The sequence below is a fragment of the Glandiceps talaboti genome, chromosome 13 (genome assembly GCF_964340395.1).
Source record: "Glandiceps talaboti chromosome 13, keGlaTala1.1, whole genome shotgun sequence".
Lineage (NCBI taxonomy): Eukaryota > Metazoa > Hemichordata > Enteropneusta > Spengelidae > Glandiceps > Glandiceps talaboti.
Window position 1 is genome coordinate 5,090,116 of NC_135561.1, and position 144,179 is coordinate 5,234,294.

The window sequence follows — 144,179 nt, forward strand, 5'->3', positions numbered from 1 at the left end:
ATTGATGTGTCGTCAGCGAATTTAAAAATCAAAGAATCGCTAGCAGATGAGGCACAATCATGGGTAACGAGAGAATACAGCATGGGAGAAAGAACGCAGCCCTGGGGAGCACCTGTATTTAAAATGATTGGTTCCGAAAAGAAAGAACCCGTCTTAACCACCTGGGGTCTATTTGATAGAAAGTCAAAAATCCAATTGCATAGAGAACTATTGAGACCAAGAGACAGTAGTTTGTTGTGAAGATTTGCTGGAATTATGGTATTGAAAGCCGAGCTATAGTCAATAAAAAGTATTCTGACATAAGAATTTACCTTTTCAAGGTGGTTGATCGCATAATGAAGGGCCAAAGACACAGCATCTTCGACCGAACGATTTGGATGGTAAGCAAATTGATATGGGTCGAATGAAGGAGGGAGACTAGATTTAATAACTTTCAGTACTAAACGTTCAAATACTTTCATTACAACTGAGGTTAGAGCAATGGGTCTGTAATCATTGAGTTGGGAGATAGTGGCTTTCTTAGGGACAGGTATGATTATTGACTTTTTAAATATACTAGGAACCTTACTAGTACTTAGAGACCTATTAAAAATGTCAGCGAAGATACATGAAAGTTGACTCGAGCAAGCCCGTAATAGACGAGGTGACACCTCATCTGGGCCAGCTGCTTTACGTACGTTCAACTTCGCAAAAATGTGCCTTACATCATCGTCCGATACCGAAAAGGCCCCAGAACCAGACATGTCAATATTAGGATAAACAGTTTGCTTGTCGAAGCGGCTAAAGAAAATGTTTAGTTCGTTTGCAAGTTTTTGATCGTTCAAAGTATCCGACTTGGATTTAGACTTGTAGTTCAGTATTCGTTGAAGACCTTGCCACAAATCTCTTGTGTTGCTTGTTGTTAGATTGACTTCAAGTTTATCCTTGTACGCCCGTTTGGCTTGTTTTATTGCATTCCGCAGGTCATATTTGGCCTTTTTGTATTGTTGATCGTCTTTCGACTGATATGCCACCTGTTTAGCTATGATTTTTTGTCTAATGTTCTTGTCAAACCAGGGCTTGTCGTTTGGAAATTTGGTCATCGCTTTTACTGGAATACAAATATTTTCACAGAATTTAATGTAATGAATGACAGTTTCTGTATATTCGTCGAGATCAGCTGCGTTTTCTTTGAATACGCCCCAGTCAGTCGCATCAAAACATGCACGGAGACATTCAATGGCATCATCCGTCCACTGGGGTATAGATCTTTTCACAGGCTTGCAACGTTTAAGTTCCTGTCTGTAAGCTGGTACAAGGAAAATCGTAGAATGGTCTGAATTGCCGAGAGGTGCACGGGGAATAGAGCGATAGGCATTTTTGATAGTTGTATAGCAGTGGTCCAGTGTGTTACTACCACGAGTTGTGCATGTAACCTGTTGGTAATACTTCGGCATGTCTTTCCTCAGATTGGCCCTGTTAAAATCTCCAGTAATAATGGAGAAAGATCCAGGATTCAGATTTTCACTTCGTGTTATTATATCTGACAGTTGATTGATAGCTGAGACAGTATTAGCCCGTGGGGGTATATAGACAGCAGTGAGTATAATAGAGGAAAATTCCCGAGGTAAATAGAGTGGCCTGCATTTGATGGTAAGTGATTCTAGTTCGGGAGAGCAAGATTGTTGGAGTATTTTAACATCGGTATACCATGCGTTATTAATCATGAAGCACACACCGCCGCCTTTCACCTTATTTGAACGCTGGAATGACCGATCGCATCTGAATATTGTAAACCCAGGTGGTTGGACAGCTGAGTCAGGAATTGATTCATTCAGCCATGTTTCCGTAAAACAGAAAACACTACAATCTCTAAAATCTCTTTTTGCGTCCAAGCAACAGTTCAATTCGTCAATTTTGTTGGAAAGGGACCGAACATTTGCCAAAATAATGCTCGGTAGCGGAGGGCGTTGGGAACGTCGACGCAATCTCACTAACGCACCACCACGTTTTCCACGTTTTCGCCCGCGTTGCGTGTAATTGTTGGCTTTCCTACATCCACCATTAGAGACTTCAGGAATATGTTCTAAAATGTCTAAAATAGGATAACCATCCTTCTGGCACTCACCAACATTTGTCCTGATGTGAAGTAACTCTTCACGGTCGTACTTGTGCAATGCTGACATGCAACACACAAATAAAAGTGAGAGTAAATACAAAATAACTGGAGCTCGCATAACCGTGTCGCCATTGACCGGCGCCATTGTACAAGGTATGATGAGATAATAGCACAAGGACGAGGCACACGTTTTATCAATTATTAGAAATGATACCAGTAAATTGATTCATCAAAGACGTAGATAGTAAATCAAGTTTCACCAAATATCCAGTCTGTAGTGCGTTTGTAAATGTTTTGGCCATGGATATTTGGGAAACGTCTGGATGTTTAAAATCAAAGTTCCACAAATTAAAAAAAAAAATAGATTCTGATAAAATCATTTTTATGTCTCCTTGCCAACCTCAGATTTGTATATCCACTTTAAGAAATTAAACGTATCTCGTTTATGAGATTTTCCCAACGCGCACGCGCGCACAAACAACACACACACACACACACACACACACACACACACACACACACACACACACGCACGCACGCACACGCACACACGTGTGTTTTCGTAATCTCACATTTTATTTCGTTTGGCTAAGCACACACTGGGTCAATATAAGGTAAGAGTGAAGCTGTTGAACACATGCTGGCTATGGAGTATTGTGGAGAATATGAAACCGTCATAGAGTGTACAGCAACTGCATGCCTCGGTATCGCTTTCTAAGTGGTCCATACTTGGTTTACACACCTCTTTCAAGCAGACCATCTAGTAGAGGAGATTTCCTTGTTAAGTCGATCTTTCTTTAAGTGGTGAAAGTGAATAAATCTGTACCAAGCTACTTTGCAGTCCATTCAATATGTGTTTAATAGTTAGTTGAGGTGTACCTTACCTTGATTGCTGTTTTGTATACATGACGTATGGTGCCTGTCCATAAATACGACGGCGACCGTTCCTTTGGCATCACATTACATAATGATCGGCAGAGGCCGTTCCTTTGGCATCACATTACATAATGATCGGCGGAGGTCGTTCCTTTGGCATCACATTACATAATGATGAGACTGAATGTATCGTGCAATGTGTTCGTAACTTTAAAATTAATAAAATTTCGAGCAAAAAATCTGCAGTTGAGATAAGATGTCCATGTGCATATACGAGACAACGGAATCACATGGATATATTGTGAACATGATTTTGCTACTATACACAAATTCTTAAGAGGAAAGAAAAAAATTGTACCCACCATTGCACCAATTTATGGGCGGATCAAAACGAGAGAATTTTGGCCATTTGCGAAAGTTAATGTGTTGATTATCACCTAATGGAGTAAATCTTAAAATACCCTTTGTCTCCCAATTATCGCTAGACTATGAGTGAAAAGAACTCTGCTGCCAGGATGAAGACTTATAGTTCTTTTTAGAAAAGACATGTTTCAGCTGAAAAATGTGATCTAATTTAACAAAACTCTAACTTTATCGTCTGACTCTACAAACAACCAAGAGTCGTTACACTTTGGAACAAAGAAAACGCGCCAATCTCAGTAAGATTTGTATCGCCATAGATGATATTCTCAGACAACTAAACTCATTTGTTGTCTAAGATGATATGTAGCAATGTAGCAATGCTAGTATGATTATTATCGAGCCAGTTATTCTGTTTCTGGTTAATTGACCTCTGTGATTTATTGTATATGACAAACTCACATTTGCAGACAGGCCGCCCGTGCCCGGGCAGACTGGACTTACTATATTGTATCATGAAAGGGGGTTTACCCCCCCCCCCCCACCCCCGATTTATTTTTTAACTTCTACTACTTGCAAGCAACCAGACCCCGACGTATTTCACTACTAATAGTACCAACTAAATCAGAAATATTGATTATTTTCTCAACCCCCCCCCCACACACACACACCTCATACACACACACACACACACACACACACACACATGTGATGGGGTTACATGATACGAAGTAGTAGTGTCAGTCGATATCGATGTAAATCTAAAAAAAAAGAGGAAGTGAAATTTCCTTAGGTACAATTGAAGTTGACATCAAAGGCCAAGGAATGAACACAACGCAGTGGTTGCATCGTTCGGTGACGGCTGTTGAACGTCGTTAGGGTAGTGTCCTTACAACCATCATGCACGTCTACTGCACTCTGCTTATGGTATCAGTTTACTTGTAAGCCGATCGTTGCCAACCCCAAACAACGTCCGTGTGTTTACAAAGAGAATACGGTATTTACCTCGTAACAAAAGAATTTGAAATGTCAACCTGTTTTGCCGGAGACTGAACGAGATTGTGCGTTGGCAAATTTCAAGGTCGATAGTAGCCGAGTGGGTCAATTGCAGGTGTTCGTGGCAGTTCACTTCGTCTATAATTTCACAATTATACGTGATAAAACAGTAATAGACTCTGCACCAGAGACTGAGTGGGCTGCAAAAATCCAAATGACGATGTCAGATGCAAAACAATGACTCTGGAAAGTAAGCTGTATGAAACAGAAGTTGTAAACTGAACTGAACTGAACTTGTGAATATGATCAACTGAATATATACCAACTGAAATAAAACACGGTTTTAAACACAAACACACACACACACACACACGCACGTACATACATACATACATACATACATACATACATACATACATACATACATACATACATACACACACACATATATATACATACACACACACATACATACATACATACATACATACATACATACATACATACATACATACATACATACAGAGATGTGTCCCTTTAAAAAAAACAATGGGAGGGTAATCGTTTGCTAACATGATGAACTTTTTTCTGTGAGACCAGCAACAATTATAATCCGTACGATCTACTGCTGCACTGCTACGTGACACATTTTAAAGTATTCAACACAAAGTATTATAACCTAGCCAGTACCAGTACTTGTGTTAATCTGAACAACAGACTATATGCCAGAATATCGCTTAGTGTGTGATAATTAGTCTACAACAAAACTGGGTAGAGATAAGACCATTGCTAAAATAGCTAACAATATGGCCATAAGCCTAACACTTTTGGCCAATAGATAATCATTGTCTAGTATCTTCCCGCGTAACTCGAGTTACGATACGTCGAACGATTAATTGAATAAAGAAAAAGTATTGTCTGTCTGTCTGTCTGTCTGTCTGTCTGTCTGTCTGTCTGCCTGCCTGCCTGCCTGCCTGCCTGCCTGCCTGCCTGCCTGCCTGCCTGCATGCCTGCATGCATGCATGCATGCATGCATGTATGTATGTATGTATGTATGTATGTATGTATGTATGTATGTATGTATGTATGTATGTATGTATGTATGTATGTATGTACACAAACACGTGTGTGTGTCTGTGAGGGGTGTATGCAGACTATAAAGTAAAGTCTGTAAGTAGTGTATTGTTTGGACTCTGAGATATTATTCCCTAATGTTTTTCTTCATTCAGGAAATAGGAATAGCCTAGGTATCCTTGTTACTACGGGGAGCTCGACTCGTAGTGAGAAACCCTTGAGTCACGAGTACTTCCTGGCTGAATGAAGAAACATACATATTTGGGATTAACATAATTATACCTTCTGAAGCATATTTCATGAAAGATCCGGGAAAATGGCGATTTGGAACGTGTGGCTCATATATCGAGCACCGCAAAACCAGTGACGTAGACAAGCGTTGTAGTAACGTAAGACAACCAGGGTATATATATCCCATATTTTCCTTTCGAAGACAATAACATCTTGGCGGCTTGTGCATGGTATAAGAGCTTATAATCATATCCAAAGAGGAGTACATGTATTTGGATTCAGACGTTTGACAGCTATACACGTGACTCCTTTATTCACACGTGATACTACGCCAAAGAAAAAAGAAAATGGGGAAAAAAGTGTAAACCGAAGATTACCAGAGATGCAATATTGGAAGTTAAAAAAATCTATTTTACCCTAGTATTTCTTGAAACTATTAAAATGTAGTAGTTATGAAACGTGGATCAAACTTGTATAGTGTGCTAAGTCTGGAACGGTCCTTTGTGTTATGTTTATCACTAACTTGTCATACTTCACCTTGTAGTACCCTAAACACAACAATTCTAAAGAGACTCGTCACTTTCATTTTGCCATTTTTATTGAATACACTAAATTTCTTCAAAAGAAACATTTCATTGCATGTCGAATCAGCTTAATATTGGGTAACACTATTTTAGAAATCAGATTTCTGGGTAGCAGTTGTCGAAGAATAATCTTATAGGATAGTAAGAGCGATACTGGAAAAAAGAGAGAAAATTTCGTAATTGGAATACTGATATTAACATCAGTGCATTTGGCCGTAACGAAATCAAATGGATTGAACTAGCGTAGCACTCGTCACGATTTAGATCGATTCTAACAATAATACCACCCCACTAAACATTACAAAAAATATATCCTTTTGGTGATAATCGCTTAGCGAAGCAATGCTCTTCTGAAAAATACAGCAGTATGACGAATGAATGGTATATCTTTACACGTGTCTAAGTTTCATGGGTTTCCTATTTCAATTAAGAGCCAATGATTAAATACACAGTGGATTTTCCGCTGTACTCTACGAGTAGGGGTAGTCTAAGGTCGATAGTCCTGCGGCACAGCGAGATACGCACTCCTGTGTCTCATAATACACGGCCTACAAAGCGCACGTGTTCCTCATCATTCTATGTGGATTGTTTTGACAGTGGAAAGCTCTGCCAATCGATAGGCCGGTTTCACTGATAGCCTTTAATTAGTCAACAAAGCGTATATATTGATCGTCATCAGCGATATGACACCGCCAATTATGTTAATGACATGCCGGGCCCGAAAAAAAAGAAGCTCTTGTTGAGCTCTCAGTGAGAGCGCATGGGAAGACGGTTGTAATTGTGAAACACGGTTAACGACCATGTGAGGATAGTACTTTTTTTGTGGGAGTACGTGCTATGATTGGTTCGATTGTTATATTGAATCCTGACAACATGGCAAGTGCAAGGTAAATGTTATGAAGGAAACACAATGCATAAAAGATATAGAGATTTGTGTTGCCATTCAGAACAACAAAGCATACATCAACAATGAAGAAACTGTTCTAATACAAATAAAACACAAAGATAATACCAGGATTGACTTTTAAAAATGAAACTCTTTTGAACAGATCATACGTCAAGGAAAGTAAAAATCACCTTAAAAATATACTCAATACTTTTACAAAACGCCGAAACTTGTTCGACTTTGGCAAGTTAATATCCGTCTAACTAAATCTACCAATACAGTGGCTTTTAATGGCCAAATACTAGTATAAGGTTAGACTCAGTGATTGACTAGTCGCTCTGTCATCGACGAATCTATGGTGTTGGCCAGTACTGTTATGAAATCTTCTTTGTTTCCGCAAAATTATTTTTTAAGCTCTGATTGGTAATTTTACGCTATTGTTCTCATGCACATAATTATGACCATCATATAGCTACTGAATTACGTGAAAGGAAAAAGTTGACAGCAGATTACCATCATATAGAGTTGACAGCAAATTACCATCATATAGAGTTGACAGCAAATTACCACAAAAAAGTCACATCATCTGAACAGACGACACATTTACATCTAAAAATAGACACCCAAAAAGTACTGGAACAATGCCAAAGTTATTACAATGTGCATATGTCTCTAGAATACTGCGCTTATGTTGAATGCGAAATTCAATAAGGATAGGTCGCTATACGTACTGTTCTTTCAGCGGCCAAGATGTTCCATATATGCCTAGCTCTTAGCACTTATCATCAAGCAAAACAACTGCTATTGTACAGCAATAATGCTATGTATATGATATAAATGACTTTTCAATATCTAAGTCAACATTTTTTTTCAAACCATGAAAACCTACGGATGCGTATATGTCGCTACACGTTCGTCATTTTCGACGGTTTGCTGATTTTAATTATTTGACGTTGTATCGATATCTGATGTAACGCCGTTATTATTAATAAGCTTATTGTGACAACGTGTTAATATTTTTATTATTTGATGTCTCAATATCTTATATAATACAGTGACTGATATTATGGTGACGATTGTAATAATAATCGTGGTTATTTTGATGGTTTCTCAATATCTCGTACTGTGACAACGGGCTGGGTATATTTGTTATTTGGTGATATCCCAATATTGTCTATTGTAGCGTCACTTTCATTATCGACACTTCACCAATATTTCAGTTAGCAAGCTATCGTCAACTTATGAAGATATAAAATCCAATTGATGTAGTAACACGTCAATATATGTTATTATATGAAACCCTGATACAAGATGTAACAATTAATATTATAGCAATGCACCACTGTTTGTGTTAGTTGACAATTTCCTTATAGCTGATGTAAAACTAGCGATATAATAGTAAATGAATACAACTTGAAAAATGACTGAATCAGCGACTACTTTCGTACCCCAGTGGGTGTTACTTTTCCCAGCAGTTTGACTCGAATTTAATTGTACTGAGTGGATCTCTTTATTTCCAAGTGTTGTTTCTTTTGAAAAATTGTCGATTTTATCAAAGAATAACGATACCTTTACGAAGAAGTAATGTTTGTGGAGGAAGTGTTTGTGACATCTCTAAAATCCTAGCCATAATCATTTTCATTTGATAGTTCCGATAAGTACTAACATGGACACGTTTTTAAAAAAAACAGATGTTGACGAAACTATTTGAAGAGAAAAAAAACTCAAAATGATCAAACAACTGCACCATTACACAAAATATCTGATAAAAATAACTAAAACTTTTAACAGAAATTTGATAACAAAAAAGTTCAAGATGCCAAAAAACAAACCATTGATATGTTTTGGCCCAATGATTATAGTACCAACACACGATACTACCATGCTGAACCGTTAGTGCTACAAGTACATTACCCGGTGAAAACGTGTCGTGCACAGTGCTTTCTTTCTCTATCTCAAAGCACACGGCATGCATTAAGAGAGGTAAAATGCTTTCCACATTGTCCAATTAAAAACAGATCATTTAAAGATGATGTAGTGTGTGTGTGGAATAGACGTATGCACAAAGGATCGACGAATCTTTAAACTTCCATTGACAGACGAACCTTTGCAATATTAAACCGTTGTACAAGACACTTCAACAAACCTTGGTACAAGATTTCAATACATTGGTCCAAATCGCCGGAGACTAGTTACATTGCCTGCACAAAGAAGCGGGAATGCGTCTAATTGTGTATTGATAGTGGCGACTATTCCCTCCCGTCCGTTCGACACGTGTTTTTTTGTGTGTCGAACTCGCTCGTAACGGCTCCACTTCCTGCTGCCGATTTGCAGCATTATCGATTCGTCTGTCCGCCTCGCCACTAAAGGAGAGGACCGACCACCTGCAAGCACAGATTTCTATATTAAACGTGAATATTCCCATGCCTTCTTTAAAAATATTATCGTTTAGACAAAGGGGGTGAATTATAGGCATATAGAGACTTTTAAAGTGACTCAGAATCAATCTCATCCCACACGACCTTGTCAGTAATAAAGAACACCTAACTCACCAGGAAAAGACAACGTCAAGTTTAAAGTCAACAACAAGAATATGATAAGTCTCCTTTGACCATATTATATCTCTTTAGTGCATGACGTTTGACCCAAAAGTCGAATCTGTCACACAACAACTTATAACAACAATAGCAATGGACAAACTTGTACTGAATACAAACGACAGTGAGAGAGAGAGAGAGAGAGAGAGAGAGAGAGAGAGAGGGGAGAGACAGACAGACAGACAGACAGACAGACAGACAGACAGACAGACACATACATACATACATACATACATACATACATACATACATACATATATACATACATATATACATACATACATACATACATACATACATACATACATACATACATACATACATACAGGAACAGACAGGGACAGACAGAGACTCGGCGACAGACACAAACATAGACAAAGACACAAACAGAAAGATAGACAGAGAGGTAGGGAATGGGATAGAGTGAACTAGAGAGCTAAAAGTATGTTAAAGTATGTGTGCTTTGTTTACTTGTGAATTTTAAATTCAAAACACAATTTCCTGATCAGGAACACATGACAAACATATCGTATTCAAAATATCAGCCAACTTCTTTTGGTGATTTGAACATTTTTTTGGCCAATTCATTGTACATAATTCTGGATGGGTTCCAACCATTGTGTTCTTTTAACTCTATTCTCAAGGAGACTCCATTAATATCTAATTGACTGAGATGAACTGTAACATGGATGGCTGTGTTAGTTGTGTTCATTCAACACTCCCTTCTTTAGCATCTGTCGTATGGTACAGAGTGTTGATTCAACCTGAAAAGATCACTTAGACTTTAAATGTGAACACTAGACCAAACAGCTTTCTATATGACCAAATCTATACTGTCAGTATTCACTCTAGTATAAGCTTCAATTTCTCGCGGTATTTTCACATAGTTCATTTCGGTTGATGGTATGGTTGATGTCTTTTCTGTGTATACTGGGCTGCAAAACAATGTACAACACCTTCTGGTCTATTTTTGGTTTTTATTTTCTGACACAAAAACCTCGGATAACAACTACTTTTTTTGCAGTGTTTTAGTTTTGAAAGAGGTCACCAAAAACTTGAAGACTATGATGTTGCTGAGAAAATAAAATCCACAAAGCAGATCAGAATGTGTTAGTAAAATTAAAGATTCGGTATAAACACATTCTTTGTAGTTTGTTAAGACTCATGTCACCGTATCAGGGCTGCACTACACTGTCATGAATTTGAAGTTCGGTGTAATTGCAGATTTACTTTTTGACTGATGCAGATAGAAAACACCACAGCTAGTTTCTCCGAAGAGCGATGAGGACACAAGATTTGAATAGTTCAAAATACAAGCAATACAATTATCTGCTTTGTTAAAGGTCTTTGAAAATACTATACAGTGTTTACTTTCTTAAATACGTCTTGTATTCAAAAAGTATTCTCTATAAACTGTGAAATATGCAATCCATTGAACGTATGAGCATGCACATCGAGAGACACGGTTTTGAAAGTCATGTCAATTACATGTAACGTTTGCAAAGATTAAACATGTGATTCGCAATTATTACACAATTCAATTGTTGAACACTGTTTATCAAATTCTTTCCTAAAATTGAATCGAATTGTGCAAATGTTTTACAAAGTATACTTCAATTTTGGCGGGAACGTATATGACGAGTGGGTTTCAAATGTCAAATTGGTAGACCTATGATGATAATCTGACGTGTACACGTGGCAACAGAATTGCAAATACTTTCCAATGTAGATAGAAGTGATTAGAAAAAAAACGATACAAGCGCTTAACAATGTCCTAGTACAATAGTGGCAGTATCTTTTTCCATGCATGATGGAGGGTTTCCGGATTCTGATTTCTTTGCTGACTCCATGATGGTGTCCTGACATGTAATAAACATACTTCTAATTTGTATTTTTCAGCTCATATCAGTAATTTTGCCCTATTTTTCTCCCTCCATTACATTTTATTGTCAAGGTTTGAATTTCTTGATATATTTTACATAAAAGAAGTAGGTCGCGGTCATTGAACGCTGACACAGGATTTGGGGTCGACGGCCTGTTGGGAAATCATCAGGAAGCGATTCGTATTAGATTATAACTTATGGTGCATGGTGTAGTTTTCAGTGTGTTGTGGTGCCATCCGGTCTTTCCTCATGCCCGCGTCGTGATAAAAAAATCTTCGCGCTTTCTTCCCTGAAATGATTAGGTCTGACCTGAAAAGAATAAAACACTGTTTTGATACCTGGTACGTGAAGTCGTTTCGACTTGAACATTACCGTGATCAAATAACAGTCGACGATTCAATTTTTCCCAAAATATTTGTGACTTAGGCTGTGTTCATTTTTTTTACCAAAATGTTGGTAAAAAATTCATTACTTAGGCTTGTTTCTATGAATGTGGTCTAAAATAAAGTTAAGATGGTCCAAAAAATTAATGAAAGACAAAAACGATTTTCAATTGGCGGAAAGTAGCTGTTTCTGAAATACGTATCATTCAGTACCGTTTTTAGCCTTTCAATTTGCACTCTACAGTGTTGGTAGTCTGAATATTGCATTTCTTTTTTATCACGTTTTTTTAGACACACAACAGATATACCACGTGACTAAAGAATCTTTCCTAATTTGTGATTTTAATTAAATTGTGGATTGATCGAGAATCCCATCATGTTAACAGTTATTATTTTTTCACCAACAAGGCGTGGAAAATAATTTTAGTTTTTGGAAGTTTTATTTATCATATTGTCTATATTGCACTACAACACAAGGCGCCCGCCTTTGTTTACAGACAAACTGTACTTCTACCAAGAACGGAAGAATTGATACGTGCATTTAATGTTCAATTGATAACTCTTGTGTCTGTGTTCTTTATTGTGTTTCAGCGAAAATGTTGCCGATCGTAATGATGTAGGTTACTTTGTCGCTGTTACATAAAGTATGGTAACATGTTGGGTAGAACGAACAAAGACGACCAGTATATATTAATACTACTTAACAATATACCGATATTAACCAGATTACAGAAATCAGTTCTTGATGTTCTACCGATTTCTACACTACCAAATTAAATCTGACCATTGTTGCAGAAAAACAAAGCAATCATAATATTAGGTAAGATTGGGTGCTTCAAGAAAGGGATCAAATTATGTTTCGGGTCATTGCCTCATAAGCGACCAGGTGAACGGAGTTGTTTCATTATTTAAGCGAAAAATAGAACTTTTCCCATTCATATAATAGACCAACAGCTTTTAACTCTCTCGGATTTGGACACACTTACAATGCTGCAGCGACGTCCTGACCGTCTTTCCTCTATTGACGACTCAATAAATAATCGACGGCGACAGGGAAAACCACAAACAATGGACAGAACACAACAAAAAGTGCACTTGCTTAGAAAGTGAGTACAAAATGTGTCAGTGCTATACACAGCTACCATTCAGAATATACAAAACGTGAAAATAAAGTTGGTATAGTGAGAGCTATTTACAGTTACTGTAAAAGACCCCTACGTGTTACGTATTAAACCAACTGCATAAAAGACCCTATTCTATCACGTTCACAGCAGACTACTATTTTGTGGACAAGTCCGACATTTTAACATTTGAACACTGCCATAGGTCTCAACGTTCACAGCAGACTACTATTTTGTGGACAAGTCCGATATTTTAACATTTGAACACTGCCATAGGTCTCAACGTTCACAGCAGACTACTATTTTGTGGACAAGTCCGACATTTTAACATTTGAACACTGCCATAGGTCTCAACGTTCACAGCAGACTACTATTTTGTGGACAAGTCCGACATTTTAACATTTGAACACTGCTATAGGTCTCAACGTTCACAGCAGACTACTATTTTGTGGACAAGTCCGACATTTTAACATTTGAACACTGCGATAGGTCTCAACGTCGGAAATTTTGGATTTTTGAGTAAATAAAAATACAGATGTTTCCGTTAAAATACAGTTGTACTTTGAGTATATGAAGTTGTTCTTTGCAAGATAGTGAGTAATTCTCCAGATGTTTTTATTCTAAGCATTGCGCTAATGGTCTCACAGTGCAACTGACTTAGTATATAAGTGCACGATTTTGTAAAAGAGATTACTAATTCACTTTGTGATCGCTATGGTTAATATCATGGATTCAGGGATAAGAGTTTACCCATAATCACATTTGTTTTGTTTTAAAACATATTTGGATAAAGTATTGCTATATATAGGCGTGATCAAAGTTTGATATGCATCATGTTCCGTTTTGGAATGCTGTGTTGTTTGAAAGGACACCCCTGGGATCATCCACACTAAATAGTTTGCCGACCTAAAAGGGGGTGTATGTGGTTCATATGTTTTTTGAAAATATCAGTTTAACGTAAATTCATACCACGCACCTGATCATCGTATAATGGATATATTCTTTCATCTGGATATCCAAAATGAACTTCCTGACAAAATCCAAGTCCGCACAAATTTGAGTTTTTTGACCAAAAATCAAATTGTTGTACCAATTTGCATATCAACGATCTGATTAATTTATCTCGAACAATCCCAAAACTAGTTTCAGCTTATAACCTCCAGCTGAAATGGTTGTAGCTGTCAATGATTGTAATTAGTAGTATAATGGTCATAGTGGTGGTACAATGGTTGTAGCTATAGTGGTATGATGGGTGAAGTTAGTGGTGCAATGGTTGTAGCTAGTGGTACATGGTTGTAGCTAGTGGTACAATGGTTGTAGCTAGTGATACAATGGTTGTAGCTAGTGGTACGATGGTTGTAGCTAGTGGTACAATGGTTGTAACTAGTGGTACAATGGTTGTAGTTAGTGGTACAATGGCTGTAGCTAGTGGTACAATGGTTGTAGCTAGTGGTACAATGGCTGTAGCTAGTGGTACGATGGTTGTAACTGGTAGTACAATGGTTGTAGCTAGTGGTACAATGGTTGTAACTAGTGGTACAATGTTGTAGCTAGTGGCACGATGGTTGTAACTGGTGGTACAATGGCTGTAGCTAGTGGTTACATAAGTGAAAACGATGGCGAATACCCAAAGTATCTTCCTCGTCAACGTCATTGGCAATCGGCCAGGCTTCTGTGACTTTTATCCGACCTCATTCACTTACATATAGAATCGGACCAGCTCGGATTTGACTATTTAATCAAATGTTAGACTTTAAGAAGAAAAGTGTTGAAGTGTTGAATGACATTAAAATAACACATTAAGACCAAATTTGCATTATCAGGAATGACATCCTATTGTACATGTTTTCACCATTTTTCATCGTAATGTCCCTGGGTACATCTTTATCAAATATTTTAATAATCAACCCTGCAGTTTTGAAGTTTAAGACTTTTTGACCAAAATCGCTTTCTGAAACGTTTTTTTTTTCAATGATTCCACGAACATTCAACGTGCAAATCAAATTCTGGACAAAAATAAGACTTAGTCTAGTATAACATGTTCAATAAGGAGTTCACGCACACGCACACGCACACACCCACGCACGCGCGCGCATACACACACACACGCGCGCGCGCGCGCGCACACACACACAGACGGCGTTACGCCAGGATTACAACAATGCCACTAAAATCAAATCGTATTTGAAATAGATTTTTTTTAGGATACATTAATGTATATTATTAGTAAATAATGTTCTAAAATGATGTATAAATTAATCATGAAATACACGTTCTACGAATAGTTATTATTACATGTCAGAAAATAGTTTTTCTGATTTTCTTTGTTATCCTTGATTCTGCATATTTCTGTATTTTTTTAAAGAAGAGAAGCGGGGATGGGAAATAGCTATCAAAAAGACGAAAAGACAAAATGGAATTCATTATAAAATGCGCAACGACATAGTAGCTAATACCAACTTATTATAGAATATGAAAGCTGACGGATCCAAAAGTTATTAACGTTTCGGCGTTGGTTCTTTGTCGGGATGTGAAAACAAAGCCGCTGATCAAACAAAGCCGTCAAGTTGCCGAAATAAAGCTGTCGAAATGAGCCTTAGTTCCAGTGCCAATACTGTCACCATTACTTGTATAGACTGACGGCTGAACACGTGCAATCTGAACTCGTGTACTCAGCCCTTCATAAAATTCTCATTATCAAGAAGTGGAGTCATACGTCATAATCGTTGCTAGGGAAACCTATTGCCAATCTGCGCATGTTAGGATTGTACAACAACTGTAACACAATACAGGGTGTGATTTGATTAATTTTGCCATTCACCAACAAGGAAAGGGGTAGTGTAACCTGAATGCTCTAAACTAAACATGTCATACAACTTAATTCGTACACGGCAACACTTTCGCTATATATCCACTTTAAGCTATACGGTTATTGTTCGGTTTTTGGTAACAAGTTACATAAAGTGAATGTGAACATGACTGTGTGTGTGTGTGTGTGTGTGTGTGTGTGTCTATATATATATATATATATATATATATATATATATATATATATATATATATATATATATATATATATATATATATATATATATATATATATATATATATATATATATGTTGAGGGTAGAAGAAAATCAAGTCGGGTTTTTTGTCTCTACAAGCCTGTTTCGTGAGTAAATCACTCGTCAGGAGATGTTGATGTACAGACAGACAGACAGACAGACAGACAGACAGACAAACAAACCCGTAGACAGATCGACACAGGCAACACATCAAAATTGTATCATTGGATTTCAAGAAAACATTGCCAGAAATAAAATATTGACCGAATAAGCGAACTTATTTCTAAAGGAATAAATTTTGACTACGGACTAGTTTCCTGACAAATGAAGACCTGGTATGCAAAAGACGTACCATTCCTGAGTACATTATTTGTATTACTGCATGCACCATCATAAATGAGGGAGATGATATTACGAGTAGAATGTGCTTGGATTACTGTCATGTGCCTCCTAGAGCGTCTCTATTACTGGAGACGTATAAGGTATAATAATCGACTTTCGATGTTTCAATTATTACTTGTTGAAATTCAATGGAGATGTTCTTATGACAACGATTTCGACGATAACAGGGATAGAGATGCACACAAAGACAAATAAATTGGGAAATGTTATCAACTGCTTTATTTACAACACTTATTGTACACTTTGAAAGTTTCAATACATTTGGGTTTCAGATAAAAAAATGTCGAGTGCATAAAGTGCAGTAATACTGATACTAACTACTACCTTGAAAAGTATCCCATAATAATCTCTATAAATGTGACGATCTTCCAAGCTCTAAAACTGATACGATTGCATAAGCCCTGTTATTGAAGCCTATTGTGCCCAATTAAGAATACCAACATGGAGCCTGGATGTAGATGGCTTTGGTACAATGGTTTTGCAATACTCAATAGATGAGTGCGTGTCCCTGTAAATATATTGGTGACCTGTGTTGTAATCATGGGATACAATTGTGTAAGAGTTCACGAAGCGCTTTTATATTGTTAAACAATTCTATTTTGAAAGTTAGGGGCCATTTTAGACCCCCAATAGACAGACGTATGAGCAAGACAGACGCAGATGTGGGTAGGTATAGAGTAAAACGTGACGGCCTCATGCAGTGGTAGACGAAGGCTGATATACATGAAATACCATGTATGTTAGTAACTCAAGACATACAAGGTGAATATGTATTGCCTGCAAACTCATGTGTTTTATATCGCATGCTCAATATGATAAACCAATATATTTACATGAATGACACCGTAGCATAATGTACATTAGACCTGAGGTCAGCTGCAGTACAGTGGACCACGTGGTTGGCAATTCCAACCAGGTTTGTGTTAGGGGGTCTAATCCATCCCTGATTATAAAGGTAATAGTTCGAGTTGTATGAAATAGTATCAACTGTATGACTGGTACACCAATCAGCGTTGTTTACTCAATTATTTGATATAAGTTGCTACAATGTTCAAAATACATGACGTCGGCAATATATGATGTGACGTCGTCAATATATGATGTGACGTCGGCAATATATGACGTGATTTCGGCAATATATGACGTGACGTCAGTAATATGTGGAATACAATGATCCTCTGTATACCTAAAGATGAGGTAACATTTCAAATTGGCAAGTGATGAGGTATATATCTCTACCCTTTGGCCTTTAACGAGCGATTCGCGATATTTTTGGATACGAATTGCTTGTCAAGTTTCATAAATCTTTGGTTTTCGATGACGAGGTTTTTTATAATAGAAGCTATTGCATACGTTGATCAAAAACGTTATCCACAGAAATTGGCAGCCATATTAGATCTCCAAGATATTTGTTTGGAGAGAAAAACTGACAGAACGAATTTTACAACTGAGGTATTAAATCACGTCAGATGTATTTCTGCATAACACCCGTTCTTTAGAACATTATAAGATCATTTGATCACCATATTTGAACACTACGAATTTTTGGGCGGGAAAAATGAACGGAACGAATTGTACCAGCGGTGGTATTAGTTATGTAAAATCTATTCCAATGCCTTCTTTGGCATACAAATCTCTAACAACCTATTTGAGGTAGAAATCATCGTAGGATAATTTGACAGTATGTGGTTTTAATTTTATATGAACTCGATATGATCATAGTGAATGTATTATATCATTTTGATATTGAAAGTTCGACTTTCGTACCATACGAAATTACTTGTATTTAACAAATCAACATATCACAAAGCTATTTTTTTCTTAAAAAATGAATAAATTTCACTTATTCTAGAAAGTATTTGTAAAATACCAGCAATTCAGTAATCCGACACTATCTTGAACTTCAAACTTTGAAGAGAGCAACGATTTGACGGTTTTAACAGGATAGTAATAACAACTATTGGTGGGAATAATTTGATGGTTGCATGGACGACAAATTAGTACTAAACTTTTGGCGGGAATAATTTGATACCTGAATGGACGACAAATTATCTAAACTTTTGGCGGGAATAATTTGATGACTGCACGGACGACAAATTATCTAAACTTTTGGCGGTAAAATTTGTTTGGCTTCATGGACGACAAATGGTTTACAGTGTAACATTATTTAGGGTAGGCATAATGTAAAATAAGGTACATGGAATTGAGTATCGGTGTATAATAAGGAGAACTTAACGTCTATGTACACTCGAATAACCCAGCCCATGAGACAAGTAGGCGCCTCTGTTTCTCTGAGGTTACCCCAATCATCGTTTTTGTTGGCACCTCGTACTTACAACGCGAGAAAACGGTCGGTGAGAACCTTTGAGCAGTGCGCGTCACGGTGGTGAAGGCATTGAACACATTATAAAACTGACAATTAAAAATTACATGTTCTCAATCTCTATAACTGACGTTCTTTTATAAATTCGAAAGAAAAAACAAGGTTATTTCTTATCTCACCAACAAAAGCATACCAATTGTACGGCTACTATATTGCACTAGTAACTTTAAACCTCAGTTCAAACTTATCAGTGAGAAAAACACTTTTTAAAAAAATGTATAAATACCAACTCAGTTTGATAAATATTTGAGATACAAAAATACTTTTCATTTTAATGGCATTCTTAAACCATAGCATACAACCATGGCGGGCATCGGTCATTTTATATTTTAATTGATTAAAATTACCTACAATGATAAAATTCAAATTATTGGTACAGTAAAGACGAAAAGTGCGATTACTAAAACTTACAAAAAGTTGTATTTATGACATTAACTTAAGATGTTGTTTTTAAATTACTTGGCAAATGCTACCCTATTGACTATGACTTTAATTACGTTATTGATCAACAAGAATGTCAAACTATTGCTTTGCAATTGATAAACTATTATTTAGTGTTTTACGGTACGTTCTTTCAGAAAGGCGTCGCTTACCGAGCCTGAATGAAATTGTAACACACTGTCTCAGGCCACTCTCTATAGTGGTGTGAGACACTGTAAAAATATAAGTTACTAGAATGAAAATACAAACATGAGTGTAGTTACGATATCTTGGAAATCACTATCGTTATGGTAGTACAGTACGTTTTTAATTGATAGCACCAAAAGACATGTCACATTAATGAAAGTTCACGCTCTCTTGAACTACTGTGTACTGTATGTAGACAAGTCTGTCCACATCTTTCTCCCCGACTTTATCTTCGTAAGGCAAACTTCTTCCTGTATTATCCGTGGGGTGCTCCTACATTATATCGTGGTATTACGGTATTAGGTGGCATTCACTTCAAACTGCCAACTTGTGATTACATAGTCATTGTCCAGTCCCCGAAATCTTGGTCGTGACTTTGGCGAATTTGAAGAGAGACGCAAGAACATGGACATATACCGTTCTATCGCTCACGTGAAATATCACCAATCACAGACAAGGAAGAAAATATTCCTTGTCTGTACACCAATCAAGGAGACTCTTCTGTCATGGGTCCAGGAATCAACATCCTATTTCAGAGTCAGCAAATAATACAACTATTTTTCAAGGTAATAAAAACTGTTTTTGAGTCAGACTGCCGTTTCACAAAATCGTTTAAAGAGTTCCAAGCCTTCCTGCATCGTTGAATGTTCGGCAAAATTCGGCCTTACTTCGGTACTATCGATGACGTCTATGTTTATGATGGTGAATTTTTCTTGTCGCAAGCTTCTCTTTCGTAACCACCTAGAGGGCGGTCTTCTGGGAGGTTGAGGCGGTCTCGCAAAACTGACAGTCGGCAGTAGGAGCACGTCGGCTGTTATCTGATTCAACCAGGGAACGGACAGATTCAAAGTATAGTGGGAAAGTAAAAGTAAAGGAAGTGCAAAATAAATCCGACCACAAACAGAACATAAAAGGATGGTGCCTGAAAAATTTTTCCAACCAAAATCCGAAAAAGAGGCGATAAATTTGGCAAGTTACGAGTCAGAAGTCAACAACAACAACAACAACACCAAACAAATAAATAATAAATAAATAATAACAAATATCCAATAAATTAACAGTAATCACAGTTAGACAGAGAATGGTTTAAAATAGTCAAACATGGCGGAGACGATGAGGGTATTACAGAGTTTAAGAAAACCAAACAAATATTACATTGCATCAGTGGGGAGAACAAGAGAGGGAAGAAAGACAGAGAGAAAGCAGTTAGATGTTTTAGGACCAAACCATGCAAGTCCTTTACTACACTATCGTTTACGCTTAGTCTTTTTCTAGGTCATTTTTTTTAGAGTGGAGTAAATTGTTGCCGGGCACAGAACAGACATACCAGGATGTGTAAGTTTTGTTAGATCATATTTTTTTTGGATTTTGACGCACCATGTCCGCACGATAGAGAGGGCACCACACCACACATATGACAACGAAATTATTGATGAAAGAACAGAAAAAAGAAAATAAAACAAACGAACATAGAGTCGAAAAAATGAGAGAAAAATAAATTCACTGTTAGTATATGTACAAATATTGTGTATACTATGACAGGTATGTACTGAATGCATGTGGTGTCTTGAGAGTGAATGCACCACTGTGACAGGGTCTGTAAACTGTGACGTCACCAACATTGAGTGCGTTGCTCTATTTCAATCCATGTTCTTACAATATAAATCAGTTAACCTGCAACAAACTGTCATCTGATTTGGCAAAAATCTTACTAACATTGTTACAATTCGTAGTCTGACTCCACAAAAATTGCTACATTTTATAGTCCGTGAAAAAATTAAATTACAATTGTTACATTTTAATTCTTTTCAGGATGTGAAACACCTAAATATATATTATATGCAAAGAAAACGTAGCAATGTTGTGGAGATTCGTGTTGTGCCATACAATGAAATGTAGCAGTGTTAGCTAGACCTTTGTCGAGGTACACGACATTCTGTTTCAGGTTTAACTGACTTCTATTGTACATTGGCATGTGAACTTGACATTCGTTGTCCTACCTGTAATCTAAAACAGAAGTATTTAGAGGAACGTGAACTATTTGACAATGTCAGCACTACTTTAATTATATTGTTAGTGTGATATACGCAAATAAACGGCAACTCCAAACCCATCTTTCATTGTTCAATTTTTTGTTTCGTATTTTGGAGAGAAACCACTTTCACAATGCCTTTCCATCCCAATGATGTATATATAAGGCATACATTCATATTTTTGCAGACGAGTATTAATAAATCTCTCCGTTTGAAATTACCGCCAAAAATAAAACAAACAAACAAACAAACAAACAGCAACAAAACACTGACAGTGTTCATGCAGATAGTAAGCTTGCAATGGTTAATACAGTCGCATGTGATAAAGCGTTCCTATGGTTACTTAAGTACTGAAAATACGAGAATATTAAAGGTAGTGAAAAAGCTACATCTGTGTTTATGATCATTTCGCGGACAAACGCGTTCAGGGCGCCGATCTCAAAATGCAAATCGCATATACCGTAATACCGGAATAAAGTACAGTGGAACACTTCGTTTCATTAAACTGAAGACTTATACATGTGTACACATGCACTTCCCAATTTTACGATTTTCTGTTTTAAACTACACACGTACATTCACCAATACATTAAATTTGTCTTTTGTTGTAAATCAATACAAATCATATCAAAACTCGAAGAGTCATCTGTACCATTCAATGAATAGAAATATTCTGCAGTTAATTAATTCTTTACTAATTAGCATTACTGTGTATTATCTGTTAACGACAGCACGTGCCACGCATCAGTACCCATTAATTACAACAAAGACGGACCGTGTTAAACACGTGTGCAAGTTTAATTATCGCAAAGCAGGTGACCGACTGAACAAGTAAACATGCACCGATATTATAATTAAGTACGGTATGAGAAGACCGCCTGCTCCAAGTTGACGACAATTTGAGGACCTGGCCCGGAAACATGAATTCTTTCACTGGGGTAAAATCATTTTCTCCAATTTAAAGTCACAAGTGTACTCGAACTGATTTCCATCTTTTTATGACGTCATGACTGATACGTCATTTATTTCAAACATAAAATTAGAGAAATCAGTGAAAGGCGGCAATTTAAAAACACAATCATTTGAGCGGCCGTGGCAGTGCGAGTCGAAAATTTGTTTGTGGAGAGATTTTAACAGTGAGAGAATTTTCCGAGAAATTGAAGTTCCTTCAATATCTAAAGAAAGTCATCGGCATGGTTCACTTTAATGGAGAGTTGGGATTTGGGAGAGGGGGGGGGGAACCATGACGATGCAATCACGGAACAGCAAACCCTGTAATAAGAAATAATCAAATGAAATCCTGTAATAAAAAAATAGTTCGTATGTTACTTCGAGGTTTATATTTCGACCGTCATTCTAGTGAAATACGGAAATGAACTCAACGATGACGTTTCGAATTCTTGAACACTCCAGACCTCCCTTTGGTTGAGATAAGCCATCAGACGGCATCCTTTATAGAGAGCGTGTAATCACGTAGAACCCAGGAAAAGTATATAGAAATGGACATTTTGGTATGAGGTAAAATGTATCCTAGCATTACAACCCACCCCTAACATTGTGTAACCATAGGGGGGTCTGTAATCAATGTACTAAAACTATATTATAAGAGTGAACAAAAACTCGAAACAGATGTATTGTATATATATATATATATATATATATATATATATATATATATATATATATATATATATATATATATATATATATATATATATATATATATATATATATATATATATATATATATATATAACTCGGTGAGTATCAATCTGCTAAGACAGTGCTCTATACCGCAGTGGCAGAGCGTAATAGTTTTGGTAGTACTGGAACTCTTTCTTGGGGGTAACTCGGAGTTTCACGCATATTGCGATCATCAGACACTATATAATTGTTCAGATGTCAATAGTGTCTACATTTAAAAAACGTGGTCAAATACGACTATTATATTGTATAGATTCACTGATTGGCAATTAACATGCTTGAATTAAGGTCGGAAAATCTTTTTCTATTTGCGTCGATTCAATTTTGAATTGAAAAATTGTAACTAAAAAGTGAAAAGCATTGACCTTTTTCGAATTATAATTTATTTTTATGAACGCTTGACCACTTTTTTCTTAATCCCTGATTGATTTTATCATTCAATCCATTTTATCTTTGATGCAGCTGAGAATATCGTCTTCACAATGACACTTTTCTATGTTACCTTACATTGAACTTTGACCTAGGCCAATGTCTCACCTGTGAGAATACGTTATCTGAAGAACTATCGCCATTTCCTGACTTGTTGCTTGTCTTTGTGCGTGTCTTCTGTTTTGTTGTTTTCCGTTGGTCTTCAGTAGAAGCAGTTCTAGTATTTGATTGCTGTTCGTGCTTACGAACACCCATTTTGGGTGACGCTCTATGTTCGGTGGATGATTTAGTGTGTTCTTTTGTCGTTGGAGGCGCTGTACTCGTCGCAGAACTTGGAAGGCTGGTGTTGCTCTTGACGTCAGGCTGTGTTTGGCTTTTATCTTTTGTTGACGGTTGGCTGGCAGGTTCTTTGGACGAACCTGTAGCCTTGTCCCGTGCAGACTGTTTATCATCGCGTGATTTTTTAACCCTTGTATCGGCAACAGGTTTCTGTGGCGGTAGGGAAAATTCCGAGAGTCTAAGACCCTTTGGACTCAGACTTCTGCTTCGTAAGCTTTTATCGAATCTATCTGGTCTCTGGGCATTCCCCGATTGCGCGGTTTCTGCAAAGAAATGTGCTCGGGCAGTACGAGGCGAAAATTTGTTTTTCTCCGTAACAATGTCGAGAGGATGATGTTGTCTAGCGGCAAGGTGTTGCATATGTGTTTTAGTCCGTGTAAGATTACCAGGAATGACGGGCACTGTTGGTTCGGGAGATGTATCATGAGTTGGAGGAGTTGGTGTTCTAGATATGTTGGGAAGATACAGTGCATTCCCTTGTTCTCGTTCACCCCCAGGCAATACTCTCTTTTCTCTGTCTGGGGTGCTGTCCTTTGATCTCCTCGCATACACTTCACTTTGTGGCTGCACTGGATGAATGTGTTCCTGTTTCCCAATTAATACTGAACTTGAAGAACTTGAACTTTCGTGCTCGATGTCACGTGTTTGCCTAGGAGACACCTTGTCTGGAGTCTTCTTACCAGAAACCGGTTTATTAGAAACTGGAGGTCTGCCATGTACCTTTGCTGAATCATTTGGCGATGATGGAGTTCTTGGAGATGGCGACTTGTCTTCAGTTATCTTGCTAGTTTTTGTGAACGCTGGTGGTGACGAGTCGGAAGGAGACATTGGTGTCTTTACAGCATGCTTCACTGGAGGGCTCATCTGGTCCAGAGCTGTTTTTGTAGCGGTCGGAGTGTCATCATATACTATTGTTTCGTATACTGGTGATCTGAGTGTCTTACTTGGGGCTGGACTAGCCTCTCTTGATCGCGAGCTACCGTTCTCGCCTTTCTCGAACCTCTTTTTCGTTGATGCTACTCTCCCTTCCCGCAGTGATTCATCGTCAATAACGTTCGTGACTACGTCTGTAGACAACACATCTGGTTGCATCCATGGTAACGACGGTTTCTTTTCCGTGGTCCTGAGCATGCCTCGTACATCGAAATGACCAGGTCGTCTCATAACAGGATGAGCAACCAATTTGGAAGGTGGTGAAATTCTATCTTCTTGACTGTCATCTGCAAATGGGATATCTTCCAAAGCCATGCTACTTGTTATCCTGGTTACCTCTGTACTGTGACTAATACTACTTTTTGCCAGTGTTTCAGAGATAACAGAACTAGGGCTCCCGGGCCCTCTGCTGATGTCTGTGTCCAATCGGTCAGGTTGTCCTTGACCAGTGGGGGCGCTGCTCGGAGATCGGACGTCTTTTTTGGACTTGGCTGCCTTACTCTCACTGATGGGTGAGGAGACTACTTTATCCGTAGTAACATATTTAGATTTTACGTATGGTGAGGTGGATCTTGAAAGGCTTGAGGTTTGGTACAGTTGCTGCTTGGCTTTAGCAATTTCCTCTTCATGTTTAGAGACATCAGAGTGGGACTTGGACCTGGCGTAACATAAAACCAAGACTAATAGTTACAGAGCATTGTACATGTTGTCATTTTGTACACTTTCTGCATGTGCAGATATCACTGAATTAGGTACACAATTTCGCCAACTTGAATACACCTATTCACGTAGCAACCAAAACATTTAGCTAACACTAATCAAGATTATCAATGATGAAGTGGATTTTTTTTTCAGAAAGAGTATTCATGAGAACGTACAAATCAATGAACAAACAAAGAACAACAGATCAAGTCGGTTTTCTTATATACGGAGTTATAGCATCAATGGAAAACAAATCTTCCACGGTCATATACTCAAAGTGTCCAGTTGTCCGATACATTGATCGGCAAACACTGCAAAACTCAAAACCGAAAGTAGAGTTTCAAAGCAAATGAAAACATAATCAAGTACATGTACCTTCTTAAATGTTTATGACTTTCTGTCATCGATAGTTCAGCATGGTACTGAGCTAATTCGTCCGTCACTTTCTCGATCTCTTTCAGAGCCTAAAATGTCGTCAAAATATTAGAAATGAATGATGGTAGAAACCACATACCTGTCCTCATTTTTATCCTATCGGAATGAACGCATGCAAGAAATAATTAACAAGGGTTAGTGTTAGTAGGAAGAGAAAAGAATTAGTACGTCATTAACAACAAAGTTTAGTTATTCAATACGATTAGTTCAAGAATATATTATTCAAATATGGCTGCTTTTTGACCCCAAATGAAGGTCAAGACTACGTTGTCATGGTATTGGAACATGAAGCACTTACAAGGTTTATTCTGATTGGTTGAAATATTCTACTTCATGTTCACCAGCTGTCAGTTGTTAAAATGGTATGACAAAACCCCACGAGTGCTTCATATAGCCTCTATATGGTTGTTCAAATGGAACGCATGACGAAAAAGGCGCAAATTAAATACCTGATGCCAGCTTTTTAGACTAATTTCTAAACTTGCAGAATTACATTTTAATTGGTAACGTTAAAAAATGCGGTATTCTAAGTCGGCTTTCTAAAATCCATGCATTATTGCCTGGTAGTTTATCCAATGATAATTCTACACAAGGGGAGTGTTTTCTACATTTATTTTTTTATTTTTGTTCTGTTTCTTGTGAGTATTTCTAATGTGTTCTTGGACCATGTGCCATCGGCCCAATACTGGGGCTAACTCTATAATAAATTCGTTGGAAATTAATTTTACACAAAATCTACAAGCGATAAATTCAGGGATTCCGACACAGTCCTATAGTCAGAGGAACAAGAAAATTTCTTACGAGGGCTTAGTGTGCTATGATTGACCCTTTTCTCTGTCGATATGTCGTATGAATCACTAAATCAGTGCCTGAGTCGATGCTCCCCGTGAACAATACAGTGCCACCCTCCCGCCAAAAAAGTGAGCGTTTAATCTGAGCATGCGCATTAACCGTCATAAATGTTTAAAACCTGAAATTCCATTGTCGTCAACTTGTAACTCGCAATGTCCCACTAGAGATGAAAAAAGACATTGATACAACATTTCTGTAGAATTAAAATGGGTGTACCATTAGTAGTTTATAGTGCTGTATTATCAGTGTGTATGTATGTCATATTGTGATGAAATAATGATGGCAAATACAGACACACTTTAGGCACTGTTTCTTAATAAACAGCAACACAAACTCAACATCACTGAAAAAGATATTAGATTAATTTAGATAACGACAAACAATACTGCTAATATTTAGTTTATACAGTTAGTCTGCCCCCTAAAAGTGACATGCTTTATACATTCCAAGACAGCAAGCTTAAATTTGATCGAAATGTTAACTTCCACTCTCGAACCTCGTTCAGTGAAGTCTGTAGCTCGAAATCTGTACTCTCTCTGCCAGTCTCGGCATTCCAATTTATCCCGTCATCCCCTGTTAGGTGTGTATGAGCATGCGCAGCTTTCACAGGCATATAAGTGGTGACTTTCACCTGTTCAAAGTTGGTGATTTGTGACGTATTCTCAGCCTCGGGGGCAAAGGTCACGGGTGCAATTGATGAATTCTGTGAAAAGAAGTTATATATGGGATGGTATGTCATGCAAACGATAAAAACTACGATGTGAAACGACAACAACAAACAAAAGACTACACCAAAAGTAGCAACCATGTAGACTACACGAGGGCTGTGGAAGGGTTACGAGAGAAGAAAGAAGAAATCGAAAATGTCATGGCAACCATTAAATCCCATAGTTATGGTACAATCTCAAGATTACATATCATTGGGCCAATGACCCTTACTCTTCATCACGTGACTGCAATTACCAAAATGTATCAACAGTGCCAAGTAATACAACTGCATACCTGAACACTGACAATGTTTGTTATCACAGGTTCTGGCGCCCTCTGAAGCCTGGTATCTCTCTGTGGAATTTCGTCCTTGCCATTCTTGTCACTCGACGTTGGTGGAGTGATCTCGGAGTCTGTTTCTACTTGGTTCAGAGATGCCGTGATTTCTCTCAGTTTTTCGAACTGCATCAAGAGGAAGCAAACAAAGACATTATTGTAGCAGAGCATAAGTGATATAATATGATATCAGCTTTACATTGTAACATGTGAGTGGCCATATCATCAGATATTCCAAAAACCCTTGTTCATTTAATTCATTTTGGTACACAGTAATCTGGATACGCAATAGAATTGTAATAATATTATCGAATATGAAGTAATTTCCATCATAGAAAAAGAGAAGTAATCTCCAGATATTGTACGATGCTATTGATATACATCACATCAACATAGGTTGGACTTAATAATACTTGGCCATAGTGTCATCAAGCTCTCCAAAATTTGTGGAAAACCCTGGCAAAATTCGTTTTCTAATCTGTCGTCACTCTAAAGTTGTTTCACTCTTTGCAAAACTATCCTTTATAAAGTGTTGCTAATCCAATAATTAGCTGTTTTGGGTCAAAAACAAATTATAGAGATGAAGAAAATCTACGTTGGTTGGTTTCAAATTTGGATCATGGTTTCTTTGACTGGCAATATGATAGAATTCAGATCATACTCACCTCTGTTATCATCTCGTCGATTCTCGACTTTTCTCGTTTATTGGATTTCTCATGCTCAGCTAGTTTCTTCTGATAGTTATTTCTTTCCTCTTTCCAAGCCTCGTGATCACGACGATGTCGTTCCTGGATATCCTTACTTCTACGTTCCCATTCTTTCAGATACTTGTTTTCGTCTTCAAGCTTGAAAGGGCAATATAATTGTTTAATGTGTATGTGAGAGAGAGGCAGAGAGGGAAACAGGGAGAGACAGAGACAGACAGACAGACAGACAAACACACATAGACAGACAGACAGACAGACAGACAGACAGACAGACAGACAGACAGACAGACAGACAGACAGACAGACAGACAGACAGACAGACATAGACAGACAGACAGACAGCAGACGGACGGACGGACAAAGAAATACTGATATATGCATACATACATACATACATACATACATACATACATACATACAGACAGACAGACAACCAGACAGACAGACAGACAGACAGACAGACAGACAGACAGACAGACAGAGACATTTATTTATCTATCAGAGAATGTCCTTGCTGCAAAACATATTTTATAACAAAATATTTCACATTGATAGCACCTGAGTTAAATTTGTTTTGTTTGGTACAATAGAATTTGTGACGTAATCAGAGCATGTGTTATATGTACACGTAGGAGTTGAGCGGTATGAAGTAAACGTAAATGACACTAACCTCTTTAATTTTGGACTGCAGTTGTTTTTGTTCATCGTGCCATTCTTTACGTTCTAAAGCCAATTTAACCTCGTGATCATTACGGTCTCTCTGTGCACTTCTATCCATGCTGTCGAGCTGTCGTTGTAGGTCCATGTTTTGACCGTGGGACACGGCAAGTAATCGTTTCTGTTCCGTCCTTTCTCTTTCCCATGATTCTTGTAGTCTTGCTAGCTGTTCTTCAAACTTTTCCTTATTCTTCTTAGACGGTCCCTTCACGTTGTGCTCCAACTGTGGACGAAACTTCGGGAACTTTAAAGCATTCCTGAACATGGCTTTAGGCGAGGTGTATTGGTCGCACGATTCTCAATCACCACCAAAACAAGTATTCCAAACTGAGTTGTGATCCACACACGATGTTACTTTATATTACATCCAGTAGTTTAAACATACAATGTCACGTGACAGGGTTTACACCAGCGAGGCAATAGTAGCATAAACCTTTGGGTGGGTCGTATATTTGACCTGACAGAATCTTAGATTACTACAGTGGAACTTCAAACTTACGCACTTCAAACCTACTCTGTATGTATTCAGTATTTCCCGCCATTTTTAATGTAACAAAATTTTCCTTCGATTGTCCCTTCAGACATATTTACTACAGGATGACCTGTCAGAGATTGTCCTTGTAAGTTGTGATACAAAAAACGTCTACACAAAAAATATTTTAGACTTTATATACAAATAATCTTCAAATGGAAATTTGAAAATTTGGTATAAACTGTAAATGGACCTAAATAAGAGGGAGTCAGCACTACAAGCAATACACACGTAAGTTTAGGAGTGAAAAAAAAACTGATTGATAAGCTTACCCGTCCTATCTTGACTTGCATTTCAGAACGTTCTATTTCCCATGCACTCTTTTCGGTTACATACGCCTTTTGTATCTGACTGCGTCGTTTCTCTTCGCTTGAAAACTTATGTTCCAGCGATTCTACGTTTCTTCGCAACTCAGCCACTGTTCGTTTGTTTTCCTTGGCCTGAAAGGTAATGACACAAGCTAAGAACTGGTACAACTACAAAATGGGGTGGAGATCGGTAAAAACATCGACTAATATTTTGCAAATTGATGCCTAATTTTTATTTCAAACCCTAAACAGGTGTAGATGTCTTTAAAACTAAGATATTTACCACAACACTTACGATATGAGATTATCTATATTGCTGCATATTACAGTTGTGAAAAATCAAAAGATACACATATACATCACATCACTATACACAAATGTTGTGTCTTCGTATGAATTATTCATTAGGAAGTTTTGATAAAATTCTTCTAGAACCCTTTAACACTCTTCGCAGAACCCATTTACAGTGAATCTTTCAGCCTGCTAATATCGATCGCACTACAAAACCGTTAGCAAGTACCATTTTCACAATCTCGAATACATGTAGCACAGTGACTGCATGGGGAAACGATGGTGAGACGATGTGAAAGGAGTTCTGATGTCGATGACAGGTAAACTACTCTTTCACCGAGTCATGGGAACACAAACCTTGCGCCCTTGACGAGCTAGATCCTAAAAAGCATATCCGTGTTTTCCCCCGTGAAAACTGACGACATTTTCACCTCATTTGTCTGTCCCCTTTGACCCAGAACGGCGTCTCTCATTTTTCTTGTCTTTCTACTATAAACCCGACAACATTGAATCCACGGAGAGAGACTTTTCCCGTGACCCCTAAGATACACATCGTGTGTAGTGAAGGCGATTTGGGCTATTAGCCAGAAACAATGAATAACTCCGGACCACACATATTATTCATTAGAAGAAATACATTATGGGTCGACCCTTTTATTGCGTTATGGTGGTTAGTGACCTATATATATATCTCAAAGACAGAAATGGCATTCTCTGTCGTATAGTGTGTGAAGGGTACTCAACTCGGTAGAACATTAAATTTTCTAAGTTGGTACTTTTGCACACTGCGGATACAATACATATTTTTATGAAAAATACTGTTTCTATATTTGAATATTTAGTTTGTATTTTGTGTAGTGATTGGATAAATTGGCAGTGTATCGAACACACGCAGTCAAAATATCTCAGATTTCCTTGGGTATTCCAATTTTATCAGAAACCTTATTATATCATAATATAGCGAAGAACGATCGACATTTTTATATCAAATTAATATGCATGTAGACTACATTTAGAACATCTCGTTAAGTTTTTTTTCAATTCTTAAATCTAAAAATGGTGCCATTAAATTTTCTCGTTATTTCCATTAGCGTTTGATAATTCTGTAGGTTTTTTTTATTATTCATTGTACGTTAGTTCTGATGTAGCATAACGTGTTAAGTTTTTGTACGAAATCAAAGTTATTAAAAGTTAAGAAACTGTGACATTCGGAGTTATTTCTATCTGAATGTCATCTACTTCGTAATAAGCCACGATGTGGTTGTACTTACATCAGTAGCTTGTTTCTGTAAATGTGATTTCTCACGAAGCCATGCTTGTCTCTCGTTATCAAACTGGGCTTTGACGGAAGACAGCTCAGACTGGACATCAGTAGCTCTCTGTTGGTAATGCTCTTTCTCCCTCACTTCTGTCTTCAACTGATTTTGCAGACGACTTTTTGCGTCTTTCATTGTCCGTTTTTCTGTCTCGAACCGTAGTTGTAGAGCGCTGACTTCACCTTGGTACACTTTCTCCTTGGCTTTGGTCTGCTGACTCAACTGTAAGTTTTCTTTCTTGAAGGTCTCTTCGTTTTGTTTGAGTCTGGCTTCAGATTTCGCGACCTGTTCTTTCGCACTGGAGAGCTCAGCTGACTGATGTTGCAACTAGAAATTAACAACAATTATCAGTGGTTAGCTTGGGGTTAAAGGTCATTCATTAAAGTTCAAAGGTAGCTTCAAATCTTACTCCGATAATGCGACATTTGTTCGCAACTCCGAGCGCAATATTGTCTAAGATTATTATGTTCCTGTACTTTTTTTATCTCAACAGTTTTGAGTCTATTTATATAAGAACTGTTAAAATGACACTTCATGCCATTAAAGATTGAATTGTCAAACTTTCTCTAGATAATTATTTTCGTAACAGATGAAACTGTTCAGTCTTCGTGTTATTACATATATCAACAGTTGGTCAGATATGCGTGATTTGGCGAAATGAATGTCAAGAAAGAACTTTCGAACCTTAAATTCACGAGATTCCAAGTTGCTCCTAACATGTGTGTATAAATGAACGATAGATTCTGATAACTTGCAATGAACACATAATTGTCACCTTCAAATCCTGAAATGAAAGGGTCACCTTGCTGGATTTCATAAAGTTGGTGAATGGTGACACTTTAGAATCATTCAGTACATCAATTGCGTCAGTTATTATTTTCAATCACGTGACTTTTGTGTGACTGGACGATGAAATGATGGTCACTTATTGATGGTGAGACACAAAGTGCTCGAAGTCAGTGATATTATTGGGTGTCTGGTGTGAATTTGATGCATGTTTACACTGTGTGTTATCTAACTAACATCATGACGTACTTTACAAGATACTTTCATTATGACGTGGTTAGTGATGAATACAAGAAAACTGCAAATATCTTAGATCGATCACGTGACGCACTGTGATCAAGTTTACAACTCTATTCCGACTGCATAGTAAGCAGCCCAGGTAATTGTGTTGAGATTATCCAATTGCTCTTATATTATTTCAACCGTGCTCCTGTCAAGCGTGATTTGAGTTGAATTACTTATAAATGAATAGTTCTGACTCATTGAGCTGAGCAAAATATATACGTCTAAGTCACAACGCTGTGATATCATTTGCATGAACGCTGCCTCAGATTTAAAAAAAATGAGGAAATATTTCATAAAATTGAAAGCTACTAGAATCATAATTTAAGGTGCTTATATGCCAACATATGTTTAATTTGTACATGCAACAACGTGTACATTAGTTTATTATATATTTCAGTGACAAGGCTTCATTTTTTTGCACTAGATTAATTTGAACTATCTCTGACACTATTAAATCGGCGATCAAGGCGATGTAAGTGAGGCTATCCTATCCATACATACATACGGTACATAGATTTTTAAAACCTTTTTTTATATCATTTTAATTTTTAAATTTGGCAAACGTTTCAACCTGAGACTGCCTCCTCATACAGTGCTCACAGTCGAGAAGTTACCTTCCGAATTCTTGATCATTATTTTTTTTAAATTTGTAATCGTATGTATCTAACATATCTAATCATCATGTCAAGAATTTACATTGGTAAACTACGTAATGTAGCAGTAATGTATACTGATTTCGATGACGTCACAATATGTGTGTATTACTTCAATGACGTCATGTACATATGACGTAAACGTCATTAAATATGTACTAGCTGTATCTAGGGTATTATTTTTTCCATCAGACAACAACTTATTATTCACCGTAAATTGTTAAAATACCAATAATTAGACATTATACATGCCAAGTAGGTCTATTTTATTGATAAGTAGTATAGCAATGATTCGTTGATTTTTAGGTGCGGACCCACAAATCAATTGGATTGGATAAATTGTACCATACTATGTGTACTGCTACACAAAAACATTTACCCGATGTTGATTCAGTACTGTTTAGGGTGTACGATATTAAGAGTAAGTTATCATTTCTAAAAAAAAACGTTGCAAAAAAAAAACCGTTCAAGTTGCAGATAGTACTACTTTTAAGTATTGTCTAAATAACAGGTGAAAGTCGTCTTACAATTCAGAATAGTGACTTAATCATGCTGGTAAGTAGAATCATGTTTCAATGGTAAACTAAATTTACCCAAAGGAAACCTGAAATTCGAGAATGAGCCATCAAAATAAGTTTTCAATATTTGATTGAAGAGTCTCTTGCACATTGTTTATTACAACGACCTATCATGCCTGGTAACCCAGTCGACAATTGCAAGATGAAAGTCCAAAGAAGCAAGATCCTCAGATGAAATAAGAGTCAACATTGAGTGGGTTTGTTTTTCCCTAATAAAGACCACGGTCCACTTTCTCCTTGCCGCAAATAAATACTTAGACTACGTAAACGAGATTGCGTATATTTATTCTAGCTTTCCTTGTGTATACCACAAAGGTTAAGGGGGAGGGGAGAGAAATATTTTGTTTATATCTCAGATAGTATTGGATTTAGGAGTAGAACTAGTATAGCATAACAGCTATATCGGTTTACCTGCACTGCAGGGTAGGCTGCTATCAAAATTCAAACCAACATTTTTTTTGAAAAATTGCAGGACATTAAAGATGACAGGTTTGGATATGGTTTGTAACAAGGAGCATGTAAATTGATTTGTAGGTTTTTTTTCTACTTTTCAATGTTTGGTGTTGGATCTTGCTGGCTCACTTTTTTTTCTGGTGAACTTAAGTTATTTCAAAGCTGAGACTGTATTGTCTTATATTTACATATTTACCAGTAAACTGACAGAAATATGAGAATGGCGCTATCACTATTTTCGATAAATCATTCAATGTAAATCCATTAGACGAATGTAAAGTTTCCCTGACTTCAAGATAAGCTGTTTACATTTTACGTGGTTTTTACGCATGAGAGTCCGTCTCAATAATTGAAACCCCAAACTGGCCAGCAATGGGCAACAAACTGAAATAATTTCGACTAGACGACGTCTACGTCTCACACTTTGTGAACAATGTAGGCAACTACTTGAAATTAATTACATCCCGCCCTGTAAATAAACTCGCGGGTAGTATGGATATTATCATTAGACCATTATTACGAACGGTTTATTTTTACCACTTCAAGTACATTAAAGCTTCATTAATTACTGTTTTCGTTTTATATATAGTTTTCCTGTCTTTATAGAGAACCGGAAAACAAACCTGATCCGTGTCACAGCTAAGGTTAATAATTTCGGGTTTCCTACTGTTCACCATAATTGCATATAAGCGATTAACTGAAGTATGGTATATAAATATCCTCTTCACTTAAAAAAAAGAAGTCTACATGATTTCGGAAGGCGTCTATTCCCTGATAAGCACATGAGGTTAATCTCGAGACATGTTCGCATTAAATGTGAGAGTGGTCAATGAATTTAAACCAATGGAAAGGCGTTTTTGGTCCTACCAAATGGCTGATCTGTAGACGACAGCTGAAGACAGTCGCATTGTCGTCTGAGTGAACTAAAATTTGATCAAAACTGTGGCTGTTAAAGTCGTGACAAACCGCACAGAACAAAAGCTGTCCCTCGATTTTCTCAATCACTGAACTGATATGATGCGACTCAACAATGTGCTTCGCATTCATGCACTCTGACGCAATCTGATAATTGTGTCGTTGTTCACCAATGTTAGGGGACATTGGGCTAAATTTTTGACAGCCAATGAAAAATTATGACAAACTGCCTGCGTGTTCAGCTTTAATATATAACATTGTGTTAATAACTCATTTTCTGGGTGAGGGCACATGGGAAGATGGAAGGAGATGACAACTTAATATCGTTGACGTAATAAACACATTCTGCGAATACTTAATAGAAATGCCATTTCACTTTTGAGTATGTTTGTTTTGACGATTCATCGGACTTTAACATGCCCTTACTGACTTATAATAACAAACATAGGCAGTGGCAGGCCGTATCGCCAAAGCTGTCAGAATGACATCAAGACTGTGGTTGATAAATGGCCAACTTGTAATCAGTATAAGATCAAGAACTATCAGAGAGAAGCCAGAAAAAATATCATGGCAATTTTTTTCACTAGATTTGCTGCACTGCGAATATATATTTCAGTAATATAATGTTAAAACAACTGAAACAAGGCAAAGCTTCCATTAACATGAACATCACTCATCTAACGAACTCATGGCTAATAAATAAGTACTTTAACTACCACGTACATAAAACAAAGTTTTTTCCATCATAAACTTGTACTGACCTTCTCATTCAATTTCTTGACCTCAGCCTCAAGTTCCTTCTCTCTGACAGCAGACTGGTCATTATTCGATTTCTCGTTCAAGCTGTCCTGTAGATGTTTACGCTCCCTATCCCACGATGCTTTACGCTCCTCAAGCTCTTTCTTCAGTTTGTGTTTGTCGTTGGTAAGCTCAGCTGTGGTCGATGTCAACTTTGCCTCCTTTTCTTTGAGGGCGCTCTTTGCAACATTTCTCTCATCAGTCAATGTTGTCCGTTCATTGATCCAGGCCTCTTCCCGCGCTTTTAAACTGGTCTTCAACTTTTCCATAGCTTCTTTCAGTTGTTCTTTTTCCCGCTTCCAGTCGTTCTCGTTCGCCAGAAGTTTATTTTGTAATTGTCTTTTTTCGCTAGTGAGTGTATCAATCTCTTTCTGGTTGGAGGATACAGATTGTACACGCGTTTCCGTCATTTTAACAGATTCCTTTAATGCTGACTTCTCCTTGGCTAGTTCTCCCTCCAGATCATGACTTTTTCTTTGGAGTTGTTCTTGTTCCTGCTCCGCAGATTTAAGTTTACTCCTAAACTGCGTAGATTCGTTTTTACGTTCTTCAACTTCACGCTGTAGTTCGTTCATTTTGTCCTGAGTCTCAACTTCTCGTTTTTGCAGACGAGATTTCAGGTCCTGGTTTTCTTGTTCAAGTTTTTGCGTAGTCGTTTGTAAATGTCTCTTCTGCTCTTCTATAATGTTCGACTTTTCTTTGGCAAACGATTCCTCCTTCTTCTTCAAAAGTTCATGAAGTTCTTTCGCCTTTCTCTCGAACTCCTTAAGTTTTGCTTCATATTGCTTGTGCCCTGTGTCTTCTTGGCATCTGTCTTTTCGAAGTCTTTCATTTTCATCCTTCGTTTTCTTTAGTTCGTTTTCGCGCCTTTTCCTTTCATTCTCGAACTCAAATTTTAGAGTTGCTCTTTCCTTTTCCCATAAAGATCTTTCTTTCTTCACAGTCACCTCAAATTCAGATTTCTCTTGTTGTGCCTCGGTGAGTTTACCGTGCAGAAGTGATCTTTCTTCCATCAGAATGTCACGTGAAGCTTGAAGTTCTTCGTTCTTAACTGTTGTCTGCGAAAGATGAAATTATGGCAATCAGTACAAAATACAAACTTACACCAATAATTGTACCACTGAGGAAAGCTGACATTGTAAACATTATCCATCGATAAATGGTATTGCTATTCCTAATCAAATTGTAAAGTAGTTGCAATCATTACCACTTGTTAGTATTATATTTATGTGATTTGTGCAAGTATTCTGGGACTTGTATACATGTAGTCGTGTACAAAACCTCGGCGACGTTTCCCGAACAAAGCCGAAGACAACAGCACGTTCGGGCTTTGTCTCGGTGACTCGCCGCGCGCCTTGGCACATCATTGGCGATCCTTTGTGTTGAATACGGCAGTGTAACCGGCCCTTGGGGCTAGTAGCAGCTACATTAGTGGATGAGGGGATGGGAGTGCCAAAGTATAAACTCACCACTTCTAGCTTGGCTTTGAGTTCGTTATTCTTTGCCTTGTGTTGAGATGAATCGTTTTCAAGTTTCTGTGTTTCAGCTTCCAGTTTCTGTCTGACACGTTCAAGCTCTGCCTTCTCACTTATCCAATCCGGTGATGTTGGTGTGGTATCACCTGACTTAGCACCTTTATTATTGAAATCCTAGAAATATCATGGATTGAAGATTATGGGATATAGATGGTTGACAAAGATAGATATTTGAGAACAAGACAACATTTTACACGTTTCACAATTGAAAAAAAATTTTGAACAAGTGAATTCATATGTCATTGAGACTGCTTGATCGATATAATTCTCATAGACCGTTAAGTGGTGAAATCTGTCACAGTGTCTCCCATGAAATGTAAAGTTGAGCCCTGACGTCAAGTCTGAGATCTGTGGATATTTAATTTTCAAACTCCAAACTATTTACTGTACATGTGTATGAATTATTTGTCGGGGTCATCCTAATACGGAACGGTTGTCAATGGATTACAAAAGTGAAGATAACGGCATGGCCATTTAAATAAGTTGATATTTATTGAATGTACTGAGCTTTTGAACGAATACAACACTTCGTGATAAAAATTACCACTAGTACTGTTCTGTCAACTCTGAGACCACCAACATAATTCTTAAACTATGATTTGTGTTGGTTGTCTGAGGTCAAATGTGAGAATGCAGCTGAGGAAAATGTCAGATAGGGACATGCATCACCTGTCACAGTTTGTCTGTCAAATCACCTTTGTGCCATGGTTGGACAACATTGACTGCATTTCATCAGAGTTTAATAGCGCTTACATGGACGAACGCACGGACGGAATCTACACCTGCAATACCCTCTGGGTGATTCCCATTTGGGACACAAAAAACACGTACCCTAAAATTTACAACCACATTGCTTTCATCGAGGAGAACTGGTCGTGAATCTCACACTTGACTCACGTTGTCTTCTTTATGTCAGTCTGACAGTGTGCACATAAAGAACCTGTTCTACTTTACTACTCTCGTCTATTTTATGACATGCAATGTACTTAAGGATGACCTACATGTCTACACAGCATTTGAACACAATCAATTATCCATAGTGTCATATACCAGAAATGACAGAGACCCATCTATCCTGGCCTATCCTGTGATTTAGTACACTGTACCACATCTCTCTTGGACAAAGTACCCCAAGGAAAATCATATTTGCAGAGGAGTATTGTTTACTCTTTACTGTACGGTTATTCAATTAAACCAGCAAATTAATAGTTTTATTTCTAAATTCGTTTTTTATTAAAACTGACTGAAAGAAATTGTAAAGCCTTGAGGGTGTCTTAATCAGGACGAAAAAGAAATAATGAAAATAGTGGGCGAATATCTAATTTTTCTCCCAAATTGCTGTGTTCAACAAAAACAAAACTATTATGCCACGACTATTTTCTGACCGGATGAAGAACAGGTTGGGAATGAATATTTATACCTGTACGAGCTCAATTTATGAAATATAATACGAAAAGATCACAATCCATGTTTATGACGTACTGACCTAGGTTGTTTTCCACCTCGTATTCAACATGTTCAACTGTGACTCAATTTGACTGTGTTGCTATGGTGATATTGAATGTTTTGACTCATATTTTAAGGAGCGCAGTGACTTAGACGCAAATCGTCGGACGTGAACGACCTTAAATATAAATCGTGTTCGCTGTTCGAACGTGTACAACGCGACTTTCACGAGATATTTATTGGGTCCATCTGTTGTACAGAATATCGAGTTTTTAAAATCCGATATATTAGTTTATGAAACTTAGATATCGATAGAGTAACGCTTTGTTTCAGGCACATTGGCAATGACAGACAAAACAACGACAGATGTTGACGGTGACAGTAAATTACTGAGACTAGAGTGTCAAGCAGTCGTCTTTTTGACTCCATGACAATGCGGCAAGAGTACATATAAATCATGATAATTTGACACTGTGAATATTACCAATGACTCTTCTACCCATAAAACTGATTTTGTGCGACGCCAACGCTCACACAACATCTTATTGTTTTCGCGATTACAGTGGATTTTTGTGTTCTAGTTGAGAAATTTAGATGGGTGGGGTAAGGAGTGAGGGAGAGGATTCGTAACTTGGTCGAAGTCCATGGAGGCATTTTAACGAGGACAGACTTGTTATGTTTTCCACCGCCGATTTTATGGATCAAACGCTTGAAACTTTCAAATTGGTATTTGGTGTGAAAGGTCAAACTGCTACAGGGTTGGTAATTTACGGGGAAAGAATGTCACAACACACTTGCAAAAGAGACACCAAGCATGCATATGAATAAACGGGGTCAAAACAAATAAATAAACAAAACATAGATATATAAACAAAGAAAGTAAAAAGAAAGAACTGAATAAGCAATAAATAAATGATGCTTATGCCTGGTAAACCTGTTAACAACAAAAATATGACACAAATGAATAAATTACGAATAAAATAAATAATACAAATATGGAATAGTTATGTATCATTTGTATTATGTAAATGAAAAAATATAACGATGGTAAATTAAAATGTAAATTTTGGCGAAATAATAAGATAAATAAGTACATACAAATGTTTGTTTTTTTACCTCTTTGGACCAATTGCTTTGCTCTGTTTGTAGTTTTCTATGCAAATCATCAGTCTTTTTCTTGAACTCCTCTAACTGTTCGTAAAGTTCAGTTTTCTCTGTTTTCCATGCCGTGGTTTCCATTTTACGTTGATGTTCAGAGTTCTGTCTTTCTACTTCAACAGCTCTCTCTTTGTCTTTTCCTATCTGTGATTTGGATAACTTAAATTGGAATTGCGAGATACAATAACGTAGACGGGGGAAAGGTTATATGTTAGTTGTCTATCAAGTATCATGCAATGTTCCCTCAAGAGCTTAATAGTAGTTTGGATGTAATTTGTCCAGGGTAGACGTTATCAACGTTCAAAGTAATATACTGTATGGGGGGGGGTATTTTTTGTATGGACATGTTTTGATTGGAATAATTCTAAAAGTGAAAACAGTCTTACAAACTCGTTCAAATAAATATCTGCAAATTACCGTTACTAATGTTCCCTCAAGGGCATATACTTTGGAAGTAATTACCCGGGGTCAACTGTTACAGTAAAATACCGTGTTTTTGTATGACATACTTTGATTGAAAGGATTTTGTGAAGTGAAAAACAGTCTTAAAATCTTACAGACATGAATAGAAAGTTGTACTATAGTTGCAGATAATAAATTTGTCTTTGCATGTAGTTTTTCCATGTTCTAATTGGGGTGGGGGTGGGAGGGGGGTTGAAAAGATTTTAGATATGAATAACTAAACATGTGACCCTGAGATCAATTCAAATACAAATACAAATGAATGTGGATTTATTGCTAGCATTTAGTTGCCTTCAATTGCTAATTTATCTAAAATATGCACTCTAAAAACACTTGAAGGTATTACCGGTGTCAGACATCAAGTGAACCACTACTTTTTTATCTGTGTGCAAAATGATTATTTTTAAAGTGGATGTTTTGAAATATGTTGCAGTCATGTAAGCAAAGGTATAGATACATTTTAGGCTATTAAATACACAATGAGTGGTATATTGTTCATTTCGAATTGAAGTTCACCATTTTTGCCATAATTAGAACAACGGATTCATGTTATTTTTACTCAAGTTCCAATTTTATGATAATATGGTACCTTAATCGGACGAATACGTTTGGAGGAACTGTATTCTACACGTACACAAGGAGTACATGTACAACTTTTACAGCCAGCCATTGCTTGCCTCGAGATATAGGACGCATGGACGAAACTAAACAGGAACTTTGAGGGGGTTTTAATATTGACTAATTGAGGGATGGTCAGTGTTTACAATTGATAAACATGGGTAATGCAGTTTAAATTTATTAAAAAAAATATCAAAACGTTTCATTACGTGTGTATTTGGGAATATTTGACTTTCGACATCGAAGTTTCAAACAGTACTATCACTTGAATGGTAACTTCCCTCCCTCCCAGCATAATGAACTTTGCCAAAAGTTATCGAAAGTATGTGAATTCTACCGTGAATTGTATACATGTTTAGCTTAGATAAAGATCCAAACAGACTATATAGGCGTATCTAAAGGGTCGACTAACCTCCACAATGCGACGTTCGTACTCCTGCTTTTCCTTCTCACGTGCCTCGCGTTCTTTGGTGAGCTCCTCCTGCATACTACGAATCTCGTCATCAGCCTCGGCCATCATGGACTGACTTTCATTGAGCTGGGAAAGTAGGAGAGATATACATTGGTTATCACGAGTAACATGACTCTTACAAACCGTCTCGTTACTGTAGATTATGAGGTCAAAGGAGGTCACCTGAAAATAGTCGTTAAGGCCAGCCACTACCATTAATCACAGAACGTGTTATCGAAGACAACTAACATGTAGAAATATGTGTTGTTGATGGAAAAGTTAAGGATACATTTTCCTATAAATGGATATGTTTAATAACAACAGGTCAAAATATAAGACGTATGATTATGACGACGAGAACTTAGTTATTCTGTCGTAACGGACTAAGCTTTGTGTAGATGCATAATAATACATCTACACAATGTATGTATGTATGTATGTATGTATGTATGTATGTATGTATGTATGTATGTATGTATGTATGTATGTATGTATGTATGTATGTATGTGTGTGTGTGTGTGTATGTATGTATGTGTGTATGTATGTATGTATGTATGTATGTATGTATGTATGTATGTATGTATACATACATAACTCTTTACTTTGCCTTTAGACTGACAGATATCTGATGGCAACCCCATCTGATGTAGAAGTCAGTTGAACTCGTTCTTTTTTTGTTACTTGAATCGAACTTCTATTACAAGTTTTAATTTCCGTTTTATTTGCAGCTACTACACAGATAGTGTCATGACTGCTACATCTGATTTCAATCAAATTGATCTCAAGCTTGTAGAAAACAGATTGATTTCACTCGTGATATATTTATAAAACATACCTATTTGGATTCATTGCTATAGAAATGTTTTATTGACAAAATGGTAAAAGTAATATTTTGTGTTTGAAAAGGCAACCATAATTTTGATAAGTAGTACAGGTAAGGGAGGTACATTGTAGGAATACAGCTATATTAGTATATAACGATAGGGGATATATCTATCAATGTAACTCTAACAAAGTCAGACATTTTCATTGGTATCTTTGTCACTCTTCGAGGTTGATATGTTAAGGTTGCCACAACAGCTGCAATTTTACTTCAATACATTCCTTCGATAAAGGAATCACATAAAAGAGAGCGATAGCTGTGTTAGCATTCTCAGCAAATACTGTAGTGTTTGAACAGACTGCAGTTGTTCCATTGAGAGGATATACGTTATAGCGACCATGACACTTTTGCTGTTACATTTATTTTTAGAGGAAAGATGAGTTTGTTACGGTAGCTTTAGTATACGATACTTATATATATTGTTGTTATCAATGGCTCTCCATTTTGTCACAAGTTGTCAATTGACTTCATCGTAGATTCTTTTCTCATTCGTCATGATTCTACTGTTGTCTCTCGTCTTCATTTTATTATCTTTAAAATTGTTTGTGCATACTTCTTGATGTTCTGTTTGTGATTCGTGATTTGATGTTTTTACGAGCAGGTACTTTTCCCAAGATGATTAATAAATTATTATCTAATCTTGTTATCTTGCCTTATCTAATCTATTATCTTAGATCGTTAGTAAGTCTGTTCTCGCGTGCCAGAGTTATTATATTTCCAGGGAGCGTGTTCGAAGTCACCTTACATGTAAAAAGTCATCTTTTGTTTTTACGAAGATAACGAGGATGTTTTACGTCTTTGCGCAAGTCAAGTACTCACCTCAAAGCGTAATAATTCCTTTTCCCTATCCTTATATCCTGTATCGTCCGAACACACTGATCTACTTTCTGAAGCCGTCTCACTCAATAGCTCCAGTTTCTTTTCAGCTGCTTTGGTCTTCCCTCGCTCTTCTTCAAGTAGGGCTTCTAATGATTTTAGCATTGAGAGATGATCCTATGTGAAGGAATCAATATAATGATATGATTATGAGTCATAATGTGAGTTATACTTATATGGAATAAGAATAAACCAACGTACTCTGAAAGATATACTAGTGGTGTAGCCTGTGACGGAGGTCCCTTTTAGGCTGGAGCCTGGTAAAATGTTTACAATTATACACTAAAACTTATTACAGAAACTAACTAAACCAGAGATAACACAACATGATAGATACGGCTAGAGGATACATACAAAATTAGGCTTTGATATTCAGACTGGTGTTTCTTCGTCACATTTATATTTTTTAAATAAAATTCTGGTGAAAACTCTACCTGTTTCTTGACATGGTACGATATATTTTAGTTGTTGGAAGTAATTTAAGAATATTAACAATATGGAACAAAAGTAACCATCAAGAAAATTAAAGTTACCGACTGTGGCCCTTTAAAATATTGACAGCTCTTAGATCATGGGTTGTCACATGTTGTCACATCAAATTTACATGTATACTATGTCGTCATATTCTGTATATTTTATCAGTATACAACCCCAGTGACAGTACTATTTCATTCCAGGGCTGCATATACATAATTCACATAAAACGAAAATGCATGTTTAATTCGTGAAAATTATGATATTGATCTGGTGATCTTCATCATAACACTTATTAAATACTTTTTTGCAACATCTTGAAAAAGGTTTATGTGATCTCAGATCACTCTTCTATAGTGGTTTGAGATGTGATGCATAAATCACCATTGCCTTGACATGAAGATTGATCGCTAGACCTTAACTAAGCAAAAGTACGAATACCTTGTTCTCTACCCCAGGTCTGTTCTCTTCGTCTACTGCGCATGTGTGGTCTAGCTCTTCTTGTAGTTTTTGCGCGTGCGTCTCAACGTTTTCAAGATGTTTCAGTAAAGTTTCTTGCTTCGCCTCAGCAGCTACAAGCTGTCTTTCGAGATCCTCTTGTCTGATTCGTGCTTCCGTTGACGCTACTTTCAGTGTTCTCTGTGCAAGTTTTAGTTCTTCCTCTTGCTGTTCCTGGATGTGTTCTTTGCCTTTGACAATTGAAAACAGATCACCTGCATGGTTTGAAAACATAGTGTCAGTACCAAAGATGTTTCTCATAGACACATTACAACCCGTTTCATGTTAGTGTTCAGCGGCTGTGTTTGATACAACAAACCATCATTAAGAAAGTGAACATGCTACACTTTAAGATTGAATAAATAGTTTATGACGACATTTTGTCTAAAACGAAAAGACCTAACATGTCGCTATACAGACATCAAATGCAGATGTCAAAACATTGGCGCCTGTGAGTCTGTGTCTAGTTGCAGTACCATTAAATGGTTTATTTAATAGAAAACAACATTTTGATCTTGTTAACCTAGTGTAGGAGATGTAGTTTCTAATGAGTTTCTGCATAGTTGTATCAACGAGAGCTGGTGAACAGTAACTTGAATCGGGTTGTACCATTCGTCCCTATACATGACTCAGCACTAAACCAACGCCATGTACATCTCAAATTTAAATTGACCACTTAGGGTGTATGGGTCATGTCAATACCAAACTAAGGTGTATGGGTGAGGTAAACATCAACCTGAGGTGTATGGGTCATGTAAATATCAACCTAAGGTGTACGGGTCATATAAATATCAACCTAAGGTGTATGGGTGATATTAATATCAACCTAAGGTGTACGGGTCATGTAAATTTTAACCTAAGGTATACAGGTCATGTAAATATCAACTTAAGGTGTATGGGTGATGTAAATATCAACTTAAGGAGCATGGGTCATGTAAATATCAACTTAAGGAGCATGGGTCATGTAAATATCAACTTAAGGTGTATGGGTCTTGTAAATATCAACTTAATGAGCATGGGTGATGTAAATATCAACCTAAGGTGCATGGGTCATTTACATATCGACCTAAGGTGTATGGGTCATGTAAATATCAACCTAAGGTGTATGAGTTATGTAAATATTAACCTAAGGTGTATGGGTCTTGTAAATATCAACTTAAGGTGTATGGGTGATGTAAATATCAATCTAGGGTGTATGGGTCTTGTAAAATATCGAATTAAGTTGTATGGGTGATGCAAATATCAATCTAAAGTGTATGGGTCATGCAAATATCAACTTAAGGTGTATCGGTCTTGTAAATATCAACCTAAGGTGCGTGGGTGATGTAAATATCAAGCTAAGGTGTATGGGTCTTGTAAATATCAACCTAAGGTGTATGGGTCTTGCATATATCAACCTAAGGTGCATGGGTCGTGTAGTTCATTTCTACTGCATAATTCAATATTTAAATTATATGCAAAAGTTTATACTGTAGATAGCAACTTCTAAACTAGACACAATAACATGTGGCTTTTGGCAACCAATCAATTTTACTTTTAAATCGATACATGGAAAATGAAAAGGCAATCATGTGTGCCAAAATTGACGGAATGTGGTTGCTGAAGTCACTAATAAAACCAGTTCCCTTGTCATTTGACAGAACTGGTCATGACACGTCGGTCACACATCACTTATTGTTTTTAAAAGTGGTAAAACATGCCCTAGGGATGAGCGCAACTAAGGTTGTGAGTTTTTTTTCTGAGTTTGTTTTGCTTTTGTGTTATTTGGGTAGGTTTATTAAGTATATGACAAAGAAATCAGTAGTCCGTGTAAAGCAATACTCCCAATATACACATTAAATTTAAAAGAAGCTGTCCACATGTGGCACCACACGTGTCTGCAACATATTATACAGTTTTTGTAGAATTATGCTAATAACCATCTGATGTGTACTCATGAAAGATGAGAAGACAGTCTGGCTATTAATTTCGACTGTCATAAATGACCTTTGACCTTAAATGTTGACGTGGAAGCATCTCAGATATGCACTTAGGAACGTCGTTCATCCGCCATGCTCACCACAGACTAGCAAAGCAGATGGCTTCATTAGGCCCATGGGAGACGAAGTGAAGAGCTAAAAACAGACAATAGTAAATGAAGGCTTCTGAATCTTAATTGCCCACTTTAGTCTGCCTTTAAGCGGATAAATGGCTCTACTCAGGCACGTAGTGAAATGAAATAGTTCACTAAATGATGAATGCGTGTATATGAACCATACTCTAAATCTCGTAATTTCAAGTGGTGCCTATATGAATTTTAGTAATACTAATAGCTTTCTAAATTTTATCCTTTAGGCAAAGAACTGATAACATTAGGCCATGACTGTTCTCTGGTGATAGTCCATGGCGTATACTGCCATGGAGTGAAAATTCCAGCCGATGGTAATGCTAAAAGAATGCGATACGAAACAGTGATTTGCATTTACGTCAGTTTGATATGTGCGACAAGTGGCTTGGAGATAACAGATGTTTTTTAGAGTTGAGTCTGAATTCGATGACATGGTAGACACATCAAAACATCATAATATCAACTTTTCTTATGTTACTGGTAGAATTTTGACCCCGTTTCACAAGAAGTAGTGAGGTGTTTCTCCGCACCTTGCTGTTCATACATTCCAAAGTCACCCATTACAACTTTGATGATTGGTCGAGTAGGCAGGTAGGAAAACTCACTTCTCAGGATTTATGTGACCTCTGATGACAGGGTCAGCCAGATAGGGGGACTTACTTCTATTGTTTATCCAACACGCCCCTTGAATCCATCATCTCTGACGTAATACAAAGCATGATGGGAAATTTTGGAGATAACCGGACGGGGGTTGGGCCTACCAAAAATACCACAAGTGTCCCAGAATGCTTTGCGGTTTATCGTCACCGCGTGAGGTTGACTACACTTATAATTGCTTAGTGACCAGATAACACACAGCCAATGAAATCGCAGGCAATAAGATATGATGGGATCTATTTCAAAATATTACTTGTCATGGTTTTATTTTAGGTGAATTGAAAAGAACTTGTAATGTAATCTGCAGTATCGGATTGCACATAGACATGGACAACTTTGGTGTTTTTTTTTAAAAATAGAAATACTACTTCAACGAGGCTGATATCAAATCCCAAGAGATTTCTATTATGGTGGATGTCGTAAAAACATATGAAAACAATTATAAAGAAAATTGTCTAAAATTTTAGGTATTTGGTGAAAGGGACCATGATTTTCATTGGCTGTGATATACTCTGTAATGTATTGACTGGACGTTCTCCATAAGTGTGACTGAATTGCCATGGTTACCTTTTGATTTTAAAAATACTTTTAATAAACTGTATCGAGAGAAAACAAATGTAACTTTGGTTTATGCGAAGTGTAAATCAGCTAGTCCCATAACAAAAGAAATTTACTTGCATATCCATTTGCATACATTTATCAATCTCGAGACGTTGAATCGATTATTTTTGAAACATTTTGCATAGTTTCAAATATTTGACCAGATTTATGGAGAATGTCCTTTCAATCAATATGTTATAGCATAATTGTTCATATTTCTGTTGAGGTATGTAGTCTATGTGTGGCCGTAATGTTGTTGGAGCCTACAAGGCCGTCACTGTGAAAGTGTTAAAATTAGACTTAGCTTGCTGGTTAGTACGTATGTCAGAAATTTCTACTCGTCAACTACTACACGAAGAGCTTGTTAGGCACAACACGAATAGCTTGTTAGATGCCATTACATAAGGCAACATGATGAGTTCTAATTAGCCACTGTCGTAAATATACATGAACTATGAACTTTTACGAATCAGAGTTTACTAATTACATCATGTATGAGTGAGTGATTTTCGTTTATGTGAACGATACGTGAGGAGGCAACTGAAACTGCCATGGTTTAATAGGTTACTGCTAAGTTATTTTACGAAGGGTGACGTTTTATGCTGTGTGGAATTGCCAACGTGATTTTATCGTTTGCAAGGTTATTATATATGCCGTCATGTCAAAAAGCGAATGGTTTCTACATTGTTAGTTATCTGCTAATTTATGACGCATTCATCATAATCATCACAAATACATTTAGTCTAGTTTTTATCTTTGTTTTTTTCCCTTCACCTAAAGTGTTAGAAACCTTCATGCAACCCCCATTACAACACCAAAGGCCATTCATACCGATGATGGAAATATTTATCCACAGTCATGCAAATATTTACTACATGCGGAGTGGTTTGAGCAAGCCATGCGGAACAAATAAAACCAAAATAAATGCAAATATGAAAACAAACACAAGAGGGCGGTGTTTATGGTTGTTACGGCAACAACTTGTGTGACCACTAACCCCCGCACCAGATGGATGTGTGCTATGTTTTTTGTAAACAAGGAGATACAATAACCTTTACACGTACACAGCAACTTTTATTTTTTGTGTGCAAATAAGAAAATCTGCATTTTTTTCATAATTAGTCTCAAAATAGAGAATGAATTGCACCCTGTTTTAATACAAACTTATGATGAAAGACCATGGTGGAAAAATGTGGTATATCAAAGAATATGTGCAACAACTTAAAACAATTTGGAATAAAAGAAAGAAAAGAGATTCTGTCAAAAGTCACAAAATTAAAAACAGCACACCAATATACAGAGAAGAGAAATCATTACAAAACATTCCGTATTGAAATAGTAATTTTACCACCACGCGTGCTTCTTGTGTAGTATAATAACACCATACTGTTTCAATAATTAAGTGTCTTCACGACTCAAACAAACTTCAACTAAAATATTCCGAATTTTTGCACGTTTTCTTAGTATTCACTAAAACATTTGCATCTGACACTGTAAACTCTAAAATTAGTTTGTCTTTTGTTAACATCGCAAATGGGTTCTGATTGGCTTAAAACCCCTAAATTAACAGAGGTACACAGCACCGGGCCAATCACAAATCCCCTTTTTATATTCATTAATAGTTAGTCTTATTCACAAAGATTCGCTAGTATTTCTAACTCTGTCATTCCTTGCTGACATTCCCTGATTTCAATTTTTCGAATTGCTTTGAGTACTACTACTATAAAATATTCATATGATGTAAACTCAGGTTGAATCAGTTAGGTTACTTTGTGTTATGGTAGGCAGTTCCTTTCTCATCAACTACACCTTCAAATCTACTGGGAAGTCGGGGCGATAGATTTTAAATCTATTGAAAATAATAAGACGAACACTCGTAAACCACCCCCACCCCCACCCCCACCCCCACCCCCACCCCCACACCGCACTTGTATACATCAAACAGTCACAATCCTGCACAGAAATAAAACCGTTCCCTGAACAACGATGATGGAGATTGTAGGTAGGGCCATCAACGCATTGTAAAGCTAAATGAACGTGTACTGCCCGCACACTTTCACAAAATTCAATTTCCAATGGTTAGAATCACGTGTCAGAGTAGTTTTTCGTCGATCAAACATATCTAAATATTTTTATTTCTATTTAGTTTACTATTTGACATCTACAGTAATTATCCACGGCCTGTTCACCGAACAAACATAATTTACTACTTACAATATTAGTAGTTTGATTCCTAAAAGACTTTCATAAAATCAAGCAATGTTCGCTTGAACTGATGATGTAAATTTTCGTATCAGCGTGCCCGTTGTGGCGCCCTCACAGGTTTAACAGCCATATAACAAAACTTCCCACCCGGTGATGTTCTAACATCTTTTTGGACAAATCCACAATGGCACGTCTGTTAAAATTGTAAATGTACAATTTAGATGTTTGCATACAAGGTTGCAGAGAGGATTTTTGCACGGATGAGATTGCACACAAGAAATATGTGTCACTCGGTTAGATATGTCAGATCACGTGACCATTACGTACTTAAGTTCTGAGACGTAACTTTTATATTAAAACGGCAATTTTCGCGGTACGTGTAAAAACGCCTGTAGCAATATACTTAGTCATGATTGGCAGTTAAGGAAAGGCAGATAATGTTGACAACGAATGTATAGAACCTGGATATAGAATTCAGAAAAATGGCGAAAATGGCGAATCCCATCACGACCGACGCGACTATAGGTTGGTTGAAATGTCAATAACTGGAAGTGACGTCATAAAATCATAGGTCACTAATGACGTCAGAATTTAAGTACGCGCTACAAAATACTGTACGTACATTCACAAATGTCCGCATTTCAACGGTCTACGCGTCAACTTACGTAGAACAAAGGACTGGGTAAGAAAATTGTGATTTATAAATCGCTGCATCGTTACAAGGTAAATTATGACGATACGAGGTTTTAACGGTTTTAAATGTATACTCACAGCATTTGAATAATTCCGTTCCGTAAATTTGTATAAGCTGTCTAACATTTCAAGTTCTGAATACTTGCTCAAAAACTTGAAGACTCATCTTGTAGCGTGAAGTGTTCGGCTTACAATAAGATATGTTTAAAATTGTTTACGATAGACTTCAAGAGTCCTTTTCTTTTTCCATCCATTTAGAAACTACTTTATCAGTGAAATCACAAGCACTCAGAATCTAAAACGACGTGAGTACAGTTTGCAGGTTCTAGTAACGTATACCGTCGAAGATATACAACGCAAAGGTGATGAGGTCAACCGTTGAGGGCGGAAACTTCTGACTATCTTATAATCGAACATGCGCTCTTCTGAAATCAGTTGTTGATTGTAACACAAGGTTTCAATTTTTGTAAAACTGTACCAGAATCATCGAGGTGTCTCCTCCCCTCAAATATCATTCTTGGTTACTTTTAACTTCGCTAATAACATATGAGTGCTTCCATTGATAAACTATACCATGATTCGATGCTACCCTTTCATGCAAAACTATCGAAAAATTGCATAACTGTCCCCAAGTAACAAAGAGAGGAAATTTCTAAAGCCGCAGTAGCTATAACTTTGAGCATTGTAGTCATTTTCTATTCCAAGTGGTGTTCATATTGCTACAAGTTGACTCATTGTGTTGACGTCATATCCTGTACACCGCCACCATGAGTATGATAAACATAAGACTAAAAATTGGGAATATGTTGTCACTTTGTTGCCGAGATGTTTACGTTTTGATCACAGACAACAAAATCAATACTTTGCAAAGCTAATAATCTATTCTCAGTGATGGTCTCCAGCTTGATTTCTTTCCAAATAAACAATTACTTGAAGTCACAGCTACTGCTTCTTCGTCAATTAGTCTATGTAAAAATATACTACTGGGCTAACTTACAGTTATATCTAAACAGCTAATTTCTAAAATAAAGATAGTCTAGGTTCAGCTTATATAAAGACTACAAGATAGGAAAAGCATTGCATGCAAGTATCGTCTGTTTACATTAATGGAAGAGGAAGAAAAGGTAAAAAAAGTCAAATATATTGAAGAAGATGAGCCTTGGGTATTGCTCTGTTGTCATTATTAAGTGGGGTGGAGAGACCAAGGAGTACTAGGATTAAAGGTTACCAACGGCTAGGTCAAAGGTTACATTACGAACCTAATTGTTCCTCTAAATGGTTGACTTTTCCTTGCAATGCGGGCAATCTATCACTTTCCACTGAGTGCTCTGGTGAGCTTGGGGGCGCTCCACCAGTAGCTGTTAGTTCATCCTTATGACTGCTCAAGTCGTGCAACTCCTCTTGTAAATGCTCGTTGTGAATCTCTAGATCCACCGTCTTCTTGCGAATTCGTTCATTTTCTTGTTTCAACAAACTGATTTGAGATTTTAGCTTCGCCTCTGCTCCTTTGCCTTTCACCTTCATCCCGTGGCCTATTGCATCGTCGTTCAACTTTTTGTAGGTCTTAACTTCGTCCTCTAACATGCTAATTATGATTTCGGTTTCCACAAGTCGCTTCCGGATTGCGAGGTTTTCTTCTTCTTTCTTTCGGAGGTATTTTTTTAGTTCAGTATCCTCTTTACTGTCTTCTGCATGTATAAGTCCAATAGTTGATAGTTCTTCATACTTGTAGAGCCGAGATGAAAGAATAGTAATTTCATTTTCGGCGTCAGATAAATGCTGTCTCAGTGTCTCCGCTTCTTCAATATGGCGCTGCACTTCTGCCGACCCTTTCCCTCCAGCACTGCCAGTACGATCTACAAAAAATGAAAAATAAAACATTGTGTTCAAATTACATACTCAAAAAAGAGAGATGCGTTATTTACAGGATAGTGCAGTGCTAGGGTTTTCCAGTAGAATAATCACGGAATGCAATTTCCCCACGAAATTACAGTTAAAATCCACTGCCAAGGGACTAAGTTGTCCACACACTCTTTCGAATCAAATCGACAGTAATGTTTTTATAGTCGCACGCAAGTCGCAAAACAGACATTACCAATACAAAACGCTATTTCTGATTTGGTATGCGAAAGAGATGTCGTCTTCGAGTAAGCGGCTCAAAACAGTAACATACAACTCAGTGGGAAATCGTTATGATAATGACACTGAAGAAATGAAAAGTTATTTGGATATATTATTATATATTATATAAACAGTGATTTCTTTTTAAAACTGCGTATCTGATGACTATGTTGCTTTACTTAAGGTAAGAACACTTCAGCGATTTCTAGTACACGGTGTATTCAGAATGAAGGAGTATACATCTATAAGGTAAACCACAAATGTGTGTGTGAATTCCATTATCTAAATTTCGTAATACTAGTAAAAGGAGTGTTAGTAACATCCACATTTATATCAATTTGCCATTACCGGAGGCTCTTGTAAACTGAGGACGCGCAATCTACTTTTGTAACCATGGAAACCGAAAGAGATACAAGAAAACGGAAAGAGTAGAGTCCTGGATTAAAGACGAACGTGGTCTTTCCGTCTAACAAACGGATGTAATATTATGAAAATGTCATGTCACTTGCTTTATTCTCTTGTCAGACAAAGCCTACAATCCATACATTTACGATAAGTGAAATTTGTGTAAACGCGAGAATCTTTGGTCGCATCGGAAGTAATTATGGGGAATTTTACCTAATATTGTGTACATCTTTCGGAATATAATCAGAGTTGAATTTTACATAATGTCAAGTTATATTCTTCATGGCAACAATAAAACAAGTCTTCGTAGAAGACACAGCCATCAAATATATTACTTTAAATGACTGAATGGCGACATGATTTAAGAGAAACTGGTGCATGGCAACAGATAGATACAACAAATTATCCTTGGTAGGTTTTGATAATTGACTCCGAATATCAAAGTCAAGGTCAAAGGTCAATGTCTTAAAATAAAGTTTGCACCTGATGATATTGGATAGACAAAATACATGAAAAAGAAAACAGAGGGGGAACAACACATTAATTAATTCAACTTGAATATCAAGGTGTATATAAATCAGCAAAATGTTCATTCGACAATTAAATTTTTAAGATATTATACAAATTAATTGATAATCTTTGCGACACAAATGATGACCACCATTTGACGATTCATCTCAAATCAATAAACATAAATATTCGCTGTAGTATCTCGTCTTTTTATCAAGTTTGAACGGTTAAAAATCCATCCAGGTGGTCGCACTGGTTTTACGGACAGACGGACGGAGTTCATTACTCTTACTCCTTCTGGATGGCGCCAGTTGCAGCTGATAGCCGTATAAATCAAGTGATCATTTTAGTGGAAATTTCTTTGAGAAATCAATTAACAATTGCTCATTAATTATCTTAACTGATGTTACGGAATAAATAAAATTGAAAATGTCACCATTTGTCTCCTCGCCCTTTTCATGACGTCATCAAGGTGACACATGTGCTATAAATAGACCTGGATGTGTTTAATGAGCCTACAGCATTAATAGATGAAGTTATCAATCAAGTGTGCAACAGCAGTCGTCCGTTCTCTCACAATAAAAGTTCACGTCATTAGGGAATAACCTATGTAATTTATAAGTCGTTCCAATCAGTCAGAAATCAAATGTATGGATAACATTTGCGAGTTGCATGGCAGTTTTCGCGCCAATTTGTTGCTAGCTGAAATTTGGTCATGAGCGACGAACTACCTTGAATTGATATCATGTCTCCAAAAGTGATGTTAGACGATGTCCAACTACTAAATAAATCTAGTACACGTAATTGATATGTCCATGGCATGTAGCCTAAAGTGCATTGCAGTATGCAAATTTTGACTTTTCCACGTGCGCGAGCAGACGACAATTTTCATGTAATTCTAAATTATTGACGTGCCTCGTTACATACACACTAATGTGGGATATAGACACCAGTTGACCCGTGAAGATGTGTATGTCTTTAGCAAGTATTCTCCAAATATGTAAAAATGCCTTATACAAATGGCTATCTATTTGATTAGTAAGGAAATGCCTCTCTTTGCATAATCCTATTTGCTTCAATTTAGCGTAATAAGACATAAGGTGTATTGTAATTAGAAGCCTCAAGGTAAGGAAAAACAAAAGTCATACGTCACACGACAAATAATTTTCCGCTATGTAATTACATCCCGCCCGGTATCGAATTCTTGATTTGCTGTGAGAGAAACTATAGATAATCAAATTAACGACCTTTGACCTTATTGATCAAATATTTTCTGTGAGGTATTTAAAGTGGTGAATAACTTAAATAAGTAGTGGTCAGAATTTGTAATAATATGACTCTTCCAACAAATGACAGTATCAAACTTACCGCCCGCAGTGACAGCCGAAACGCCACCTTTCCCAGAGGCTAATTGTAGCTCTTCATTCTTAGTCTCTAATTCGGACATCTTTCTGCGCATGACTGTGGCTTCTTGTTCCACCATCATCAGTTGTAATCGGAGTTCCGCTTCCTTTTCACTGATGTTACCCTTTTCTCCTTCTTTTCTGGGAGTCTCAAGCGTTCCAAAGTGCATTTTATACTTCTCAAGTTCAAATTCAAGGTTTTCTCTCTCATGTTCGATTTCTCCCAACTTTCGTCGCATGACGTTGGCCTCCTCTTCCACAAGCTGTAACTGGTGTTCAAGGTCACGTTCGCGTTCAGTTTTTTCATGTAACTCCGCCATCAATGCCGAGACATCGTATTCGATGCTGCCTTCCTGTTCCTGAAGTTTTTTCATCTTTCAAAGAAACACAAATACAGACATGTTAAAATCTGTGTAAGAAAAGTCAATTGTGCAAGGTGATGGATTAGTATTATACCATTTCACAGCATACATGACCAGTGATAAACATGGAAATTGTGCAATGTCATGGTGATAAGAGTACTGAACGTGTCCTATGTGCAACATGCTTAACCCTAGATGGAATCATAATTTAATATGAAATGCAACATTTAGACACAATGATAATGGCATGCAATATGGCTTTATAATACATTATACCGTTCATACGTTACACCTAAATGCAGTTTGCACAAATGAACACATCACACAGCAGACGACAATTTGCCATTTATACGATGATGCCAATGGCGCAACGTCCATGCTTTTAGAGCGATATTTCAAAACAAAACAAAACAAGTAATTATTTAGTTTGCCGCATGCGCAATGCTAGCTAGATGGGAAGGGATACCTTCCGGCGATGTTCTTCGTCCACTGCATCGTCCTGAATTTGACCCAATTTTCGTTTTAAAAGTTCGACCTTTTGAAAAGAAGAATTGAAGGCGTTATTAAACATAACATAATCAGATTAACTTATCTAACATTTGATGGATCTAACACCACTTCACCAACATGATATTAGGAATAGAGTAAATAAATAACACGAATGAAGTCACTGCATGACGTCATGGATGTCGTCAGCACTGAAAGGTAAGTATTAAGTTACTTGAAAATACACTTGTTACACATTTAAGACCCCGGATTATACCAACTGGACCACTTAGCTTACTGATGAAAGCTGTAAGAATATTTCCAAGTCCATGTTTACAGTTACGATGAAGGAAATTCATAAGAAACAACAATAATACATGAGAAAAAATAGTGTTTATATTTTTAAATCGTTAGTATGTAATGTAGACATTCAAGTACTGTGGAAGAAAGTAAAACACCGTTGTTTTAGAACCGTAGAGAATTTGTAAAACGATACATTTGTATTGATTCACACAACGCCAGGCTAAATTTAACCATAATCACATTTTGTAACATTTTATTACAATGGGAGTGATGGATTTGGGAAGTCATAGAACAGAGACATGGGACATAAACTGCGAAAATATAAATAAAATTGTTTACTTTGAAAGTTAAGGATTGCAAATGCGCATGTGTGGTTTGGAACGATACATTCCTACTATGATGACGCGAGGTGCATTAGTTCAATTACCCATCTTGCATAATTAATTAGATTGATAGTACCCCGTTATCTGAGCCGTAACTGTTACATGTTTACATCAAGGAGTGGAATGACCTTACTTGTTGTTTTCCTATAAATCGTCGTTTGAAGAGTCGGTCTATACAATAGAAGCTATGAAAGAAAGACAATTTTGACGTTGACCAGTAAATTTTCAAATTATTTTCGCTGCATGGCGACCAGTAACGGCGATACCCCTTTAAGAATTGTATTACAACATACATCTGTATCTGTGTTCTTTCAAACAAAACTACTTTACAAAAATAGGTATATTTTCAACTCTGATTACACGGAACGTTGCAAAGAAATGGCGCAGTCAGCCTCCACTTACTAGTAAGTAACGCCGAGCACGTTTCGAATAACTGCATTAAATTTGTTAAGTAGCTGATATTACGTTAGTATAACATTCACTATTACTATTGAGTTGTCAGAATTGATTGCGGTGATTGAGTATCCCCGTCACATACAACACTTATCTGTTACACCTACTACTAGATAGCGAACAATGGCTGCAAATATCACGTTAACACAACAAGCGTGCTGAAAGAACGGTACTTGATTATTTAATTGTCCAAATCCACCGTGTTGTGTTCTATGTTTAACGTCTTGATAATCACAAACCACAAGCGTGAGTGTTGTTGCACAGTAATTTCGCATTAGTGGATAATACGTATCACAACCACTGATCACACTGAAAGGATGGAAGCTTTTCAAAGGCATCATATATAATCTTTACACGTATTCTACAAGTTTTGGCACGACTCTTCACATGTATATATTATTTACTGATACAATATCTTTTTTATAAGCTTTCTAATAAACTAAAGATCCACATAGTATAAATCTAATATATCCAATATCATTAGACGAAACTTAACAAGACCAAAATATTACGTCTACAAATAAATAAACTTATAATAAAACTCAGAAATGGTTGTTGTTTTTCGAGGTAACTAAGAAAGAACTTAGTGCGATCAGGACGGACTTTCAAAATAGAACAGTAAATGTAATAACTTAAAATATCGATAACGAAACGGTGATAAAAATGTGTGAAGTTATTGGTGTGATAGAAAAGTTATTATAACTTATGAATGTGACTTTGTTAATTATTTGACAGGAAAAATAATGAGAAAAAGTTCAACTAGAACGAAACCATCTCTACCAATTCCACCACCCACCATCACTGTAAACTCAACAACAACAACAACAACAACAACAACAACAACAACAACAACAACAACAACATTAAAGAATTTTACAAGACTACGATTATAATCACAAAAGTAGGAAGGTTATTTCAGCCCAAGAGATAGATCACCCATATTTAAGATTACCGGTTGGAATTCACATATACTTACTTCCTTCCTACGTAGCTGCATGGAATGAAAACAAAGTGATATGTATTGTCAACAGGGGTATAATTATAGATGAACATACACATGAAAGCGACAAACATACATTGGCCATAAAACACTCAGGGACACACACACACACACACACACACACACACACACACACACACACACACACACACACACTCGCCATATTTGACTAAGAGGTAATTGCAATACTGACGGGGTAATTTTCAATGTTAACAGTTTTGTATTTTGACAATGTGACGTTCCAGACCTGACTAAATCCAACTAATTCGTGAACATTCAAAACGAATACAAAGGAATTGAAAACTTGTATAGGGATAGGAAAAGGAATGGGAAATTGGAATTTAAAAGGGAATGAGAACGGGAATGGACTGTGATTACAATTGCAGACACAATATATACGTTTGTAAACATACATATAACGTCTGTGGATGGATGAAAACATACACATACATACATACATACATACATACATACATACATACATACATACATACACACACACACACACACACACACACACAACGTAGTCATGGCAGGCAGGGTACGCATATTTAGTATTTGTTTAGTTTTTGTAGACGCCTAAATGCCAGCTATAACGGGATGAGTCTTCCAGGGTCAGGTTTGTTGACCAAAAATGATACTATACTACTCTAAATATTTTGGTATTTCGACCCATTCTGGCCCAACTTCCGAAAACAGAGACATACCCAAATAAATGTCAAAGTTTGCGAGAAACGTTAAAGAACATTTCCGTTTGCCATATTATATTACAATCTTACGACTGTTACGCTAGGACTATACACCACAGAATTCGAAATTCAAGTAAATTAGTATGGGATGTAGTGATTAGAAAACGTAAAATCCTAAATACACAGCGCTATAACTGAGACGTGTCAAGGCAGACGACAGAATAATTTGATTAAAAATCAAGACGTCGTCTGAAATGTGATAACCACAGCAAAATCGATATTCATTGAGAATCAGCTACACGTTTAATTTTGATGAAGAATGTACATGTAACGCATGATGAGATTTTGGCGACCGTCCAGGATAAGAAACTTGTATTAAACAGCGAAGGAAACGTTGATAGAAGGATAGATAAATGGATAAATGAATAAATATTCAAATATAGAAGTGTGTCGATAATATAAATCTACCACGATTAACACACGTGTGTGTATGATTGATTGTTTGTTTGTTTGTTTGTGTGTGTGTGTGTGTGTGTGTGTGTGTGTGTGTGTTTGTTTGTTTGTTTGTTTATTTGTTTATGACCTGGTGACATAATTAGTGTATGATGTCATTCATAGTTTATCTGGATCCATTAGGGAATTCCAATTCTGGATATATAAGGGAATTCCAATGTTGTGTTAATAATTCCACCATTATGTTCGGCAGAAAAAATGTCTGAAAACTGAAAAGATCTGGCGCGGATTTTTTTTTAAAATCCCTATTTGTTATGAGGTTGCAGGAGACCACGAAATGAATTGTTCTGTAGACAACTGTCCAACTATTTCGAGAACGTTCCACGTGCCCAGAAACGCATAAATCGCTGGTAAATGTAAAATATGCCTTCTGACGTATACTTGGCACGTTTATAAATAGAAAGCGACCTAGCTATACATAACGAATACATAGTGATTTCAAATTTAAACTGGTGCATCCTTTCGGGATACTAGTATATGGGTCAAACTAAAAGGTGTACTCCAAGCGACATTAGTTGTGTAAATATCACCTCGAAGGACCTATACTTACTTAGTGGTTCTTTATGCAATAGTCTTCCACATACATATCGCGAACTGTCATCTGAAGTGATTTATCAGTACTCTAGTTATAAAATTACATTATTGAAATATCTAGGCTTTGGGATAAACGTATAGACTTAGGAGAAAGTTCATTTTGTCATGGCCTTAAAGTTTGCTGACTCTGGGATCAATTATTGAAGATGATGTATATGGAGGCCACATGTGGCCAGGCTACTCTCTGACATTCCCTGGAAAATAACGAATTCCAGCTTAAATAATCAATCAGCTGGGATGTTCACACCCTTAATCTATGTTGTAAGATGTCTCAACATTTACATAAGAATTCTACTTGGACAATTTCTAGTGCGCGTGGCACGTCGTCTGCTTGCTGTCAGTGTGAGCAAACAAGGTGCGACACACTTAATAAAAATAATGGTTCTCGTCATGGAACTTCGAAATGAGGAATCGGTCAGTTAAGACAAGAGTAACCAAGCGATTAAAATACTTCTAGCATCTCAAGTTTGTGTTTCATTGTACTCCTATGAAGTTATAGAGATTTGAGAGAAATATTAGAGGGTCGAGGAAAATTTACTCTTTCATTTTTGAGCAGTGAGAGTTGTGAGAATATGAATGATAAACCACAAACATAGGAATAAGAAACTGTACATTTATTATGTGTGTCCCACACAAGGTCTTAAATTGATTTCCATGCAGGCTGGAGTTTGAAAATTAGCAGTAAGTAAGTGATATGTGAAAATACGTCCCTCTTCGACAAAATATGTGTATCTATCTAATATTGATATTTTACTTGCTTTATTTACTTATGTATTAACTCACATCGTAAAATCAGCCAAAAATGGCATTATTTCAGAACCGGTCAAATAAATGTCCACACTTGTAACGTTCAACACACAAATTTTAAGGAAAAAATATTCCCGGATGACAAATTCATATGGTTGGTTCTTTTTTATTTGTGTATGTTTGTTTGTAATGTAATACATAATGCAACCGGTTTAATATATGAGTAAATAACATGTATCAAAATTTAATATGGTGCAAGTGAATTTAAATAGAATATAGGGAGCCTATGCATGCCATCATACATGTTTTTTTAAAAATTTTATGATGCACCAGCGACTCATAGTTCATTTTGATAAAATAATCCCTCAATGAGCACCGAGGCGCTGATGGTGGCGTCACCGTGGTATAGTAAAGGAGTTGGAGTACTGCAATGGCCGTGTCGTCTCGCCTGAATGGTGAGCATTATTTGGTGTAATTACAGGGTTTTAAAAAACAGAGCACGATTCTAAACTTCTTCTGATTAGACAAGAAGTCTGGAACGAATGACAAAGATGTCCCTCGGGTGATCAATCACTGAGAGAACACGAACTACGGTATTGCGTAGTCACTTTAAATATGACACATTATATGATAGCTGATAGTTTGATGGAACGTGGTAAAAATATTTGCTTAGAATCATACACTAAACAACCCATCGTTTTCAAGATGTTGCAGAGATACAAGATGTAGGAAACAAGTAGAACAAAATATACGGAAGCACAAAGCAATGGATTATACCCACGATACACAGTTGGCTCTAGGATCTGGGAGGCAGTGTTGTTCGAGTCGCGTATTTATTCTGTATCCGAGTTTAAAACTTTTTTTAAAAATGGTCACTCGGTAAACGTGGAAATTCGACACTCTGCGACTTCTTTAGCAACAACTAAACCACGTACAAAAAGTACATACTCGATAATAACTTGTAACAATGCGACGAGGAATTCGAGTGCCAATTAGCGTCTTGGTAGATTCTGTGTATGTTCATTCACGTCTTTACAGGAACTGCATGGAATGACATCATTTTTCAATATTTTAGTGTTTGATGACGGCTGACGTCACGGTTCTGTGTTAATGGTGATATCAATTGTGTCATTTATCATCACGATAGACTGTTCATGTCTTTTGTTATTTACAGAGTAGTTGACAGTTTCCATTGATACAAAATATAAATTAACATCCGTCAAAGGCGACCAAGAGATGACGTCACCGGGGGAAAACTTAGTCTGAGTATCCGTGTTTTAGGGCTGTCATGGCGTGATGAATGAAAGGCGAATGTAAATATCCCTGTTTTACAGAGGTGTGTATGATAAACCTGACAACGCAGAGACTCATAGCGAACGAATTGCTAAGGCAGTGGAATTAATTTTCCAGTTTTTGACTAATTTGACAGGCAAAACTAATATGTAATGTGAAAATGTTAAGGATAGTATTGTTAGCCTCGGCATTTCAGAACTACATCTAAGTTTACACTACGATGTTCTTGTGTAAAATTTCAACAAAAATATTGCCTACAGATGTGAGGTCAAACGTATCACATCCAACAGTGGTGGTTCTGCATTCCTACATTTTCAAATCTAGGCCTGCAGGTCGACTCACTATGCAAGATTTCTTGACATCCATAAATCCAATCCATAAAGATTTTTTCAAAATATACCTTTAAATATCAATAGACACAAATGTTTAGCATGTTTGCATTTGATCAATTTTGGTGACCTTTCGGGGGAGGGGGAGGGGAAAGGAAATCCACGTCGCTTCACTTACTGAACATTAACATTTCGCAGTTCACTATATCATATAGCTAATAGGATGTTGACAGTGTAGAATAGCTGATTGAGCCACTAGGCAGGGATTTGCGTTTATATTTGACGACAGAAAACGGCATAATATTTTCTTTGGAATCAGAGATAAACCGAGCTTTGTAAATACCCATGTCATGCATAAAAGACATATCAGTATATATGACTTACTTAATACAAGAACAACATAATGTTGCATGGTCAAGATTCCCCTATAAATTGTGTTTGTTTGTCTTTAGCTACTAATACCCGAGGCACAAATAATTCTTTTCCTTGTATAGTATTACATTTATTTGAATATCATTATACTTTGCGCATGTCTTGTTGCGCAATTTTATCAGGAATGGAACTGAAGCGTGTTTGAATGATTCTAATCACACTCTGTCACGTATCAAGTTCTTGTACAGCCTGCTGGTAAGGTCAAAGGTTACGATGAATGATCAACATGGCGCCTATTGGTTACATTTGGTAGTTTTTGTTTTGGTGATATGTGTATGCTGCTCCTGTATGAATATGGAAGCACTTGGACAGATCGAACATATCCAACATTAGGAATTAAGAATTGGCAAATATACGATGAGTTTCGCGACTTAAATTTCGTTCATGTACACGAGGTTCATAGCTCGTCCAGATTACAAGATTCTTGGGGAAAACGAACGGGGAATGGGACAATTAATCCGATAATATGTACAGACCATTTTACTGTCTAAATTTAAAATACGTTAAACATTAACAATGCTATTTCTACCAACCATATTGGTCTTAAAATAGAAACACAGACAATGGTAAATCCGTATAGCCGTCTGCGTGTGCTGACCCCGGCGTGGCCTCGACAAAACACACACACAAACAAAACAAAATATCAAATAACATCACTTAAAAGGCGTGTGTTCATAGTGTTCGACAATCCATCACTTTAAAACCTGTGTGTAAAAGTAATATTATTAACAGGAGCCTACTGTTGGAGTTCTGACAAATAACGCGTGAGCATGGCCATCTGCCTCGTCTGTCTCTCTGCCTGTCTGGCTATTGATTTTGCATTAATTAACGAATTACTATGTTTGTTGCCTTGATATCGATGGTAGTATATAATTTATCAATGTATGTCAAGAACTGAATATCCGTGTATTCGTTGGTCAGTTCTGAAATACCTGTCACGACGTGTTTTTGTTGTAATGTTGAGTAGATTTTGTGTGATATAATGTTATCACATGTTTTGTCATGTCATTAACATTCATATAAAGACAATAAAGAGATATGCCCTGGCAGGGGTCATAAGGTCAAAATAGACATCTCCTGTTTTTCTGTCCCCTGATGATGTCTTCATCATCAACATTTCAAAATAAAATTGATGAATAACACATGTTAATCACGTGACGGGGTAGCAGATTGCATTCTGCATAGGAACTAAGCTAAAGTTTAATTCTCGAGTTACAGATAAAATGACTCCCGGCTATCGCCATGGTATATAAACATGAATATTAAATATCATAACTAAATGATAAAACATGAACCTTTATCAACTGCGCTCTGCTATCTCAATAAAAAAATATGTATGATTTATATATTAGGAGTCTCTGATGAAATTTGAATCAACGAACAGCTGCTGCTAAAGTCTTTTCTAGTTAACCTATGTTGACATTCTAAAAGAAAAAAAGAGTTCGTTTTATTCACGTAACGGTGAGAAGCTGTCATGAACAAGACAGAGACCCTCCACTGAACAAGACTAGTAGAGGAAATTAATCAAACATTTATCAAACTGTTTTCTGTCATTTTTTTGAACAAACACGTCCGCCTCAAATTTGACATCTCAACATCTGTAAATCATAAGGTCTGAAATTTCATTTCAAAATTAACGCTGTCCCTTCAAATGACGTTGAGCTACAACAACGATATAGATTGTCATTTTGCCAATCACACGGTGTAAACCTTGCTCCATGCATTGTATAACGCAATACCCATATATTATGTCCGTGTGTGTGTGTGTGTGGGGGGGGGGGGGGTTGCGGTATTTGGGGTTCTGTTTTCGTCATCGTCGTAAACGACTTCTTCTCACGGCAACACTACCTTATGCACACTACCTCAAAACACATGCATTGCTTGGCGAGAATGGTTTTCATTTTGTCAGATAATGAGCACAGGTGTTATCTCATTAAAGAAGAGGCAATGTCATCTCTTCATGAATAAATCTACAAAGCACGTAATTGAAACCTGGTGATATAAAAGCTATTACTAAAACAATATCTGTCGCATTTATTATATTAAGAAATGGTAAGATAGAATAAACGATTACTGAAATGACTTTCAATGTATGACTTATGGTATTGCTTTAGAACTGATGGCGATGAATTGTTGGACAACAGAAAATGGATCTAATCACGTGATTCGATGATGTTAGACGTCAACAGCTAGAATAGTAGTGATACAATGTATTGAACCTCCCTTTGTTGAGTTTGGTATTGATACAAGCCTACACAACAGTACGTTTCCAATAATTAGGCTATAATAATGAAATAACCATTGGCTTTTCACGATTCGACCAGCTAACGTCACTAGCTTTTAGACTTAATCCTAATGAAGACGATCTGTGTATAGTCGAAGCGTTTGTTATTTTATTAAGAGCCTATGCATTGTAGCCAGTTGTGTCTCCTTGTCTTGTGGTCATTATCAAACTCAACCCATTCTACAAAGACCTGGTTTCAAGTTGCTTTTTTTTTGGTCGTCATATGGTAACTGGGCTGATTCTTGTTTATATAGCCAACTCTAAATTATAACTCAGACTCTGTCATGCAGACGATACAGGTTTATGTTGTCAGTACAGATGATGACTGATTTGAAATGAGCTAAATAGATGTAGATGGAAATATAACAAATTGAATATATTCTAATTTGTTAACAGCGATTTCAATAATGTATGAGTTGAATGATTTATTATCTTCGAAGCCAATACATTTACACCAGACAGTGTTAGGACCCCATGAATATTTCAGGTCACAATTAAACGACTATCTTCCTTGAATATGAATATTAAATATGCATAATTAAGCCCATTCGTGTTGTTTGAGGTTATGATATTGATGTCCATGTACTGTCCGATATTTAATATATCTAGAAGAATTTTGCATGATATTTAGAGAAAATTGTGTGCTTCCTTGGCGTATTCATGTGATGTTGTGACAAGCTGCGGTGCCGTAAAACAGGTCGTGGTTTGCGACGATGTACCATGTTGTGTTCGCAGTGTGGAAGGACGAGCCGCCACTGTTAGCAGTAATGTTTCTCGTAAATGTCGTTAAAGCGAGCACTGTGAATTCAGCGAGTTAGCGCAATAGCTTTCGCCTCCGTTCTTCACACTAGTGACTAATTCCGTTGGATGGGAATCGAATGCGACATGCAAGGCTTCAATTTATATAAATGTTTTCACAGTTTGTTGCGTTCTCGAAAGGAAAGGTGACAAGTTAAAAGTATTAAAAGGAAATACATCTCCATGAAAATCTGTCTATTATACAATTCAAACTCAGCAGTATAAACTAGTTCTGTCCCTTGATACTTCTCCAGTCTACTACTCCGAGAATCGTGTTTCTAAGTACATGGATTTTCCACCTACGCGTTCACATCTTATGTATAGTCAAAATTACACACTTTCTTTAACACGTTCCGACAAAATGACATAATTCAATAGGTGTAGCCTTAATTTGATTTGTAATAGTTGTCAAGAAAGCAATCTGATATTAAACAAACCTATTTCATTGCAGATATATTAAAATTCCTAAACTAATAACATGCGATTGTAAAAATAATACATACATAAAATACTATCGTCGGTTCCATTATTGCATTTAAAATTTGCAATAATAATGGAGCACGGAGTTGAAAATTATACACTGTTACCTAGGGACATTGTAAATAGCTGTAACAACAAATATATATAGTAATCGCACTCCTCATTTTCTGTAATGTATATTTTTCAAACTCTGCAGGGAGAAAATGGATTTGGCGATTCAGGTGTGCACTCTCTACTTGGGGTATTGCCTCTAGTTATGAAATATTAATGTCGTCTAATGATTACAATTTTGTTATGTATATTTATTCAAGCCTTCCAGGCAATAACATTTGTAGAAGTGGATAGTATAATTTAGACAGGGAACACGTACGAAGTTTTAACTTCGTTGTCAGTAAACCTGCTTTGTATATATTCGTATCATCATATAGTATACAACAGACTGTCTCTGTACTTTCACTCCAAGTATTTCCGTGTCATCACCTCCCCTCACCTCCTTCACCTTAGATTATGATTCGTATTCTCCTGGGAATTCTCAAATGAAATCCGATTACATATCAACATACGAACCACCACACGGATGCATCCAAACACACAGCAATCCGTCAGCGCATTATTTTATCCTGCAGCGAAACGTACTGTGCTGTAGTATCGCAGTCGCAGCACGATTTATCTTTAGCGGGTAAGGAAAAACTTCGCGCACTGTCACGAGAACATTATACTTCGGTGTCATTATCACTCGGATAAAAGAAAAGTACTACCGCTTAAATTTAATCTTGGTGATTATGTTTGCTCTGAAAGTTGTAAAATGACGAACATTTTTGCATCCAAATGCTACTTCTCGGTTAACAATCCGTGGATTCCGTTGAGACTATTGAAACCAACAATAGGTATGCATGTAATGGTGGTTTGCATCCACGTGTTTATTAACGGGTTACTGAGCTGTTGTTTTCACGCATCGACGAACAGGGTTTATTTAGGTTCAGTTTATCCGAACCGCTGATAAACCGCTACCGGTGATGGATTAGTGGTACTTGACGTACTACACACGTAATATTCAAACTATTGACCTTTTCACCTTGTTGGTTTGTGCCAAGATTTGCAAACAGCATGGAGGACACAGTATATTTCGATTTCATTATCCGTGGAATAGAAATATGTTTTGGCTTACAGATGCACAACAATGAAATTATTTTGAGCATACGTTTCACTAGAATTAATGTATTTTCACTTACAGATAGCGAGAGGAGAAGGACACACAGTAGAAGTTAACGAAATTGCATACGTCATCAATTATTTGAATATTATTAGAAACTAAAACATCGACAGTTTGATGATAAATTGCAATCAGTTAAAACCGTTAGTGATTATTAATATTTTGTTTGGGCTACAATACATGTAGCATATCACATGTACTGAACGCAGCATTACAGTAGGTCGAATTCACGCTTCAGTTCAGGCAGCCATCTTTAGTGTGTGTGTGCATTTTGTAAAATTCAACTTTTGGCACAGTGGCAATCAGGTCCACATAAAACCACTTCTAGTCCGGTCGATACTAAAAATGTCACCAAATTTGGCAACTATCTAATATGACGATTATCATTGACTTATAACCCAGGGTATGAAAGGTCTGTCTAACCATAAACGTGTAGGGTCTATGGTCTACCAAGGTTAAAGATCAAACGCTACGCTATACATCAGTTGAGTTGGAGATGTGATATGTGGTGACGAAGAAAATCAACACATATTCCTACAACATAACAGTACGATTGTTCAATTGCCTTACAGCTGTTATATCAATGTTGTTTACAACCACATTTCGGTCTAGGGTCAGGGTAGTGTATGTGTAAGTGACTTGTATGACGGAAATAGAACTTAAATATTTATGACATTCTCTCTCTCCCTCTCTCCCTCCCTCTCTCCCTCTCTCCCTCTCTCCCTCCCCCCCCCCCCTCTCTCTCTCTCTCTCTCTCTCTCTCTCTGGGGTAAACAGTGCTCAATACATATCTATGTCTATACATAATATCTATGTATAGATATCACGACTCAAATATAGATATATATACATACATACATTTTTGTATATGGATGTATTCATGTAAGTTATATTTATATTTTTTTCATGATTCAATGCATATCTTTGACATAAATAAGTATCACATTACTATGAAAGTATTTTGTTCGCGATACCACTTTATATCATCGACGGTGGCCATTTTGTCATTCCTTGTATTCCAAACTGTAATATACCGACGACTTACGTCCTGAATTAACACAGGTATATCACGTCCTGTAATCCTTGTTTGGTATTTAAAGAAAGACGTATGTTATTACAACAGTTACCTACATCCAGGGACTAAACGGAAACCCTGTGAAGCGTTTTAATAAGTATATCACACTCGTATAGTCGATCGATACATCAATCAATGAAGTCAAAGCCCTGGCTTTAATCACTACGTACAGATGTGTTCACCGTCGTTTACACCTCTACTGTGTACAGGTTTTTTTCTTACTAACAAAAGGGAGAAGAGACGTGAATGGCCAGACTTCATGCAATCACGATTTTCAAGGACATTTTCGTATCAGAGTTATTTACCGTACATGAAGAATTGCCTGTCTTGCCCGAGGCAATTAGATCTCTAATTTCGAATATGTGCAATTTACCGAGCACCGTGCTTTGCGTAATCGATTGTCCTTATATGCTGATATCACGACTCAAATTTAGAGTACTGTACACATATATTGGTGTATTTTACCTGACTGAGCTTGTCAGTGCAAATGAAGTCCGAGTTTCTGAGATCATGTAAGGCGTACCTCGCATATTTTAAAAGAAAGTTGCGAAATATACGTGCAAGACTGGGAAAACGAGGTAAAGAAACGGGGGTTGGGGGAGTTGGAAGAAAAAATCAAATGATGAAAACAAGAAGAGGAAGAAGAGAAATAGAGGAATGGCGATAAGGTGAAAGCTGATGATAGTGATGACATTAAAACTGGCGTTGACATTAATGACGTCATTCATAGTGATAACAATGGATGACATTACAAATATGGTAATGCCAAATTTGATGATGATCATGATGATGCCGATGATGATAAGGATGATGATGATGCTGCTGCTGCTGCTGCTGCTGCTGCTGATGATGATGATGATGATGATGATGATGAAGATGAAGATGATGATGATGATGATGATGATGATGATGATGATGATGATGATGATGACGATGACGATGACGATGACGATGACGACGACGACTACAACGGCATGGTTGTATTAATTATGAAAGATGTCTTAGAAAATGAATTTGATGCTAACTAAAGTTGAAATTATGAAATATATATAATTTGAACGGTTTAGTACAATGGTGTATGTTGGTTAGTGTAAAAACATTGGAGGTAATATACAGTATCAGTTGTGACAGTGGGGAGTCACTGGATATTCAATCTATTGTCAATAATAATCTTTTCATTGGACGTTGTTTTAATATCTAATTATTTCGGTCGTTGGAATGACTCCAAGTTGATCCCGTTAACCACGAGGTCCCGTCCTATAAAATTTCAACTAATAACCTAACGATTATTGAACACATTCGGTGCACATATTCATGCGGAAACATGTACACTACATCAAAGAGGTGACTGGTGGTGATGGAATTAATGGCGTTATAAACACAATACTTAATGATCGAAGCATCAAGCCGAGCTGTTGTAGACCAACAGCAAATATGTGGACGTTCTCGTGTTGAAGTAGCTGTTCGCTGTAATCTGTCTGCAGATAAACCGGCATCAACAAATTAGTGTGGTTCGCAAGGGTTATGGCTGATCTTCATGTTCTAGATAACGAATGACCCTGGGGACAAATGACATGACCCGTAATACAGATAGCATAGACGTGTTCTCTTGGACCGCTATGTCATCAAATGTTAACACTTATTAAAGATTAAAAGGTCTCTACGTGGGAATATTTCGATTCGATCAGCGATCACATTCAGGCCAATGCAATGTAAAAGTGCCACGTCTTTCCATGTTGAGGCTCAGACCACTAACGCTGTGGGCTGAGGTTGAGGAAACTAACAAATTCAAGCTTGCCGTATTTGGTAAAAATAAGCGACACAATTCTATATTTATACCATGTAATATCGAAAACATGTCAAACTATTCACGTCAAAGACAAACAAACAGTGCTATATTATATTGTAATTGTAACCACGGCAATTGCTATTTTAAATCGACGCAATGACTTGCATATGATTGCTTTTCCCGAAGGTACTGAGAAGACTGTAAGATAGTTCCACCTCAGTCAGGCATGTTTTATTACAATCTCGTCACAAATCACTAATTTTGACAAACTGCCAATCTGTCGTTATTGAAGGAACCACAGGAAAATGAAATTAATGGGTGAATTATGGCATCAGTTCAGTTCAGTTCATATACATGGTGCGTATATATCAAATGACAGCGAGTTTTAAATAAACTACAATGTACACATTGGCTATTGCTTTGAAATTCTGTCACTGATATAAACTGCTATTGACTGCTATTGAATGCATTACATAGAAGAACTGAGATGGTGACCTTGACCGAGTCCTTTCAGAAATATCGGGGTCATTTGAAGGTCTCCTACGACGGCAGATATTTTTAGATAAAAACGTGCGAATGAGTTCCTACGTTTAATGAAAATGAACACACTACACTACGATTGTTGTACGACCTGTGTGAACAATCTAAAATGTACCTTTTTTTAGTAGTCAACATGCTCACTGTGGAGCATACAGACATTTGTCTTTCATAAAGTATTTCTGAGGTCGTGTTGTGTGTGTGTGTGTGTCTGTGTCTGTGTCTGTCTGTCTGTGTGTGTGTCTGTGTGTGTCTGTGTGTGTCTGTGTGTAGGGGGTGTTGCGACTATTGTTAGCGTATATGCTTAGCAGTTGGTAATGTGTTTTGAAGAGTCTCAAATGTGAGGAGGCCATTTGAAGATACTTTGAATAGCTTACCCTTTTATGGAGGCCTATTTCACATCAAATATTCACATTGTAATGATGATAACATGGATGTTGCGGCTGAATCGACTGACTAAATAAATAGTGACGCAAAACTTAATTTTACATATCCTGTCTTTCTTTGACGATTTTAATAATTTCTACGAAACGACAAGAATTTGAAAGAACTAATAAGACGTATTGTTACATCAGTTTGAAATCCCAATTAAAAACATTCAGATTGAAGGTACAAAAGAAGACGTACAAATGTTTCGTTCTTCTTCATTTACTTATATTGCCATGGTAACACCTCGTTCAGTGGAAACAGCGGACTGACTGATGACAATGTGACAGGGTGACAAACATAACATGGTAAATTCTCAAAGTATCAACACGAGTGTTTTAGACTCAAATATGCCAATCATGTTGACTACATAGTTGAATCTACTTAAAATCAAAATAACTTTATAAAAAAAACGTGAAGTGTGCAATCTAATCAAGTGATTTCCTCAGCTTACTACTTCTACAAATCCATATCCATACTCAAACAGGATACAATCAGTGTTTTGACAACAAACTTTTCTATTGTGAGTAGTTTGATATTCAGAACATGAGTACTTGATAAAAGCTTGTCCGTCGGTAATACCAAATACGGCAGCTGGTTTAAATAAAACAATTACAATTAATTCCTTTTCGATATCATCCTTTTCCCATCCAAATCTGTTGTCTCTAGGGAGTTGCACAAAAAGACCACCGTATTTGATATGCATCACGTGTAGATGCTTGACGGTAACACGTTGCGAAGATTTCCGTCTTGTCAGTTGCCGCTCCTCAGAGTCTCGCCATAGCCTGATAACTGTGCCCGTGTTTGTATATGTTTACGGCAATGAATAGGATTTGTAACAGTAAGCTAGCATTGCGATGGAAGAGTCACGATTTTATTAAACGAGTCTGTTCGTGCAAAGCTATTTATTCCAGTTTCAACAGTGTAAGGAAACAAACTATACGACGGGTAAACCCCGAATCGTCAACGAGTTTTCAACTTCAATGAATGTGATGGTCTTATTTAGAGTCTGTTCTGACCAAACTCATTTCAATATATGAGATTACGATCATTATTTTTTATCGCTTATATTATCCAGAATATTTTAGTAATACGAAAAAAGTTTGGCCACACCATTTATAAATGTGAATAATGCATGTAATACAATTTGAGTGATACAAACACTCGGGCGTGACTTGAAATTGCCCATTTCACGTTATTGTATTGCGATATTGATTCATCATGTCTTTCATTGTTACACTGGTATATTCGCCATTTTGTTTTTTGCTATATAGTCATGGGAAGAGTCGTTACACTGTACTAATGTTTTACATTGATGATATAACGAGATTTTAAATTTAACTATATCACATATGTATTCCTGCCAGCAACATTCAGTGAATCCTATCATTGTATATAAAGATATATAGAGCGTTGGTGTATATGTAATCGGCATGATAAGATGTATTCACTCAATTCGTTTCATACGAAAACAAAACCATCCTTTACTTCATTACCCACATCAACACATCTACTTGTACCGATAAAGACTAATGAAACGTTAATGTGTTGCTATCGAGCTCTAGGAGGGTGGCACAGTAAGGACCACTGTACAAATACACAAACTTTGTTATCGATGTAGATAGCGTGAAGACTACCATGGAATGTTTACCAAATATTGACAGTGGTGATGATTATCAGTTATTATCCAATTACTGAGGACAACTTTGTATGGCTACGTAGGTGATGATTTGGATCATAAAACGAAGGCCAATTAAACAAGTTATCGCAATAATTGTGGTCCGACTGATTGCAGTTGAAGTTCACGACTATTGTTTGAAAGCCAGTGATATAATAGGAGTCGGTTAACTTGAAACAGTCCGTCGTCTGGCTCCACAAAAGTCGTACTAACATTGCTACATTTTATCTTCTGACTCCACAAAAGTTGTACTAACATTGCTACATTTTATCATCTGGCTTGCCACAAGTCGTACTAACATTGCTACATTTTATCGTCTGGCTTGACACAAGTCGTACTAACATTGCTACATTTTATCGTCTGGCTTGACAAATATTTAAGTACAATTGCTACATTTTAGTTCTTAAGGGTGTGGATTACCCAAAGATAGTCCACACAAAGAAAATGTAGCAAATGTTGTGGAGACTTTTGTTGCGCCAGATGATGAAACGTAGCAGTGATATGATATTGAGTCAGGTTGACAAGCTTTTATTTTATGGCGGGATGAAAGTATCACCGCCTACATGGCACCCATCGTCACGTTCCCTATACGTTGGGATACAGATGTATTTTATAATCGCAAGTAATTTTCAAAGCCACATGGGACGGTGTTATAAAGTATTACGACCACGATTATTTAGTCTGTCATTCGAAGGTGAAATATAATTTTGTAATATCAATTGTTCAACTTTCTCTATGTTGACCTGCATTTGACCATGCCAACAAATGAACTCCACAGGATGGGCAGCCATACTACCAGCATGGAAAGATTGAGGAAACAAAACTCGGCGTACTTTCATATCGAACAGTATATTTGATATTTTCACCTAATAAACGTGATATCGAGTGCTTCCTCTCCAAGTTAGGTTACTGAATATTACACCCCTGTTCAAATAGCCGTAAAGAGATTAGCCATGCTCGGTGAGTCTCCTAATAATATCAAATTACTGAAAACATATATGAGAGCTGCATATCATAACTATAATGATATGATAAAGACCGTTATTCACCCGAGGATATGAAAACGTTTTACAACAGCAAGGTGAAGTACGTCCATAGTAATATTACCAATATTGAACTGATTTTTGCGAAGTCGTTATCAGCCAGTGCTGCCTCATACCATCTGTAACATTATGAGAAATGGCCTTATATTCTAAAGATATGTTACAAAGGATATAAATCATGTTAAGAATTGTAATTAGATATTTTCCCCCCGATATTTTTTCTTCGTTCAGCCAAGGAAATTATGAGTGACCTAAGGGGCCCTTGTGACTACTCGTCTAGCGACTCGTAGTGACAACCCTTCGGTCACGAGTAATTTCCGGCTGAATGAAGGAAAACATGAGGAATAATATAATAATACCATCGCCAGTAATATTTTTTTAAATCGGGGAAAGTACTGGCAATTGAGCATTTTGACTCATATTTCGAAAACAGCAGAACCAGTGACGTCGAACGACCAGAGTATTTATTCTATATTCTTTTGTTGAACTTGGCTTGTGCATGGTGTAATTTACCTTCTCATGACTTGGAACAAAACCTTGACGTCGTTTAAAGACATTTCATGTAGAGGTTTGCAGGGAAAGCGGAAACTCATTCTTGTTGAAAATATGATCATGGATCTATAGTAAAAGGAAGACCGCTCGAAACGTTTCTAGTTTATTGTCGTTTTACGAACAGATGGGAAGAATAATAGATTCACCATGGTTTAATCGTTAAAACCAAATTAAAAATCTCCTATGAAAATTCCCTTTCTACCGTCCACCAAGATAAAGCTGCAATAACTGTAACCGAGGTATTATTTTTTGATCGGACAACCAACAATAAATTCACTGTAAATTGTTAAAATACTAATACTTAGACATTGTACATGACAATTAGTTGTCTATTTTATCTATGAGTAGTATAGTAATAAGTTGAAATCGTGATTCATTGGTGACGCTGATTTTTTGGGTGCGGACCCCAAAATCAGTTTGTTTTTATTGCTCCATACATCAGTATCAGTAAATTATTAACCTAACAAAACAGATTTTTAAAAGGTTTCAATTGCAGCTAGTGCAGCTTTAAGAAGACATTTGTGTCACAAAAATGCATGAATGACTTGAAAGACGTTCTAGGTAAAACTTTTGAAGTTAAACCTCAGACCACTATTGTGGTTAAACTCTTCATACACCACTAAGCACTGTAAGCCAACACCACTTTCTATTGTGCGTCTCATTAGTCTGGCCTTGAACGACTCGGTGGGATTTATTTTTACCTTTCACGGAGGAAGCCTCTTCAGTGCCACAAAATAATCATTCTAAATACTTCAACTTGCAAAAACTGCTGAGTATACATTATGTGACGATAGTGTAACAATTCTAGAAGACGTTAGAATGCATTAGTCTCACAGGAGTGTCGTGCTGTCTTTTCATGTGGTCATGGTGTATTAATCCGGGAGGCATGGGGATCTGCATGCCACGAATGACTGAGATCACGGTAAAGTTCTCTGACCTTCTCAACATATGTGCCACTGAGGAGTCATGAAATGAAAACGATGCTTCCAAAAGTCGCATCAACTTTGGAGAGAATCAGAGACGTCTTTGCATAAAACATGTATCGGAAATAGTCATTCCTGGTACTTATTTAGCCATGATTACTAGTACTAGTGACACTCAGCATGTGATACACTCAGGGGAGAAATGGATCTGTAATTCGATATTTCAGTACGCGTAAAGAGGTAAAGATAAAGGTAAAGAAGTCCCTCTCTGAGGGCAAATAATCAGTTTCCCTTTCTTTTTATCTTTAGGACTTGTGTAGCCAAAAATATAACTGTCGCATTGAGCACTTTAATTTCACAAGTTGTGAGAGGGTTGTGATTTCTTATTCTGTATTGTTTGGCACATCCCTCACCTTTCTAGACTGCCGTAATCCCCCCCCCCCCTGTCAGACGTGATGTAAGGTTCGCGTGACTGTATTTGCAGAAGAAATCATGAAAAACGAGTTTCAATATATACATTGTAAATATCCAGCGAAGGGGTTAAAAGATTGTACATACACCAAGAGCCTTGGTTAAATTAATTTTACAGTGCAAACAAACACGATGACGACGAATACAATCCTTGGTGACCACAAAGTGTGAGTATTAATTTACCATAGCAGAAATTTCACACCTCCACTTTTTATGAAAATTATCTTTTTTTTCCACTTCTGGTACAGGATTGCGGTGTAGGTTTACGGACTCACGTGTTTCATCAACGCGATATCACGGTATTATGACCGTATGTATAGAATTGGAACAAAAATAAAAGGGGTATTTTAACCCATGTTGGTTTGTGTAACAATATAATGGAGCAGAGAACACAGACACCCAGGCTTTGTTTTCCTTTAGGGACAAGGGAATCTCAATGGTGATGTAATTGTTCGGTGTGCAAGAAAGTCATTAAAATAACAAAAAACAAAATCAGCGCTAAAGTGCTTCACAAGAAGAAAATGGGTAAGATAGGGGAGCTTGAAAAATAACACAAATTTCTATTCACCAATCTCCAAATTGTGTGATTTGTAATTCTTGTCCTTTTGATTCACCACTGTGTTTTTTATGTTTAGTCGTTTCGAATGCACAACATTTATGGATCAGTTGTGTACCGCTTCATAAATGAGGAAAACAAATGTGATATAAAAATTTATGTGTGCGAAATTTTACTTCCATTCACAGGAGTGTTCTTAGCGTGTATTACGTTTTGTGACGTAATGTTAGATGTCCGAGTCAATAGTAAGTAACTATGTAAATCTTTGTTGTGGGGCGTGAACTGATATGGTGCAGGGTTCCAATGCTGATCTGAGGGAACTCACAATGCGTAAATGATTAAGTGTGGTTTAAGTAGACCGGTACAAATATGAAGACTACCTCGCTGAGTGCCTTCTGACCTCTGTCGCTATATTATACTTTGCCATGTTATTCTTCCCTTGCCATGTGCACTACGGTGTCTGATTAATTAGGAAAAACAAAAGTATCAATTCTTTCCTTGTTACTGCCTGATTTGTCAATTCTACAAACACTACAAATATCCCCTGGCGATGACCTTTTGCTGTTTACTACCGCTTCTTCTACAATGGGGGTGTTCCCAAATTCTTTGACAAGCCATGCACTAAACACACCCATTACATGTTTTACTCATACGAAGGATGCCTTATAATTTCACCTAACACAACAACCAAGTGAATGCCACGAGTATTGATCGGATAGGCCGCCATTATATTTCATGATCAAAGGATAGTTTAACGTGTGGTCGAATACGGTTCATTGCGGTAATCAAAATTAGGTCGTTGGATATACTAAACTGGTGTAGTACAACGAGGTCTTACAAACTAACTGCCAAACAAAATGGCAGAGGGCAGAGGCAAACCAAATGATGATCCATTATTCTTGTCAGCTGTGCTCGCGTTACTAACACAAATATACTATACCACACGCTGGAATTTCTTTTGGGGCACATTGTCAGGGGGTACGAATTAGGTTAAATACAAACCTCTGGAGTACTTTATCATGTTGAGTGATAAATATTTGCGGCGTTTTGATCGTAAAAAATGACGACAGCTATATACCAGGGCAGTAAGTAGAATCTGTGATGTATTGGACCTAGGAGATCCGATATGATAATCACGTTGGGCCACAGGTGCCATGTAAAAATATATTAAATTACAATAAGCATTCACTATTTACCTCTATCCGCAGTTTTTCCATTTCACGTTTCAATTCTTTTCTCTGTTTTTCCGAATCAACGAGCTTACGTCTCAGGATTTGATTTTCTTCCTCGATTCTGCCCCTTTTTTCTTCTAGATTTTCGAGTTCTAGATGAAGACGAACGGAAACATCTTTGGCAACACGTAACTCTTGTTGCATGTCATTCATAGCACCACCATTCTCAGCAGACGCCTTACTACCACGTTGTGGCAAGGATGTTAGTTTTTTATCCATTGATTTCTTTTCTGTTTCAAGTTCTTCAATTTTTCGCTCAGCTTTTCGCAGACGATATTGTTGCACGCGCACGTTTTTGGAAGCAGCATCGAGCTGTTTTTGTATATCCCGAAATTCTTCGATTTCACCTTCTCTGAAAGTGTCACGGACCTCATCCATTTCCACTTTTAACTCCTCAAGCTCAGCTTCGAGATTTTCATTCGATTTCTTTAATGTATCACAGGTGGACTCGGTAGCATCTAATTTCTGTTGCATAGCTATCATCGCTTTATACGGTTCCTGACTCTTTACTGAATCTGGCAGCTGAGAAGCTCTCAACTTGTGGTTTTCGTCAACCAGATCACCAGCCTGTTTTTCCATATCATCAAGTTGATGTTGTAGTTTATCGACGATTAATTTCAATTCATCTACTTCTGTTTTGTTGATAAACTCAACAGCATTGCCTACACGTTCTGCTTCACTAGATAACCCTGCCGGCGAACTCTCGGGGTCTGTGGAGGGTGCTTCTTTAACGGCTTTCAGCTCAGCAGGTTTCGTTTCAGCAGTTTTAGAGCTACTATCGATACATTTCGAAGCTTGTTTTTTGTCCCCTTGACTAATTTCAGCTTTGTCACAATCCATCTTGCCACTCTGATGTCCCGAACCCTTTGACATAAGATCTTGCGTCTCTGCAGACTTCACAATGGGGTCACGTTGATCAGCCAATGACACGGATCCTGACATGCTAATTTCGTCACCCACTTCATACAATGTTGTTCCTGCAGCGGGTGATACACCCAGACCGTTTAAGGCAGTGCTATTTGTCCCTACATTGGTGTTTCCTTTTACAATAGTGTGCAATCCTTCTCTAGCACCAAGGCTTCTACTTCGAGCACGAACACGTTCCTGTGACAATTCCTCACTTAACTCAGCCTCTTTCTGAATCACTAATGAATCTAGCGACTTATTAACATTCGCCGATTCGGCCAATGAGCATTTAAATTGAAAATTAGCTTCACGCTCCGATAATAACTCGGGCGTTCTTTTCTCCGTATCGCTAGTAAGACTGGATAAATCCTCGTATGTACTGTACATGGAAAAATCTCCTGCAAATTGCACACTTTCGAAATTTTGGTCACTTATCACTTCGTCTGCGCTCGGACGAACCCGAACTCCTTGTGTTCGTTCGTCTGCAGCAAGTGACAGTTCCTTCTCATATTTTGAATTCCTAGAATAGCTATGGGATGTCAATGACTTGGACAGACTTAAATCATCTTGTGTCGTTGAAGTGATACGTCGTTCTGACCTCATTTTAAGACTACTGTCGTCTAAAAATGGCGACGCTGCTGAGTGCATCACCGTAGATGCTTGCACATCACTGTAATATATACACTCATCCGTTTGATACCGTGTGGACGCCGTTGACACCAAAGACGAAGCAGCGCGAGTGGAGCTATGAAATATGTCATCCATGGCCGACATTGTAAAGTCCGCTACCATTGGTGATGGTGATAGGTTCGATGGATGGTCGCTCTTTTCGCGAGAACACGTTCTACATTTATCACTCTGCCAGGTTTGTGGCTGGAAAGTACAACAGTCGGTCTTCCTAACACTCATACCCAAATTGATGGCAGGTAAACATCTATCCACATATGTTGGACAGATAACGGCTATAACGACTTTCCATCCCGCGTCCGGCATTCAAACGTAATGAAATATCCTCCACTGTACAGTGTAATTTTCCTTATATAGAAACCCGAGCAACCACATGATGTATTTCCAGCTGGTCAACTCGCACCAAGTCTAGCTTCGATAAGCGGGTATACAGTTTCCAGCGCGAGTCACAATTAACGAGAGGCCTGTATTTAAAAATGACGATTTGACACTAGGTGGGGCCTAATCCAGGGAATTCTACCGATGAATAAATAATAAATAAATGACCCTGAATTCACAATTATCATGTGTTCTTTGTGTTCAGTTGAATAGTATGTTTGACTACGTCATTAAGAATATTTTAATTTTTTTATTTGCGTTGTTGCAGTGTAGTGCGAATGGTTTAATTCGTGAAAATTAGCGGCGGAAGCAGTGCCACAAATACAACATTAGATTTCGAAATGACGACAGATGTGTAATATGTACTGAACACTGAATGAAATGGTCAATGGAATTACGATTATAATATTAATGAGTTGTGCAGACGACAGTATTGGATATTGAAACTAATGTATTCTTTTTTTTAAAATATATTACATACCCTTGAACATAGGAATTACAAGCTCAAACACAGCAGACACACGTGAACAATGTAACCCTGCTATACATCATAGTTACATCATAGTGTTCCCATATTTACAAGACAGGAAAATTACTTGATGGAATAAATTGATGTAAAATAGTGAAAGATGCCAAATAAATGCATTCTGATTTCCTGTTTGCGTAAGGGATTGAAACCCCCCAGATGCCAAATTGGATTGAATTTGTTATTGGCACACCGTACGTCGACATTCAATAAATCTTGATATTTCTAGCAAACGAAAGGTAAATACATTAGGAGTTAATCTTGTGTGACTATTAAGTAATGTATTAAATTGATGGCATATCTCTCTCTCGGGGGTAAGAGTCAGAACCAGTCCGAATATTTCCATTTCTACAGAAAATATGTTGAGCGTCAATAAATTCGAATTTTTACCGCGTTCTACTTTCAATTTTCTACAAAAAAAATAATAATGATAATAATTGTTGTTTCTTGTTTTTGCAGCGATAACTATGCAAAATGCTTGTAATATAGTTCGATACTATTTGACCTTAAATTAACCCTAAAATGCATACTATATTCATCACTGTGCTGACAAAACGTACGAAAAAAACTGGCGCCTGTAAATTTAAGGATAACCTGGCAGTTTATTCTTCCAGTCCTATATTCACATTTTTTTTAAAAAATGAGACATACATGTTGTGATAATAATTATTAGATTATTTACATGTCACAGAGAATATCGGGCAAGGTGCATACCTCAAAGTGGTACAAGCTAAATTTACAAGCATTTCACTAAATATGAAAATATCTATATAAAACCACATTTCAGTGTAACATTGATATCAATGCATGCCTTCCATATCATCACGATTGTCTTCTGTTAGAATTGTTAGAACAGTCGATTGCATAGTGGAGATTTTCTGGTTATACGTATGATAAATTACGTCATCGGCTCAGGTATCGGATATATATTAATACCCGGTTTGAATTCAGTGCAGGTGGTGGTTAAGTATGCTTCAGTGACTACAACACAACGATCACCTTTCTAATATGCAGCAAGAACTACGCCCCGATACGTATAAAACAGCCTGTGTCTCTTTAACGTGAGATTACCGTTCCTGTGAGAATTAGTGATATGAAAAATTTGAATAAAAATAAATCCTTTTGGAATGTTTGCGGTACCATAGTGTTATATGGTAATATTGTAGTATATTTGCTCATTTGGCGCGCACGTGTATCGATCTGTCTCTGCCAATACGTCATCACAATAGATACTAGCAATGAGACAAAGACTGCATATTGTCAATAGTAACTGCTATTGTAATAATTCTAATTATATGGCAATTTAACGGACGACATTTTTGAAAGGTGAAACAAACGTTATTTGTGTTCACATGACTATTGATTTTATGATGTATTTCAATATTCTTAATCAAACAAGCTGTCTGAACATGATTTTTTGATTTCCTTTGTCCTACACCGTCAAAGTAGAATCGTCTCGATATGACGTCATAGCTATGTATGTATGTATGTATGTATGTATGTATGTATGTATGTATGTATGTATGTATGTATGTATGTGTGTGTATGTATGTATGTATGTATGTATGTATGTATGTATGTATGTATGTATGTATGTATGTATGCATGCATGCATGCATGCATGTATGTATGTATGTATGTATGTATGTATGTATGTATGTATGTATGTATGTATGTATATGTATGTATATGTATATGTGTGTGTTTATTTTGAAGACGACTTTTTAACGCCATTCTTACACGATGTCTATGATAATTCCAGACTAACAACAAGATAAAAAGAAATCTGTAAAAAATAAATAATTCAAATAGCGAAATATGCATCCTAATTCGTTGCATTGGGAAATGCATGTTATTTTTGAAGTGTAGTGGCCCTGTCATTATTTTACTGCAATCATCCAGGGTACAAAACAGATAGAGTTGTATCCTATAGTGCAGATGTGAATATATTCAGAGTGTGCTGCTAGTATATCGTCTATGATCATCTGTAGATTCTGTTACATTCAATTTTTAGAGTGTTTTACTAATCACACATTTGTCATAAATTAACATACAATGTGATATTGTAATTGGCATGTCTGATTAAGTAGACTAGGTATTGAAAGTATGTGGTAGACCCGATAGAAAGAAAGTGCGCATGCTCAATATACACCAACATGACCTCAGCCAAGGGACTGTATTATTGGAATCTGGTGTAGTATATGGAGTTATGTTTATTTCGGTGTTTATGTTTACTGTGTTTACTGTTTATTGTAGTGTATTCGGCCGTTGTTATTGTTATTGCTGTAGTTGTTGACACAGCCCTTTTGTTGTTGTTGTTGTTGTTGTTGTTGTTGTTGTTGTTGATTTATGGGGATGAATATGACGGTATTGTTGTATAGTTACTCCGTTGTGACGTCATTTGTATTGTTATTTAACGGTGTGCTCATTGGTCAAGAGACTTAATACAATAAACTGAATTGAATTGACGATAGTTCAAGTTCTAGTCAACTTCCAAACGCCAGAGTTAAGTGCTCACAATCTGAGTGAAATTTTGCCTACAATCTCTAATTTCATATTTCTATGTATGTGTAGTTAGTCAAATAATCTATATTTCAATAGAACTTGAACATTTGATATGTTGTAGGCGAACACTGAGTTTAAGGCGAGTGTGCTAAATTGAGGTTTATATGACAGAGAATGTAATGCCAGTAAACATTGTGGATGACCGCATTTCAACCAAAGGGAAAATATGCTGCTTTAGGAAACTTTGGATCAAGTTTCGTTTGCGCGTGTTTTGAACACAGATCATCGTTGCCAAATGGGTACCACAGGCAATAAATTTTCTAACAAATATCCGATTGATCATTTGAAGTAAATATGCAAGTATCGTTTTTTCACGAGAGAAAACGACAAAAAAGTGTTCCATGGCGAACACATTCATACATGAACAGACAGACTAGTTACGAGGATTCACGAAGAGAGCTTGAGACAGTAATATGTTTTAAGCTTAATGTCGAAACTGATCTTTAATAATTTAATCTAATACAAAATATATATATTGAGTAACAGGCAAGCTTAATTAAGTTGAGAGAGAGAAGTAGTAGTAGTAGTAGTAGTAGTAGTAGTAGTAGTAGTAGTAGTAGTAGTAGTAGTAGTAGTAGTAGTAGTAGTAGTAGTAGTAGTAGTAGTAGTAGAAGAAGGTAGAGAGGCGGAGGGAGAATGGGAGAGGGGGTTGAGAGTGAGAAAGCAAGACAGACAGAAAGACAGACAGACAGACAGACAGACAGACAAACACGGACAGACACACACACACACACACACACACACACACACACAACCGATTTTTATTTAGGTTAGCTTATTAAACACACATAACCGTAAGCATTATATATCCTACACGACAAGTTTGTATATTATACAGAAAAATAGATATACGAAATAACAAAATGAATGAAACATGTTACAGTATGTTGCTAGCAAATATTTTGACAAAGTAATCTGGGTACTAGATAAAGTAAACATCTGCTGGATCAACATCAGTTCTCATGTATCATTGCCATGAAGTACATATTTATTTTTATGACCGAGAGATACTCAGCTGTTGCAAATCTGAATGCTAAAACGGGTTAGCTTGTCTGGCGGGGTTTACAGACCACAAGGTTATCTCCGAATATAGATGAAATGTCACCCGCTAAAAGACAGGTGCTGTTAATATATTACAATTATTTATGAATAGATTGGCCATGATCAACAAGATATGGGTCAGGTTTCCATACTAAAATAACCAACATTGTCCTCATATGCCCTCACAGTGAGGGAAAAACAACTAGTCGTAACCTGTTAGTGTAGCTAGATATGTAAGAATCAACAACGTGCACAGCATGTATACAAGGCATTCCCAGCACCTTGTGAGCATAGGGATCATATTCCTCTTCTACCACCCTTGTTAAAGCACCGGTGCGAATGCTTGCTCATGGTAAGCAGGAATGGGACAACTTTATGCAAAGACATGCAATGTAATTAGTGTCAGAAGTTTATCAAAGTACATGTATAAACACCATATGAGCCCCGGATCCCATAACTCTGTTTACTGTTAGAATGCTACACATTATAAGTTCGAGTCTAGTCTACCGGTTACTCTTATCATCACAAAACTCCACAAATTGTCAGCTGTGAGGACAATGCGATAAAAGTTACTTTTGTTCTTTGCAGTAAAATTTTCGAACCAATTTACTATGTTCTAATGAGGTAAATTACCATAATTACGTAAGCTTATTTCTCTATATAATATTCTAATAGAATTATTTCGATGCATATAGTACATAATTATACACATACAATGTAGTCCTGGAGCACTTAACCCATTCTGTGTTGACATGTAATCAACAAATAAAGGGACCAGGTCTGTAATTTTGTGTGTTTGGTGGTTACTTTTGCTTCATACTCATCCTAATGTTATTCTAACCACTTATGTACATATTGAAGGGGCTCAAGCTGGGTTTATACGTTTATGTGCTGATTTATGCTGCATATCTAAAATCCACTCTAAGTATTCTACATATTGAAGCACAATAAATTCATCACTTGCACTTCTATATTTCTATATGTATACAGTGCATAGTTAAAACGGTGTCTCAACACAATTAACAGTATTGTGAACACAACACAACACAACACAACACAACACAACACAACATAACACAACACAACACAACACAACACAGCACAGCACAACACAACACAACACAGTACAACACAACATAACACAACACAACACAGCACAGCACAGCACATGACAACACAACACAACACAACACAACACAACACAACACAACACAACACAACACAACACAACACAATCTGTAATGTGTTCCATTCTTTTGTTTTGCACCATACATTCCATAAATTACACCCAGACAAGAATAAGAACAACACCAGCAGCAACAGAGCCCACACAGTTTATTATATGACCACTCTAACGCATGTTATTAATTGTTGTTATTTCTGAATGTGCCAACCAAGGTATTTATTAGTCTTTATCGTTTGCACTTTGCTAGGGTGTCCACGTCAACCTGAGTACCTGCCAGGTTTGAGGTAAATTAACCACTGTGGTCACTGATAAAATAGAAGTAGAATCATCAAATTGCATCCTCTAGATTGTCGACTGTCTCTCATATCTCATAAAAACTTGTAAATATAACAAAACGCGACAGACGAGAGCCAGTACATGTGTTTGGACTGCATACACGTATACAGCAAACATACATAGACTGGACGTTACATCTAATTGTAACCACTTCATTGCTATTATAAATAGGTAACTTTTTCATATTTAAGTTAAACTGATCATCGTCGTAAACCCACCAGGCCTGTTTACGGCAATGAGATAACACGCCGCCAGATTAATTGTGCATCATTTTATTATCTGTTATCTTTCGGTCCCAGCTCGGCGCCAGAGGACTCAGTTATATCCCAATGATGACACCATTTATATATATTATCCCTGGTCTAAGAGATGACATCATCTGACCATTTTATGACTGTTGCGTGGTGATATTTGACAAAAAACGTTTTGCAGTTGAGTTATTTTTGGTAAATGAAAACATCAACCAATATAGCCATATGTATCCGATGTTGGGGTAATGTCAAAAAGAACATTTTGAAATGTGTCGTAAAATTGTAGAATCTTATGCTTTTATTTATTGAGTAAATTCAGCAAACATTGTATAAAGTCAACAATAAATAACAACAATGCCAACAATGCAAAATAAAAGGGTTCTAAAAGGTTAATCCTATTGGCCAAATGGCCTGTCAAATCTTTATGAGAAATAGCGAAAAGTTACAGCTATTTGGGGCATTAAAGGTGTACAGGCTCAGTTATATGACTTGTTGTTGTTGTTGTTGTTTTTGTTTGGGGGTGCAACTGCACCTAAAAGATACTCACAGTATCATGTTCTACTTACTGATGTATACTTATCCATCTCTTGTAATTAACTGAACTTATGAGTGCGCATGCTCCGATGGCGTAATTTATAATATGCGTAAAAAATGTACAGGAAATCCCTAATATGCAAATCTACAGTTTTAGCACTGGTAGAACACAAATTGTTATGTCATAGAAGGCATTAAACGATATAATACTATACTAGCATTAGTTTCATTGAAGTTTTTTGTAAATATTTTCACTTGAGTAAAACGTTAATAAACTCAACTTGTGCAATTTTAACTCCGTTTTATGTACAAATGCTTTTACCACGAGAGATCAATAATTTGGAGCTACTAGATGGCGACTGCTAGTGTTATATCAGGTAAGATTGTCATTACGATATGAAGGACCAAGTAGAGCCTACAAATCATTAACTGCCACTAATAGCCCCCTTCATGACAATACACCGACTCATTCATCATTACGTCATTTGAGTCTTGCAATACAACCGAAAAAGCTTATAATACCATACTGTAGACACTTAAGATGCATCATCATAAATTACAATGCCAAACCACCACAGTTAATAAATCACCAACTTGTCAATTTGCGACGTTTCTGTATGACCTCACATTGAGGTCACTATAAACCTGTGTTCAGATCGAAAACAAACATCAGATAAGTTCACAACCTCTCTGTTCAGTTGGTTGGTAGTTCAACTTTCGCTTTTAATGTTATTTTCAGTCGACTTTTGGAAATTTGTTTCTGGTTCTGACGACATTCTAATGGGTCTGACAGATAAAGAAGAAGGGAAAATATAAAACAAATACCTCATATCTCAATGTTTTGTTGTTGTTGTTGTTGTTGTTGTTGTTGTTGTTGTTGTTGTTGTTGTTTGGTTCTTAAAATAAGTTTGCTTTTTTAAGGAATCTAGTCGATATTTCGAAAGTAAACTTATTTTCACTGCTTGAGACTAAACATATCAACGTCGAGGGAAATGCGTGCAAGCTACCGTCAGCTAATGTTCTCTTTGGCAATGAAGAACGGAAATGATAACACAGGTGTTCACCAACGATGACATAATCGAGTAAATTTGACTGGTGAAAATCGGCAATTAGCTTTAAATTCTCAACAAATCTCTTGTGGTTTGCCGATGACAAATGTTGTTCATTTCCCCAGCTTATAATTATCTGACAACGCCTGAAATCATGCTGGAATGAGAATAATTCAACCATGTAAACTGATACACATTCCTTTTATGGTGCGATTGTATTTTGTCTTCCGTCTTCTATAGTTTCAGCATTGAAAAAGTAATGAAGTAAAGATAATTGCCATTGTACGGCTTCCCATGCTGCAAGTGACGATACATGATCCTCTAGTCTTTTTCAATATAGAGTCGTTATTGTCGTTGTTAAAATGCAACTAGATAGCTTTTTTTATGTTCGTTCACTGTATAGATTGAATTAATCAACTTTGTTGACTCTCTGAAGAACAGTCTAACGTTCGTCACACTGCATGCGAGATATTTTTTGTCAAGGGTTTTATAACCATGACGAACTTGTAAGCCAGACGACATTTTCAGCTTTGGGGTTGTATGTTTACCATTAACTGCAATGCTTATTTTTCCTATCCCTCCACCATGCGAGGTTAATCGATCGATCTGCAAGTCCAGGTCACATTGATATGTCAAAGGTTAGATCCAACCATTGTCGTTGCTGGTAGTAACACCCACTGTGTTATTCCGTAAGCTAGTCGGTGCAACTGCGTTGACGGATCGACAAAATACAGCCAGGAATTGTTCATGCTAAAGTAAACATATAGGAAGAAGGGGAGGAGGAGGAGGAGGAGGAGGAGGAGGAGGAGGAGGAGGAGGAGGAGTAGGAGGAGGAGCAGGAGCAGGGAGGGAGAGAGAGAGAGAGAGAGAGAGAGAGAGAGAGAGAGAGAGAGAGAGAGAGAGAGAGAGAGAGAAACTGTTATATGAATACTGAAGAAAGAGTGAGAAGTTTGCTCAGAACTTGGATATGATGGACATGATAAAATGTATTTGTAACCTTGACCCGTGGTATGAATGACAATGCATATAGAGAATCTTGTGGACATTGTGAACAATTGTACACACACAACTATCGAGATAAACATAAACGAGAACAAATACGGAACAAGTTCAAATCAATACTTACATCGGACTTCAATACACGCACAGAGACCATGCTATTGATTACTACATTGAAAAACATGATGATCTGAAATGTCGATTATCATTATTCTATTGTCATGACAACATCATGCTCTGAACAGCAGTGTATTCCAGATAATCAAAGGTAATCAAAAGGTCATTTTCCAGGACAGTGAGTGATAACAAGGAATTACACTGTCACTGTGTGTGTTCAAATCTTGCAAACTAATTAATATACGAAAGGAAAGGTCTTTTTTGAATTCATCACCGAAATCCGTCGACTCTGATTACTGACACTGTTCGGCGTAAACATTTAATTTTATAACACTGTTAAGAAGATAAATTTGGAAAGATAGATTTGTGCTTTTATTAAATGCAATCTGTATTGCATTGAAAGGTAGCTACACCCACACATACAAAGACCCCCCTCAAAGCATAGCAGCAAATATGTCATCAGTAATCCTAAATTCTGATTTTGCACAATATGTTTTGTTCCTTTAACACCAGACATGATTGTAATGTTGTAATTGCTTTGACGGCTACCGGTCGGCGCCTTCGATGGTGCACTACTGATCACCTGGTATTCACTTCGGCTGCTTGAAACATATGTATAATTTCCGTTAGATTTCCCACTTATGTTCACCTGAGCAAGCACTGAGAGTTGTGTTGTATAAGTGCACTGAAGCAAGTTCGACTAAAGGTAGAAAGTGAGTGTATTCGATTCCGTGAGTCTAGTTGAGCGAAACTTAAGCATAGCGCCCTCATATAACATAATGAATTATCTGTTGTTTTCATAAATCGGAATGCTCAGTGTCGTCACATCGCTTAGCAGCGGGGTTTAATACATGACATATTTATCACTTCATCCTGTACACATAATTGGTCATCAAGTTGATTTGTATAGAGGGCATTCTAAATTGTCTAAATGGATACAACACGAGCATCCATGATACCTGACACTTGATGTGCTTAAGACATTGGTGATAATGTGGTGGATTGGGGGTATTGACCTCAGTTCCGACAATGTTGATAGTGTGCAAATCTAGTCATTGGAAGTTCTGGTCTTCAGCTTTGCAAATTAGATTCAGACACAGGAGTTAATTAAATGCATATAGAGAATCTTGTGGACATTGTGCCTTCCTACGAATTCACTATGGTTGTAGTGGTGGGGAGCAACCAGTGCCTTTACAATTACCAATGTGGTCGCAGTGGTGGCATCGAGTCCGAACCATTGATTCTGGGACTCGTGTCCCTTTTCACGTCTGACAGCATTTCAACCAAATTCAAATGGATGTTTTTTTTGGAATATTTGAAGGAGGGTCATATTTTAAAGAAAGGGAATTAATGGAGGTCCACAGTTTAGAAAACGGAATCGAGGTTGGATCACATTTTACGTAACAGACCGGGCTTGAATTCTCCAGCCCTCCCTCCTTGTAATTACTGAAGGCTCCCTAACCTGGTATATTGTTGTTCACTAGAATTCCACATAATCCCATGAAAAACCCAGGACAGTAATAACATGATTTTCTAATACACCCCATGTTTTGAAATAAAAGGGCGCCATCATATCGTTTTTTTAATTTTTTCTTACAGAATTTGAATATATGGAAACACGATCACAATTTGAGCATGACTTTTATTTTATGAATGAGAAAAGGAAAATTAAAACGATGATACTATGTGACTATGACAGAAAGGACAACAAGACAAGCACACTCATGACAAACTATACACCGATGTTTTAATCTAATATCGCTTTATTTCACCAATGAAACAACAAGGGAAATATCTAAATATCATGATTTTAAAACACCAGAGTTTACATAAGTGAAATGCATATTGAAATGAAGACACATAATACAGTGTTTGTCTGACGATCATTAAAGTGACACAACTTGAGTTTATAAGCTTTTTTACTAAAATGAAAAAACTTATATAGAACCTTCATATAGCTCTTCCAGTATAATGTGGATACATGCCTTCTATAGCATTATAATTGAGAGTGTGTGTGTGTGTGTGTGTGTGTGTGTGTGTGTTTGTTTGTTTGTTTGTTTATTTGTTTGTTTGTGTGTGTGTGCGCGCGTATGTGTGTATGTGACGTGTGCGTGACGTGTTTGTGTGTGTGACGGTGTGTGTGTGTGTGTGTTTGTGCGTGTGTAATGAATGAACTTACCTCTGTATATATAAGACTTTATACAATAATACGTAGATAGTGGCATGCATGTAATTTAGGTTATGGTGAACATACATTTATATATTATATATATTAATCTAATTCACTGTTGTGACAAAATCATGCAGATAAAGAGGTACCAGATTTGCCGAAATTACAAAGGGGAAAATATATGTATTACATGATTATTTGATGACAGTGTGCATGCAATATCAGGAAAAAATTGTAATTATATACTATTAATTGTAGTGCACTTTAACAAAAGGGATCTCTTATCTTAATATACAGAAAAAAAAATAAAATATATATATATATATATATTTATATATATATATATATATATATAATATATATATATATATATATATATATATATATATATATATATATATATATATATATATATATATATACAGTGTATTTACATATTTTTAGACAAACACCACAAAACTCACAACTATTTTATTATTCCAGTAAACAGTAAACAGGTTCTAATGTTGGAACTTCAATAATATAGTAACGTTCTTTGAAACTCAACCATTATACTTTTGTTCGTGTCCCCCGCAGTGATGAACAGGGACGGGGGGGGGGGTCGAATCAGTCACATATTGGACAATTTATTCACCACACCGCCATCTAGTGGTGAACAGTAATCATTGTCAGTTTGTAATTATCCTGAGAAAGGCAACAGTCACGTAGACATGAAGAAAAGTAACTTGGTTGTGTATCAAAGAACATTTCTAAACTGTTTTATTATTCCACTAGATACTGTTGAATGAAAATTCCCAACTTTCAAGTACGGGCAATGACGCATGCGCCAATTCAAGTTCAATGTTGCTAACTCTAATAAATCTCTGGAGATGGTCCAAATTATATATACTTATGTTAATGAGTAGGTTATTTTGATGGATAAAACAATCATCACAGCACTTTCTTACACAATTGTGTATATGATATATAATTATATTTGTTGTAACTATGGTATTTACATTTGGACAAGATTGACATACTTGGCCAAAATATCCAAAGTCTTAATAACTTAATAATATATTATATATGTTGATTTGTATTAATTATAACATAATGTACATTGGTAGTGTGTTGGGAACTTTCTGGCAGCAACGACAGTTTATAATGTATATGGGTCACGGTTGATTCAAAAATGATTTAGAAATCATAGTAAACATGCAGGGAAAAAATTGCATAAAAATTCATATTTATGCACAAAAATATTACAAGCATTATTTTTACTTATTAATGTAGACAGCAACGTCTAACAAAATGTAAACTATACGCTAGTTACTTTTGCAGAAATCTCGGTTGTTCTGGTTTTAGTCATCGACGTTGAGGGCGTAATTCCACTCTCGCTTTGTTTCCTCTTCCTTCGTAAATCCACCTTACGTTTCCACGTTCTAACGAGACGCTTGTTGAAAATGAAGGCGAAGAAAATGAAGACACCTTGCAGTGAGTTAAGGATGATGAAAAAATACCAAAATGTTGCGATGTTTGTAAATGCTGCAATGAATCCAAAAATCCACGTAAACCCCATAATGGATGAAAGCTGCAGAGAGAGAGAGAGAGAGAGAGAGAGAGAGAGAGAGAGAGAGAGAGAGAGAGAGAGAGAGAGAGAGAGAGAGAGAGAGAGAGAGAGAGAGAGAGAGAGAGAGAGAGAGAGAGAGAGAGAGAGAGAGAGAGAGAGAGAGAGAGAGAGAGAGAGAGAAATGTTATAAACTTAGCTTAGACTTCCAAGTATATTTTAAAGCTAAGGAGAACACCACTCCATGACATAAAGGCATTTGCCAAAGCTTGGTTTGGGGGAATCATTTCACAAGTTTACATCAAATACACTATGCACAGTTGCTGAGCAACACTAAGTTGAAACTTATTCCTCATTCTTTGTCATTGGCAGTCCTTGCCATGATCACGCATTGTCTCCTGATTGTCAGCAAATATTGAATGTTAATGCAACAACACTAGAAAATAAATATTCATAATTGTGACATTTGAAGGTAAAAAGCATTTAGTAATCACAATGAAACTCAATAAATAAAACATACATTTGTTTATTTATGTATATTTTCCAACTGAATCACTGTACTAACCTTTATGTAGAGAATAAACTGAGTCGTAAGGTTTGATGAATTTGATTTCTTAGTGACCTGCTGGGTGACTTTGGATGTCGACCAAATGGCAACAACAGTTCGAAGAAAGAAACACAAATTCGCTAGTATAATAGCGCCAACTGGCGTCATGAACGCGATGATCATGGCATTTGGTTCGTCAATCCAGCAAACATTACCGGTGCCGTAACCAACGTTACACTTGCTACAGTTACAGAAGTCTAATATTATGCAAATGAGTACAATGACACCGGGAGCGCCCCATGCATACATCATGTATCGATGGAACAGTTCTCTCTTATCGTCGTCACTGCGCAGTCGCATGTGTTTCTTAAAAGTCCTGCAGATATCAAAAGCCATGACGTTCATCCAGCAAAATGCTACTAACCACGAATAATGGAGTACCATGGCAACGAAGGCACAAAGTCCACGTAATTGAGTTTGGTCAGAACCAAAAAGAAGAAATACTTGCCCAACAAACAAAGCAACAATCAAATTCATTATCGTCTTGCCAGGTAGATTACGCATATTACGGAATAAGCAATATGTGATAAATGATATGAGTAAAAACACCAACGATAACAAAGTACCGACCAATGTCAATACTGTTTGCGCCGTTGAGTACTTGAAAAATGTTGCCTGCAGTTTTTCAGTTTTTGTTCCATTTTGGGATAAAAAATTGCACACAGACACCGAACTCCCATGCCTTTGGAACTCTCCTGGTCCGTAAAGTGTCTCTGTTGGTTCATAATAAATACTATCGTTGTTTACTTCAATAAAGTTGTTTTCCAATTCAATCAAAGGACATCGAAGAAAGCCGTATTCTGGTTGTTTTCCACACACATATACTATGACGTTCAGACGCCATCTTTGTTCTTCTTCTGGGTAGGTGCCAATGATCTTCCAATGAACGTCTGCCTCATGGTACCACGTGTCAGTGTCATTTGAATATAATGTTGCTCCGCCACTAATATTGTTGTTTGATATCACGTGCACAATTAAGGGGTTCATGTGATAGTTACTGTCATTGCATGTATAATCATATGTTGCATTCTTTGCTTCAATCATGATATACTTCAGACGTACATGAAAGTCAAGGTATGTAAGTTCAGGTTTTAATTTATTCAATGATTCTTGCAACGTGATGACGCTCGAATTCTGTATCGTAAAAGAAAACGAAAACATGTACAATTGTTGGGTCTTTCCTGTTTTTCCGTGCTCCTCAGATATCGAAGATGGAGAATCCTTTCTCAAAGACGGGTAAAGAATGGATTCGGAGGAAACATTCAAAGCCTTGGCAACGTGTTCCGTTAGCTCCCATATGACGTAACTAGTATCATTGTTCATTCGAAAGTTGTCATGGATTTCAAGAAGTAAAACTGAATGAAGAACCTCAACGGAATTCGATGTTGAATTGTTTTCGGATTCACCCAATCGACTGAAATTGAGTAGAGCATCTTCTTGTAGAAGAGGTAGTGGAAGAATTCGCTTGCATTCGCCGTCGATTAGTTCAAACCCGATAGCACACGACAATTGCCGACATTTGTCGAGAAACGGATCATACACTTGGTATTCGTCACAGGTCACGTGATTCTCAATCGTAGTCTCTCCATACTTAACTTGGAAACCACTTTGCTTGTTGAAATCTAACAACATCGAATAAGAAGTTTGAAAATTGACTTCCATTCTATCAGAGTCAGATTTCGTTCCGCATAACATATCATTTACAGAAACCCTGTTGCAAGCAGCACAGTGTGGATTCTTGAAAATATTTGATGTAATGTCATGGGCGACAACAGCTGTGTATGATCGGCAGGCTTTTTTAATCATCTCACCGCTTCGTCGCGAACATGTAGACTTCACAGTGTACTTACAGGGTGTCCGGAGCCCGAAGCGAGAGTTGTTGCGAGGGGAGTAAATCGGCATTGTTATCATTTGAATAGTATTCAACATCGAAGCTAGACCAGCAGAGGTGTTGATATTGGTAGTAGACGGATCCAAATTGAATTGCGCCTCCCAAAATTCAATGTTTTGTCGTGATTTTCCGTGACATGCAGCACAATATACGTTTTTGTAAAGTTCCCCGTTCGGGCCGAAAACAGGTAGATTTATCATGATTTTGGAGAAATCTGTACTCTCACACTGACTTTGAATTGTTTCGTCCGCCCAAGATTTGGGACATCCTGCAATGAATAGACGCCATTTGGAATCAATCGTCCCTGGGTTTAGACACTCAATCAAATCAGATGTATTCCTATTCAAGATTTCTTGCAACATTGTTGTCGATGATCTGTTATCGTGTTTCTCATCGATTTTGCCATTGGATACGCATTGAAATTCGTAGTCATAACAACAGTCGCCATATTGAAGGCATAGATCATCACAGCCACAGTACGTCCCATTGCTGACACTACCACACCGTTCAGAACACGAATTTGGATTGCTGGTGTTTCCGGTACAAACACTAACAGCAGTGGCCATCGCTGGAAGCATCGAACCTGAATAAAAATATCAACAAAAATAAGGAAAAAAGATCAAAATATATTCAAAACTGAAAATTCAATCGCAGAAAAGGACACTCAAATGAAATTCGTGTTGTTGCACGTGTGTGGATGAAATAGCTACTTGAGTGAACAGATGTCAGGTTGAGGCCTAGTTTAGAGGAGTTTTCCACTGGTTAACATTAAACACACATGAAGTCTATACAAGTACAAGTACAGGATGCACATACACTGGGGACTGACAAAGGACATTTGACCTTAAATCTAATGTCTCAGTTCGACAGGTCACATTCACCACAATACGCTTAGTTACTATAAATGTTACTATTGTATGGTCAGAGGTTCACAGTTGTTTGTGGATTGTGGTTGTTTTTTATGTCATAACGTCACGTCGATGTGAAGTGTTCACAATCTAGTTCCTCATAAACAATACCAAGAATGGTGTATGTCAAACAGCTGACTTGGCTATGTATACCTATAAATTGTAGTTATTAGACATTTATGTAGACATGAAATGAATTCCCCAGATCACATTCTAGTGGAGTTACTAGTTTTGGTACTAGTGCCTAGCCCTGACACTGTAATCATGGTTATAGTTTGGTGACCTACTTATATCTTGCCTTGGCATCCTTTGTTAAATTATATTCATTCGAAACGTCAGGATTGAATTTATTTATCAGGACACTTCTATTTATTACTTTTGCACTCACTCATACATATACGCATGCACGCACGCACGCACGCACACACACACATACACACAGATACATACATACATACATACATACATACATACATACATACATACATACATACACACATACATACATACATACACACATACATACATACATACATACATACATACATACATACACACATACATACATACATACATACATACATACATACATACATACATACATACATACATACATACATACATACATACATACATACATACGAGTGCAAAAGTAACGAGTAAAACGGTCCTGATCAAAAAATACAATCCCAACGTTTCGAATGAATATTCTTGTACAAAGGAGGCAAGATATATATTTGGGTACATATATGCATACACACATACACTGGCTTATCTCTGGAACACATTGCACTAAACCATTCCTCGGATACGCCTTGTTGGAATTATTGGTATCACCGTATAAAGTCCTACAACTTGGACTCCAAACTGTTAGAATTGACCTATATGATTGCCACTGTGAGGCTCATGAGAATAGAATATGGGTTAGTGTAACGGTAGAGGAGAATAGTCTTTTCTACACAATTGTTCTCAGTACCCATGCTTTTCTTACTTTCATACCGAAAAGTTGTACAATTCATTTTATACCGTCGTATATTGTGACGAGGAGGGGGGGGGGGGCGACAAGAACAATGCTCAATCGATACACATATTGAATTATGTTTTGAAGTTCATAAATTGTTAGTAGCTGGATGATGTCAATATTTGTTGGTATTTTCGGCAGTTTCATGTCCTACTCTCTCCACCGTCTGTAAGAAAACATACTTTTATAGTTGATATCATAAACTCGTGTACAACTAAACCATGTTGCTGTCGTCGCCGTCGTAACTTAATTCAAGGCTTAACCACTCACTTAACAAAGTTTGGACAATTTTGAATTTCGTCCATGTCACGTGATCATTCGGAAGGATTGGGATCCACGGTTTCCGACTAGTTCATGTTCGACTACTCATTCGGAAACGATTTACGATGAATGGTATTTTGGTCACCCATCAAATATGACTGACTTACAAGTCTTTCCGCTACTTTGAATGAAAGTTAAACTTCATGGGATTGCGTGGGTAGGTGATGTAATGACAATGTCACGAGATGCTCAAAATAGATTTCCTCTATCATTTTCAGCCCTGTTTGAAGAACTAATTTATCACATTTCTTGATCTAGTAATTCAAAATAAAATTGAGAACGTTTGTTTTTATCTATCTATCTATCTATCTATCTATCTATCTATCTATCTATCTATCTATCTATCTATCTATCTATCTATCTATCTATCTATCTATCTATCTATCTATCTATCTATCTATCTATCTATCTATCTATCTATCTATCTATGTCTGCCTGCCTGTCTGTCTGTCTCTCTGTCTGTCTGTCTGTCTGTCTGTCAGCAATCATTAGCATTAGTAAAAACTGGAAATACTGCTTATCAACATCACAAACTGGTCAAATAACATATTGGGTTATTTTTAGAACATATCACACGTCCACAGATCAGTACGCCACCAAAACATAGATAGATATAATTGTGGAGGAAGGAAGGAAGCATAACCAGTAGAACGATAAAAATAACAAGATGTCATGTTAACAAAAACATTGATTAAGTAAGCCTAAGGGGAAACCATTCAGCATAAACAAATCTGTTGGCGAAATTGATATGAATATATTATCTATTGATGAGGGAAAACTTGATGTTACTGTTTCCCATGAAATGTGTTTCCTCTGTTGCCACTAGATATCCGTGAGGTCACGTGATATGTGTTGTTGATATAGTTTCTTGACGGGGATTATGTATCAAAAATGTGTTTAAATGGAACACGTACCACATGTACCTGTATGAAAACAATAAACGCAGTAGGTTATTTCGGTCACTATCCACATTGTTGTTATTGTAGTGTGTCTATCTCGCTGATGATGTTCGTGATGTCCCTAACTAACATAGAATGACTAAAATGGGTAATACGGTTTATTGGCAACAATTCGAAGCCAGTGCAGCTATGATTCACTAAAAGTCTAGATCTTTAGTCTTTAGTTTCTTCGCTTTCACTTGTTCCATCAGGATATCTTTTTAAGGAAATGAGAAGTGCGATAAATGTTAAACCTGCACTAGCTTGCAGCTGGGACATTTTTTTTCATCAAGTAACTAAACGATATGTCTCTCGAAAATTGGCCAGTTACTCATAAAAAGACAATGTATCCCCGAATGTATCTGTACAAGTTTAAATCTTGAGCGCAAGCTTGGTTTACCGTATATACAGCTATATACAAAAATATGTTTACAACAGGTGATGCAATACTGTACAGTATTACGTGTAAGCTATTAAAACTAACAAAAATATTTTCAAAAACAAATTCCAATTACAGCTAGCTTAGCTTTAATAATTACGAGTCAACATTCAATCGCATACAATACAAGTTGTCGTGATGTCCATCTTCCCTCAAAGTCATGACATCAATGCAGTCACCACATCATTTCACACTATAAAACGGATAGTCACGTGATAACGATAAAATCTCAACAAGTCAGACACTCAACTTTGATATACATATCATATCAATCATTCACAGTAGTAGTGACTAAAACCAGGCTTATAAACTTTTACTACTTGCCTCAGAGTAGTTTACGTTTTTCATTCTTCAGATATTTGAAGTTTAACAGTATATTCGTCAATAAAAAGACCACGTCGAAAAAGAGAGCGGTTAGTAAGTTATGAACAGTTGATGTCAAGGATTGTTAGCACACAATCTACGGGTCATTAAACTATGCTAGCCTGATTTTAGAATAGTTTCGTCATTTTATATGACGTACACTGAGTTTGTGGGCTCTACAGCTCCACATAAATTAAAGGATACTGCACAGTAAGGCAGCCAAAGTTGTACTAAAGTATAAAATTATGAAAGATGTTAAAAGTTGTCGTTTGCAGCTAGTTTATTTAAAGTATGAAATTCATGTTTGTCTCAGTCTTTGACCTTTCATTTTCTTTCATCATTATTTTGGATGGGTAACTCGCAAATACTTTTTCCAAAAGTGACCTCGATATTTTAGTAAAAACTTGCAAATAAATACGCTTATACCAACTTTGTCATTTACAGAAAGGGAAAAATTGTACTTAATTTCATCAAGCTGATTTATGAAAATAGAAAGTTCTCGTTTGAAGCAAATGTTTTTTTCTTAAAAAAAGTGTTAATGAAATTTAGTTCGTCTTTGTCGGACTTTCGATTCGTCTTTCTTTTGCATGAGAATCTAAGGAACACGGTTGTCGTCTGCTGCAAATATTTCCAACTAAACGTATTTAGGCCTAAAAAAATAATTATTTTGTTTCGGTTACCCGTCCCCACCCAATTTTTCACTGCGGACCCTAACCTTTTACGTATTCGAGACAAAAATAGTAAAATGGTAAAAATTGTGAAATCTCGCGAGAAAGTGGATGAGGAAACAGACATCAACTTAAAAAGACAATATAAAACTGTTCTTTCATTCTGTAATGGCTGTACATCTGATGAGAAGAAATAAACAACACAGAGACCATTTGGAAAACAACAGAAAACACAACTACCTGAACTAGACACTCACATATGAAAAAAAAATCTACTTACCTAAACCTATTCTAAAATTTAGCGTAATCGGAACCACGCAACATTTTTGCTTAGCAAAAAAAAATTCGTCTGTGACTTTTTGTCTCATTTCATGGATGGGCCTATGGAACATGCTAATGCAAATGCTATTCAAATACCATCAACTTTCCGATGTAAAAGTAACCACTATCATTATGGCAATCAGTTGACTCATTCTATCATATTTATGGTGGTCAAATACCAGTACACTGTGCATCCGGTGAACTAAGTTGAGTTGAAATAATCAAAGTGGGGTTATAATGCAAGTGTGTTAGTAATTATCTTGCACAAGTAAAACACTGCAACAGGCTAACTGAATGTATGTGTATCCATCTTAAGAATTTTGATAGCTCAAACAGTGTTACAAATGCATGTCGTAAAACCCTTAGTGTCACTTGACGTTATGGCAGAGGTCAAAGGGCAAACGTACAATATAAATCAACATGTCGTGGAATGTAAATAAGTTATTGTTGGTCTTTTCTAGTTCTTTGTGTTATGGAATGACTTGTGTTACTTTGGAATTTCTAGATAACAGTGCGTACAATTGTGTAATATTCAAAAATATAAGCTCACATGGCGGGTATGAACAAGTTACTTGGAATTCTGAATTCCGTTTTGTATGTACCACAGTATTTTTATACTGTGATATTCACTGTGTGTGGCACTCATTGTCATATATTACCAGAGTCATCAACAACAAAAAATGCTGCCACTCGTTTTAATTTCTGGTATAATATCGTCTTGCAAAACTGATATACCAAGTCTTCATGTGAGTACACTAGTACTGAGTACACCGCGAAAGGGACACGGTACGAAATATTACCTACAGATAAAATTGAGCTCTACATTTTCATATACAGTGTCTTTTTATAAGTAATTGGCAAACTTTATAGTAAATATATCATTCTTTAGTTAATTGAACAAAATATCAAAGTAGCAACTAGTGCAGGTTTAACTTGGAAAATGAAAGAAATAGTGTGTGTAAAACGTAGACCATGGAGACGAAGAACTAGCATCTCTTAATATAAAGACCAAGGCTTCAATCCCAGGTTCTCGCATTAGTGTTATCTTATCAGTAGGGCCATAGGGATTACATAGGATTATTCTTTTGTTCAGGACAAACCCTCTGTCAGACACATGACACATGTCTTAATCCTAAAAGCCTTCAAGAAAGCAGTACAGCTTAATAAAACTACAATTATCCCAAATTACGTATTTATAGTAGACTATAGGTACTACGTCCAGACGTTGAGGAGCTAGAGGGGATGTTAACTACAAAATGTACCAAATTTGGTGGAAATTATTTCCGGTTTTTGAATTTTCCGTGACAAATGTATCGGAAGGTAGTGTAACTATTACTGATGTTTCCGCTTTTACCGAAGAACTTTCCTCATACATGTACAAGTTTTCCTTCCCCAATGAAACGTTCACGTGAAACTGGAATTATGATAAACCGAGTAACAGTATTTGAATTGAATTCCAAAATTCGTTTGTCATTCTCTCTGTAACATCACTGAATTGACCAGGTTTAGAGAAGTGACAGATCAGCATAAGTTTATAATGGACACGTCGTCGTCAATTTCTGTAAAGATATCCCGTTAGTGAGTTCAATTACCCTTTTAATGGGAAAGATGGTTTTTAAGTATGCAGTTCACTTATGTACGCTCTTCTTTTAAACAGGAAACGATAAACATTGTCAGATATATGTGTCCGTGTTAAGCCTCGAAAATTGAACAACTTGGATATATTTAAGAACGTCTGACAACCTCACTGTCTCAACATTCATGTATAGAAATTCTAGATACGTGTTGAAGTTTTTGTTTACAGACAGAGTGGCAGATAAACGACTGCACTTTTTACATGGTACGATGTGTGCTAGTTATTTGTAGAAAGGCGTGGTAGTTTGTTGTAAATATTAGACGTGAAGTGACATATTATGATACATATTGAAGTCATACGATATTGTTCATGTTTATTCATGTTACTGTCACATGTTATTGGATTCGTGTAATTGGTACATCTATGATAGTGAAACACCAGCTCCATTTGCGCTCAGGCATGTTTACCTCAGTTTTATATCGCTGATTGTGCCAACTATCGGAGGTACAGTCAGTGTCGTAAAGTGTTAGTGTAAACAGGCTAACATCCTACCTTAGAAGTACATAACTCCTAACTTCAAAAGGGCAGGTTTACTTTTACAGGTAGTGGTACGGTAAATACTACGTATTCACACGTGCTAACGCGTAGAACAAGTTCAGGAGATTTCCTGGAGGATTTCAATTCACCCAGTAAACCTCCCGAAGTAGACCTCCCGGAAGTCGGGAAAGTTTAAGGATGGTTTCAGATCGCATCGATTTTTGTGTCCATGTAAACGGGGTTTGTTTTAGTTTTCATGTTGAAATAACGTACACGTACGGTGATATAGAACGTCGTGAGAGATGTAATGTAAACGTAAACATATTCTGTTCTGCGTTGCGACATCAAACCATTTCACAGAGTCCCCTAACTGGGTCATTGACGACCCCTAGCCTGTGGCATCCAACACTAGTTCTTAATTTCCTCCCAAAACTGCAATGCAGGGTTATTATCACATCATTCCTGTAAACTTTACTATACTCATCACACTCATCAAGCAATCGTGTAGTAATTCAAGTCATAAAAATAATTATGATATATTCCTATTGAACTATAATTGCAAATATGATTAAGTTTTGGTACGGTCAAATATCATATTTATGGGGTAATATATTGTAATAACGTATGGGGATATTGTAGTAATGTCTTTCAATTATTTCGGGTAATAATTTTATCAGCTAGTAACAGTGTCCGTCGAAATGCTCTAGGCAATAAAATTGATAACTGATAATTAATGAAAAGTAAGATTGCTCATTTCATTGCGGAAATTGATTTAACTAAGAGGGGAAATTTTATCTGAATAACCCGCTTTAGAGACATTTTGAAGTGTTTGCATGAATAATCTTTTTAATGTCGTCGCAAAGTTAATGTCGTCAGAAAGAAATATTTTCCCGCCATTTATATTTGAACACATTATTGTGGGGATTTTTTGCAATTTCATGTTCATTTTAGATGGTGATAATACAAATATATTTTACATATTACATTATGACAAATTTTGGTAAAAATATGGTCATATGTATATAACAATTTGAAAAAAGTGAATAGAAGTCTATATTTTGTAACCTATATTTTGTAGCCCACTTAGTAGTAGTATGGTCTTTTATTCTGTACATCCAAGGCCATCGGCCCAAAATACAAAATGTAGTTGATTAATTTTTGAAGACAGGATGTAATTACGAATAAATTAAGTAAATGGAAATGTTACAAATGAAATTACGATAAATTTACATAAATCTCTCTACGTAATTTCATTGCATGAAATGTAAATACAACACTGAGACATTGGAGAATATGTACATTATCTGATGAATTGATGAATTTATCAGTAGTTGGAGGTTCAAAGTAAAATCTTGGTAAATACTTAGTTTTCACAACATTAAAAAAGGAACAAACTAACAGAAAATGATATTGTAACCTACTTGTAGTAAAAGGTAGCATGAGGTTACAAACATGAGCAGATCTCGATAAAAGAACCGTTAATGTCCATGGTTACGCAGTCATTGCTGCACACATGCACAGTAAGAGTGTAAAGGCCTTACATTTACAAATAAAGTGTGTCAAACGCAAGAACTTGTTGGAGGGACTTTGTTTCGTAGATAAATCAAGGTAAGCTATAATGACATTTCCTTTGATGAACGACACCATTAGTAGGTTTACTACATACTCATCATACTAGTGATATCATTATCATCAGTATTAAAGTTTGACGAGGGAAGTAAAACGAATTCACTGCTTCTCTTCATCTGTCCCTCGAGAACCAGAAACCATAATCCAGTCACCTTTCGTATATAGCAAGCATTTCACGGGATACATTTCCTCTGAAAGTGGGCCTGAGATTAACTTGTTTTGCCGCAAGGTGTTGCACGCGAATGTTCGTCGTTAACGTACATTCGTTCACTTGACTCGTACCAACGTGAAAATAATTATCGCTCCTGTAGGGTGATGAATTGAGCATCTACGACAGTTTTGTGTTTTCAGTTTTAATTATTGCCAATGTCTTTGTGATCTGAATCATAGTGATCTTCACTGGCGGCATGACACGGTTTTGTATTTCTTTTAAAGCTGCTGTTTTCGTTAGTTTTACGAAACGTTTTGTACGGCATACATGGCTTGTAAGGGTGGTATAAAATCATTTGAAAATAAATTAATATTAAATTTGAATTAAAAAGATTTTTAATTAATTTGTTTTATCTCAGCAGAAACAACGGATATATAATACTCATTGTTTATCAGCATCACACAACCAACATTCTCCATGCGTCTTTACTTGATGATATGCAATGCCACTTTCGGTATTTGGCTGAGTTGGACTTGAATACAACATTTTCATGAACAGATGATGTTTATTGAGAAAATGTAGTAGGCTTAAACTGGTTACTTCAAATGATTTACATATCTATGTATTTCGAATTACTGCAAGCGAAAAAGATTTCATCAACTGAAAGTAAATTTTGCAAGTTTCCTTCTTTTAACCCTAAAGTTCGTATCTAAACAATGTACATGTTTTACGGTATTGGTGTCACAAGAGCTTGCAAATACATATATTTATAATTGCGACCCAAAATAAACTGAAGTGTAGACACTCAAAAAACTGTCTGAGGGGTGATGGTTGGTGGTATAATGACTTGAGATAGGTAAAGTATTTATGCATATTGCAGAACAATGAGTCTTTACTTTCAACATTGTTTAAACACGATGCATGCAGAAGAATAAAAAAAACATACCTCCGTAAACTACTTCTGTCGCAACGTGATTTAGTTGAATCATGGCGACCAAGACAGGAAGGAGAATCTGTAGAGTCTTTGAAATGGTCATCTTCACTTGTCTCTTCACTTTGTTGTCTTAAGAATTAAGTTTGATCGAGTTGTGAAGAAGTCAACTATGACGTAAAACTTCTCAAAACTAAACTTTGTTCACCAGATGAATAGCAAGAAAAGTTTCAATAAATGCTGAAACATACGGTGATTTCCAGTTCTGTGAAGAACTACTGACCGCTCAGGCGTTGATCCGACAGAGAGTGACTACTTTCTTCCGACTGACTGACCACGTTCTTCCGACAAACTGACTGTGGGACAGTCTAGTCAGATATGAACACCGTATACGTAGTTGTGAGGTGCAGCCGCAATCTACGGTCTACAGTAAACGACCACCCCTATTTATTCCCATACGTGTAGGACGTAGAAGAGATATTTTACCGTCAGACGACAGCCCTATTCTGACGTCATCGTCTCTAATCGTAGCCCATTGGCTAACCAAAATTAAGGTCATTTGAGGTCATTACATGTAAATAGAAACGTGACGCAGAATCTGTCTCGCAGAAGTACATCTTCATCTATATAGACACTTCATTACAGAGACAATTTAAGACAATATACAGTGTCATCATTATCATTCCCATTACTCATCTGAAGAGTTAATTAATTAATCAAGCTAACTTTTTTTTCGTAATATGTCGTCATCGTCAATAACGTCATCTTTTTGAAGAAAAAAAGTATTTAAAAGTGCCTTGTTTTTAGAAAATGGCAGACATATTCGTAATTTACACTGCGCGGAGTCTGGCAGTCAGAATGAGAGTCTTGGCTTCTAAGCACGAATTATGGCCTTCTCTTTTGGTCTTACTAGAAAGACTAAACCCAACAGTTTATGTTTCCAGGCTTCAACTTCGACACACTTACTATGAATTGCTATGTCATGGCGTTCACGAGTTGAGTCTGTGTAACTGTGTCGGTTTATGCAGACCTATTAATCATGGTGGACAACATCAATATGTTGGTTGTTCGACAGTTTCATGCCTCAATAGCATGATGCTGTGACCTTGTGCTGTGAAAGAAATGGGTCTGTACTCTGTTCTGATTCTATGGGGCTTCCTTTCACTTTAGAAGCGAAAAGTCAGTTTATAAATTCAGTTCCTGATTCTCGTATTAGTACTCTCAATGGCGCCAGAGGGGTTGAAACAATCAACACCCATAAATGCATTTTTTGTCAGAATTTGTTTACTTTTATTTCTTTATTGCGTATTGTCGTTTTTTATTTTCGTGTGAAAAAAGAGCCGGAATTGTAATAACCGTCGAACACAGCATTAGTAGTAGGAGAAGTAAATCTGCTTGGAACAACCACACTGTTAGGGCCTAACACATCATCAGTATTGATGATAAAACGACTTGTGTTGCGTGTTGTCTATGTCGTTCTTTAAGGACCAACACATCACTGTACACTGAGACTGAATCACGGTGCTCAGCTCAGAAGGGTACATCGAGTAGAGTTGGTTTCCCTGCTTGAACGTTTTAAGATATTGAAATGCATGTATTCGACGTTCTGGACTCGAGATCTGGTGGAGAGAGGTGATAAGTTAGAACCAATGAAGGAAAAGTGCGGTCTACATACAGGAAAATTTAACATTGCCCTATACACTTTCATTATCTGCACTGGAGGAAAGAAGACTTCGTAGCGACTTAATTCAAGTATTTCGAACTTCAAAGGATAAAGTTCCTGCAGATAAATTGTTCAAACAGGACCAAAGGTGTTTCACTAAAACTTGCTAAATCAACGGTCAGAGTGGACATCAGGAAGTATTTCTTCACTCAGCGGACTGTATCTCACTGAAATGACTTACCTAAATGTTATTCGAGCCAAGATTGTGCATGACTTTAAAATTACACGTGATCAGCATATAGAACAAATAGAGGAATTATCTAAACCTTTGAGGCTTCCTTACCTCTCTTGCCATCGAGCCTTCCATGGCGATCATATAAATCGTAGTAAATGATTCTAAATGTATAATTTAAAGTAATTCTAACATTAAGTTGTAACAATGTCTATGCATTGAAACAGAGTTGTACATTGTAGGGAATTCTCCAAGAAGAAATTGAGTAATCTTTATCCGGAAACATTTTTATTAAATATGATTGATATTTTTAATTTCTGATTCAGAATGAATTTGGTGGACATAGTGTTATAAATAAACCTAGGAATCACACCCACGAAGAATTAGTTGGCAAGCGTTTTGATGAGAGGACTGTAACATGTACAGTATTAAACGAGTAATGATGTAATGCAAATGATATTTATTGATTTTGTAGAAGTGATATAAATTTGATGTGGTCGAAATTTATTATCAAATATATGTCGGTGATTTATTTTAATATGTGAAATATACACTAGTAATTACGTTGGTCTTAGATCTCTCTCTCTCTCTCTCTCTCTCTCTCTCTCTCTCTCTCTCTCTCTCTCTCTCTCTCTCTCACTGCCCATCCGACTGTCGATAACACCCGGTTTTCCGTCTTTGCATGGTTTACCTCTTTGATTTTGTCTTACTATGTCACTATCCACATTTAGGAAAATTGAGATGAGAAGTGAAAGTCATTATCTAAAGCAATCAAATGTTAATGCAACCCTTTCTCCTCAATTGCGGTGCCAAATTAGTTTTAAATATATAATAATTCAATGATTTATCGATTGATCAAAACCAAAAATAGATGAGGGGTCGTGTAATATATTATTCCATTTTCCTATTTATTTGCCCACCCACCAATCTATCAGGCCAAGTAATCCGTCCGATTTCTGTCTGTCTGTCTGTCTGTCTGTCTGTCTGTCTGTCTGTCTGTCTGTCTGTCTGCCTAGCTGGCTGGCTGACTCGCCGTCCGTCCTTCCGTCTGTCTGTCTTCCCGTCTTTCCCGTCTGTCTGTTTCCATCTTACTCTCTCTTTCTTTTCGTCCGCGACCCGTTTCATATCCTTTAATATTGCATATATAGCAGTTTCTACATATTTTCTAGTTATCATTTTTTTCATACGCTAATTATCACAATCCTCGAAAACTTATTAATTCAAATATTCGTCAATTCATTCACTGACATTTGGATATCATGCAATCGAATAATCAGCACAACAAAGTAATAACAGTACACAGTAACGTTTAATCAAACGTAGAGTATACTTTCATAATCGACTTTTCTTTCCTTCCTAACTCCTAAGTATATTTATTATCAGGACTGCTCTAGACTTAATTACTTTGCTAAGGAGCTAAGAGAAAGGAAATGCCTATATTTCTGTAAATTACGCTATAAATTTAAAGGATTGAATGTGTTCCCCGTCACAATTAGGGCTCGTCTGCATAGTTCAACGAACGAGTAAGTCGTTAGGATTTGTCTGGGATCAACTAAAGAATTCTGTTCATCGCAGATGTATGATCATGAGTTCAAAATATTTGTTGATGGTATGTGTTCTCTTATTTGCTAGATGTAACTTGTTCTGTGTATTGCAGGAAGTAAGACCATATAGAGGAAATCTACAGCATTGACTGTCATCTGTAGGGTATACACAATATAATATGATGGAACGTGTGATGGAAATGAGTTCTGGATACTCTTCAGATATTTTTATTTTAACTATTACGATTCTGGAAATTTCCATGTTCCATTAAATATTTAAAAGGCCAGATTATTTATTTGGCTACCTGTCTCAAGACTACTGTGAGACTTAGCTATCTGGCTTGAGCCACCGAGAGACTAATTTGAGTGGCTGTAAATGGCCCGAGCCTTATGAAAGACTTGGCTGTCTGGTCAGAGCCCACTGGGAGACTTCGCTATTTTGCTTGGGCCCGTTGAGAGACTTGACTCTCTGGTTTGAGTCCACTGAGAGACTTGGCTATCTGGCATGAACCCACAGAGAGACTTGGCTATCTGGCCTGATCCCAATGAGAGACTTGGCTGTCTAATTTGATCCCACTGGGGGACTTGGCTATCTGGTTTGTGCTCACTGAGAGACTTGGCTATCTGGTTTGGTCCCACTGAGAGACTTGGCTATCTGGTTTGAGTCCACTAAGAGACTTGGCTATCTGGCTCCAGTCCACTGCAGAGAGACTTGTTGGTTGTCAAATTTGATCCCACTGATAAACTTGGCTATCTGGCCTGATCCCAATGAGAGACTTGGTTGTCTGGTCTAAGTCCACTGAGAGACTTGGCTATCTGGTTTGTGCTCACTGAGAGATTTGGCTATCTGGTTTGTGCTCACTGAGAGACTTGGCTATCTGACCTGAGCCCACTGAAAGACTTGGCTATCTGACCTGAGCCCACTGAAAGACTTGGCTATCTGGTTTGAGCTCACTGAGAGACTTGGTCATAAGGCACACTAGAACGCGAAATATGGGCCAACCAGCAATGGCTAGTTGAGATGGTCAAATCTCGGGGCTAAGTATATAATGACTGTGATCTGCTATAACATGGAATAAAAATACACTACATATGATTATATAAATTGTTATATTTATGAATACTCAGCAGATTTGCAGTTTACCTTATTAGCTAATAATTTAATAGTTCTATTTGTTGAGTTGGTTCACATTTTTTTCAGATTTCTCTAGACATATTACTCTAAATTAAATACCCATTTCCGTCCATACAATACATTTAACATAAATATGCATACCATATACAGTGGCCAGTATCTGTATGGTTCCGCTGAAGATCCGATTAAAATTTACGTGAAAAACAGTTGTTTTTCAAAGCTATATAGAAACAATTTCTTTATGGTTCCACATTGGTAAGCTAAAATTAATGCAAGAACTTGGCAATTGGTTTGAAACCCTGGCGTTTTATGGTTTAAGAGAAAGAAAAGGAGCAAGGGTCAGAATTCAAAACTCGTAGATCACAGAGAAATAATGATAAACCCTGGTGGTGAGGGAGTAATGGTAATATTAGTATAACCTACTTATTATTTATAAGTCATAAATATTGATATATTGGTAGAGTATTGTCTGTTTATACAATGAATCAAACACAAAGTAGTTTCAATTTACTCTATTGATTCAACATTCAGGTATTTTAATACAATTGTTTTCTTTTTTCACAGCTGCATACCCCCTCAACTACGGTCGCTATTAACCCCAGTTTACATCATCAAAAATGTACTGAATGTAATGTAAGCATTTATAAAGATAACATTCTGTTAAAGCAATTACGATGAGCAAAAATACAAACATGTTTGATTTAGAAAAAATAACAACAATGAAGAATAAAAACAGCTGCCAGTAGAGGTCAGAGATTTTTTACAAAATGATTGAAATTTTTAGCGATGAAACTCAGTTGTTAAAGTGTCAAGTTTTTAGCATTTAAAGATTAATCGCTGTGGTGATATTGAAAAAATTTACTTGTTCCAAAAAAATGGGCGTAAACGTATAGCTAAGTTAGGAGAAGGGAGAGTTTGGTATACATACACGCAAGTACATTAGTCTGATGTGATTCACTAATTAGCATATACACACGTCTTCTTTCTTGAAATGAGTTGACGTATTGATTACGGTTTGTGATGTTTATAATATTCACATTCTTAGCTTTAATTGACACGTGGTGTGACATGTGTTCAAATAGAGATAAATAGAGATGAGAATGATAATATAGATGTAATATTTACTTGATAATTTAGAGCCTAATTCACACTACGTATACACACACTTCTTCTACAGGGAATCGGTATATTAATATCTTTTCTGACTCAGTAAATCGTCACTATTATCTCCATGGTAATAACTGAGTGTTTTCCATTTGTATTGCACATTATATTTCATATTCAAATGTCATTATTACTTGCGAGTTTAAAATTTCCTCAAAGCATATAACCGTAATTCTAATCTAACCCTAACCCTACATCATTTCTACGTTGCAAATGTAAAATTTCCCTTAGTAACCGTAACCCTAAAACCCAAACCCTTACAGACAAATGACAAAAGTAAATATAAATACACGTGATATTATAACGTGTTTCTACAGAACTAAAAAGCTAGCTAGGACTGAAGCCACAAGAGAAAAAAAAGAACACGCGCAGTTCAAGTCAATTGAATAGATGTTTTATTTTTACCTAAAGTGAGGAAAAATCAACGATATTGAGATTCTGAAGTGTTCTTGATGATTGAAGACTCGTGCCATGTACTATGATAACTACAGACAATCCCACAGTCCTTTGCCTTTGAGCATGCTTAGCCTGTATTGAAAGTTCAGAATTCCAATATTTTCCAATTGAATACAATCACAAGAGAGCTGCATTTTACTTCTTTCTGAAATAATAATAATAATAATAATACTGGTAGGACGATATAGCCCCAACTACATTTTTTGTACCTAATCTGGAGCTATCGATAGAATAAACCTCCTATAATGGTGAGGGTTACCATGACTACATTATCTGTGTTTACAAACAATGTAACAAAATTGTTTACAATACTGATGGATTAATATTTATCATATTTCCCATGATGCACCATTCAGGATATTCAAGATGGCGGCGGGTTTACAAGTACCCTATTGTGAACACTTGTCAGAATACTCATGAAAACCTCCGCTGTTCAAGTCTGTGTGTTATGATAGAGATGTTTTTGGAAACAAAATAAGGTAGAGATGGTGAATACATTAGTATAAATTTACAGACACGATGTCAACTTATTAACAGCTGATGATAACAAGCTAACAAAAAGCAACATACAGACTTATTACAATTGTGAAAATTCTATATGTATTGTCAAAACATTGGATGACATCATCTATTACAATAGAAATCAGTTAACCTGAAACAGAATTTCATCTGAAAAAATATTGCTACATTTTATCGTATAGCTGAATAAACAATTCTAGAGGTGCCACGCACAGTTGGGATGTGGAAACAGGCAAGTAATCGGGTTGATTATTAGTAGGATAATAACTGAATATATTTTCATCAGTAGCCAGTTATTGCACTATTCATCACAGATTCGGTAAGGGATCCTGCTATGTATGGTCTCTGTTATTGTTAGTGTGGAGTTGAAATGCGTATATAAAGTGAAACACCAGGGCAACTTCATTTTCCCTGTAACTGGAAAAAGGGACGAAAGTCGTCATGGTAACATGTAGTTTCCAGACACAGGTCCATAAGACAACCAGGTGGGAACAATCTAGTACATAATGATAATTTTTGAGTCTCAACATACTGTGAAGATAACGGATCGATAAAAGAAACAATGGCAGCACCAATAGTCGATTTTCCGGTTCCAAGATGCATTGCGCGAGAGGACGTCGCTTATGTTGTTAGATTTAGTCTTGTTTTGTCTTTATTACATTTGAAATAACATTTTCATCAGGAAATGACGGCAAGACATGTTGACCTCTTTGATTATGGGTGATTTTATAGAACAAAGACTGAACGCCGTCGATGACAGAGTGGGATTTTACGGGTAAACCCAGGGTACCGTCATGTGACAACCATCCCCCTGAGTAGCGCGTGCAAACCCCTCCGCGCGTACAGAATACATGGCATTGTATGGAGAGACGCGCAATGCATCGTGGAACCGGCAACAGGTCTATATACCGTATATACTGAATATACTATACACTGTAATACACCCCCACCCCCTCTCAAAAAGGGGGAGGGGACAAAAACCAAATACATCATTTTCTCTACCATAGCTCCGGGAATAATAAAAAAACATCTCTAAAAATCAAATCAAATGGAATCTCCAACTCTATTACTAGAATTCCCCAATATCACTTCAATCGCAATAAAAATCTCTAGAAATTACAGCAACATTGTCTAATAATATTATCATCAGTCCTTTACAATCTCGCTTACATATCCTGGAATCATCCGGGTCTTTCACTGAACTCTCTAGAATCAAGAATAGGACTCCAGAATCGTCAACTTCGTCTATATAATCTGGATTACCATTTCTAGACCCCCTAAATTTTTCAGAATCATCGATAATATAATACTGTAATGTGTCGTTCTCTCGAAATACCCTGAACCATAGTGAACAATGGTTTATAGAACTCCGAATTAGCTACATCACCCTGTAGAACACTCGTAACAACACCTTGAATATAACACAGGTGGGAAAAAGACTTTGATTTGAACTCTAAAATTATTCAACAAATATTTTAAAGAGAACCTTGAAATTTCGAATTAACTATATGTCCACTTTTCACTCTAGCTCCAATACCGTTCGATGGAACAGACGTCAACGGCGGTAATTGGTGTTTGATCGACGTAATATCCGGCAAACTCACAGAACTGTTAGTTTTCACAAACTTTGCTGGTCCGCTCTTCTTCTCCAGGGGTGACATTGGTTCTGACGTCGATGGATTCATTTTAAAGTCAGCAGACATCCTTTGATGAAGCGGTGGCTGCGAGAGCGATAGACAAATGGGAAGTCTTCTCTGAGCTGGATTTACTTGGTGTAATGGCGCGAGGTCAGATTTTCGTGGCGTAGGGGGAGAACTTGATGGCTTAAACTGGTCTCGTTGACGGAGCAGTTTTACTTCCGTGAATATATCAAAAACTCGCGGGGTTTCATCTTCCGAAGAGGGGGACAGTGTCTCTTTTGACTCTATTCTTGTCAAAGTCGGGAGAGATGTAGTATTTTGTAGCTTAAAACCGCCTGCATGTGGGAATGTCGTTCGTGGAAATTGTCGATATACCGGTGTTAGCGTTGGATTAAAGTCACGAGGTGTAGTGACATCAGTACATTTTGAGTTCCCTGGGTTCAGCAAATCTACTGTGGCCGTCAGTAACGGATCGCGAGGACTCGGTGGTTCCAATAAATGTTGGGGAACAGAACAATGTAACGCGACGTCATCTTTCGTTTCTTCTTTTGTAGGTTCACATTGGTGTGTCTGAACGCGGAGAAGAAACTTCCTGACTGGTCGAGGTAGTTTTCTATCGATGTTGTACTTCAAGTAGTCGTCAGCAGACAGAGACCGTCGTCTTCCTCGCCTAGATCGTTTCTTTCTTCTGCCGGGTTCGACGTCACAACTTCCCCCTAAGGCATTCAATGTCGTGATTCTTACATCATATAGGTCATGTGCTATTTCTAGCATTGTGTCTGACATTTCCATACCTCCAGTCATTTCAGCAGCGAATTCAGCAAAAGTTGGAATGGTTATGTTCCTATCAACCGTTTGATCCGTCCCAGATGTTTCTTCTTTCGTATCCATGCTATGACAAAACAACGAACACAATATGAATTTGAATAACGAAATGATAAAATACAAATAGTTCAACGATATATAGTCGACCAAAGTGGAAAGAACTAATATTTCCAACAGTCTGTAGTTGAACCAAGTATAAACCCAACGAGTCTTAATATTTGCTGTCAACGATCCCCGTCAGAGGGACTTACTGCTGGTCTTCAAGTTATTTCAACTTGTTTATCAGCTGTCAGTTTTGAAGATACATGTCAAAATAGTTGCAGTAACGCAATATACATGTCAATTTTACTGTAGTTGAAATCGATTATTTTATAATATATGTATAATATAATACGCCCGTTCTCCTGAATTATTACTGTGTTAATCCCTGCTATACTAGTACATCAAGACTTTTTTACTTGCTCAACTACATTGGGAGCAATCCATTGCAGCCTATATAAGTGCATAGGATTAAATCATTCACATTACAACCTCTATATATCCCCAGACCACTAATTGTCTGAGCTCTATCCTACCAGGTAACCAATTATAAAGCTGGGTTGACTGGGGCACAATCGTGATTCACTTCTTACCCAAAGACTTTAGCTATTCAATTTTAGAAACAACTGCATGCAGAAGATTCAATTACGAACACTACACGCAAGAAACTGAACAAGATTTACATAAACGAATAAATGTAAATATCACAGCTAAACAGGGAACAAATTACCAACCAACAAACAAACAAACAAACGTAGAACAGACTGGCCACAACTAAATATTTCCCAATGGATAGGGTAACAACTTCCGGGGTTTCGTAGGGACAAACCCGAAGTTATGCCCGAAAGACTTATGCACTAAAGCTTGAGGCCTTATATATATTGTTGAACTACAAACTGGTAGATATAGAACTTTCAATCATGAATTTAGATATGAAATGATTTGTTAGAGTTGATATAACATAATCTACCAAAAACATGGAAATCCTACAGTGTTAGTTACTGTACCCCTTTGTGCATAATTAACCAGATATTTTAAGTAGATTGCCTTCTAAATAAATTTTAGTAACTATTATGTATGAATATTTTGTACATCGACTTTCAGCTGAAAAATTGGGATTCGGTTACACGCAAACTGTGTCACTCTAACAACTTTCCACGGCACTTACTCAAATGCTTTTGTTCGGTTACTCTCAGCTTCTTGTATTGGAATGTAGACGCATCGGTGTGATAGAATAGCAACCCTGCCAAATTCTATTTTGATCATATTTTCCAAGTGCAATTTGCCAATATGCGTCTACCAACGCGACTACACCATTCTAATATTGCATGCTTCTTACCTTAAGCTTGTATCTGACTTGGCATCAGGTTCACTTCGTAAAATGCATGTGTCTCCACTACGGGTTGCCGAGACTGTACTGTGGCACTTTGGATGTAGCACTCTAGCCTGCTACCTTATATGAACAATCCAAATTGTCGTCAATCACTAGAAGATGACGACATTGTAATGTCCAAAACACATTAACTAAGAATACAATGAATAAATCACACAATAAGCAAACAATTTAAATGCTTTATGAGGATATCGATTTGTATTAAGCTCACATACGCAACTCGTAACGTACATCCTTTCAATAAATCGAGAATTGATTAACTCGGACCATTATTGTTCTCTAGAGAAGGCGTGCACAAATACTTGGCACTCAGTCCCTGGGAGATGTTATGTTTACGTCGGAAATTTGCGAAGATTTTTTCACGGAAGTTGATCTTTGAATGAACAATTTAGTGTTATTACATTATCGTATGCACACCTGTTCCCGGGGCTGTTCGTTGCCCTCGCCAAGACATACATGTATGACGCAAGCTGCATGTGCATGTTGCATGGAAAAGTGGGCGATCCACAATCGGTCTTCATAATTCAATTTATCGTCATAGATATTGGCGGAAAACGTACATTTAGATGTGAATATCTGTACAAGTCTGTCGTCAAAAAGAGTGTGGCAGGCGCTTTTAGACGTATACGGTCTGTCTCAAGGCCTTCCTTTACATCAGACATACGTTGATCGATTAAAAATTAATAACTAACAACCCAATGTAATCACAGTAAGTAAAGCTAATAACATCGCATGTATATAGACACCTGTTCCTTACGCTATACGACTTCCGTTCTATTTTCTAAAGCTTATAACCTCAAAGCTTGTGTCAAGGTACTATCTAGCTCATGTTGAAGTAAATCTGTTTACAATCTTCTACTCGATAATATGGGGAATACATACATACATACATAAATACATACATACATACATACATACATACATACATACATACATACATACATACATACATACGCATGCATGCATACATACATACATACATACATACATACATACATACATACATACATACATACATACATACATACATGCGTGCGTGCGTGCGAGCGTACGTAAGTACATACATACATACATACATACATACATACATACATACATACATACATACATACATACATACATACATATATATTTATGTAAGAATACTATGCGGACATTGGATAAAGTTGTTATGGCCGAATTATAGAATATTTGATGAGTGGAGGTACGTTGGTACCTTTTAGAAAATCAGCTCGAATTATTAGTTAGCTTTCTGCTTTCTACGTTGTTTTTTTTTGGTGGGGGGTGGTGGTTGTTTTTATTGTTGTTTTTCTGGTTGGCTGTATTGGAAACATCTGTATTTATTTCTTTAACTGAGTATCAATTTTATTGCAAATGTTCTTCGACATGTGAATAGTATTTTAATTATTATATCATGAAATCAATCAGTCTTTTTATTACTTCTACTGTACTGTACTGATATACATTCTTCATCTCTATTTACTGCAGTTATACCCCTGTACTCTTTTCATGTATATTAACTTTGCCAGGGTCACAGATTCGATTAGTTCACATCGAACTATTTCTGTGATCATCACAAGGTATATATGATCCTGATAATTACTTCTTTGGAATGAACATATTTTTATCATTCTTGTATCTGGTGAATACATCAGTTCAATTTAATTAAATAATAATATAATACTGCTCTGCTAGCATCAGTACAGCTCCTTATCAATTATTTGTAGAAATAAACACAACACACAAATATTTTTGTTCAGTTCAAGTCTGCTTTACTTAGTTAATAAACAGTATAAATAAAGACAAAATATAAACTAACATTAACTAACCGTTTACTTTTATTCTAGTCTATAGATACATCATTTACAAGAGCCAAAAAATAAAACAAAACAAAACAAAACAAACAAAACAAATCAAAACAAAACAAAACAAAACAAAACAAAACAAAAAGTACACTTGTGAGTAAACAATGGCTACAGTTTCAATATCACAACTGCTAGCGAGCAAAATGACTCGACAGCCACTTCCTTTGTTTTATTACAATCTCATTCTATTCTATTGTTATGGATACATCTAATATTAAGTTCAGTCATTTATTTTTCAAATATATCCTTTCCTCTTATTTCTGATGTATTTGTGTTATTGTACTTGATAAAACATACTCCAACGAGAATCTCACAAATATGCAATATTGTTGAAAATTGTTGACGGCAAGATTCAGTGTTGTTTACACATGGATGTCAAGTCAGTATACGCAGTGCATTAATGCATGCGGTGTAGCAGACGGACATGTCATGTGATCGGACTTACAGCAAATTTGACCTAACCTTGCCAAATCAGTGTATGTCACGAATGTCTTTTCATCTTGATTCATACAACACATGGTAGATAAGGGACAACATTTCAGACATATTACAAATGAAAACAAAATACAAGTAATTGTGATACACTGTTACTACCCGGCCTATTGCAGTAGACTACATAAAGTGATACATTGTTACTATACTCTACCGGCCTATTGCAGTAGATTATAATATACTAGTATAAAGTGATACATTGTTACTACTCAGTCCATTGCAGCACACTACATAAAGTGTAACATGTTTACACCCCCCCCCCCGACTTCAATAGAAACAATGTATCACATTTACATTGGTATTCAAAGAATCTGGAGTGTTGTATGAACCAAAGTCAGAATACATTTGTGTCACAGTTTCGGCGAGCTTAGATGAAATTGGTTGTACTCTTAGTATTTGGGACTTACTGAGAATATCAAAAAAAAAATGTTTTTCTTATTTCCGAATGTTTTCTGAACGTCATAACACACTGGTTATGCGGAATACAGTTATTTTAGGATCATAAACGATAAAAAATTAAATTATTTCATACTATTTCTTGAAGTATTCACGTAGGGTTGGTTGTGTCAAATATAATCATAAATGACAAAGGGTACAGCGCAGGTTTTCAACCGACTGGACATGTTATTTTAATAGAAATATACAGTAAATGGTATATAACAAATGTTAAGGGAGAATATCATATAAATGATTTTGTAAATAAACATTAAAAATATTTTTAAAATGGCGAAAAATAGGTAAAAATGCGTAGAGAAAATTATCGATAGTGACAACTGGCTCTACTGAATTGACTATATAGTATATTAAAACTCAGACCACTATAGAAAGTTTATATATACATTTATATATATCACTAATATTAATAATCCTAGTGGTGACCTTGTTAACTCCCCGAGGAAAATAAGATTGTCGATCTCCTCAAAAAAAGACGTAGAACCCCTAAATGCCGTTATTATTTCAAAAGAACCAGGTAGAAGGTTTCAAATGGCATGGTTGGTAAAGAATTAAATGAAATTGCTTTTCAGGTAAATTGGCCTCCAACGCGCATTCTAACTAAAAATCTGCCGCTACAATTAATCCAGGTAAATATATTTATTTGTGTCATACATGATTTCTTTATATCATGCTGCTTATGTTTCATCAGTCGGGTTGTTTTCCTCACATGGTAAACAAGAGCAATCTACGATATAGTCAAACGAGTATGTATCATGATAACCGGCGTCCTCACAATATACGTCAAAAGTTCTTCTTTCTGTTGTTTTAGGATGACAACAACTGCATGTATTCTCGAGTTCGCCTGTCTCAAATGACCATTTGGAGTTTGATCTGCACTTTCCGTCACATTCCGCCACGTTGACGGGATCAACACTTTCACAGCTGGTTCCATTAATCAAAACAGTTACAATTTCTGTTTCATCAAATGCATTGCATTTGTCACCATCGGGTACTGGAAGGTAAAAAAAGGTATTTTCCTTCATATCGTTGTAGTTAAAAAATTTGAATGAACACAAAGCAAAATAGAAGTTACAGAGCACAGTCAATTGTACATCACCGTTCGCTACTTTACAAGATTCCTGGGTGTGTTATTTCTTTTTTGAGAGTACACGTTTCTGAAACAATTTCCACGTAAAACCTTTAAGTTGTACGTGAATGACAACCAATGACACGCTTGGAATGTTTTTATTACAAGTCGAAGGTGTAGAATTCACTGTAAACATCTCATTGTTAGAAAAGAATTATATCAAAGACAACTGTAAAAATTTGTTTTTCTTATTTTCAAAAAATGTAGTGCTTACCACATTCAAATCGACAACAGCCTTCGTTTTTGACGATGTACTCTCCTGGAGCACAGGTGGGAGGTGGAGGACAAGTGCCTGGCATACATTCTGGAGGAAGAAAATAATATGAAGCGCTAAAGGGCAAGTATTTGAAATGACTCAATGAATGAATATACAAGAATTTGCTGACACTCCGCTAGATTTCACTGCAACCATATACTACGAAACCCGAAGACGCCTAAAGTCTGATCAGGGCTGAGCACGAGGCGCAGAAGCGGATAACTTGATAGTGTGCACATTAAATGTTACGCTATCTCATTAATAACACAAATAAATAGTTCTGTCTCTTCCTTGTTTCATCCGAAGTGATTTTGATTTGAGATAAAAATGTATCATTTTACAAGAAAAAATATGTATACGTTTATCAGTTTATAACCTTGTGTGAGATTTAAAAATAGCGCCAATGGTGTTGTAGCACAACTGTAGTTTTAAAAAATGTTTAATCACATGCTGATCTATGCTAAGTATAGGTGTTCATTTGCTGAATGATTATCCACTTGCCCATCCAACACTGTTGTTATCTTTGCAATATGCATTATCGTTTTTGCTGTTGCTATGGGCGTAGTCTTGTTGCTAGGTATATTTAAATACATTGTGAATGTTTATTCATGTCTCTATTAATCCATGTTATTTTTGCAATATTTGTGATCACTTGGTTGTTGCTCTGGGCGTTGTCTTGTTAGGCGCATTTACATACACTTTTTGAATGTTTATTCACTCGTCTATTAATCCCCGTTGTTCTCTTTGCAATATATGTGATATTCTGGCTGTTGTTTCGGGCGTTATCTTGTTGCTAGGCATATTTGCATATAAGTTTTGAATGTTTGTTCACTTGTCTAAGAATCCCTGTTATCTTTGTGAAGTACACCACCGTTTGGCTGTTGCTGTGGGCGTGGACATGTTTGCTAGGGATATTTGTATACATTTTTTGAATGTTTACTCACTTGCCTACCAGATGATGGTGTTATAACCAAACACTACTGCCATTTGTTTGTTGCTAAGGGCGTGATCACGGTTGCTAGGACCAATTGTTTCAAAATGTTTTAAAGAAACTCTGCACAATAACCCTTCTAGATACACCTCACCAAGTTTCAGTCTCACGGAAAGACAGACAGAGACGTCGACAGAGAAACAGACAGACACTTCGCCATGCCTATAGCACCACTGAACCTTATCAGTTCAGTTGTGCTAAAAATATTGAAACTCTGTAGTCATTTTGGTTTTGGTAGTATCACCATCGTCGCAAAATCATGTGCCTTTTTACGACACAGTCAGCGACACACCAGGAGTTATTTTTTGGTGCAAAACCGGAAATATACTACCTAGCTTGCGAGAATGACTATCGTGGAATCGTTTTCTTTTACAAATACAGTGAATTTCGTAATACCGTACAGCTTCTCTCTGTTTGATACAACCGTTCAGATGCTAATAAAAACTATATATGCCACAGCAAGATTGAATGAATACAGTTTCTTGCAACATTTTGTCTAAATGAAATGAACTGATGTGCCACCATGTAAACATCAAATGCAGAAGTCAAAACATTGGCACCCGTGCATCTGCGTCTTGTTGTAGTACGTTCATATATGCTTCAGTCATACAAAATGTAGCAATAAATTGCCATCTTGCTTTTTAAAGTATAGTATATGTAATTTCTTATTGAGAATTATTTGGGTGTGTCAAAAAGACAAGTTGAACGGTATTTTGAAATCCACTGTACCTACATCATTGTATAAATAATCATATTTTCATTTTTTTAAAAAGATAATTACACAAATTCATAACTGCTCTTTGGATTGCTGGGATTATTCAGAACTGACAGATATATTGCATCCATCTCAATATACATTGTACTAAAGTAAACCAATTGATGTCATTGATCAAACTATTAGATACTTACCACAATCATACCATATGGCAGGACAACAGTTTCCATAATCCTCCTCTCTCCTGACTGGTACATGGAATTCTGGACAGGGCAGTGGATCAACGGGTTCATGGCATACCTCATTGCATCCTGAAGGGACAATTGGAAATACCACGTGCATTTTAAGGATTATTACAGACACAAGCTGACAGTACATCAACAAATTTACATCGGACTACACTAGACTATTATAGAATAATGAACATCTTATTCAGGGTGTAGGACGTTGAACACTTTTTGCACTTGTTCATGTTTTTTGTTCACCTGTAGCATCAAATACTGACAACCAAAAAGTTACGAACACACACACACACACACACACACACACACACACACACACACACACACACACACACACATATACATACATACATACATACATACATACATACATACATACATACATACATACATACATACACACACACATATACACACATACACACACTACGTTGTCTTATTGCAACAAAAACCCAACTGTTTATGAACATTGGTACCATTATTAACCAAAAAAGCTCAATGCGCGAAAGCTCAGTGTTCAAAAAACGTTGAACTGTTTGTTTGTGTGTTCTAACCTCTGTAAATCAAAATATTGATCAATTGTGTAAAAACTCACCACAGCAGTTTCCATTCTTTTCATATGTACCAGGAGGACAGAAACATCCCCTGGATGGAATGTAAGGACAGTCATCTCTTAAACAAATATCAGCCGTGTTGTTACAGGTAGGACCACACTCACTGTAAATCATGTCACCCGTGCAGTTACCAGGCGCTGAAACATGATAATTTTGTTACATGAGATACATGTATTCTGTTCAGTACAGTCGGTAAATTCATTGGTTTCTTCGGGAGTTACTTTTGTTTCTTCATAACGTATCCTTGTATCATTCTAACTTTATATTAACGTATCGAGTCATATACTAGTATATCAAACAACCGATAGAGGTCTGACTGACAAAATTTCCAAATATGAAATAATGTGACGGAATGTGTCATGTTTTGGTTATAAAAAATTGACAATAATGCCACATTCTTTTTACTAAGCATATTTATGCACATCAAATACCTGCATTATACTGTGTTAACGCTGATCTGGTAGTATACATTATGTATGTAAAATAACATTGGTAAAAAAATGGGGCATTTGTTACATATACAGACTACGCAACTTTAATTTGGACATACATGTACATCATATGATTTACACAATCGCATCCGATTTCCCCCATTGTAACAGCATATCACATAAATCAAGGAGTCATTACCCACCACAGTCACAATTTTTGTTAATATCGAAATTAGGATATGACAATTTAATATAATATAATATAATATCTAACAGAACAGAAGTAATGATACATATTTCAATACTTCTACCGGTACTTACGGTCCATGCACATGTTTAGTTTAATTATGGTAATGCAATGTTAAATATAAGAGAGTTGTATACATTATAACACATCTTTTTCACACAGCCTTCAGTGATTGGCTAAGACTATGTCACGTGGTATGGATTAGTGACCACACAGGAACCCTAAGTAGCATACAGAGGGCGACATTCGTTTTCTAATTTCCCTCGGGCACCACTACACTAGTGCAAGACTAATCCTACTGGCGATTTTCTTTCGAACTGTAAATAATATGTGTTTGGAATGTGATGCATTATAAAACACTTATTGCCTGGCCTTACTTGGGCACTAGTGGATGTCATATTACTGCTAATGCTGTTATGTAGCAAATAGTTTCCCTCGGCTTTCAGCCCGGGGAAATGGTTGCCACATAAACAACCCTCATGTCAATAAACGTCTACTAGTTCCCTCATAGCAGGTAATAAGAGTATATTATCTAGAGTAACCTACTATTAGGTACGGTGCGAAAACTACTAGTATCACAAAAGTTGTACTTACGGCATACGTCATCACTTCGCCAATCGATACATATACCAAGGTCCTTACATCGGGAAGCATATTCGGTGAGGGAATCACATGCACTCCCATTACAGTAGAGAGTGTGTTCCTCGTCGTAAAGACATGCATAATGGAATGGTTCAGGCCTGAGATACGAATGACATTCAGTAAAGGGATCTTCAAACAGATAGTCACACATAGAATCTCTTGGGGTTGGACATGGTGGCCTACTTGGTGGTGGAGGAATCTTACAAAAGTCGTCTATGTCCTCCTTCCAGTTATCCACAAAAAGGTCGACATCTTCAACTACTGTTTTATTTCGAAGCATAAAGTCATCGCTAGTGTCATCATTGCAAGGTCCTGTGTTAAGAAAGAACGTGATGGATATAGATAACGTATTGTGAATAACAGTAATTTGATGACATTGTTATCACTACTAACAAAATCCGGGAATGAACTGATCACATGGCCATTGTGGACTTTTCCTTTAAGTTGATAGCAGTGATCAGTACAAGTATACTAAAGGCAGAAATTGGTGAGGGCTTGACTGTATCTCATATACATGTGACTCCGATAATGAAAATGTAAAATATATCAAAATCAAATACAGATATCCATTGTTACTTACCACAAATACCCTCTGTGTCGTCAAAATACCATATTTTAGGAAGTGCCACACTAAATGTATGGAAGTAGGGTTCATAACGAACTTCCAAGGCGACATCCTCAATTCGTAGAATTAATTGTACGCCAGATTTGGTAATATCGATTCCATGTTTATGGATAGGTGTATAGAGGATTTCACCATTGAAATCGACCTGTTGGAGAGATCAAGTGATCAGTTATTTGGAAAAAAATTGTCTCCTTAACATCCACTTTTTATTAACTTAAGGTGATAATTACATGATACCCCATCCAGTAGGTCGCGTTTTCTACTTAGAGTATTGATTTTATGATATAAATGTTGACACCAGAGATATATTGTACAGTTCAAATTAAGACTCGTTGAATGAGAAGCACGGAAAATATGTCCCACTTACTTCGTAATCATCTAAAAGGACAACCACGTGACCATCATACTTGACGGTGACCGAATTTGTACAGGTCGTTCCTGGATGGTCTTCACATTCAACGTTGGTAACTAGAACCTCAAAACTTATTGACGATTGAGGGCGCGCCAGGATGTAGGTACAGTTGCCCTGATGAGAGAACCATTTACCGTCGAAGCTCGTGTAGTGCGGATCGCCAAATCCATAACACATACCTGGAAGGGAATTGATGAAACACGAATAAATCTTTTGAGTAGTTAAGTTAAAGTAGGAAAGCTGATGGTATAACATTGAAATGGATTGTTTAGTATTCCCCAAACATTTCTCTTGTTCGGCTATGCAAAAACGAATGGCCTAAGGGGGCATGCCAGTACTGGTCAAAGGCCTTATATTTTGCGACGAGCTGAATATAGAATGCGATTACCATATACATGTATACTACTTACACAAGCCAGTTACGATTGATGGTGTGGTTGGCTGTGTAGTCCACAGTGAAGTTGTGGTTGTTTGAGTTGTAGATGGAGTCCTCTCGGTGGTAGTGATGGTAGTTGTGTCAACAGGAGTAGTTGTAGGACTGGTTGTTGGATTGGTAGTTGTTGGTTTAGTAGTGGTCGGTGCAGTCGTAGTTGTCGGACTTGGAGTGGTTGTCATTGTAGTGGTTTCAGTTGGTTCGCTTGTAGTGGTGGTAGCCGTGGTGGTATGAGTAGTTGTTTCTGTTGTTGGCACTGTTGTAGTTTGTGTTGTTGTTGTCACAATGGGTGTAGTAGTTTCAACTGTTGTTGTAGGCGAACGAGTAGTAGTTGGTTCCTTGGTAGTTGTGATGATTGGCGTGGTAGTGGGTTCCATAGTAGTCTCTTCTGTAGTTGTAACCGTAGTTGTTTGTGTTGTTGTTGGTGTTGTAGTAGGTACAGTCGTCGTGACTGTGGTTGTTGGTGACGTGGTAGTGGCTGTAGTTGTAACAGTTGTAGTTGGCTCTGTGCTTGGCCATTCTAGGACAGTCACATAAATAAAGAGAAGAAAATAAGTATTGATATATCAGTGAAAACTTGACATTATGATTCCTCTTGGACCAATCAATATGCATCCATCAATAAAATACGGAAATCAATATTTGCAATGGGAATACAGGGCACAGTGATATTACTGAAAGAAATCAGGGAATGTGTAACAATAACTTTTGAAAAATAGAAAGTATACAAAAATAAGACTAATGGATAAAACGTCATTCCTAATACTGGAAACGTATTTCATTTGAACTTTGCCAACAGGTGTGATACCTATTGGTTTTACCGAATAAAAAAAAACAATATCATTCTAAGCATTACAAGATTCAATTTAGGTGTGATGTTTTCTGATTCAAGATGTTGTATTTCAAGTTTTTGTTTCTGGTCAGTCTCTTCAATCACTAACACTTCAGGATACTGGTGAACTTACCACATATGTACTCCCGACAACAGGCATCGCCGCCAACTTCGATTAGGCGCCCATCAGGACCACAAGTTGGAATAGGAGGACATGTTGTGACACAAACTGCAAGACAATGTAAAACAACTCTATGATAACATTATACTTGTCATGATAACATACGGCCATAGTTACATCATCACTTTATTTCATTAATAATACAAATGTATGCGAATATGAAACTTGCGTTCAGAAACTCTGTAAGTTTGAGTGTGTTATAGCTATGGTACAATGTGACATTACAAACCTCGACCTCAGATAGCTTCACATTGTCAAATCCCGGCTACATGATTGACCCCATGGTCGTGATACTTACCACATGAGTATTCTATATCAGCGCAGCAGTCGTCCTCGTTACTGATAACCGTTTCAAGTGTCTGTCCGTCCTCACAGGTTGGTGGCGTCGGTTCCGGACATGCCCCACACGCTGTAAGAAAGAAACACGTCATTATTGTCAGTGGTATGTTGTAACACTGATAGTGTAATTTACAAATATCATTCCGATCGAATTTTTTTAATTTGCAACAAAACAAGATAAAAGTGCCTTTTCGCGTTCACCTGAAGTTTCTAAACCGGAAATGGCGTATCAATCTGAAAGTGTATATCGTCTCTTCTTACCACTTCCTGTAGACACCATTGTCGAGATAACATTCTCATCATGAAAACCAGAAAATTTACGCACCGATTTGTTCTGTTTGTAAATTATATCCTACAATGTTATGTCCTTCTACGGTATTCAAGTATACTTACAACAGCACTGATCACCCTTTTCGTACGTTCCAATTGGACAGAAGCAACCTCTAGTGGGTGGTAAGTCGCACGCTTCACATACAACTGAGGAATTCCTACAAACTTGCCTACACTCATCATATACTTTGTGATCTTCGCATTCTTCAGGAGCTGGGGAAGTAAAATAGATATGCCTCAAGTAAGAATTGCCGCTCTACACAACATGTCATTGCGGGGTATCTCAAAATTAGCTAAAATGTTGCATACTAGTGTAGGCCCAAATGTTGTTCTTGTTTACATTATAGGACCTATGCCCAAGAAGCAAAATGTCAAAATGGACTAAAATAACTTAACATGTAGACGGCAAGGCGTAAAAACATTGTGTGGTTCCGATTACATTCAATTTTTAAAAAAGTTGGGATAGGTAGATTTGTTATTTTATTTTATTATATTTTTTTCATGTGTGAGTGTCTAGTTCAGGTTTTCCAATGTTTTCCAAATGGTCTCTGTGTTGATTATTTCTTCCTATCAGATGTACAGCCCTTACAGATTGGAAGAATAGTTTTATATTGTCTTTTTAAGTTGATGTCAGTTTCCGCACCCACTATTTCTTGCAAGACTTCACGATTTTCGCGATTTTATTATTATTTTTTCTCGCATATGTAAAAAAAAAAGTTTAGGGTCGGCGTGAAAAACTAGGTGGGGTCGAGTAACCGGAACCAAACAACTTTTTTTATTTGGCCTAAACCAGACAACCTTGACGTTAGATAGGGCCAAAGCTAGCCAGTTGGGTAGACATAGTGTGTGTGTGTGAGGTTGACCAAAGCGAATATTAATGTACTTGATAGACAGAACAGTGGGCATAGTTTTTATTCCAAGGATGTCAACCCATGGTGTGGTATAGTATTATTGCCTCTCAGCATCAACATATGTTTATGAAATTGCATTAGACATAAGTTGGTGTTTTCTAATTCAAAAGAGCGACGATGAAGAATTCAATTTTAAAAAAGTTGCCCTGAATATAGAAATTCATAATGTAATATATTTTGTTCATTCACTTTGTTTGACTGTGCATATATAATACAGCCTCAATGACAGAATTACGTTGTATACTTACGACAAACGTCGTCTCGCCATTCAAAGCAGACACCTTTGTCTTTGCATAACGATGCATACATTGCAAGTGTATTACAGGCACCAGTTCCGTTGCAATCACCGTGGTATTCATCGTAGATACATGGACCATGGTACATGTAAGGGTCTATGTACGGATGGCACTCGTCGAAGGGTGGATGAAGTATCCTATCACAGACTGGGTCGTAGGGAGTAGGACAAGGTAGTCTAGTCGGTGGAGGAGGAACTTCACACGTGTCATTATCATATACCTGCCAGTCCTCTACAAACGGATCGATCTCCACTGCCACTGTTTTGTTACGTAGCATGAAGTCGTCACTGGTGTCGTTATTGCAGGGTCCTGTAAAATATATTGTGATATTAGTATTCATTAATCAAGTGTTAATTATATTCATGGTATAAATCCATGTAAATTATGTGATAAAATAGCCAAACTCTACAATAACACTGAAAATCAATGAAAAATGAAAAATACGACAATACAAAATGTCGATTATGATAATGAACATAATGCAACAACAACAAAAACAACTTTCATGTACTTGTCGGTGTCTAAGTGCACTTTACACAAAAAAATCAACACACAATTACTTACTTTGTTAACACTACTGTTCAGAATAGACAAAAAACATTACAGCGATATCATGTCATCACACAGTCACTTTATCAATCATAGATTGCCTGCATATAGCGAATTAATTAACACTGAATCTTACGTACCACAAAGACCCTCTGTGTCATTGAAGTACCAATTATAGGGCACTGTCACACTATATATGTGGTCATGGGATTGGAATGTCACTTCTAGACCAACATCTTCAATTATCAAAACCGTTTTTACGCCCATATTCTCGATTTCAATACCATACATATATATTGGTGGACTAAGGATGGCACCATTGAATTCAACCTGTCAATGGAATAAACAGAAAAAAATACAGGGTAAATATAATAGTGAGGTAGTGGTAGTAAATTGCAAAACTGTTGTATACACTGGTCATAATTCAAGAAACTTAACGACTGTTTTTTCCACAAAATATTTTGACTCAAGTGTATAGTGATTCAACTACGTTTTTCTCATTTATTGCAATCTTCATTCAGTGATCATTTACGATGCTAAGAAACCGACCATGGTGCTTTTCGTGGCGGAAATGAAGTTGGAATCGAGGCTCTTGGTGGCTGTGTATATATCTTTGAATGGTTCTTTTTGTAGTGCTGTGACATTAAAGTGATACATGCTGAGTTTATAAACCTTTTACTCAAATGGAAATACTTACACAAAACCCTGATTCAACTATTATAGCGTATAATACTGAAATGCTTTATTTCGAATGCTAAGGCCTCAGCCCATCATACACAAATTTTTACATTACAGTAGAGAAGAAAAGGGAAGTGAATATCATTCTTCTAATAACAGCGTATAATATTAACGTCTATGCATGCCTTCTCTGACGTTACAATTCCCTGCTGGTTTTGTTAGAACATTTGATTGTCTATATGGATTCCTCGACATTTTTTTATATGTATAAAAATTACGTCATCCGAATTTGTATATGTTATATCATAATACCAGGTTTGAGTTCAGTCAATTGCAAGTCATAATTACCTGTACTTCATTGAGCAGAATACTACATGCGAACCACATACTAGATAAAATACATGGAAGTTTCGTTTAAAATGTATAATCGAAGTCGACAACGCTCGGAGATAGATTTCACTCTAACTCACCGTTGAGGTATTCTTTAGAACGACTGTGTGTCCACCATACAGTACTGTCACTTCCTTGACACACGTCGTACCAGGTTGACGTTCACATTCAACATTGGTTATAAGAACTTCAAAGCTGATATAAGACTGGGGGCGTGCTAGTACATATGTACAATTGCCCTGGTGTGGAAACCATTTACCATCAAAACTTACGTAATGAGGATCACCCCAACCATAGCACATACCTAGAAATATTCAGATTGAACCAAAAGCTTTACAAAATATTAACTTTATAAATGCTGAGCTTTCACACGAACATATGTCAGAAGTATCGTATTTTACTGTAGACACTACACATCGTGTAGGGTTTATGGTTAAAAGCCTGCTGTACTGAGCTGCACATTATGCCAGATTTGGGGAAGATGAACATTCATTATTGATGAGTCGCGATAATTAATTTGAATACCTTAGCAATATTTATTGATATCATTACATAAATGAATACATTCTTCACTTGGTATAAAGTCGATATTTATAGTCATCTAACGTGATTTATGATATAAATTGAGCTGTAAAGTTCTCATATCTTCACTGACACGTTGTTTCGACAGAAAGGACTGATCAGAGCTACATGTATGCAGTACACATACTTTCTATTTAGAAAATATTGCAAATTCTTTTATACTTACACCAGTCCTCAGGGGGTCCTCGTGTTGTTGTTGTTGTTGTTGTTGTTGTTGTTGTTGTTGTTATTGGTGTTGTCGAGGGAGTGATGAATGTTGTCGTTGGTGGCGCTGTACTTGGTGTAGTGGTGGTTGTCTCTGTTGATGGCAAGGTGGTTACTGTAGTTTGTGTTGTTGGTTCTGATCAATTAAAGTATGAGAAAAAGGAATGTTATAGACACTGTGGTCTTCACATTAAGTCTTTGTTTCTGACCAGTCTACTTTATTATAATCACTAACACTAGACGCCCATTACAAGTTGGTATAGGAGGACATGTTGTGACACAAACTGCGCATGCAAGACAATGTACAACAACTCCATGATAACATTATACTTGTCATGATAACATACGGCCATAGTTATATTACATCATCACTTTATTTCATTAACAATACAAATGTATGCGAATATGAAACTTGCGTTCAGAAACTCTGTAAGTTTGAGTTTGAGTGTGGTATAGCTATGGTACAATGTGACATTACAAACCTCGACCTATAGCTTCACATTGTCAAATCCTACATGATTGACCCCCATGGTCGTGATACTTACCACATGAGTATTCTATATCAGCGCAGCAGTCGTCCTCGTTACTGATAATCGTTTCAAGTGTTTGTCCGTCCTCACAGGTTGGTGGCGTCGGTTCCGGACATGCCCCACACGCTGTAAGAAAGAAACATATGTCATTATTGTCAGTGGTATGTTGTATCACTGATATTGCAATCTTAAAAATATCATTTTGATCGAATTTTTTAATTTGCAACAAAACAAGATAATAGTGCCGTTTCGAGATCACCTGAAGTTTCTAAACCGGAAATGACGTATCAATCTGAAAGTGCTCAGGCTTGCGTATATAGTCTCTTCTTACCACTTCCTGTAGACACCATTGTCGAGATAACATTCTCATCATGAAAACCAGAAATTTTACGCACCGATTTGTTCTGTTTGTAAATTATATCCTACAAATTCTTCTACGGTATTCAAGTATACTTACAACAGCACTGATCACCCTTTTCGTACGTTCCAATTGGACAGAAGCAACCTCTGGTGGGTGGTAAGTCGCACGCTTCACAGACAACTGAGGAATTCCTACAAACTTGCCTACACTCATCATATACTTTGTGATCTTCGCATTCTTCAGGAGCTGGGGAAGTAAAATATATATGCCTCAAGTAAGAATTGCCGCTCTACACAACATGTCATTGCGGGGCATCTCATAATTAGCTAAAATGTTGCATACTTAACTAGTGTAGGCCCAAATGTTGTTCTTGTTTACATTATAGGACATATGCCCAAGAAGCAAAATGTCAAAATGGACTAAAATAACTTAACATGTAGACGGCAAGGCGTAAAAACACTGTGTGGTTCCGATTACATTCAATTTTTTAAAAGGTGGGGTAGGTGGATTTGTTATTTTATTTTATTTTATTTTATTTTTTTTCATGTGTGAGTGTCTAGTTCAGGTTTTCCATTGTTTTCCAAATGGTCTCTGTGTTGTTTATTTCTTCCTATCAGATGTACAGCCATTACAGATTGGAAGAATAGTTTTATATTGCCTTTTTAAGTTGATGTCAGTTTCCGCACCCACTATTTCTTGCAAGACTTCACGATTTTCGCGATTTTATTATTATTTTTTCTCGAATATGTAAAAAAAAAAAATTTAGGGTCGGCGTGAAAAACTAGGTGGGGTCGGGTAACCGGAACCAAACAACTTTTTGTATTTGGCCTCAGTAAACCAGACAACCTTGACGTTATAGAGAGGGCCAAAGCTAGCCAGTTGTGTAGACATAGTGTGTGTGTGAGGTTGACCAAAGCGAATATTAATGTACTTGATAGCCAGAACAGTGGGCATAGTTTTTATTCCAAGGATGTCAACCCATGGTGTGGTATAGTATTATTGCCTCTCAGCATCAACATATGTTTATGAAATTGCATTAGACATAATGTTGTGTTTTCTAATTCAAAAGAGCGACGATGAAGAATTAAATTTTAAAAAAGTTGCCCTGAATATAGAAATTCATAATGTAATATTTTGTTGATTCACTTTGTTTAACAATACAGCCGCAATGACAGAATTACGTTGTATACTTACGGCAAACGTCGTCTCGCCATTCAAAGCAGACACCTTTGTCTTTGCATAACGATGCATACATTGCAAGTGTATTACAGGCACCAGTTCCGTTGCAATCACCGTGGTATTCATCGTAGATACATGGACCATGGTACAGGTAAGGGTCTATGTACGGATGGCACTCATCGAAGGGTGGATGAAGTATCCTATCACAGACTGGGTCGTAGGGAGTAGGACAAGGTAGTCTAGTCGGTGGTGGAGAAACTTCACACGTGTCATTATCATATACCTGCCAGTCCTCTACAAACGGATCGATCTCCACTGACACTGTTTTGTTACGTAGCATGAAGTCGTCACTGGTGTCGTTATTGCAGGGTCCTGTAAAATATATTGTGATATCGGTATTCATTAATCAAGTATGAATTATATTTATGGTATAAATCCATGTAAACTGTGTGATAAAATAGCCAAACTCTACAATAACACTGAAAATCAATCCATCCATCCATCCATCGATCCATCCATCCATCCACCCACCCACCCACCCACCCACCCACCCACCAAAATGAAAAATACGACAATACAAAATGTCGATTATGATAATGAACATAATGCAACAACAACAAAAACAACTTTCATGTACTTGTCGGTGTCTAAGTGCACTTTACACAAAAAATCAACACACAATTACTTACTTTGTTAACACTACTGTTCAGAATAGACAAAAACATTACAGCGATATCATGTCATCGCACAGTCACTTTATCAATCATAGATTGCCTGCATATAGCGAATTAATTAACACAGTAATCTTACGTACCACAAAGACCTTCTGTGTCATTGAAGTACCAATTATAGGGCACTGTCACACTATATATGTGGTCATGGGATTGGAATGTTACTTCCAGACCAACATCTTCAATTATCAAAACCGTTTTTACGCCCATATTCTCGATTTCAATACCATACATATATATTGGTGGACTAAGGATGGCGCCATTGAATTCAACCTGTCAATGGAATAAACAGAAAAATACAGGGTAAATATAATAGTGAGGTAGTGGTAGTAAATTGCAACACTGTTGTATACACTGATCATAATTCAAGAAACTTAATGACTGTTTTTTCCACAAAATATTTTGACTCGTGTATAGTGATTCAACTACGTTTTTCTCATTTATTGCAATCTTCATTCAGTGATCATTTACGATGCTAAGAAACCGACAATAGTGCTTTTGGTGGCGGAAATGAAGTTGGAATCGAGGCTCTTGGTGGCTGTGTATCTTTGAATGGTTCTTTTTATAGTGCTGTGACATTAAAGTGATACATGCTGAGTTTATAAACGTTTTACTCAAATGGAAATACTTACACAAAACCCTGATTAAACTATTCTCGTATAATAGCGTATAATAATGAACATGCTTTATTTCGAATGCTAAGGCCTCGGCCCATCATACACAAATTTTACATTACAGTAGAGAAGAAAAAGGAAGTGAATATCATTCTTCTAATAACAGCGTATAATATTAACGTCTATGCATGCCTTCTCTGACGTTACAATTCCCTGCTGGTTTTGTTAGAACATTTGATTGTCTATATGGATTCCTCGACATTTATTTTATATGTATAAAAAATTACGTTATCCGAATATTTATATGTTATATCATAATACCAGGTTTGAGTTCAGTCAATTGCAAGTCATAATTACCTCTACTTCACTGAGCAGAATACTACATGCGAACCACATACTAGATAAAATACATGGAAGGTTTTGTTTAAAATGCATAATCGAAGTCGACAACGCTCGGAGATAGATTTCACTCTAACTCACCGTTGAGGTATCCTTTAGAACGACCGTGTGTCCACCATACAGTACTGTCACTTCCTTGACACACGTCGTACCAGGTTGACGTTCACATTCAACATTGGTTATAAGAACTTCAAAGCTGATATAAGATTGGGGGCGTGCTAGTACATATGTACAATTGCCCTGGTGTGGAAACCATTTACCATCAAAACTTACGTAATGAGGATCACCCCAACCATAGCACATACCTAGAAATATTCAGATTGAACCAAAAGCTTTACAAAATATTAACTTTATAAATGCTGAGCTTTCACACGAACATATGTCAGAAGTATCGTATTTTACTGTAGACACTACACATCGTGTAGGGTTTATGGTTAAAAGCCTGCTGTACTGAGCTGCACATTATGCCAGATTTGGGGAAGATGAACATTCATTATTGATGAGTCGCGATAATTAATTTGAATACCTTAGCAATATTTATTGATATCATTACATAAATGAATACATTCTTCACTTGGTATAAAGTCGATATTTATAGTCATCTAACATGATTTATGATATAAATTGAGCTGTAAAGTTCTCATATCTTCACTGACACGTTGTTTCGACAGAAAGGACTGATCAGAGCTACATGTATGCAGTACACATACTTTCTATTTAGAAAATATTGCAAATTCTTTTATACTTACACCAGTCCTCAGGGGGTCCTCGTGTTGTTGTTGTTGTTGTTGTTATTGGTGTTGTCGAGGGAGTGATGAATGTTGTCGTTGGTGGCGCTGTACTTGGTGTAGTAGTTGTGACAATGGTGGTTGTCTCTGTTGATGGCAAGGAGGTTACTATAGTAGTTTGTGTTGTTGGTTCTGATCAATTAAAGTATGAGAAAAAGCAATGTTATAGACACTGTGGTCTTCACATTATATACCCACTACCACTCTCGTCAAAAATCTTTCAGTTATAGTCCCTGTTTGATAGATTTTAAAAGTGAAGACTACAAGGTACAAGGTGCAGGGTACACACGCACAGACACAGACACACACACGTACGTACGTACGTACGTACAGACAGACACATACACCCCCCCCACACACACACACATATATACATTGTTGTCAACTCACCTGTTTTACTAGTAGTTGTTATCACTGTACTTGTTGAAGCAGTTGTGGGTTCAACTGGTGTTGTCGTGGAAACAGTTGGGGTTGTTGTAGGCTGTGTAGTTGTAACGGTAGTTGTAGGTTGGGTAGTTGTTACTGTTGGTGTAGTTGTATGGATAGTTGTTGTAGGATTGGTAGTTGACGGAGTGGTTGTGGGTTCCGATGTTGTTGTTAAGGTGGTTGTTGGTGCCGATGTTGTTGTTAAGGTGGTTGTTGTTTCCGATGCTGTTGTTGAGGTGGTTGTGGGTTCCGATGTTGTTGTTAAGGTGGTTGTTGGATTGGTAGTTGTTATTGTGGTGGAGATACTGGTAGTTGGTTGTGTTGTAGTGGTAGGCGATGTAGTAGTAGTTATTGGTACTGAGAAAAAGAAACAGTGGGGTGTGATTAACCAAATAATTACACTTTTTTATTTTAAGACAAGTTTCGCCTCTAGAATCCCAAACAAGTGACAGTGCGATCCAATCTTATCACGGCTTAGTAAATGCGAACAAAGGCAAATTAAACGCACTGAAGACACTTTGAAGTAAATATCTGCACCACAATAAGGTGAACACGATTACACTAATTAGGGATTTGAATTAAATTTAACAAATTTAAATGTTCAATTTTCCAAAAGTGACGGTAAAATGGAATACATGTTCACTTACCGCATTTGTACTTGTCACAACAAAAGTCACCCCCATCATAAACGAGTTGCTCATCTGGACCACATGTTGGCACAGTTGGACATGGTGGACAAACTGCAATTTGAGGAGATGTGATATTAGGATTTAAACGCATGAAATGTATCATTTTCAATTCTAGCGTTCTGTGAGTACACTAAGTATGTCCCGGTGATACCAATGCTTCTGTTGGTTATTATTTTTTTACTCCATAAGTGTGATAAATAAACCCACTCACCCCATTCGTGTCTGTGTCTAAAGTGATACAACGATATGATATGTGAATTCATACGTAATAAACTTGGTACTTACTACAAAAATGGTCGATATCCGGACAGCATTTCTCTGGATTGCTGACTATTGTTTCATATATTTGTCCCTCCTCACAGGGTGGTGGTGTTGGTTCAGGACACGTCTCACAAGCTGTTGGAAGTTAGTAAGTATAATGTAATTACTGGAGAGAAAACTATTAACATGATAGTCTTAATCATAATGCGGCGAAATTTGTAGATATTCAGCATTGGACAATGTTCAACAATGACTACATCATCACCACCACACTACACATGACGGAAATGACGTTTATATTGAAAACGAGGCTGTTATCTTGTCGTCTGCACACAAAAAATATTTCTTTGCGACCAGGCCATCGCCATTGGGCATCACGACTAGCACGTGGACAGTTTTGACAAAGCCTGACGTCCCGCACAGGTAAAATGTCACTTGCGAGTAATTAAACATCTCAATCGTTATTACATTCATAATTTATCGACCAAGTGAATATATCATACAGACTGCTACAACTGTAATTCATCCAAAGTATTGAAACTATGCCTTTATGTATAAACATTGGCTAACATACTTACGGCAACACTTATCGCCCTTTTCATAGGTACCATTTGGACAGAAGCAACCCCTAGTGGGTGATAATGGACACTCGTCATAACATACTTCATACGGAGCTTGACACTTGGGACCACATTCCTTGTACACTTTCTCCTCGTCTTCACACTCATATGCTGACAAAATATGCATAAAATAAGTGAATACGAATCACATCCCAAAATCTGAAGATACAACCTGACACATCATCCAAACTGTCTACCTAACATTGTTAGTTGAAATGGACGTTTGTTTAATATAAGTGACTTGTCTGTTTGGTATACAAGATATTGCAATGAACACAATGGTGTTTTGCTTTATAATATACTTCAATAAAATATGCATTCCTGCAAAATAATTGAAAGTAAATAGTGTTTGGATGACACTCTATGTAAACTAAAATATCCTGAAAGAATTGACGAGGCTTCAAATCACCAACAGGTAAGTCTTTAGCATTAAGGTGGGCTAGTTTGGACAATGTTCTCAATTCAGTATACAAACTGCACCAAGACAAGTGTAAATGATGTGTAAGTAATAAACATAAAGTTGATACAGGCTTTTGCTAGCAATAAACAAACCCTTGGGGATGATATACCAATAGGTTTTGACCAGTGAACGAAATATATGCACAAACGATAGCATATCTTTTTTACAGGTCAAATCCTCTTAAGTTGGTATACCGTCCGAGGGGGGGGGGGGGTTATTGCTTATATACTTACGACATGTCTCGTTGTTTCGCCATTCAAAGCATACACCTTCCTCCTTACACAAAGACGCATAGAAAGAAAGTGTATCACAAGCACCACCGCAACCTATCGAGTGCTCTTCATCATACATACATGCGTAATAAAACGGGTCAGGTTCGACGTATGGATGACATTCGTCAAAGGGTTCTTGTAACATAATATCACAGAGTGTGATTGGACAAGGCGTTGTTGTGGTATTGGTTGGTGGAGGAAGATGACAGGTTTCGTTCTCGTTCTCTTCCCAGTCTTCCACAAATCGGTCCTTCTCTGGGTCTGCGACGACGGTTTTATTTCGCAACATAAAGTCATCACTAGTGTCATTGTTACAAGGTCCTGTAGACGAGAACACAAAGCCATTTTATATATCAGTTTTGTATATTTGTAGGCGTATGGATGAGATGATGTTTTCGGTCGGTCGGTCGGCTGTTTGTTTGTTTGTTTGTATGTATGTATGTATGTATGTATGTATGTATGTATGTATGTATGTATGTATGTATGTATGTTTGTATGTATGTATGTATGTATGTATGTATGTATGTATGTATGTATGTATGTATGTATGTATGTATGTATGTATGTATGTATGTATGTATGTATGTATGTACGTATGTGTGTGTTTGTTTGTGTGTGTGTGTGTGTGTGTGTCTGTCAGTCTGGATGTGGCTGTATTTATGTCTTTATGTCTATCTGTGTAGCATGAAATTACACATGAAAGAAATACGTTTAAATTGACAGCAAGCCGTTATCCCTGTCTGAAAATTTGGGTGTATCTTTATGACTACCTATGCTAACATGAATATCAGCAGAGATAACAATTCAAATTACACACACACACACACACACACACACACACACACACACACACACAGATATAGATATATATATATATATATATATATATATATATATATATATATATATATATATATATATATATATATATATATATATATATATATATATATATATATTCCCATAATTACAAAGTGGCCCACTTACCACAAAGACCCTCGGTATCATTGAAGTACCAGTCATAGGGAACAGCAACACTGAATACATGGCTATTTGCCTCGAAGGTGACCTCTAACCCAACTTCTGGAATTGTTAATACTATCTTGATGGTACCCACCAGTATGATCTGTATACCATCCTGATAAATTGGTGCAGTAAGTATCTCTCCATCAAATTCAATCTGTTAACAGGAGAAACGCAGTGTGGTTAATTAAAAACACTGTCATATTATACACATTACTATTGACAGTCTTTGTCTAAAATCTGTCAGATCTACAACAGGGCTGTGGCAGGCCCGGTACAGCCATGACCAACATGACACATGCACACATATGGACTCAGGCCTGTGCAGAACTGTGCCACCAGACTGTGACAAGCCTGGCCATTCAGAGCTGTGGCAGACCTCAGTCACGGCTGTGGCCAGCACGATGTTTGTCTGTTACAGGCAAATTCTGTCACGGGTCCATGGATTTCTAGCTATGTATTAGCACGTGACAACATCAGCGGCTTAGGTTTCCTGCAAGATTGCTTCCCTGCAATGACAAAACCAAATAGTCCCACACAAATATGACAAAACTTGACATTGTCAAGTACCGAGTATATTTTATAGTCATGGGAACGAAAATCTAGTAATAAAGACTTTGACGAACACTTACATGAGTAGTTTCTACTAGAACAACGACATGTCCGTTGTAATATACCGTGACTTCTGTAACGCACGTCGTACCAGGTGCATCATCACATTCAAAGTTGGTGATATGAACTTCAAATGTGTAGGAGGACTGGGGACGTGCCAATACGTAGGTACAGTTGCCTTGATGAGCAAACCACTTTCCATCAAAACTCATATAATGAGGATCACCCCAGCCATAGCACAAACCTAAAATATACAAGAGTAATATATGTGAGATGGAGAAACAAACTAAATTATTCTCGTGTTTCAAATTCCTACCATATATGCAATCAATAGCAAATTCACAAGATAATTCAACTATAGATATATACTTACACCACTCCAGTGGCGGTTCCTTTGGTGTTGTTGTTGGTGTAGTCCAAGGTGTTGTGAAGGTTGTTGGGATGAACGTTGTGGTTGGTGGTGGTGGTGGTGGTCTCGTGGTTGTGGGTTTCGATGTTGTTGTTAAGGTGGTTGTTGGTTCCGATGTTGTTGTTACGGTGGTTGTTGGTTCCGATGTTGTTGTTACGGTGGTTGTTGGTTCCGATGTTGTTGTTACGGTGGTTGTTGGTTCCGATGTTGTTATGGTGGTTGTTGGTTCCGATGTTGTTGTTAAGGGGGTTGTTGGTTCCGATGTTGTTGTTACGGTGGTTGTTGGTTCCGATGTTGTTGTTAAGATGGTTGTTGGTTCGGATGTTGTTGTTAAGGTGGTTGTTTGTTCCGATGTTGTTATGGTGGTCGTTGGTTCCGATGTTGTTGTTACGGTGGTTGTTGGTTCCGATGTTGTTGTTACGGTGGTTGTTGGTTCCGATGTTGTTGTTAAGGTGGTTGTTGGTTCCGATGTTGTTGTTAAGGTGGTTGTTGGTTCCGATGTTGTTGTTAAGGTGGTTGTTGGTTCCGATGTTGTTGTTATGGTGGTCGTTGGTTCCGATGTTGTTGTTACGGTGGTTGTTGGTTCCGGTGTTGTTGTTAAGGTGGTTGTTGGTTCCGATGTTGTTGTTAAGGTGGTTGTTGGTTCCGATGTTGTTGTTAAGGTGGTTGTGGGTTCCGATGTTGTTGTTACGGTGGTTGTTGGTTCCGATGTTGTTGTTACGGTGGTTGTTGGTTCCGATGTTGTTCCGGTGGTTGTTGTTGTTACGGTAGTTGTTGGTTCGGATGTTGTTACGGTGGTTGTTGGTTCCGATGTTGTTATCAAGGTGGTTGTTGGTTCCGATGTAGTTGCTAAAGTGGTTGTTGGCTGCGTAGTTGTTGTTGTTGTCAGGGTAGTCGTTGACTGTGTCGCTGTTGCAGTGGTTGTTGGTTCTGATGTTGTTATGGTGGTCGTCGGTTGTGTTGTTGTGACGGTAGTTGTAGGTTGGGTAATTGTTACTGTTGGTGTAGTTGTATGGATAGTTGTTGGATTGGTAGCTGTTATTGTTGTGGTTGGTACAGTTGTGGTAGTTTGCGTGGTCGTTACTGTTGTAGAGGGTGTAGTTGTATCGACTATGGTGGTTGTTGGCTCAGTTGTTGGTTCAGTGGTACACACAGTGTCATAATCACATGGATCTGGACAGCAAAAAACACGAATTTCATAGTTGTAACATAGGGGTGGAACTTGGTTGTCATGGAAACACACCAAGCCCGGATCGACTTCACAACTCACATCTTGTCCCGATTCGTCGTATGGAGTTTTACCACTTGTCATACGACATTCTATGTCAGTAGGGGTTTCACAAATATCATAGAAGTTTCTAAGATGGTCTATTATTTCAAATTCTCCCATGCCAGCAGGGTCGACTTTGTCTTCCTCATCGTCCATCCATTCTGTCCAGCGACAACATGGACATGGGCTTGGTGGTTGGCTTGTTGTGCCTGTAGTGGTGGAGATACTGGTAGTTGACTGTGTGATTGTGGTGGGCGAGGCTGTCAACGTAAGTGATAACAAGAGTTTGAACGATTACAACTATATAGGATTGTTTCTGGAAGAGTTTTTGAAACCAAACAAACAAGACAGGGATGTCTAATTTTACAAAATTGCATAACGTTAACGTACATGTACGTCATTGCATTGCTTCTTTGTTAGAAATATCCTGTCTGGCACCAAATATTCCCATGTTGACGATGCATCAATACTTTCTGTACGACGTATACATTAATTTGAATTCTCTATCATTTCCGACTTTATATGCATATGAAGACAAAACTAACAATCACGTGACAACGTTTGAGATTAATGTGTTTATGAAATATTGCATAGTCTTTCAGATAAAAGACAGACATTGACTTTACTTTTATCAAAGTATACCCTCAAGAAACTTCGCCTTGGACGACTGTGAGCAAATATTGACAAATAGTGACACTTACTTGTTGTAGAGATTGTTGTTGGAGACGTTGTACTTTCGGTAGTTGACGAAGTGGTTGTTGGTTCCGATGTTGTTGTTAAGGTGGTTGTTGGTTCCGATGTTGTTGTTACGGTGGTAGTAGGAACCGTGGTTACAGTTGTAGTTGGCAATTCGGTGGTTGTTGGTTCCGTTGTAGTGGTAGCCGTTGTTGTTAGAGTAGTAGTTGGGCTAGTTGTGGACAACGTAGTCGAACAATCACGGTCACATGGTGTAACACAACATTTGAAACGTACTTCATAGTTATAACATACTGGTGGAATTTGTTCATTGTGATAACATGTCAGCCCTGGTTCAACGACACATGAAAGATGTTGTCCAGATTCATCATATGGAATGTGGGAATCAACCATTCGGCATTCAATATCATATGGAGTTTCTCCGTCACATATATTATAGTATCGTCTTAAATCATGTAATAATTCAAACTCCCCATCAGCTATAGGTAGAGGCTCAACTTTTTCACCAAACTCATCATCCATCCATTCTGTCCAATTACAGCAATCACAAGGTGGTGTTGTGGTGGTTGGTGGCTGTGATGTCACTGTAGTGGTTGGTTCTGAGGTTGTTGTTAGGGTGGTTGTAGGTTCTGCTGTTGTTGTTAAGGTGGTTGTAGGCACGGTAGTCACAGTTGTAGTTTGCAATTCTGTGGTTGTTGGTTCGGTTGTAGTGGTAGCCGTTGTTGGTAGAGTGGTAGTTGGGATAGTTGTGGACAACGTAGTCGAACAATCACGGTCACATGGTGTAACACAACATAGGAAACGTACTTCATAGTTATAACATACTGGTGGAATTTGTTCATCGTGATAACATGTCAGCCCTGGTTCAACGACACATGTAAGATGTTGTCCAGTTGCATCATATGGAATGTGGTGATCAACCATTCGGCATTCAATGTCATCTGGAGTTTCTCCGTCACATATATTATAGTGTTGTCTTAAATCATGTAATAATTCAAACTCTCCATCAGCTATAGGTAGAGGCTCAACTTTTTCACCAAACTCATCATCCATCCATTCTGTCCAATTACAGCAATCACAAGGTGGTGTTGTGGTGGTTGGTGGCTGTGATGTCACTGTAGTGGTTGGTCCTGAAGTTGTTGTTAGAGTGGTTGTTGGTTCTGCTGTTGTTGTTAAGGTGGTTGTAGGAACCGTCGTTACAGTTGTAGTTGGCAATTCTGTGGTTGTTGGTTCGGTTGTAGTGGTAGTCGTTGTTAGTAGAGTAGTAGTTGGGATAGTTGTGGACAATGTAGTCGAACAATCAGGGTCACATGGTGTAACACAACATTTGAAACGTACTTCATAATTATAGCATACTGGTGGTATTTGATCATCATGATAGCACGACAACCCAGGGTCAGGGATACAAGTCAAGTATTGTCCAGTTTCATCATATGGAATGTGGGAATCAACCATTCGGCATTCAATATCATCTGGAGTTTCTCCGTCACATATGTTATAGTGTCGTCTTAAATCGTGTAATAATTCAAATTCTCCTTCGGCTATAGGGTAAGGATCAACTTTTTCACCAAACTCATCATCCATCCATTCCGTCCACTCACAGCAACTCGAACTGCAACCTGTAGGTGTTGGTGAACCGGTAGTAGTTGCTGTTGTAATTGCTGTTGTAGTCTCAATAGTCGTAGGTGGCGCTGTAGTTGTAATAATGGTAGTTGGTGGTGGTGGACATTCAGTTACACACTCTTTGCCATCCCAATATTCACCATGAGGACATTCACATCCTTCTACGCACGTGTCGTCACATTGATCGTCATCACCTTTTCTATGGGAATTGGCGCATGTTTGGTTGCATACAGAAATACATGGGTTGTACGTTAAACAATCATCGCACTGGATAGCTGAAAGAAAAGACGAGATACACGTCAAAAACATCAAGAAAATACTACCGTCGTCATCGCCATTGTCTCATTTTCATGATATTTCAGTAATGTAGAATATCAACAAGTGCCTGATGAGGTGCGTGTTTTTGTCATGTTTTGTGCACCTGATACCATGTGTTACTTATTTATCATACTTTCAATAGCTTCTATAATTATTCTGTAAATGTGCTTCTCAGTCAAAGATGGAGGACGTTGTTATGCTACGAGAATTGTGATTTCTAAAAGTGAACACCGGCGGGCGTTGTCCCAAACGCAAAATGGTAAGATATACGAACTTCCGGGTTTAAAGCTACATAGCGATACTAGTGTAAGGTACATATACTCACGACAAAGTGACTGGCTTCTCCATCTGATGTGTATACCGTGAATATTACATTCCTGGGCGTAGGTGGCGATAGCAGTACAGAGACACTCACAGTCTCCGCCCATGTCGCAGCCACAGGCGTCATATTCACACTTGGTGAGGTAGGTAGAATAAGGTACGGCAGTGTGGCAAGGGCGGAACATGTCGGACTTCAGCACACTGCAACGTTTCCTGGCCCACGTTCTACGTTCTGGATGCAGTGTACAGGTGTTGGGGATATCAGGTACATCGGGGCAGTAATCTAAGACCTAGAAGCCAGTGCGTATACGATTTATTAGGTGAATTGCGCATGCACTCAGGATTATTGCATAAGTAAATATTACACATGAGTAAGGGGTAAAATTAAAAGTTATTTGTCACTCCCTGACACATCA

The 144,179-nt window shown here is 37.1% G+C and overlaps 3 protein-coding genes across 10 annotated transcripts in view; all 3 read right to left on the reverse strand.

Moving 5' to 3' along the window:
• LOC144444944 (uncharacterized) overlaps positions 1-2,243 on the reverse strand; it is a 2,904-nt gene extending 661 nt beyond the window's left edge. The window contains exon 1 of the mRNA XM_078134496.1: positions 1-2,243. This exon is cut by the window's left edge and continues 661 nt beyond it. Coding sequence (XP_077990622.1) covers positions 1-2,243 — 2,243 coding nt within the window.
• Positions 2,244-16,759: 14,516 nt separating this feature from the next.
• On the reverse strand, positions 16,760-80,033 carry LOC144444563 (uncharacterized). 8 transcript variants are annotated; one of them, XM_078134029.1, is made up of 20 exons: positions 78,085-80,033; positions 58,443-58,457; positions 56,308-56,376; positions 55,445-55,853; positions 52,300-52,896; positions 44,722-44,993; positions 43,750-43,923; positions 42,008-42,133; positions 40,474-40,659; positions 37,846-38,025; positions 36,340-37,434; positions 31,864-32,235; positions 30,266-30,433; positions 29,415-29,684; positions 28,703-28,882; positions 27,996-28,163; positions 27,490-27,696; positions 26,082-26,170; positions 23,841-25,662; positions 16,760-20,384 (listed from the first exon to the last, which is right to left on the reverse strand). In XM_078134029.1, the coding sequence occupies exons 1-20, from the start codon at positions 80,017-80,019 to the stop codon at positions 20,154-20,156; spliced, it is 8,565 nt and encodes a 2,854-aa protein (XP_077990155.1). In that variant the 5' UTR covers positions 80,020-80,033; the 3' UTR covers positions 16,760-20,153. The 8 variants fall into 8 exon arrangements, with proteins under 8 accessions (XP_077990155.1, XP_077990152.1, XP_077990157.1 ...); XM_078134026.1 differs by having other exon boundaries at positions 40,474-40,674; XM_078134031.1 differs by lacking the exon at positions 26,082-26,170 and adding an exon at positions 26,221-26,237 and having other exon boundaries at positions 40,474-40,674.
• A 12,904-nt stretch (positions 80,034-92,937) lies between these two features.
• On the reverse strand, positions 92,938-95,475 carry LOC144444946 (uncharacterized). The gene has a single exon (XM_078134497.1). It carries the CDS (start codon positions 95,473-95,475, stop codon positions 92,938-92,940), a length of 2,538 nt encoding a protein of 845 aa, XP_077990623.1.
• Positions 95,476-144,179: the final 48,704 nt, after the last annotated feature.

Excerpts from the sequence above, each read along its gene's own strand:
- LOC144444563 (XM_078134026.1), bottom strand. The coding sequence starts at position 80,019 with ATGCCGGACGCGGGATGGAAAGTCGTTATAGCCGTTATCTGTCCAACA. Across the intron at positions 55,854-56,307 it reads ACGAAGAACATCGCCGGAAG|ATGAAAAAACTTCAGGAACA; the intron begins GTATCCCTTCCC and ends TTTCTTTGAAAG. Across the intron at positions 28,883-29,414 it reads TGCAGTCCAAAATTAAAGAG|CTTGAAGACGAAAACAAGTA; the intron begins GTTAGTGTCATT and ends TGCCCTTTCAAG.
- LOC144444946 (XM_078134497.1), bottom strand. The coding sequence starts at position 95,475 with ATGGCCACTGCTGTTAGTGTTTGTACCGGAAACACCAGCAATCCAAAT.